Source organism: Pongo abelii, chromosome 14 (genome assembly GCF_028885655.2).
Source record: "Pongo abelii isolate AG06213 chromosome 14, NHGRI_mPonAbe1-v2.0_pri, whole genome shotgun sequence".
NCBI classification, from domain to species: domain Eukaryota; kingdom Metazoa; phylum Chordata; class Mammalia; order Primates; family Hominidae; genus Pongo; species Pongo abelii.
Genome location: NC_071999.2, coordinates 84,755,697 through 84,877,592, shown reverse-complemented (window position 1 = coordinate 84,877,592; position 121,896 = coordinate 84,755,697). Strand labels below are relative to the sequence as shown.

The following is a 121,896-nucleotide window of genomic DNA, read 5'->3' as shown; positions in this document are numbered from 1 at the left end:
AAATTAAAAATAAAGTATCTGGAAAGTAATTCTTTGTCAATTGTATGCGTTATAAACATACAATTTGTTGCTCAGGTTTTGGCTTGTTAATTAAGAACTTTCTTGCTCCAATTTCTTCTCTTCTTTTCCTATGGCTAATTGCCAGAGTTGTCAGAAACCTTAGGTAACAAACTGGAAAAGGGGAAGCAGGAAAAAGCAGAAAAAACTGACCACAGTCCTTCCTTGACTCAGAGCTTTCACCCTGTAGCAGGCTCCAACTGGAGAAGACAGAACTTTAACTAAGAATGAAAGCTTTGGCAATTATACTGATCTTTACATTCAGAGTACAGAGCTGAGAGTCTGCTTGGTGACTTAAAATCAGTGTGGGATTTTGAATCACTGAAGAGTGACCAGCAGTTGTGGGACTGCCCATGTTTTTTTATCCAGATGAGGGTAAAATCTTTCCTGTCGTGTATATCTTCAAGGGATAATAGAAGACAAAAGTAAGTTGCTCTATGATTAAATCCCACAAGTCCTGATTGTTTGATATACACATTCATTCAACACACATTTGCTGATGCTAAGCTGGGCTATAGGGATAGATAGTGAACAAGATAAGCATTGCTTCTGCTCTGTGGAAGCCTGTTGTGTAATGTAGCTCAGAATACCTTTGGGAAGGAGAATGCAATTGCCCAAAATTTTCTTCAAGTCCCTCGCAGAATTTTGGCAATCCTGCATGTAGGGAATATAGCATCAGTGACTAGTCACCTTACTCTAAATTTGTATGAGGGTAAACTTAGGAAGAAAGTTCAGGTAGTCTTCTATGTCACCCACATCTGGAAATTATGCTTCTCTATACCTGAAAGAAATCAGCCAATGGCATGTGAATGTATTCATTATCATACAATGATTCAGTTTTAGCTGTATCATGAATTAATAAGTTGCAAATCTCAGTGGAACTGTGGCAATAGAACATAAATGTAGCTAATCACTTTTCCAGAAGCTAATCATATTTAATATCAAAAGCATGACCCTCTCCACAGATAATCATATTTTAATTTCAAAAGTAAGAATTCCAATAGAATTAAGTGGGAAACCAATAATAATTTACCACTGACAGCTTAATGTAGGATAAAGTGACTTGGTAGTAGCTATAAGTGGAAAAATTTACAAATATCTATCATTTAGGATAATTAAAATGCTGGAAGATAAAATACAATTCTATTAGCATCAATGTCATTGAAACAAATACAGTTAGGTATGTACTATGTGAAACTGCTTTGTTCTTATTTTAAATTAAATTAAATTAAATCTTTTGAGACAGAGTCTTTCTTTGTTCCCCAGGCTGGAGTAGTGATGCAATCATGGCTCACTGCAGCCTTGAACTCCTGGGCTCAGGACATCCTCCCACATTAGCCTCTTGAGTAGCTGGGACTACAGGTATGTGCCACCATGCCCAGCTAATTATTCTGTTTTTTGTAGAGATGGGGAATCACTTTGTAGCTTACCCTTTTGGATCTAAGTTAAATCAGACTATTAAAGTTTTGAGCAAGACACCAAGTCACAATAATTTCTGTGTCCTGTTGGATACGGTGGACAATATACAGAATTTATGAAAGAGGCATCAGAAAACTGGTTAGGAGTCTCTCGAACTACTTTACCCACTGAAGATAACTTAAAGTATGAAGATATGAAAGTACTGAAATACAGTATACGGAGATTTTTCTTTTTCTTTTTCTTTTTTTTTTCTGAGAGAGCTATCCTGTGCGTCGTATTCTCTGCAAGAGGGAGGAATGTAGATAAGTGCTATTTTCTAAGCCCTGGCCTGAGGAGAAGGGCTTCATGAAGTCTACCTATAACACTTACTGCACAGCTCCTGCAGTTAGCTATGCACTCTGACATACTGCCTTGGAAATCTAGATGGCAAGAAAGAAGGACCATTGAACTGTTTTGGCAACAGAGTGGAGAAGAGTGCTGCTGGGGGATTGGCTTGCACCCCAAAGTTGGTCAGCACAGAAAGTTTGTGAGTGTTTCCTTTGGGCCAGATGAGGGCCAATTGGGAGAAAGAGCTAGCCTGGAGCCATTTTAAATTCCACCCAGTGGGCTGGGCATGGTGGCTCATGCATGTAATCACAGCACTTTGGGAGGCTGAGGTGGGTTGATCACCTGGGGTCAGGAGTTTGAGACCAGCCTGGCCAACATGGCAAAACCCCATCTCTACTAAAAATACAAAAATTAGCTGGGTGTGGTGGCATGCACTTGTAATCCCAACTACTTGGGTGACTGAGGCAAGAGAATCACTTGAACCTGGGAGGCGGAGGTTGTAGTGAGCTGAGATCATGCCACTGCACTCCAGCCTGGGTGATAGAGCGAGACTCCGTCTCCAAAAAAAAAAATTATATCCAGTGAAATACAGAAAATCTTATATTTGCTTAAAAATATCCCAGGGACATAACAATAGGTAAAAATGCTGATAATTGTTTCAACTGGATAACAGTGCATGAGAGTTCACTGTCTCATTCTCTCTTTTTCGGGCATGATCACTCATGTTCCTAAAAGAAAGTTTAGAAAATTCTACTCAAGAGGATCTCTGTGGAAAGGCAACGAGATTCCCATGGAGAAAATTTGTTTGGCAGGTACCAGTCAGCAAACTGGGGATTGAGGTAGCACAGCAGCCGAGGAAGTAGAATACATGGTTACTGTCAAAAGAACTCCAGGGGAGGTACTCAGTGCATGGGACTCTCTGTTGAATATGTGAAAGTACTCTGTGTGAGAATAAGTGCTCCTTAAACACTTCCCCAGCCCAGACATTGAGAAGCCTTCGTTGACAGTACCAGTCAAGCAGTAAGTACTCTATCCTAATCCATTTTTTTCTTTTTCTCTTTCAAAAACATGTCTGGCAAGTAAAGGAGAAAATAAGCAAGAGAGAGAGAAGAAATGGGAGAGAGGGTTAGCAACAGAGAAGAAGAAAAGGCAGAAGAGGTGAGTGAGGGAGAGAGAGAAGCTACGTACCCCATTTGAAGATGGAGAGAAGCCGTGTGTGATCAGCTCCAGTGATCCCACCTGCGGGCAACAGGATGCTTCTGGGGACAGGAAAAGTTTTCTTAATTCTAAATAAAGTTTGAAGTGTTGATTAATAAATGAGACTAGAAATTTAATTACTGAATTAATGTTTAGTTTGTGAATTAAAGCACCTGCAAGACTTCACACTATCTAGGAGTGACCTGCAAAATCTTGGGCTTTGCCTGCATTTTTATCCAGTGACAAGTGATGAGCTGCCTGTGTTGAGTTCATTGAGAAGTTCTTTTTTTTTTTTTTTTTTTTTTTTTGAGACAGAGTCTTACTCTGTTGCCCAGGTTGGAGTACAGTGGCGTGATCTCGGCTCACTGCAACCTCCACCTCCCGGGTTCAAGCGATTCTTCTGCCTCAGCCTCCCGAGTAGCTGGGATTACAGATATGCGCCACCACGCCCAGCTAATTGTTGTATTTTTAGTAGAGATGGGGTTTCACCATGTTGGGCAGGCTGGTCTTGAAGTCCTGACCTTGTGGTCCACCCCTTCCCCTCCCAGCCACCCAAAGTGTTGGGATTACAAGCGTGAGCCACCGCACCTGGCCCCATTGAGAAGTTTTAATGAGGCAGATTGAAAACAGAAAAGATGCAGAAGATGCTTTTGGCTTACATTGCAAGCATTCTGCTTGTTCAGTCCGTTTTGTATATGTATTGTCCCATATTAACCTTGTGGCAATCCTATGGAATGTCAAGGGGGGCATTATTCACTGCATTCTATTAATACCAGTAGATAAATTAAAATGTTAAGGAAGTTGAGTGATTTGCTGAGGATCACAATGTTGCTAAAATATTGAAGCAAAGCTGGAACCTAGTCTTTCATTACTTTATTGGTCCAGCATTTTTACACATTATCTCCTAAATCCAGACCAGTCCTAAAGATTTAGAGAAACGGCATGGACTAAAAGTGTTAAAGACTCCTCTTAGATCATGGAGAAGCATCGGGGTTTACCTGGTGGGTTCTACATTCTAATCCTGTAACTTGGTTCCTCCAGATTCCAGGGCCTTATCATTTCTCTGGGGATCTCAGAGACTGAGAGTTGACCCATGTTTAGACAAATTTGTTGGGGCCAAAAAGCCCAGCCCTTATTTTCTGGAATTTAAACAATTGTCACTTTTCTGTCAAACAGTAAAGACACTTGAAGGCTGTGATGTTTTTCCTGATGGCCCAAGGTTGATCAATCAATCAGTCAAAACAGTGACTCTCGTTCAAATGTATCCATTAGGGTCTCGAGGTAGAGACATAAACATAATTAGTTAATTCATATATAGATTGTTGTTGGGTTAATTAATGAGCACCTACAATGTACCACCTCTGTGCTTGGCATTGAAGATGTGATGGTTAGAAAAAAAGAAGAAAAAAAGAAAAGAAAAAGACGAGAGGAAAAAAAGGAGAAAAATGCAGACTCTCTGGTCTCATGAGACTTAGAATCTAGGAGGGGAAATGGACATTAATGAAAGAATCACGCAAATACAAATTAAATATCAGCTATGGTAAGTGGTAAATAGGAGAGGATATGGTGTTATAAGAATCAGGACAGGTGCTTGTGTCCTACCTAGTGAAGTTCGGGTAATCTGGAGGAATTTATCATTTCATCAACAGAGATTAACTCAGTACATTCTGTTGGGGTCGGGGGAGAGAAAGGGAGATAAGTTTTTAGAGATGTTCCTTCTAGAAGTGTTATCTTTCTTCCCTGAGAAAAATAGACTATTAATATAAATAGAATTAAAATTGAATTAATTTCCACAGGGAGAGCCTCTTCCTTTCATTGATCTAGGAAACATGAAAAACCTGAACTTAGTACTTTTGTAACTTCTATGCTTTTAATTTCTGTAGAATAAGCTCTTTGTTATGCTCTAGGCTTTGAGGGAGCAGGAATTAAGTCTTGGACTTAATTTCTTTTTAATGAACATGGTGACAAAAAGAAACTTTAGCAGGACTCAGCAGCAGTCTTGGCTTCTTGAGGCAGAGGAAGACTGACAGGGAGGATGGGGGACTGTGAGTCAGGCAGTAAATGGGCCCCCACAATAGCCTCACTCTGGAGCGGTGTGAGGGGTGGTAAATAAAGGTGAGAGGGAGCAGCAGGCCTTTGGGAAGAGGACACAGCTCTAAAAGACCCAGGGTCTCAACAGGGCTGTTTGTGACCCAGGGGTGAATCTCCTTGAGCACGGGAATCTTCATGTCTCTCTCTGTTATTGATTCCCATGTTTAGTACCAGGCGTTGCACAAACTGCTCTGCAAAAAAACATGTTTACTGAACAAATGATGAAACTTGAACCAAGAACTTCGACAAAGTAAGGTTATCAATAGAAAGTGAAGACCTTGGAAATAATGGAGAAAGAACAAAGTCACCAAAAAGGAGGGTGGGTACAGTAGTTGTAAATTGCTGAACATCCAAATTGGCCTTCAGGTTCCTGCACATGGTCAAACCTTGACTTAATGCTCCAGTGAATTGGGGAGTCTCTACCCTTTTTTCTCAATAGTGTTTATGCATGATAGTTTTTTGCAGACTTTGAAAACCCAGTTCAGTCCTGTGCGTGGGGAGAGGAGATTGATGAGTCAGGATGACTGCTACCAGATTACCGATCTTGGAAAGGGGCACTGTGTGGGGCTGTTGCTCTGGATACACAGCAATACCTCACTTTTCTCCTGCACTCCAGGTAGCAGGAAAGAGGGTAAAAAACTGATGAGGGGAAAGGATTGAGAGCATCCTATTCCTCTCTTGGTTTTGGTAGGAGGGGTGATAACTTAGCTCTATCATTTCCTTTAAGACTTCTGTATATGCTAACTGTATTTTTGATTATTAGTGGCTGTCACACATTGGCAGCATTCAGTGAAGTGTCATATGTGCACCAAGCCATCAGTATTACATCAAATCAGTGATTTTCTATGCTTTTTGAGAATAGTCCTAACTGTACTTCAGCCTCATATAACATACATTAGTCAAATCAGAAAAATACATTGCAATAAATAAAAAGGCAAATTGCAAAAATAGTAGTGTAACAGCATGAAAAAGGAGAGAATAGTTGCTCATTCAGGTGTTGGTGGCAAATTTCAGAGTCTACCAATTTGCTTTTCTATCTTAAAATAATTTTGTTGCCTAGAACATTGCCTGATGTATTTAAGTGCTCAATACATATTTGTTAAATGAATAAATGCATTTTCAGGCACTGCCAGTACTGATTCTACAACCTTGTTGAAATTATAATTAGTTCCTTGGAGTAATAATGGATTTACGGAAATGAATCCCAAACTTCAAACCTGGTTTTAGGGCAATATGAGGCTTACTCTTTAGGGTTGAGTGAGATAAGTGTTATCCTCAGGGTGTTCTTTATTTAATCTTATTTTTGTTTGATGGCTTTGTTTGAAATTAGTCTGGGTATAGGAGTAGTAAGTTTAAATCCATAATGTCAAAAAAGTTACTTGAATGCATATATCTGGGCCATTAAGACAAGTAACTGGAATCAGCTACTTATTTTTTCTTGATTTTTTTTTTTTTTTTGAGACGGAGTCTAGCTCTGTCGCTCAGGCTGGAGTGCAGTGGCGCGATCTCGGCTCACTGCAAGCTCCGCCTCCCGGGTTCACACCGTTCTCCTGCCTCAGCCTCCTGAGTAGCTGGGACTACAGGTGCCCGCCACCACACCTGGCTAATTTTTTGTATTTTTAGTAGAGACGGGGTTCACCGTGTTAGCCAGGATGGTCTCCATTTCCTGACCTCGTGATCTGCCCTCCTCCGCCTCCCAAAGTGCTGGGATTACAGGCGTGAGCCACCACGCCAGGCCGTTTTTTGTTCTTTTTGAGATAGAGTCTCGCTCAGTTGCCTAGGCTGGAGTGCAGTGGTGCAATTGAGAGGTGACAGCCTGCTGGCAGCCCTCACAGCCCTCGCTTGCTCTCAGCGCCTCCTCTGCCTGGGCTCCCACTTTGGCGGCACTTGAGGAGCCCTTCAGCCCGCTGCTGCACTGTGGGAGCCCGTTCCTGGGCTGACCGAGTTTGGAGCCAGCTCCCTCAGCTTGCCGGGAGGTGTGGAGGAGAGGCGCGGGCGGGAACCGGGGCTGCGCATGGTGCTTGCACGAGTTCCGGGTGGGTGTAGGTTCGTCGGGCCCTGCACTCGGAGCGGCCGGCCAGCCGGCCCTGCCGGCCCAGGAATGAGGAGCTTAGCAACTGGGCCAGCGGCTGCAGAGGGTGTGCTGGGTCCCCCAGCAGTGCCAGCCCACCGGCGCTGCGCTGCATTTCTCGCCGGGTCTTAGCTGCCTGCCCGCAGGGCAGGGCTGGGGACCTGCAGCCTGCCATGTCTGAGAGCCTCCCCCACCTCCGTGGGCTCTTGTGCGGCCCAAGCCTCCTCGACGAGCCCTGTTCCACGGCAACCCCCTGTTCCACGGCAACCAATCCCATCAACCACCCAAGGGCTGAGGAGTGCGGGTGCATGGCACGGGACTGGCAGGCAGCTCCACCTGTGGCCCCGGTGCAGGATCCACTGGGTGAAGCCAGCTGGGCTCCTGAGTCTGGTGGGGACTTGGAGAACCTTTATGTCTAGCTCAGAGATTGTAAATACACCAATCGGCACTATGTATCTAGCTCATGGTTTGTAAACACACCAATCAGCACCCTGTGTCTAGCTCAGGGTTTGTGAATGCACCAATCGACACTCTGTATCTAGCTAATCTAGTGGGGACGTGGAGAACCTTTGTGTCTAGCTCAGGGATTGTAAACACACCAGTCAGCACCCTGTCAAAACAGACCACTGGGCTCTCTGTAAAATGGACCAATCAGCAGGATGTGGGTGGGGCCAGATAAGAGAATAAAAGCAGGCTGCCAGAGCCCGCAGCGGCAACCCGCTTGGGTCTCCTTCCACACTGTGGAAGTTTTGTTCTTTTGCTCTTTGCAATAAATCTTGCTGCTGCTCACTCTTTGGGTCCACACTGCGTTTATGAGCTGTAACACTCACTGCGAAGATCTACAGCTTCACTTCTGAAGCCAGCGAGACCACGAACCCACCGGGAGGAACCGACAACTCCAGACGTGCCTCCTTAAGAGCTGTAACACTCACCGCGAAGGTCCGCAGCTTCACTCCTGAGCTAGCGAGACCACGAACACCACCAGAAGGAAGAAACTCCGAACACATCTGAACATCAGAAGGAACAAACTCTGGACACGCCGACTTTAAGAACTGTAACAGTCACCGCGAGGGTCCGCGGCTTCATTCTTGAAGTCAGTGAGACCAAGAACCCACCAGTTCCGGACACACAATCACGGCTCACCGCAGTCTTGAATTCCTGGGCTCAAGCAGTCCTCTCACCTCAGCCTTCCGAGTAGCTGGAATTAAAGGTATGCACCACCACACTTGGTTAATTTTTTCTTTCTTTCTTTCTTTCCTTTCTTCTTTTTCTTTTTTTTTATTTTTTAGAGATGTCACGTTATGTTGGTCTCAAACTCCAGGGCTTTGTTTCAAACTCCTGGGCTCAAGCGATCTTCCCATCTCGACTTCCCAATTAACTGAAATTACAGGCATGAGCCACCACACCTGTCGTTGGAATCAGCTACTTCTGATCCTGATCTAAAAACTGGGTGTATGGGCTTAAACTTGAGGCAAATGTCAGGCTATTGGGCCTCCTTAATACATACCCATGCCTAATTGTAGGTAATTTCTAGGGTTCTTGCATGACTCAGGAGGAGTGAGGGTAGCTAGACAGGAAGATTCCCCACAGTTTGTCTCCCTTGCTGTGTCACAAAGGGAAATTCTAGGTAGTCAGGGAATTTTTGTTTCACTATGTTGATGTAAACCCATACAGCCTATCCCACTCGCTGAGTACAACTAAAAACTCTGGATAAAATACAAAAAGTATCTATCAAAGGCTCAGATATTAAAGTAAACAAAGGTAGGCAGATTGTGAAGAGGCAACTCATATGGGGAAGGGACAGTGATCCCTCATTTTTTCTCTCCTAGCTTTGCCCTGAGGGTGGATCTCAGTGTGTAGTTACTTGGCAGAGAAACTTTGGAAAAATCCTGTTTCTCTGGCTGGGAGAACTAGGGAAAGAAACATCTGTGGGCCAGAGAGTATGAGAAGAATTTTGGAAAGGAGAGCCTAGAGAAAAAGACCCCTATTTCTCTGAGTGAATCCACAAAAGTATCAGACTAACCCCTAACCTATGCATGTATGGCTCAGTTGCAAATGAGGTAGCACAGCTTGGGAGACCTAACCTGAGATTTTAACCGCTGCTCTCAGAAGATGAACCTAAATGGCTTGAATGCATGCTAAAACAAAAACATCAACACTTCTCAGATAATTACATTAGGACCCAGAGTCTACAGAACATCACATTCATCATTCTAAAATTACTCAAATCAAACAAACAAACATAGCAGAAAAATAGAACTAATTTTCAAGGGAAAGAAGAAAGAACAGATGCCATACCCTAGATGACACACATGTTGAATTAATAGAGAAAGACATTAAAGAAGTTATAATGTCTGTGATCTATGAGGTAAAGAAAAACATACAGTTCAGCAGACAAAAATTATAAAGGACAACCAAATGGAAATTTTAGAATTGAAAGTTAAATATCTGAAATAAATATTTCACTGAATGGGTTCATTAGTAGAATGAAGATGACAGAAGAGAGTCAGTGAACTTGAAGACTGATCAACAGAAATTATTCAGTCTGGTACACTGTTGGTGGGAATGTAAATCAGTATAGCTACCATGAAGAACAGCATAAAAGTTCCAAAAAAAAAAAAAAGAAAAAAGAAAAAAAGCTAAAAAAAAGATAGAAAAATAAAAAAACTAAAAATAGACCTACGATATGATCCAGCAACCCCACTACTAGGCATTTACCCAAAGGAAAGGAAATCAGTATACCAAAGAGACATCTGCACTCTCGTGTTTACTGCAGCATCATTCACAATAGCAAAGATATGGAATATGCTTAGGTGTCCAACAACAGATGAGTGGATAAAGAAAATGTGGTATATATACACAATGGAATACTACTATTCAGCCATAAAAAGAATGAAATCATGTCATTCACAGCAACATCGGTGGAACTAGAGGACATTGTTAAGTGAAACAAGCCAGGTGCAGAAAGACAAATATTTCATAATCTTATTTCTATGTAGGAGCGAAAAAAATTTAACTCATTGAGATAGGGAGTAGAATTATGGTTACTAGAGACTAGGAAGGGTAGTGACTAGGAAGGATTAAAATGATTACTAGAAACTAGGAAGGATTAAAGAGGGGCTGATTAATGGGTGCAAAAATAGAAGGAATAAGATCCAGTATCTGATAGCACAACAGAGCACTATAGCCAACAATAATTTATTGTGTATTTATATGTATATGTATGTGTATATATGTATATGCATATATAGTGTGTGTGTGTATATATGCATATGTATATATATACGGATATGTGTATATATATATATAGAGAGAGAGAGGAATTGAGATATTCCTAACACAAAGAAATGATACATACTTGAGGTGATGAGTATCTTAATTACTCTGATTTAATAATGACAAATGTTTATATAAAAATATATTTACCTCAAGTATGTACAACTATTATTTTTTAAAAAAGAAATTATTCAAAATGAAGAGAACAATGAACAAAGCAGATTGAAAGAAACAAACAACAAAAAACACAAAAATTTAGGCACCTGTGGGACAATATAACAAGGTCTAACATGTGAAAATTGAGTTCCAGGGGAGAGGAGAAAGATTGAAACAATAAACATATTTGAAGAAATAATAGCCAAACCCAATTTGGTGAACAGTAAAAATTTACAAAAAACTCAGTGAAGAGAAAATAAGATGTATTTAAAAAATCGGGCTTTGACATATTATAATTGTATCACTGAAAATCAAAAATAAATATGTCCTAAAAGCAGCTAGATAAAATAACAGCTTGCATATAGGTGCACAATGATTTGAATTACTGTGGATTTCTCATCTGAATCTATGGAGGCCAGGAGACAATGAGACATCTTTAAAGTGCTAAAAGAAAAGAGCTGTTAATTTATTAATAAAATTCTAAGTCCTGTGAGATATCTTTCAGAACTTTAAAGATATTTTTGGATGAAGGAGACAAGAAAATTTGTTTCTAGCATAACTTTTTTAATAAGAAATGCTAAAGGATGCTTTTAAGATGAAGGGGAAAATGGTGCTAGGGGGTAAACTTGTCTTTAGGAATGTGAGAAGAACAACATGATGGTATATTGTTGGATAATTATAAAATACTACCATTTTTCTTTTTCAGTTCTTTAAAATACATATGACTGATTGAAGCAAACAGTATAACATTGTTGGGTGAGGTTTTCAATATATGTAGGTGTAATTCATGTAGCAACTATAACATAGACTTCAGCCAGAGGGGGACTATTTGATTTCAAGACTATTCTATTTTACAGGAAGTAGTACAGTATTAACTCTATGAAGACTGTGAAAGATAAGATACGTACATTATAATCCCTAGAGAAACCCCTAAATATAATAAGAGATAGCTAAAAAAGTAACAAATAAATTAAAATCGAATACTAAAAATATTCAAGTAACCAAAGAGAAGGCATGAAAGAAACACAGAAACAACACACAGAGGGAAAAACAGAAAACAAATAAAAAGTGGTAGACCTAAATCCAACCATATCAATAATTATATTAAATGTTAATGGCTGAAACACTAAAATTAAAAGGCGCAGAGATTGATATAGTGGATAAAAAAGCACGAATCTAGGACGTACTCCCTACAAGAAATGCGCACTAAATATAAGGACATAAATAGGTTGAATGTAAATAGATGGAACAACATATGGCATAAAAATTATAAACATATCAAGGTTGGAGTGACTTTTTAAAATTTTAGGTTAAAATGATTTCAAGACTCAAAGTATTCGAGATAAAGAGAGATATTTTATAAGGATTAAAGAGACAATTCCTTAGGAAGACAAAACAATTATAAATGTCTATGCATCCATCTAACCATAGTTTTTAAAATGTAATTTAATTTTTATTTTACTTTAAGTTCTGGGATACATGTGCAGAACGTACAGGTTTGTTACATAGGTATACATGTGCCATGGTGGTTTGCTGCACCTATCAACCCATCATCTATGTTTTAAGCCCTGCATGCATTAAATATTTGTTTTAATGCTCTCCCTCCCCTTGTCCCCCACCTCCCAACAGGCCCCAGTGTGTGATCTTTCCCTTCCTGTGTCTAAGTGTTCTTATTGTTCAACTCCCACTTATGAGTGAGAACATGTGGTGTTTGGTTTTCTGTTCTGTGTTAGTTTGCTGAGAGTGATAGCTTCCACTTCATCCATGTCCCTGCAAAGGACATGAACTCATTCTCTTTTATGGCTGCATAGTATTCCATGGTGTACATGTGCCACATTTTCTTTATCTGTACTATCATTGATGGGCATTTGGGTTGGTTCCAAGTCTTTGCTATTGTAAATAGTGCTGCAATAAACATATGTGTGCATATGTATTTAGAGTAGAATGATTTATAATCCTTTGGGTGTATACCCAGTAATGGGATTGCTGGGTCAAATGGTATTTCTGGTTCTAGATCCTTGAGGAATCACCACACTGTCTTTCACAATGGTTGAACTAATTTATACTCCCACCAACAGTGTAAAAGCATTCCTATTTCTCCACAGCCTCACCAGCATCTGTTGTTTTCTGACTTTTTAGTAATCGCCATTGTAACTGGCGTGAGATGGTATCTCATTGTGGTTTTAATTTGCATTTCTGTAGTGACCAGTGATGATGAGTTTTTTTTCATACGTTTGTTGGCCACATAAATGTCTTCTTTTGAGAAGTGTCTGTTCATATCCTCTGCCAACTTTTTGATGGGATTGTTTGTTTTTTTCTTGTAAATTTGTTTAAGTTCCTTGTGGATTCTGGATATTTGTTAGATGGGTAACTTGCAAACATTTTCTCCCATTCTGTAGGTTGCCTGTTCACTCTGATGATAGTTTCTTTCATTGTGCAGAAGCTCTTTAGTTTGATTAGATCCCATTTGCCAATTTTTAACCATAGAGTTTTAAAGGTACTGTTCAGATCACCTGGTCATCTTGGGAAAGTCAATGCCAAGTCAGCTTCGTCCCTGCAAGGTATCCTCACTAGCATGGGTTCAGGGATACCTGATACATATGGCTCCTGAGTCACAGTTGGGTCTGGCATAGTTACAAGGACTATGTTCTCTCACCTTTAGCTAAATAGTAGTCAACTTTTCATTTTTAATTGTTCAGGTATTTTAAAGTGATGATCACAAATATAATACAATTTTTCAGAGAAATTCAAACTAAAGATAAAATATAAATGAAAATCTTAGCTTTTGAGTTCATTCTACATAGTCTTAAAATTTTAACAGGCTTTTCTTGTTGACAAAATACCACGCCAAGTGATGTAGAGGCAGATAGTATAACTGTATGTAACTGAAAAATAATCTCCAGGTGTTATTGGCTGATTTATGTTCCACCAAAATTCATATGTTGAAGTCCTAACCCCCAGTTCCTCAGAATGTGCCTGTATTTGGAGACAGGGTCTTTCAGTAGATAATTAAGTTAAAACAAGGTGAAACAAGGTCGTTAAGGTAAGGCTTTAATCCGATGTGACTGATATGTTCATAGAAAGAGGAAATTGGGACACAGACATTCAAACACAGAGGGAGACCCATGTGAAGACAAGGGAGAACGTGGCTAACTATAAGTCAAGGGGAGGAGCCTCAGAAAAAAAACAGCCTTGCTGACACCTTGATTTCAGACTTTTAGCCTCCAGAATTGTGAGAAAAGAAAATTGCTGTTGTTGAAGCCATCCAATTTTCAGTACTTTGTTATGGCAACGCTAGCAAACTAATACACTAGGCAAATGCTAGGGAAAGAGCAGGAGTAAAGTGAGATCCTTTAGGGATTAAGCAACACCTAAACTGTCTGCAAGGGAAAGCATTTCCTGCTTTGCAAAGGTGGTCACTCATATCCCAGGATTTTATTATTAATACGTGTGAAGTTTTTCAATATGTATAAGTACATACACAGGATTTTCTTGTTTAATGAGAATAATGGAAGTAAGTTATTACTTCCATAAAATGTTGGAGTGGATGTAATTGTAGCTGAAAGGATGATTTTATTACATAAGAAAGATACTGTTGGCTAAAGCCAATTCATTAGAATGGAACACCAGTCTGTTATTATTTTTATTTCTAGTCCTTATGAGATTCCATTCTTTTAGATAAAAACATGCATATCAGCTTTGGAGTTTGATTGCCTTATGGGCATAAAGCTTTGCATATTTACTGCCCATGAATCATACCAGCATGTGAAATCCAGAGAAGATTCAATTTTTTCCTGCTAGATGCACCTCCAGCCGTTTAATTAAAATATGTATTATTAATAAAACTATATTTAAGTCATATTTTTTACAGATATGACTGAAACATTAAGTGCAAATTGTTTCATACTTTCATAGTAATTTGCTTTTAACGTTTTGTGCCTTAATCAAGGTAGCACACTAGTCAAAGGTTTGTGGTACTGCAGACTTCTTGATGGCGAAATTGAGACAAACAAGTGGAAAGTGGTGATTAATGAAAGGACACATTTACTTTTCAGAAAGACTCTGGTTTTATTGCAAAAGGGTTCTGTACTAAATTGGAAAGTGCAATAAAATAAAGAGCAGAAAAGAATATTTAATCTCTTTCAGTGCATAGCAGTGCCATTTGCCATGTTCATGATAGCTTTGTGCATGTTTCCAACACTGTGTTTCAGCCTGGCTGTCTGCCTTTAGATGTCACAGTTGTTCTTCCACTGAACTGAACTGACTTCATCTCTGTGTTTCACAATTCTTCCACTTTCCAGAAAGCTTGTATAATCAGTAACACTGATAAGAGGCGTTATAGCTCACTTACATAATTCTTAGCAGGGAATTGATTCACAATAGTTTTATTAAATACGTGATGAAGGTGATGGCTGGGTGGCTCTATTAGACACTATGTAGCTTGCTGTAAGAATATAGCCATGGTGAATGGAGTTTGTTATTACAGATGACAAAATTTCCGAACTCTTGAATTTGGTACAAGTAACGATGGTGGTGAGTGGTACAGAGTTAGTAGAAAGGAAGAAAGTATTTAATGACTTCCTACTATGTGCCAGGTACTGTGCTAATCCATTTGCCAGTTGTTATTTCATCCTTATAACAAAGCTTCAAGGAAAAAATGCACATCTCATGGGTTTCACATGAGGAAATGTAGGCCCTGGGAAGTTATGTAACTGCCCCAGCTTTGTAGCTGGTAAATGACTGAGTCTGGGATGAAACTTTTGGCTTTTTAACTCCAGAGCTCCAGTGGGATCACTGTATAGTCTCTTGCATGTTGAGCCTCTACGAACGCGTGCATCTTTTATGTCTGTTTCTAACTAACTGTATGAACGCCACCACCAACCCCTCGCCCCACCATGAGGTCCCCAAACAATCAACACTGCTCCTTACTGTACAGTTTCCTACTCTTGTCCTTTCATAATCCTGCAATCCTTCCCACTCTCTCACTGCTTTTCTCTCTACCCACACAAGGAAGTTCTATGTTACTTCCAGTGGAGCGATGATGACCTTCCTACTTTGTCATATTCTTTACCATAAGAATCATACATCTTCATGTTATTTAGTATTTTTCAATTAAATTCTATTAGAATAGTTTTTTGCTAAGTGGTCTGGCTTCTAAAATTTAATTTTTAGAAGTAATTTGTTTGTGATTCTAGACCTGTAATTACAGAGTTCAAATTAATGAAGCTACCTCCTTTACTTTAAAATGAGCTAGCTGGGAAACCATTAGCTCAGCTAAAAAGAAGACAGTATTTTAGCAAGCTTTCTTTCTTTTCCTTCTTTTCTTTCTTTTCTTTTCTTTTTCTTTCTTTCTTTCTTTCTTTTTCTTTCTCTTTCTTTCTCTTTCTTTCTTTTCCCTTCCTTCCTTCCTTCCTTCCTTCCTTCCTTCCTTCCTTCCTTCCTTCCTTCCTACCTACCTACCTACCTACCTACCTATAGAGATTCTGACTTTATGACAATTACTTAAATGGCATTGGATTGGATAGTTCTCCTTCAGGAAGAAGAAACAGTGTGGAGCTGACATAGGTCATAGAACAAAAATCCTTACTGAAATGTGTTTGCTGTAATATAGACATCTCTTTTAATACTAAATTCCCATTGCAAAGATACTTAAATATGACTTTTTGCCTTTAATTTTCCCATTTCTTTATGCTAACTATAGAAATTGAACCTAGCATCATGTTGCCACCAGAAAAGTGGATGCTTCTGTCTTTTCCTTAACCAGTGGAGAGTTTACCTGTGTTTAAAGTAACGGTGATGATTGTATTAGTCAGAGTTCTCTAGAGGGACAGAACTCTCTCTCTCTTTCTCTCTCTCTCTCTCTCTATATATATATATATGTATATGTATATATAGTTAATAATAACATAATACTTATACTTAATAAACTTATATATATATGAGTTTATTAAGTATTAACTCACACTCACAAGGTCCCACAATAGGCCATCTGCAGGCTGAGGAGCAAAGAGAGCCAGTCCAAGTTCCAAAACTGAAGAACTTGGGGTCTGATGTTCGAGGGCAGGAAGCATCCAGCATGGGAGAAAGATGCAGGCTGGGAGGCTAGGCCAGTCTCTCTTTTCACATTTTTCTGCCTGCTTATATTCTAGCCATGCTGGCAGCTGATTAGATTGTGCCCGCCCAGGTTAAGGGTGGGCCTCCCTTCGCCAGCCCACTGACTCAAATGTTAATCTCCTTTGGCAAAACCCTCACAGACACACTTGGGATCAATACTTTGTATCTTTCAGTCCAATCAAGTTGACACTCAGTATTAACCATCACAATGACCATGCTTGAAAACAAAGGGAAGCTAAGCAAAATTAGGTCTGATTTTCAATAATTGTAAAAGAATGTCTAGGCAAAGAAACAGAAAGCCCTCATAGCCCAGGGCAGCCTAAATTCCAAGAAACAAGTGGCAAATCCCAAGTCTGGTTTTGCAAGTGCTGGTGTTTCTATGTTCTGTACATTTTTAAATTTTGTCTTTCACTGAGCATCCCTGAAGAGAGTTCCATTGGTTTCACAGTGGGGGTGCTGCCTCTTGACTCCACAGAACTCTTGGCATGGAAATTAACCAAACTTCAAAAGTTCTTTATGTTCTAGAAAACAAACAAAACACACTCTGAGGGACTTATTTGCAACACTTAAATTCTAAAACACATGCACATGCACACACACACTTATACATATTTCAAAATGTGATGACCTGTCTTGAAAATTTAGTAACTACCCACCCCCTGCCAAAAGCAGCATGATCACTCTCAAGCCAGTTCAACCCATACAAAGTAGAAAATACCTAAAATAAATACAATTAACTGGGTACCACAGTTGCACAAACACAAATCTTCAAAGAAGAAAAGCCAGAGAGGAAATAAACTAGAGCAAGCCAGCAACTCTTGCAGGAATGGGTAATGGAGAAGCCCTTTATAGAGTGGCAGCTGTTAAAATACTCATCATACCAGATGGTCCAGTTGAGCAAGGCTTGGCCTCTGAAAATACTGCTGGGTTAGGTGATATTTTTTTCTAATGTGCCACATACATTTTTAGAACTGAAAGTGACCCAGGAGGACCTCATGGCAGCAAAGTGACTGAGATCTGTTAAACAAGTTGTTATCTGGTGCTTTCTTTATTTGTAAATTTTCATTCTGGTTTTAGAGTCAGGGGAAGTTTAGTAAGTCTCATGTATGGGCAGATACAGATGAGACAAGACATGGAAATTTTACTTGAGCGAATTTAATCAGTTTTTCTTTTAAACTTACACATGGTTAAGTAAAACATTTCAAAGAAAGTGGCAGTCACTTTCTTTATGCCTTGTAACAGTCAGCCTTGTGAGGTTGGACCATGATCTTCTGATCAATCTGTCTGCCCTGTGTAAGTACCTACTGTTGTGCTTATACACAGAGGGCAAGTAGCAAACAGACATCATAATGCTTACTTGCATCCTTGTCCTCTCTCCAGTCTGGTTTTTGGAATGCTAATTTTAAGAGTGAAACTTAAAGAAATGTAATATTTTGCTGTTATATATTGGTGCTTACCCTAAAGGGCTGTTTCCAAAAACTCTACGAAGTTTTAGCAAGAGTCTTGCAAGAGATGCCCCAGTGAAGTCCTTATTTCTGCTGATGGCTACTAATACAAGTAAGTTTTTTTCTTTTCCCTTTTTTAAATTGTCTTGAGCAATGCACTTGAGAAGTTGATAAATTACTTGTGAACTTGTTCTAGCTACTTCGAAAAAATTCAGAGACATTTAAAAATTTTAGTACATTTTGCTTGAATTGTGAGTGTTAAGTCGTGTATAGGAAAAGTGATTTGATGCTTTAGGAAACCTGCATAGCCTTTTCTTTCAAGAGCCATTCTTGAACCCCAGGCTGAACTAAGTGTCCATCCTCTGTGGTCCCACAACACATAGGGCAAAGCTTTGCACTTCTCACACTTGATTCAATCTATACATTTTTAGGCATATCTCTCTCACTAGTCCACAATCTCCTCAAAGACAGGCACTGTGTCTGATTCATCTGTGTGTTCCAATTACCTATTTTGGTGTTTACACATCTTAGCCCTTATGTATTTGTTTAACAGAACTGAAATGGGGGCAGAGGATACAGGTAACTACATTTCCCTGTAAGAACCTACATTCATTTAGAAGCATTCTTTATTTAAAAGCTGAGATTGCATTTGGCTACAAATACTTGAAAAGTTTTTGCCAGACTTCTCCTATCTCTGGGCATTTGCTGTATCTATTGATTTTTTAAAAATTCTCTGGTTGGACAATTTGTTGTACAATAATGGTCCATCTTGAAAATTAACTTCTGAATCCTGAAACAAACATTTACAAAGGATTCTTCCAGTTAGAGGCACCTCTATCTGGTCTCTATCATCTGTTGAATCCAGGTATACTTACTTGTCATATTCAGTTCTAAGTATTTTCCAATTTCTATTATTTTTGTAACCAGTAAATTATTTAGCATATTTTTCACTCTACAAATGATTGTTTATTTAAACAATATTTTACTATTGATATTGCTATTTATATTGTTGTTAGAAAATATCATCCAAGTGATATGGATTTTTTAATAGACTGTAAAAATTTTTTAAGCTCTGGGATATATGTGCAGAATGTGCAGGTTTGTTGCATAGGTATACATATGCCATGGTGGTTTGCTGCACCCATCAATCCATCATCTAGGTTTTAAGCCCCACATGCATTAGGTATCTGTCTTAATGCTCTCCCTCCCCTTGACCTCCACCCCACCATAGGTCCCTGTGTGTGATGTTCCCCTCCCTGTGTCCATGTGTTCTCATCGTTCAACTCCCACTTATGAGTGAGAACATGTGGTTGGTTTTCTGTTCCTGTGTTAGTTTGCTGAGAATGATGGTTTCTAGCTTCATACATGTCCCTGCAAAGGACATGAACTCATTCTTTTCTATGGCTGCATAGTATCCATGGTGTGTATGTGCCACATTTCCTTATCCAGTCTATCATTGATGGGCATTTGGGTTGGTTCCACATCTTTGCTATTGTAAATAGTGCTGCAATAAACATACATGTGCATATGTCTTTATAATAGAATGATTTATAATCCTTTGGGTATATACCCAGTAATGGGATTGCTGGGTCAAATGGTATTTCTGGTTCTAGATCCTTGAGGAATCGCCACGCTGTCTTCCACAATGGTTGAACTAATTTCCACTCCCACCAACAGTGTCAAAGTGTTCCTATTTCTCCACAGCCTCACCAGCATCTGTTGTTTTCTGATTTTTTTAGTAATTGCCATTCTAACTGGTATGAGATGGTATCTCACTGTGGTTTTGATTTGCATTTCTTTAATGACCAGTGATGATGAGGTTTTTTTTCATGTATATTGGCTGCATATATGTAGTAGACTATTTTTTTAAAGCAGTTTTAGGTTCAGAGCAAAATGTAATGGAAAGTACAGAGATACCCCATGTATCTCTATCCCCCAACATGCATAGCCTCTCCCATTATCAACAACCCTACTGGAGTGGTTCATTTGTTACAATCGATTAACCACACTGACACATCATTATCATCCAAAGACCATAGTTTACGTTAAGGTTCACTCTCAATGTTGTGCATTCTATGCATTTGGATAAATGTATAATAACATGTGTTCACCATTGTAGTGTCATACAGAGTAGTTTCACTGCCCTAAAAATCCTCTGTGCTCTGCCTATTTATTCCCTGTTCCCCTCTGACCTCTGGAAACCACTAATTTTTATACTGACTCCACAGTTTTGGCTTTTCTAGAGTGCCATGGAGTTGGAATCATGTAGTAGATAGCATTTTCAGGCTGGCTTCACTTAGCAATATGCACTTACATTTCCTTCACATATTTTTTGTAGCTTGATAGTTCATTTCTTTTTAGCGTTAAATGAATTCCATTGTCTGGATGTGTCACAGTTTACCTGTTTACCTACTGAAAGATAACTTAGTTGCTTCCAAGTTTTGGCAGTTATGAATAAAGCTGCTATAAACATCTGTGTACAGGTATTTGTATGAATGTAAGTTTCCAACTCCTTTTGGTAACTACCATAGAGTGAGATTGCTGGATTGTATGGCATGAGTACATTTAACTTTGTATGAAACTACTAAACCAATTTACAAAGTAGCTGTATCATTTTGTGTTCTGCTCAGCAGTGAATGAGAGTTCTTGTTGCTGCACATCCTCATCAGCATTTGGTGTTGCCAGTGTTCTGAGTATTGGCCATTTTAATATATGTGTAGTTTTATCTTATTGTTGACTTAATGTGCATTTCCCTGATGACCTATTTCCCTGATTTTAAAGTTTATATGAAGGGGAAAAACACCCAGAATAGCCAACACAATATTGAAAGAGAAGAACAAAGTTGGATGACTGACATTACCTGATTTCAAGACTTAACTATAAAGCAACAGCAATAAAGACAGTGTAGTATTGAAGAAAGAATAGACAAATAGATAAATGGAACAGAATAAAAGCCCAGAAATAGACTTACACAGACATAGTCAATTAATCTTTGACAAAAGACCAAAGGTGATACAGTGAAGAAAAGATACTCTTGACATCTACATGCTAAAATTAAGATGTACCTAGACTCAGACCTCACACTCTTCACAAAAATTAACTCAAAATGGATCACAGACCTAAATGTAAAACACAAAACTATAAAATTCCTAGAAAATAACATAGGAGAAAATCTCGATGACCTTGGGTTTGGCAAGGAGTTTTCAGATGAAACACTAATGGCGTAATCCATGAGAGAAAAAGAATGGATAAGCTGGCCTTCACTAAAATGGAAGTTTCTGTTCTACAAAAGACACTGCAAAGATAAGAAAAAGACAAGCCACAGACTAGAAGAAAGTGTTTTCAAAAGACATATCTGATGAAGGACTGTTACATAAAATATCAAAGTAACTTTTAAAATTCAACATAACAAACAATTGACTGAAAAAATGGGCGCAAGACCTTAACAGACTCCCCATCAAAGAAAAGGTATAGATGGTAAATAAGCATGTGAAAAGATGCTATACATCATGTGTCATCAAGAAAATTGATTCTTTTTTATTTACTGATACTTCCTACATGGTCTAGAACATAGCTGATTTTTAAAAATGTTGCGTGTATGCCTAAAAAAAGTATATGCTCACTGATTGTGAGATATGAGGTTCCATATACGTCTAGTGTTGTTCAAATCTTTTCCATATTTGTTTGTTTCTTAAATGCCTGAATGTACACATTTTTGGAAGAGACGTGTTTTTTAAAAAAGACCCTGTTCTGATGGTGGCTTGGCCCCGCTCTCCTTATAATCAGGGATTTTTGACTTTATATGTTCTGTGGCTCTATTGTTGGAGGCGTAAATATCTGGGATTGTTACATCTGTCGGGTAAATTTTTTTTATGTTTAAGAAATACATATCTTTAGCCATAAAAATTGGTTTTGCCTTAATTTTTACTGTGTTTTATTTTAGTATTGCCTGACTAGTTTTATTATATTTTAGTTTTTACCAAATATATGTGCATATTTCATTACTTTATACTCAATATTTTTGTTTTGTTGCGTTTTGGCACTTCTATTGTAAATAGATCTGGATTGTGATGTTTATTTTTAAAATTGTGTTCTAGTCTGAGTACAGATGCTTCATGAATTATGATGGGGTTACATATGGATAAATCCCATCATAAGTTGAGGAGTATACTGAATGCGTATCACTTCTATACTATTGTCGAATCAAAAACTGGTAAGTCAAACCATTGTAAGTCAGGGAGAAAGTCAACAAGGGAGTTTAATCCATTTACATTTAGTATTATTACTGATTTGGGGAGTACTAATTTATAACATCTTATTTTGTGTTTTGCATTTATTATGCTTTTTAATTTTTTCTATTTTTAATTGTATTGAGGCTTTTATTATTTTTGTTTTTATTTTGCTTTTTATCTCCCTTTTTAACTTTGGAAGTTATACATTCAATGTCTATTCTTGTGGCGATTGCCCTTAATTGTCTTTTACCATGTGTAGTTGATTTAATAATATCTGAAACAGTAAATATTCTAAACCTCTTATTGAACAACAATATTCTTATAATATTTTAATTTGTAATCTACCACTGACATTTTATATTACTGTTGTTCAATATTTTACTTTCATCTTGTTTATAATGCCTTCAACATGCTTGATTATTATTACAAGTAGTATTCCGGGATCTTAAGAGTTATTTTTTCTTTAGATTCACTTATATTTTTACAATTCCTTTACATACCATTTTCTTCACATACTACTCCTTCCTTCTGAATTTAATTTCTTTTTAATAGAAGTGTGCCTTTTGATTTTTTTTGTTTTTATTGAGTATTATCTCTAAATGGTAAAATTTTTAGTGTTTGTCTTAATGTGTTTTCATTTTTGTTCCTTTAAAAATTATAGCTTTGCTGGCTATAGAATTTTAATTTGACAGTTATTTTTACCAACTATTTGAAGTTATTATTTCAATGTCTTTTGGCTTCTATCAGTATAATTTCTTTTTTGGCCTTTTTAATGGGTAATTCCCTCTGCCCTCTTTCCAGCTTGCAAGATTTTCTTCTAGAAATTCTACTTCATTAGTCATATTTTATCATGGTTTCTCTTTGTTACATGCTTATTATATTAAGCACATTTTAAATTTTTTTCTTCAAATTATTTTTTTGTAGTGCTATTTCTCATTTGTTATATCTGCTGACCCTCCCTGTTTGGCAGATATTTTTTTCTCTGTGTTTTCTTGGAAAGTTTCATGTGCCTTGGGTTGAATATATTTTCCTATGTTGCAACTGCACAATTTTTGCCAAGATGTTAGAGGTTTTAATTTCTCAGTTTGGGATTCCAACACCACAGGGATAACATTTAGCCCTCCATAGCCGTGCAAAGTATAAGGTTGGAAGTTTCATTTTTATGCATATTTTTTCTCAATCTGCCATGATGTCAGCACTGAGACTAAACTATTCTTTAAAAGAGAAAAGAAAGTTTATGCATAATATTTTATTCAACTATATTAAGAAAAAGTATCTGATCATTTAATTCTGATTCCTTTTTTTTCTTGTTCTTCTTTACCCTTTTATTAATGTAAGCTATAAAAACAAACTGTAGTAGCATAATGAAACTTATCTATTGGTTTAGGATAATAGCATTGCACAGTCATGCACAACACATTCTCATTCCAGACCTGGTGAAAAATGAATGATAAGTATCAATATAAATTATGTCCTATGGTTAGCAGAAATTAGGTGAGAGGGTTATAAGAAAAACACACACATACACAATTTGTCTTCAAATACAGTTTACTGTTTTTGTTTTTCTTATCATAACTTCATTGGTAATTAAACTAAAGAGCTTCTGCACAGCAAAAGAAACTGTCAACAGAGTACACAGATAACCTAAAGAATGAGAGAAAATTTTTGCAAACTATGCATCCGATAAAGGTCTAATATTCAGCATCTATAAAGAACTTAAACTGACAAGAAAAAAAACAAACAACTGCACAAAAAAAGTGGGCAAAGGACATGAACAGACACTTTTCAAACAAAGACATACATGAAAAAAAAAAACCTCAACATAAATGATCATTAGAGAAATGCAAATCAAAACCACAATGAGATACCATCTAACACCAGTCAGAATGGCTATTATTAGAAAGTCAAAAAATAACAGATGCTGGTGAGTTTGTAGAGAAAAAGATTCCTTTTTTTTTTTTTTTTTTTTTTTTTTAAGACAGAGTCTCGCTCTGTCGCCAGGCTGGAGTGCAGTGGCGCAATCTTGGCTCACTGCAACCTCTGCCTCCCAGGTTCAAGTGATTCTCCTGCCTCAGCCTCCCAAGTAGCTGGATCTGCAGGCGCCTGCCACCACGTCCAGCTAATTTTTTGTATTTTTAGTGGAGACAGGGTTTCACCATGTTGGCCAGGATGGTCTCGATCTCTTGACCTCGTGATCCACCCTCCTTGGCCTCCCAAAGTGCTGGGATTACAGGCATGAGCCACTGTGCCCTGGCTCCTTTAAAAAAAAAAAATCAAGAATTCACCAGAAACAGGGACATACAGCAGTCTTAACTACATCTACAAGCCAATAGGTAGAATTTTAAAAAATTTCTTTTCAGTGACTGGGTGAGCTTTTAAGGATATTAGCTTTACTAAATGATCTTCATCTCAGCTCTTCTCCCATGATAACATTTCTTGTCTTTGTATTGTCATTAAAACTGCAATCCCACAATTCTTATGATCATACCTGGCTTTAAAATGCATCTAGCATTTTGAATGAAACCGCTACCCTGGCTTCAAGTTCCCCCTTCATTCCTGCGTCTAGAGGTCTTACCTTCCTTTTCAGCTTGGCTACATATTTAAACATAATTTTTAATATCATTAATCTAGTGTCTGGAATTTTATCACATCTATAAGTTGTAGCTGGAGGGTGTGCCTACTGACCCAATCTGATGTAAGGTTAGCATTGAGGCTAAACTCTTATTTAAAGGGAAAAAAGTTTATGAAAAACATTAAAATATTGTATTAAATATTTAATAAGCTTATTAAACATATTAAGAATACACAAGAATAAGTTATTAAACATATTCATAAAAAGTCTAGTTCTGATTCCATTAAACAAATCAACAATTCACCTTGCTTTGAATATTTGCTAAAATTGTTTGCTTTTGTTCACTGAGAACAACTATCCTCCTCAAGTTCACTTCAGAGGCAAAAAATATTTACCGTTTTCTGGGGATACAAAGGACCTAATTAAGAGAAATTTGCTGTTATGTTACATTCTGCGCAAGAAGAAGGAAGAAATAAATATAATTTTATATTTGTTTTCTCATTTTACAATTGCTATTTGAAATCTTCAGTAATATTTGCCTACAGGAACCATTTGAAGAATCTGTTTTCCAACTGAAGTCAGCGATCCTAAATACATGCCTAGACTCAGGGTTGTGCCTATATGTTTGCTAGTCTAATTCCATAGATAGTACAGTTCTAGCACATGGTAGCTTTGAGAAATATGTCTTAAATAAATACCACTGCATGAATGGATGAATGTGCCCACAGCAATGCTCCAAGTATGATAGTATAAATGTGGCATATAAGTAAGTTATTGCCAGAGAATTGCTGCTTAAGAAACTGTCCCCACGGCCGGGCGCGGTGGCTCATGCCTGTAATCCCAGCACTTTGGGAGGCCGAGGCGGGCGGATCACGAGGTCAGGAGATTGAGACCATCCTGGCTAACACGGTGAAACCCCATCTCTACTAAAAATACAAAAAATTAGCCGGCCTGGTGGCGCACGCCTGTAGTCCCAGCTACTCGGAAGGCTGAGGCAGGAGAATGACGTGAACCTGGGAGGCGGAGCTTGCAGTGAGCCGAGATAGCGCCACGGCACTCCAGCCTGGGAGACAGAGCGAGACTCCGTTTCAAAAAAAAAAAAAAAAGAAACTGTCCCCACAACTCAGTAGCACAAAGTTAATATTTATTTTTATGTTAGTGTGGTTTTGCTAATCTAGACAATCTAGACTATGTTCAGCTGGGCTCACTTGTGTATCTGTGTGTTGAGGATTAAAAAAAATCTAGGCTGGCTCACTGAAGGCAGCTTGTATGGCATTAAGTGTCTCTCTTGGAGCTTCAGTGACGAATTGGCTAGTCCATGCATTTCTTTTAAGGTCAATGGCAGAGGCTAGGAGAGCAAGCCAATTGCTGGACTGTTAAGAGCCTCTGTTTGCCTCATGTTTGCTGACATCCCATTTGCTGAAACAAGTCACATGGTCAAGACCAATGTCAGTGAAATGGGAAATACAACTCTCCTCTGAAAGTAAGGTGGAGGGAGAGAATATTTCTGAACAATAATCCAAGCTATCTCATGTGGGAAGAGTTGAAAATATACTGAAGCCTGGTTCACCCAAAGTGCATTTTCTGTTTAAGGTGTCCCTACTCTTATAGACATCTGTTTGCAATTGCAGGAAGTTGTGAAACTCTTCTTTTACAAATTTGCACTATCTTCTCTTATTGTTATGAATGGCTACCCTTTTCTGAGTGCCTACCATGTGCCAAGTGATTTATATATACTTTCAAATTAAATTATTTAACATTCCAACAAATTAACTATTTTATTCATTGCCATTTTTCATTTTTTTTAAAAGTGGCTCAGAATACTCAGTAACTGGTATTAGCTAGTAAATGGTAGAACAGACATTCAGATTCAATTATCTTTGAAACCAAAATCCGTATTTTTAATCCATGCCATAGCTTAACTTTTACAATCCTAAAACTGCCTCAAAGGAATGAGTTCTGAGCTCTGAATAATCATAAAAAAACTAACATAAGGACGAGATTTGTTTTTTTAGGGGGCTTTGTTTTCTTAGCTACCAAAGTAAAAATTTTGAAAGTGAAATATCTCTGACTTATTATTGGTTAGAATATAATCAATTACTGGCCTTTTCTGTGGCTTGTTCAAAGTAATATCAATTTGTTGTTTTACTTCCTTTTAGCAATATTGTCATCTTATTGAATATTTCTACTTGATTACATTTTTTTCCTGGAACCTTGACTTTCACTTTTAAATACAAATCTATTTTGGTTCAAGATGTCCTGGAAACTCAGGCCTTCATATCAAATGTCAAAAATATAGCTATAATTTTTAAAAGTAATTTTCTGACCATTAAAACATAGCCTTGTAAGTTTTTAATATTTTCCTTGTTGAAAATGTCTGCAGTAAACAAATGTTGCCTGACAGTTTGCAACTCCAGGAAAAAATGAATGCAGAATTACCAGTGGGGGGATTATCTATCTATCTATCTATCTATCTGTCTATCTGTCCGTCTGTCTATCGATCTACCTACCTACCTATCTGGATTTTTACCAGTTTTTAAATGGGAAAATATTAACATTTAATTGTTAATGTTTGAATTGATGATGGAGTGTGAGTAGAGATGTATGAACTGATGATTGAACAGAGAGGTGAGTACAGAGCAGTAATTCTAGCTATTTTGGTTCTGCTACCAGTTTTGCTTCCAACTAACTCTGCAGTCTTAGAAAAGCAATGTCATTCCTTCAGTGAACTATCAGTTTACAGCCTCCCCTGTGATCAAGCCATCCTGTCATTTATTTTGAGCTTGCTACTGGTTCCTTGCATTACTGTTTTTGATGTGGAAAAACTTTACATGGAAAGTTTATCTTTTCTTTAGGCAGAAGGTGATAGAAAGGTCTAAATCAATAACCTAATCTCACATGTAGACGAACTAGAAAAATAAGAACACGCTAAAGCCAAAGCTAGCATAAGAAAAAGAAATAACTAAAATCAGAGCAGAACTAAATGAAACTGAGACCTCAAAAAAAAACCATACAAAAAAAAAAAATGAAACATTTGTTATTTTAAAGGATAAACAAGATAGACCACTAGCTAGATTAACAAACAAAAAGAGAGAAGATCAAAATAAGCACAATCAGAAATAACAATGGTGACATCACAGTGAATCCCACAGAAATACAAACAATTCTCGGAGACTACTATGAACATCTCTATGCACACAAGCTAGAAAATCTAGAGGAAATGGATAAATTCCTGGAAATACACAGAGGGAACTAGGTTGATGGACGGGAAAATTCTATTGAGGTTTTTCAAAGAGCCACGTGGATTGGGGGGTTGTAGTGTCAGACATGAGTAGTTTATTGATTTCAAATGTAGGTTTGTGAGAACACTTAGAGTGCAGAGTATCCCTAGCCCCTGTGAGTCCTACTTTATAACAGCCATTCCCTCTTCTTTCTTGCTAGCAGAATTCCAGTTTTGTTTGTGTAGCAATATTAATAATTCCAGGCTTTTGTCCCGCTCAGATCACTGCTCTCTGAGTGTGAGATGCTTGGAGGTGAAGCAGCTCTCTTTTTCCTGCAAGTGCAAGGCCCATAGTGGCATGGATGCTGGCCCAGCTTCCTGACTTCATTGAGCTCTTGAACCAGTTCTGGAACCACTCACCTCCAGACTTCTTGTCATGTGAGGTAATCAAATGCTTTCCTTTATTTTAGCTTCTATCAGTTGGGCTTTCTGATATTTGCAGCTAAGTGCATCCTAAAACAAACTGTATGTGGGAAATCTTAATTTCATTGCTGAAGAAGTTTATGTGCACTCTTTCTGGCCTTTTGAAGGCATCGTTATTCTTTTCATTTAAGTTCACCTTCTTACTTGTTTGTGAATTGGTGTAGGCAGTGGAAAACAATTGATGAGCAGTTTTGACTCCCCTATTCACCTGACACTGGGTAGAGTGAAAGGTGCCATCATCGTATCATAGTCTTTTTATCAAATATCATAATCATATCCAGAATTTCCAGAATGCATTGAGGACCTTGAATGAAATAATTTGGATAAGAATAAACTAAATTTTTATTTTTTATTTATTTTTTATCTTTTTTTATTATTTATTTATTGAGATGGAGTTTTGCTTTTGTTTCCCAGGCTGGAGTGCAATGGTGAGTTCTTGGCTCCCTGCAACTTCCGCCTCCTGGTTTCAAACAATTCTCCTGTCTCAGCCTCTGGAGTAGCTGGGATTACAGGCTCCCACCATCACGCCTGGATAATTTTTTGTATTTTTAGGAAAGACGGGGTTTCACCATGTTGGCCAGGCAAGTCTCGAACTCCTGACCTCAGGTGATCCACCCTCCTCGGCTTCCCGAAGTGCTAGGATTACAGATGTGAGCCATCGCGCCTGGCTAAATTTTTATTTTTAAAATCTCAGTTGAAGGTGAATTTATTCCGGATGTCCTCTACTATTTATTTATCTATTTTTACTTTGGAGGATGTGTGATTCTTTTTTTCCCTACAATTTTTAAATATTTTAAGTAAAAATAATTGTTAAAATACACCCACAATACTCCAGAGCCGCAATTTCCAATCAACTGGGAGTGTAGGGAGAATGCAGTCAATACCAGTTTGCCTCTGAGGCAGTAAACCTGCTCATTTAAATCTAAGTGAAAAAATCCCTCTCTTGAAGAAACCTGATTAGATATATGAGCAATTGTGTCTGTCTGACAGCCATCTTTTACAGTTGGCTCAATTTGCCAATCAGCAGGTGAGGTTTGTGGAAGAAGACTGTATCTGAAAACAGTGGGAACTGGAATGATCTTTGTATAACGACACTGTACTTATTGCTAGTGTGTTCTCTGTGCCTATATAAATGTTAATATTTTTTTAAAACCATGGCTTGAATGACACTCAGGGGTATGTCTTGGCTTAGTTGTGTCCACCCCATGCCACAAGTTCGATGAAAATCCCCTGTAGGTCATATATGACAGTGATCAAGTAGTGACTCGGTTTTCCCCTCTCCAGGCAAGTTATCATAATTATACTCACCTTAACAAAAACTGTTTCTCTGTCAGTCCAAAGGTATTCCTTAAGCCACAGGTTACAACATTGTCCTTGAAAAATTTCATCACATTTTCTGCATCTTGCATATTAATAGAAGCCTGAAATTTGAAGGCAGTGTTTACCTCAAAGTTGTTCCACCCTGTACCATTTAACAATCAGGTATGAAAATAGTACAGTTTTGCAAGTATGCTTATATTTGATGGTTCATAAAGTTGATCATTAGATCTTTCTAAGTTGCGATTGGATCACCTACCAATATTAGGCGTGAAATGGCTTCATAAAAAAGCTATCCAGCTGGGCGCGGTGGCTCACGCCTGTGACATCAGCACTTTTGGGAGGCTGAGGTGGGCAGATCACCTGAGGTCAGGAGTTTGAGACCAGCCTGACCAACATGGTGAAACCCCATCTCTACTAAAAATACAAAAATTAGCAGAGCATGGTAGTGGGTGCCTGTAATCCCAACTACCCAGGAGGCTGAGGCAGGAGGCAGGAGAATCGCTTGAACCCAGGAGGTGAGGTTGCAGTGAACTGAGATCTCACCATTGCACTTCAGCCTGGGCGACAGATTGAGAATTTGTCTTAAAAAAAAAAAAAAAAAAATCTACCAGCTACTGCTTTTACCAAGGACCTCTCTTCAGAGGTCCAATGCCAAGGATTTCAGCTCAGATCCTAAGCAGGAAATTATTCTTTCCATCACACAAGGTGTTAAGTTTCTTCCTGTTGTTGTAAGAAAGAATGCTGCTGGCAACTGGGAGGTTGCAGGCTGGGCTGCATGCTCGGCCAATGAACTTGGGTTTAGACAGATGACCAGATAGCTCTGGCACCACAGGGCTGTTCTTTAGACCTAGTGAGGCAGGTCCCAGCATTTCGCAAAGCACATTGGAGAAAATCAAAATTTATTGACGAGAAGAAATCCTCTGTTGGTATCTGATTGATATAGGCTAAATACTTAATGACATTGCTTTGAACAAATGCATTAGCAAAGACTAAGGAATTTCTATAGTTAGAAATAAAGAGGCAAAAAGTAGATATCCCAGTGTGAAGTGCAAGAAGCAGCTTAGTACCCACAGAAGAGCATCTATATAGAACCTAACACTAAGGGTCATCAACTATTCCTTGTGAGAATGAATAGGGAACTGTCATCAGAGCCAACCATATGTGCTTCATGTTCTGTGTATATACATTGTAGGTGAAGTGTAATTATCATTAAAGGATTTGGTTTCACTTTGTAGTAAGATGAATGGAATTGTGACTATGTAGTGTATGTTCCATCATCTTATTTTTACATAGTACTAAGTGAAAAGGCTACGGTTTAGAGAATTATTTGTATTGCAGGTGATTTACTGGGGAATGACAAATTTTAACAGAAGTCTGAAGACTTATTTTAAGTCTTATTGTATTTGCCTAAGCTACATTTCTAGTTGCCTGCTACTATGCAATGGCACATAACAGCTGAGAGAAGTCCATTCAGCTGGCCTTGAGAAATGGGTAAGATTTGGATGGGCAGTGATGGAGAGGGGGCAATTCAGCACTTGTGGGGGTGCACAGTGCAGGAGTCTCCATTATTCAGGGCAAAGCACTGAGCAAGAACATGGTGAGGGAAAAGGTGTATGATGAGGTGTATGTTATATGTTACACATATAATAGTAGCATTCCCTACTACTATGCAATGTCATTTAACAGCACTATTTTATTTATGCAATTAAACTTCTCCCTACTCAGTGTTACTATCCATTGATTAATGTACCATTTATTTTTACTGTTAATTCATTTAACAAACACTTTTTCAGGTCCAATTATGGGTCTGGAATTTGGTTGTATGCTGTACATCCAAAGGATTCTATGGCCCAGTGTGGAGATAAAATTCACAAATAATTATGATTCAGAGTCATATATGCTCATTAACATATGAGCAGGGGCAGAGATGCTTCTCAGAGGAAATGATAGTTAAACTTTACTCTGAGTGATGACCAGTTTTTAAGGAGGACAAGGCAGAGAAGGGGCATAAAGGAAGATGGAACAGTACTGGAGACACAAAAGGGGAGTTAGAAGTTGTTTATTCTGGCTGACATGTTGGCTGCCTGTGGAGGAGGCAACACTGGAAAAAGGTAGCTTACACCAGGCTCCTGAGATGTCAGTCGACTTGTAGATGAGATTGTGAGATTTGGACTTTCTTTTGCAGGTGGAGTCCCTGAAGGCATTTGTACAGGGAAGAGATATATTTTGATTTGTGTTTCAGAAAGCTGTCTCTGAGGGCAGGATGCAGAATCAGATCTTTAGCAAGCAGACAAGTTCGTCCAGATAGGATGAGAACTTATAGTAAGACCATGGAAATAAGGCTTTCCTAGCTGCCATTGTTAGCATATTAGGCTGCAAGTAATAAGTACTAAGCATTGGTCCTCCACTGGACCAAAGACTTTCTTAAATATGAGAACTGTATTTTATTCATCTTTGTGTGATCAATAATGTGTGATCCATAGCATGATGAAAAGAGTAAAGCATTTTTGAATCAGACAGGCTCAGGATCAAATGCCACCTCTATAACTTAGTAGAATGTATGGTCTTAGCTAAGTCATTTTGCCTTCTCATCTATAAAATGGGGCTAATAATACTTTTGCAGAGTAAGGACATTATGTAAAATACAATATGCCCATATGTCATTCTTATTATGGCCATAACTATGGTACACTCCACAAGTAAAGGAGAATATTAGGCTAGTACAAAAGTAATTGCTGTTTTTGCCATTAAAACTAATATTAGAGAATTTATGGGAAGGCCATTGCCCCTTGAATATACTTCGCTATTCACTAGAATGCTCTTGTGTCCAATTTTCTATACAGAAAATGCCTTTTCTTTCCATCTCCACCTGTCCAAAAGCTTCCTATACCTCATGTTCTTTTTTTCCCCACAGATTAATCTTTTAATTACATATTTCTTAAAAGCTGTCAGATTTCCATTTCCTTGGGAGAGATTTTCACCAGTGTGTTGTTTGATTCCACAGGTTAAGCTTCTTTTTTTTATTATTATTATACTTTAAGTTTTAGGGTACATGTGCACAATGTGCAGATTTGTTACATATGTATACATGTGCCATGTTGGTGTGCTGCACCCATTAACTCGTCATTTAGCATTAGGTATATCTCCTAATGCTATCCCTCCCCCCTCCCCCTCCCCCACAACAGGCCCTGGTGTGTGATGTCCCCCTTCCTGTGTCCATGTGTTCTCATTGTTCAATTCCCACCTATGAGTGAGAACATGCCGTGTTTGGTGTTTTGTCCTTGCGATAGTTAGCTGAGAATGATGGTTTCCAGCTTCATCCATGTCCCTACAAAGGACATGAACTCATCATTTTTTATGGCTGCATAGTATTCCGTGGTGTATATGTGCCACATTTTCTTAATCCAGTCTATCATTGTTGGACATTTAGCTTGGTTCCAAGTCTTTGCTATTGTGAATAGTGCCGCAATAAACAACGTGTGCATGTGTCTTTATAGCAGCATGATTTATAATCCTTTGGGTATATACCCAGTAATGGGATGGCTGGATCAAATGGTATTTCTAGTTCTAGATCCCTGAGGAATGGCCACACCAACTTCCACAATGATTGAACTAGTTTACAGTCCCACCAACAGTGTAAAAGTGTTCCTATTTCTCCACATCCTCTCCAGCACCTGTTGTTTCCTGACTTTTTAATGATCACCATTCTAACTGGTGTGAGATGGTATCTCATTGTGGTTTTGATTTGCATTTCTCTGATGGCCAGTGATGATGAGCATTTTTTCATGTGTCTTTTGGCTGCATAAATGTCTTCTTTTGAGAAGTGTCTGTTCATATCCTTTGTCCACTTTTTGATGGGGTTCTTTTTTCTTGTGAATTTGTTTGAGTTCATTGTAGATTCTGGATATTAGCCCTTTGTCAGATGAGTAGGTTGCAAAATTTTTCTCCCATTCTGTAGGTTGCCTGTTTACTCTGATGGTGGTTTCTTTTGCTGTGCAGAAGCTCTTTAGTTTAATTAGATCCCATTTGTCAATTTTGGCTTTTGTTGCCATTGCTTTTGGTGTTTTAGACATGAAGTCCTTGCCCCGCCTATGTCCTGAATGGTATTGCCTAGGTTTTCTTCTAGGGTTTTTATGGTTTTAGGTCTAACATGTAAGTCTTTAATGCATCCTGAATTAATTTTTGTATAAGGTGTAAGGAAGGGGTCCAGTTTCAGCTTTCTACATATGGCTAGCCAGTTTTCCCAGCACCATTTATTAAATAGGGAATCCTTTCCCCATTTCTTGTTTTTGTCAGGTTTGTCAATGATCAGATTGTTGTAGATATGCGGCATTATTTCTGAGGGCTCTGTTCTGTTCCATTGGTCTATATCTCTGTTTTGGTACCAGTACCATGTTGTTTTGGTTACTGTAGGCTTGTAGTATAGTTTGAAGTCAGGTAACGTGATGCCTCCAGGTTTGTTCTTTTGGCTTAGGATTGACTTGGCAATGCGGGCTCTTTTTTGGTTCCATATGAACTTTAAGGTAGTTTTTTCCAATTCTGTGAAGAAAGTCATTGGTAGCTTGTTGGGGATGGCATTGAATCTATAAATTACCTTGGGCAGTATGGCCATTTTCATGATATTGATTCTTCCTACCCATGAGCATGGAATGTTCTTCCATTTGTTTGTATCCTCTTTTATTTCATTGAGCAGTGGTTTGTAGTTCTCCTTGAAGAGGTCCTTCACATCCCTTGTGAGTTGGATACCTAGGTATTCTATTGTCTTTGAAGCAATTGTGAATGGGAGTTCACTCATGATTTGGCTCTCTGTTTGTCTGTTACTGGTGTATAGGAATGCTTGTGATTTTTGCATATTGATTTTGAATCCTGAGACTTTGCTGAAGTTGCTTATCAGCTTAAGGAGATTTTGGGCTGAGATGATGGGGTTTTCTAGATATATAATCATGTCATCTGCAAACAGGGACAATTTGACTTCCTCTTTTCCTAATTGAATGCCCTTTATTTCCTTCTCCTGCCTGATTGCCCTGGCCAGAACTTCCAACACTATGTTGAATAGAAGTGGTGAGAGAGGGCATCCCTGTCTTGTGCCAGTTTTCAAAGGGAAAAAAGAGAAGAATCAAATAGACGCAATAAAAAAATGACAAGGGGGATATCACCACTGATCCCACAGAAATACAAACTACCATCAGAGAATACTATAAACACGTCTACACAAATAAACTAGAAAATCTAGAAGAAATGGATAAATTTCTCGACACATACACTCTCCCAAGACTAAACCAGGAAGAAGTTGAATCTCTGAATAGACCAATAACAGGCTCTGAAATTGAGGCAATAATTAATAGCTTACCAACCAAAAAAAGTCCAGAAACAGATGGATTCACAGCCGAATTCTACCAGAGGTACAAGGAGGAGCTGGTACCATTCCTTCTGAAACTATTCCAATCAATGGAAAAAGAGGGAATCCTCCCTAACTCATTTTTTGAGGCCAGCATCATCCTGATACCAAAGCCAGGCAGAGGACACAACAAAAAAAGAGAATTTTAGACCAATATCCTTGATGAACATTGATGCAAAAATCCTCAGTAAAATACTGGCAAACCGAATCCAGCAACACATCAAAAAGCTTATCCACCATGATCAAGTGGGCTTCATCCCTGGGATGCAAGGCTGGTTCAACATACGAAAATCAATAAACGTAATACAGCATATAAACAGAACCAAAGACAAAAACCACATGATTATCTCAATAGATGCAGAAAAGGCCTTTGACAAAATTCAACAACCCTTCATGCTAAAAACTCTCAATAAATTAGGTATTGATGGGACGTATCTCAAAATAATAAGAGCTATTTATGACAAACCCACAGCCAATATCATACTGAATGGTTAAGCTTCTTAAGAACTTCATGTATATTAGAGTGATTGCCTTCATTGCTTTCTCGTCTTTTCAAAAAGACACAGGCAGACTTGCTAGACTAAAGCCGACATCTTTAAAGGCATGCAACAAGAATATCCCCACAATTATTGTAAAGAAGCCACTCAAAGTACCAATGATGTCATCAACAGGCATAACTTGCCACTTCTTAAAAAGGATAGCTGAACAAGTTAAAACTGATGTTGTAAAGATTGCATAATACATTGGGGTCACGATGAAAGTGTTGAATATATCCAGGGCCCTATTTAGGTAATTAAACTGTGTGCTCACACAGATGATGAGGCTCAGCAGCAGAACCCAGGCCAGGGAATGCTGCAGCACAGGCTTTCCAGCAAAAAGTTCCTTGCCTATCCGTCATTTTCAAATGCAAATGTCACCTCCACTTTAGTGGCTTTAGAGCTTTCTGCCTCCCTTAAGCCTCCATGGCTCTCAGCAGCTTTTTCCTTATGGTGCTTCTTCCTTCCTACCTAATACCAGAAAGATATTTGAGAACCAAACTTGTCTATTTCTGTAATCTTAAGAGGCTTTTCCAACTCTTTCCTTTTCATCTTCACTTGGCACCGAAAGTGGTATCATTCACATGGTAGACATTATGTCAATGTTAAATGAATGCAAAGTTAATTAATCATTTCTGGGCAGAAAGAGCAGGAAAAAGCTGCATGACGGGAGTCCATTCAGCAGGCTTTGATAAATGGGTAAGATTTGGATGGGCAGTGATGGAGAGGGGGCAATTCAGCACTTGTGGGGGTGCACAGTGCAGGAGTCTCCATTATTCAGGGCAAAGCACTGAGCAAGGACGTGGTGAGGGAAAAGGTGTATGATGAGAGAAAAGGGGTCCTGTGGAGAAAACTGGGAGGAAAACTCTTTTGGTCGATTGGGAAAAATGGGAGTCAAATGTGAGGGTCTGGAATAAAGTTTGTAATCTATAGTTAAATTCAAATCTTGCAGGCATGTTCAGGACAGACTGTGTGGAAGGAGAAAAGATTGGAGGCCTACCTTTTGGTATACTATGTTTTTACAGAGTAACGTGGGCTGAGCCACATTAGTGTGATAAAAATAAATATGAAAGGAAATGGGCTAGTGCTTGTGTGGCATTTAATAGGAGCTGGTAGTTGATTGCTTGGGGGAAGGGAAAAGGCTGAAGAAGTTGAAGTGAGGATGTTCGTGCCATTAGAAGAAATAGAAAATTTTCTGGAAGACATTTGTTCTGTGGAAGGTGATGATTTCTGTCTCCAATAGGTTGATTTTGAAGCCATCATGGTAGAAATCAAAAAGGTGATGGGATCTTGGGAGAGAAATCAGTGCTCAGGTGGAAGTTTTGAAAATCTTTTGTATTGACATTATGGTTGAATGGCAGATAGTCTCAATTCATACACTTGACTCTCATGGTGGGTGTGCCTGGGAGTGGATTGCCAGTTGGTGGAATAAAGTGGGAGAAGCTTAAACCATTTGTGATTATTCTTGGATCTTGTTCAAGCCTTTCTATATTTCTTTAGCACCTATATGGTGAGGGTGTTAAACCCAGACTTACGCATCTTTATAAAGTCCACATGAAATAAAAACAGGAAAAAAGTTTCTTTCAACTTGGATGGAACTAACAGGGCTACTGAGAGTCAGAAATTATCCTCAATTCCCTTAAGCCTTAGCTTCCAGAACTTAGGTCTTCCACATTTGAGGAAGATGTATTACTTTTGGGGTATTAAACATTTAAAATGTAACTCTCATTTTAAAAACAAATTCCCTTTCTCACTTTGGTTTTCTCCAGGAAAACACTCCTTAGGCATATTCATGGGTGAAGTTCTCTTAATAAGCAGTAGCTTCACCAGAAATTTGCCTGAGCAGTCCCCAACTCTAATATTGAATAGTTAGTCCCTGCTGACTCTTATAAATCGTGCCTTTAATGCATAAAACTGGTTTTGGTGGTTTTGTTTTAACATTGTACTCATACATGAAATAGTCCTCGAAATAAAGTCTAATAATAAAGAATGTGAACTAGGAACTAATGCTTGACTTTTGAGCAAGTATTCTTTTTTATTAACAATTGAGAGAATGCTTAGTGATTTTAGTTTATCAACATTGAGGACAGTCATTAAAAGAAAAAATATGAAATATTGTTCATATTGTCCCAATTACGTTACTATGTCATTTTTTCTGTTTTTGTTTTTTTGATGAGTTCAAAAATTTTATTTTTTCTCTAAGAAACGCCCTAATCAAATCTTTTTCTAAGACAAAAATAATTTTTAGATATTACCAAACACAAGTAAAATTCACACTTATTTTGTTGTAGAAAGATTTTTATTTGCTTATTTATTTTCTTGAAAGAATTTGAGGCAACTAGGTCAAATTTAAAGACTTGTTTTCTTTTCTCTCTCCCTCCTTCCTTTCTTTTTCTTTATTTTTTTCTGAAGATTTGGGAGTGTCTGGACTATCTATGTGAGAAGTAGGACCAGATGCTTTCGGAGTTGCTCATGTGCTGGGGTGGGGGGGGGGGAGCGGGTAGAGGAAAAGTTCTTCATTTGAATAATTTGGTCCTTGCTCCTTTAATCAATTCAGCATGTAATTGTGGGCTCACTTCAGAACAGTTGATCATTTATTTTGATAAAACAGTGATCTGTAGGAAGCATACAATACTTCCTCTTCCTTTTTAACACTTTAGGTCAAGAAGACCTATGGTTTGGTAAGGTCCTTGCCCTGGGAGTTAGTGACCTAGGTAGGTGTCAGTTCTGACCTAGACACATCTGAGACCCTGAGAAGATTCTCTTTCTCTGCTTCTCTGCTTCTGTAAGTTGAAGCGGTGGGATTCAATGATCTATGATCCTTTTTATTTTTACTTTTAAAGATTCTTTGAAGGTGTAGTTTCCAGGATAGCTGGAACTTTTCAAAACGATTCTCCTTTTCTTTTTCTTTTTTAGATTAAAGCAACAGCTCAGAACTCATTATGAGGAAAGAGGAAAGACCCTGGCTAGATATTCCCAGGGAAAGCAAGTTTCAGAGTGTACTCAGAAATCTGTATAGACAAAGCAGTTTGACCCACGTCATTGTAAACCTTGCTAAAATTTATTAGGAGAGGAAAATGATCAGCCAGGAGGATCCTTCTAGATTTATTTCTTAGTGCTTACATGAAAACATGCATTTTAAACTTAATATTAACATTCACTATCTAGATTTATACCTGGCAAAGAATATTGCCACAATTAGCTAGTTATTTCCATATTAGAGAGATGGAAAACTTTCTTCTCCTAGTGTTTGCTGTTTTTACAGATGCAGCTACTGGAAATTTGAAATGGGTCAAACTGCTTTTAACCTGGCTACCGTTACTCAATTTTATCAATTCTTCATTTTCTATTAGCAGAAAATCTGTTTCATGACTTCAATATATAAAAGAACACAAAGCAGCCTGAAGCAGAATATTGAACTAGTCAAACACACATGCTGCTGAGAATTAGAATAACTTGTATTTTTGCTCTGGGACTAGGCCAGGAGAATGTTGAGGCTGTTCATGCCTAACTTACCTTTCTCAATCTATTTCACCTGCTTCCATTTTTTTTGTTTAGTAAACATCTGCTTTCTATTAGATTGTTTTATCCCCTTAACCTTCATAAATGACAATTAAGTCCATCTAGTCTGTCAATAGCATGTCATTTATTTGTTGCTACAGCTGAGCCTGACCTTCATTGATTTTATTGGAGTAATTTGCTGGAAATGATTTTTTAATGTTAGATTTATTGCCCAGGCACTTCATTGTCAGATAATTGAAGTAAATTGTATTTTTTTTTCAAACCAAATGCAAGAAGTGCAGGAAAGAGATATATATATTATTTTGAATAATTATTTCCTATTGGGAAATATTATTATTGAGGTAGAGAGACATTAAATGTGATGTCATACACTTTTCAAGTTTGCAAACATAGATTGTTCTTGAGTCGTGCGCACTTTTCTCCCTTTTTGGCTTTTCCTTAAGGATAGCTGAGGTAGAAATAGGAGTTGGTAATGAATTACATTCAAAAATGATGTTGGAAATTAGATTAGATATATACCTAAATCTATCAAGTAGCTACACCACCACCTCTTACATAATGGGCCTTGCTATTGTGATTTAACTGCAGGCTAAATTATAAATATGCTGATGTTGCATAGTTAATCTTAGCTTTTACAGGGTATTATCTTATTCCCTCAGTATCGTGTTAACAAGGCTTTTTTATGTTGTGCGTTTGGTTCTCCAAAAATTTTGATTGTCTGCCCAGATGATAATTAGTATCTCAGTCCCTAAATGAGACTGTTTTGGTATTTGTTTATTCCAGTGGTGTTGTACTATATTTATATAGTAGAGGAGATACTGAGTGATGTAGTTTACATTTGGAAAAGTGTTGTGAATATATGACTTTTTCGATGCTGTGCTGTTGTGTCTCGGTGTCAGCAGGGACACATCAGGAAAGGTTTGCCAGCAAAGCTGCTGTTCTTGTTCTTCAGAAAATGGACTTGGTTTGACATAAAGGAGATCAACCTTCGAACTCCACTTGAGATACTAGCAAATGAAACATGCCACTATTCACACTCTAAATGATCATGCATTTTTGAGTAGGAAGTTTTCCAACATATGGAAACTAGTTAAGGAAAAGTAGACAGAACTTGAGTCTTATTGTTTAAATGAACTTGTTGGGTTTTTTTCCCTCCCTTGTGAGCAGAATCAAAGAAAGCCATCGTGTAATCAAAGACAGAAAGAACACTGGATCAAAATTCTCTAGAAATCTGTTCTAATGGCTGCAATTTCTCCATGCATTCATAATTGTTTTGAAGTCAAAAAAAGTGAAAACTATAATTTTTAAGGGTTTAAAAAACATATTTTATATAGTTAAAAGATTTTTGGAAATAATAGCCCTATTGTCAGTTTATAAGCTAAAACTATAACAACATGAATGGATATTGGTGACGCAATGGTTCTCACTCATGTTGCCCATGACTTCCTCTCCTGTCATATTCATTAACGTGAACTTAGTATCAGTTTTAATGAAGAACAGATAGATTATCACATCCCCAGGTTTTTTAAAATTCAAACTTGCTGCATCTGGAAAGGCAGTTATACATAGGCTTAGGAATGATTGTTTCAAATAATATTCCTGGAATAAAGTTCAGTAAAAGTAGAATCTGCTTTCAAATTAGGAGTCTGACGTAATAATTTCAGAGTAAAGACAGTCAGCAGCCAACAATGTCCTTCTCAATAGGTTGGACCCGGAGATTCAATTTTAATTTGAGCAGAAATTGTGGAGAAAAAGGGCTGCAAAGACTTGAGGGAAAAACTTCTTGCTTTTAAATTGTCACGTCTCTTTTCTCTCTCTGTTCCTGTCACTATTATTGATATAAAGAATCTATCAACGTATTTTTATGGGGGATTAAGAAAGGCTGACCTTTCTTTTGCAGGTGCAAATAGGTAGTTCTTCAGAGGCTGTAACTGAATGACAAGATAATTCTATCCATTTAATATTGAAGTGATGTTGATAGTATCATTCTTCTCGAGTTGGAAACAGGACAGTGTAGAGGCCTTTTCTGCCTCAGCCTGTTCTGCCCTGGGTGATGGATTTTTCCTCTGACTAATCGCTGTCACATTAACCCGCACTATTTCATCCTTCAGAGCTGTCAAGATAATGACGATAATCCAAGTGGCTCATTGTAGGTAAAGGAAATTATATGAGCAAAGTAATATCATAAAACAGTGTTTAAATATTTTAATTTCATTTGTCAGGGCTGCCCCAACACTTCATTACACATATAACCATCTCTCATCAGTGGAATTAGTGCATTATTCATTACTGTTAATTATTTTCACATAATGGCTGCCCTGATATATTTAACCTCCACATTATATCTCAGATAATGGGTCTGTAAAATTGAATTGTGTGAACAGTGGAGTTCTGAAGCTCATTTGCAGAACATCAAAGAACAAAGAAGAGGAAAAGAATTCTAAATGGGACATTTTGCCCAGCTGGGGCCAAACATTTGTTTCTGTCTGATTTGCATACAGAAAATAGGTGGTGTGGAAGTGGCTTAACACTATATAGGCTGTCTGCTCCTATTACTCAACCAATTAGGATTTGTTAATATCACACACATCAGAAGCAACTTGAGAATTATAATATGGAAAATGAAAGTTCAGAGAATACATAATATATACAAAATGTAATTTCCTTTTTGAGACAATTGTAATGGGCAAAAAAGAAGAGAGAGGGGGAAAGGATACTATCAAATTTTAGATTAATTATTTATTTTTATGAATACTTTAATAATAGACATTAAGTTTTGAAAAGTCATAAAACCTAAGAATAACCATAGAAGTCCATTTAGCTTTTAGTCACTCATTCTTATCATGGCTAGTACAAAATTTGCCACTTGTATTTATGATGATACTTTCTCAGTAACTTAAAGCCTTTCAACATTCATGCAAACAAAGCATCACTTTGGAATTACCAGCATCCTATGCATACAGGCCAGGTTTTTGCAATTTAATTATTCATGATTTTGAATTGCTATTCTTTTATAGAACATTTGACAAGCTTAATGATCCGATTAGCAATGTCTAAATATACCTGTATCCAGGTGTATTTTCCTTACAGTTTTCAGTGTAATTAAGTGAACCAAAAACCAACTGAAATTGGTAGAATCTGAGTCAGAATCTCCTGAGGGTGAGACTTCGACATGCATATATTTTGAAAGTGCTGCAAGAAATTCTGAGGGATTTCCTATGTGCAGACTCTTGGTTTTAGAGGTTAGGGGAGTGTGAAGCTCAATGCAGGCTCGTAGCCTCCCTTTATTGTTTTTGAATGACTCCTTAATTTTTGTATTTTTAAAAATCTTCTCCTTTAAAAATTTTTTTAAAATTATTTCATGTTTGTGGGTACATAGTAGGTGTATATATTTATGAGGTACATGAGATATTTTAATACAGGCATGCAATGTGTAATAATCACATCACGGAGAATAGGGTATCCATTCCCTCAAGCATGTATCCTCTGGGTTACAAACAACTGTTGTGTTTTTAAAACATGTTTTAAAATAATAAATTTTATTATCCATATTTGAGGTTTATAATACGATATTATTGGATACATATAGGTAGTAAAATGTTCACTATAGTGAAACAAAATAACATACCTCTCATCTCATATAGTTTTTTTTGACAAGAGCAGCTAAAATCTACTTATTTAACAAAAATTATTAATCCAATACAATTTTATTTTATTATTAATATCTATTGTCTTCATGTTGTATGTTAGATGGTTAGACTTGTTCATCTTACATATCTGCTACTTCATATACTTTGACTTACATCACCATCTCTGCTCCCCAACCTCCTAGCCCTGATTACCACTGTTTTATTCTCTATCTTTATACATTTGATCTTTTTGTTTATTTGCTTGTTTCCACTGATAAGTGAGATCATGCAATACTTTTCTTTCTTGCCTGGCTTATTTCATTTAGCATAATGTCTTACAGGTTCATCCGTGTTGTGGCAAATGGCAGGATCTTATTCTTTTAAAAGCTGACAGACTGTTAGTTTGTTTTCACATCTTGGCTATTGTGAATAATGCTGAAGTAAACATGGCAGTGCAGATGTCTTTACGAGGGAGTGATTTCATCTCCTGTGGATGTATACCTAGAAGAGGGATTGCTGGATCATATAATAATTCTATTTACAATTTCTTTAGGAATCTCTATACTGTTTTCTATAATGGCAGCACCAATCTACATTCCCAACAGTGTGCTAGGGTTCCCTTTTCTCCACACCCTTGCAAACATTTATCTCTTGTCTTTTTGATAATAGCTGTCCTAATGGGTGTGAGGTGGTATCTCACTGTGATTTTAACTTTCACTTCTCTTAATGATTAGTGATGTTGAGCACCTTTTCACATCCCTATTGGCTACTTTATGTGTTCTTTATAGAAATGCCTATTCAGGTCCTTTGGCTATTTTTTTTTCTATTTTTCTTCTTTAATTTTTTTAATTTCCATTGGTTATTGGGGAACAGGTGGTGTTTGGTTACATGAGTAAGTTCTTTAGTGGTGATTTGTGAGATTTGGGTGCACCTATCACCTGAGCAGTATACACATCATTCAATTTGTAGTCTTTTATCACTTACCCCCTTCCCACCATTTCCCCCTGAGTCCCCAAAGTCCATTGTATCATTCTTATGCCTTTGCATCCTCATAGCTTAGCTCCCACTTATGAGTGAGAACATATGATGTTTGGTTTTCCATTCATGAGTTACTTCACTTAGAATAATAGTCTCCAATCTCACCCAGGTTGCTGTGAATGCCATTAATACATTCTTTTTTATGGTTGAGTAGTATTGCATTGTGTCTATATACACACACACACACACACACACACACACACACACCACAGTTTTTATCCACTCATTGATTTATGGACATTTGGGTTGGTTCCACATTTTTGCGATTGTGAATTGTGCTGCTATAAACATGCATGTGCAAGTATCTTTTATGCATAATGACTTATTTTCCTCTGAGTAGATACCCAGTAGTGGGATTGCTGGATCAAATGGTAGTTCCACTTTTAGTTCTTTAAGGAATCCCACACTGTTTTCCATAATGGTTGTACTGGTTTACATTCCCACCAGCAGTGTAAAAGTGTTCCCTGCTCACCACATTCATGCCAACATCTACTATTTTTTGATTTTTTTGATTACGGCCAGAGGCCATTCTACTGGGAGTAAGGTGGTATTGCATTGTGGTTGTGATTTGTGCTTTCCTAATCATTAGTGATGTTGAACATTTTTTCATATGTTTGTTAGCCATTTGTACACCTTTTTTTGAGACTTGTCTATTCATGCTCTTTTTGATGGGATTGTTTGTTTTTCTCTTGCTAATTTGTTTGAGTTTGTTATAGATTCTGGATGTTAGTCATTTGTCAGATGTAAAGATTGTGAAGATTTCCTCCCATTCTGTGGGTTGTCTGTCTACTTTGCTGACTGTTCCCTTTGCTGTGCAAAAGCTCTTTAGTTTAATTAAGTCCCAGCTCTTTACCTTTGTTTTTATTTTATTTGCTTTTGGGTTCTTGGTCATGAAATCGTTGCCTAAGCCAATGCCCAGAAAGGTTTTTCCAATGTTATCTTCTAGAAAATTTTTTTTTTTTGAGATGGAGTCTTGCTCTGTTGCCCAGGCTGGAGTGCAGTAGTGTGATCTTGGCTCACTGCAACCTCCACCTCCCAGGCTCAAGTGATTCTCGTGCCTCAGCCTCCCGAGTAGCTGAGATTACAGGCACGAGCCACCATACTAGGCTAATTTTTGTATTTTTAGTATAGATGGGTTTCACCATGTTGGTCAGGCTGATCTGGAACTCCTGACCTCAAGTGATCTGCCTGCCTCGGCCTCCCAAAGTGCTGAGATTACAGGTGTGACCCACTGTGCCCGGCCATCTTCTATAATTTTCATAGTTCTAGGTCTTAGATTTAAGTCCTTGATCAATCTTGAGTTGATTTTTGTATAAGGTGAGAGATGAGGGTCCAATTTCATTCTCCTACATACGGCTTTCCAATTAACCCAGCACCATTTGTTTAATAGGGTGTCCTTTCCCCACTTTATGTTTTTGTTTGCTTTGTCAAAGATCAGTTGGCTGTAAGTATTTGGGTTTATTTCTGCGTTTTCTATTCTGTTCCATTGGCCTATGTGCCTATTTTTATAGCAGTACTATGCTGTTTTGGTGATTATTGCCTTATAGTATAGTTTGAAATCAGGTAATGTGATGCCTCCAGATTTGTTCTTTTTGCTTAGTCTTGCTTTGGCTATGTGGGCTCTTTTTTGGTTCCATATGAATTTCAGGATTTCTTTTTCTAGTTCTGTGACAAATGATGGTATTTTGATGAGAATTATGTTGAATTTGTAGATTGCTTTTGGCAGTTTGGTCATTTTCACAATATTGATTCTACCCATCCATGAGCATGGGATGTGTTTCCATTTGTTTGTGTCATCTATGATTTCTTTCATCAGTGTTTTGAGTTTTCCTTGCAGAGTGTTTCACCTCCTTGGTTAGGTATATTCCTAAGTATTTTATTTCATGATTGTAAAACTATTGAGTTGAGTTCTTGATTTGATTCTCAGCTTGGTTGCTGTTGGTGTATAGCAGAGCTACTGATTTGTATACATATCCGGAAATTTTGCTGAATTATTTTATCAATTCTAGGAGCTTTTTGGAGGAGTCTTTAGGGCTTACTAGGTATACAATTATATCACCAGCAAACAGCAATAGTTTGACTTCCTTTTTACCGATTTGGATGCCCTTTATTTCTTTCTCTTGTCTGATTGCTCTGGCTAGGACTTCCAGTACTATGTTGAAGAGAAGTGGTGAGAGTGGGCATCCTTGTCTTGTTCTAGTTCTGAATGGGAAGGCTTTCAACTTTTCCACATTCTGTATAATGTTGGCTGTGAGTTAGTCATAGATGGCTTTTATTACATTGAGGTATGTCCCTCGTGTGCTGATTTTGCTGAGAGTTTTAATCATAAAGGGATGCTGAATTTTGTTGAATGCTTTTTCTGTGTCTATTGAGATGATCATGTAATTTTTGTTTTTAATTCTGTTTATGTGGTGTATCACGTTTATTGACTTGCATATGTTAAACCATTCCTGCATCCCTGGTTTGAAACCCATTTGATCATGGTGGATTATATTTTGGATATGTTATTGGATTTGGTTGGCTAGTATGTTGTTAAGAATTTTTGCATCTATATTCATTAGGCCTCACCCAGCTTCCACAAAACCCAGAAGGCAGTTATCACTCTCACCATGCCCCCCACAACAGGACTGAGTCTGTTTCCAGGCAGTGGGTGAGCAGGGCTGAGAACTTGCCCCAGGCTACCAGCCTCCCAGCTGCAAAAGCAAGTGGGGCTTTTGTGCTTCCCCACCTGTGGAGTCTGCACACAAGATTTACGCCTTCCCCCAAGTTCTGGCCAGGAGACTTCTCATTCAGTTGGAATTGTTACAAAGTTCAGCGGGAAGTTTTCTTCTCTCTTTGCCCTTTTCCCAGTTCCACTGACAGCCCTCTCCAGGTAGCCCTATGAGACAAGTCAGAAATGGCTTCCCTGGGAACCCAGAGATCCCAAAGGGCTTTTCCCGCCACTTCCTTTACTCCTGTATTTCACTCAGCTCTCTAAATTGACTCAGCTCCAGGTAAGGTCAGAATCTTCTCCCGTGATCTAGACCTTCAGGTTCCCAGGTGAGGGTGTGTGTTTGGGGGCAGACAATCCCCCTTTCCTACTTCCACAGTTTGGGCACTCACAGTATTTGGCATGTCTCCCAGGTCCTGTAGGAGCAATCTCGTCTGTGGGTTCTCTTGGCTTTCCTGAATTTTTCCTGCAGTAGTTCTGGAGCAAAAGTTCATGATGCGAGACTCCACATGCTACTCTGTCCATCTGAGTGGGAGCTGAAATCTAGTCCTGTCTCCCATCCACCATGATCCTCCTTTGTCTATTTTTTAGTTGGGTTATTTGTTTTTCTGCTATTGAGTTATAAGTGTTCTTCATAAATTTTGGATATTAACCCCTCATTAGATATGTGGTTTGCAAATATTTTTTCCAGTTCATAGGTTGCCTTTTCATTTTGCTGTTTGTTTCCTTTGTTATGTAGAAGTGTTTTAGTTTGATGTAGTCCCATTCATTTTTTTCTTTTGTAGCCTAAGCTCATGTTGTGATAGCCAAAGAATTATTAACATATCCATCATTTCACCAACTTATTTTTGTGGTGAGAATATTAAAAATCTAGTCTTTTAATTATTTTGAAATATGTAATACATTATTATTAACTTGTGGTCACCATGCAGTGCAAAGATCCCCAAAATTTATTCCTCTAGTGTAACTGAAGCTTTGTTCCCTTTGATCAAGATCATCCCTTTGCCTCTTTTGCCTCCTTCCACAAACCTCTGGTAACTACCTTCTACTCTCTGTTTCTATGAGGGCAACTGTTATAAATTCCACATATAAGCGGCTAATACAATATTTGTCTTTCCATACCTGGCTTATTTTACTTAGCGTAATGTTTGCTGTATTCATCCATGTTGTGAATGACAGAATTTCCTTTTTTTTAAGGCTGTGTAGTATCCCAAACACTGTATGTACATATATAGTATCCCAAACACCATATACACGTATGTAAAATATTTTTTTGTCCATTCATTTGTTTCTGAACACTTAGATTGCTTCCATTGCTCTGCTGCTGTGAATAATGCTGAAATGAACACAGGAGTGCAGATATCCCTTTTACATACTAATTTTAATTTCTTTGGATATATACCAAGAAGTGGAATTCCTGTATCACCTGGTAGCTCTATTTTTTTTTGAGGTACTTTCATACTGTTTTCCATAATGGTTATACTAATTTACATTTCCACCAACAGTGTACAGGGTTCCCTTTTTTCCACATTCTTGTCAACACTTGTTATTATTCTTTTTTTTAATAACAACCATTCTAACAGGTGTAAGGTGACATCTCATTGTGGTTTTAATTTACATTTCCCTGGTGATTAGAGATGTTGAGCATTTTTTCGTATATCTGTTGTCTATTTGTATTTCTTCTTTTGAGAAACGTCTGTTCAGATTCTTTGCCTATTTTTAAATTAGGTTGTTTTCTTCCTGTTGAGTTGTTTGAGTTCTTTATTTATTTTGGGTATGCCAGATATATGGTTTGCAAATATTTTCTCTCTTTTTGTCAGCTATCTCTTCATTTTATTGTTGTCTTTGTGGTGCAGAAGCTTTTCAGTTTGATATAATTAGATTTGGCTATTTTGCTTTTGTTGCCTGTGCTTTTGCAATCCTATTCAAGAAATCATTGCCAGGACCAATGTTGGGGAGATTTTCCCCTATGTTTTCTTTTATTAGCTGTAGTCTTAAATCTTATATTTAGGTCTTTATCCATTTGGAGTTGAGTTTTGTAGTATTAGGTAAGGGTCTGGTTTTATTCCTTTGCTTGTGGATGTCCAGTTTTCCCAACATTATTTATTTAGGAGACTATCTTTTACCCATTGTGTACTCTTGGCATGGTTTTTCAAAAAATCAATTGACTGTAAATAGTTGTGTTTAGTTTCCTGCTTTCTCTACTGTTTTATTGGTTGATGTGTGTGTTCTTACGCCAGTATCATGCTGTTTTGATTGCAATAGATTTATAATCTATTTTAAATCCAGGTAATATGATGCTTCCAGCTTTGTTCTTTTTGCTCAGGATTACTTTTGGTATTAAAGGTCTCTTGTGGTTCCATATTACTTTTAGGATTTATTTTTCTATTTCTGTGAAAAATGCCATTGGAATTTTGATTGGAATTGTATTGAATTTTTAGATTGCTTTAGGTAATATGAACATTTTAACAATATTAATTCTTTCAGTCCATAAACACAGAATATCTTTTTAGTTTTTGTGTTTTTAAATTTTTTCCATTAATGTTTTATAGCTTTCAGTGTACAGATCTTTCAACTCCTTGGTTAACTTTACTCCCAGTATTTTATTTTATCTTTTTTTTTTATGCTATTGTAAATGAGATTGTTTTCTTAATTTTTTTTGGATTGTTCATTGTTGGTGTATAGAAATGTTACTGATTTTTGTGTGTGGTTTTTATAACCTACAACTTTATTGAATTTATCTATCAATCTTAACTTTTTTGGGGGATGGAGTTTTTAGAATTTTCTGTGTATAAGATGATGTCATCAGCATCAAAGACAATTTTGCTTTTTTCATTTCCTACATGGATGTCTTTTTTTTTTTTCTTGCCTAATTCCTCTGGCTGGTACTTTCAATACTATGTTGAATAAATGTGGCAAGAGTGGGCATCCCTACCTTGTAGTGGGTCTTCGCAGAAAAACTTTCAGTTACTTCCCATTTATTTGGATTTAAGCTGTATTTCAAAAATGAACTTTATTATGTTGAGAAATTTTCCTTCTATACCTAAACTGTTAAAAGTTTTTTTTAATCAAGAAAGTATACTGAACTTTGTCAAATGCTTTTTCTGTCAGTCAAGATGATCCTATGAATTTTATGTTATTCTGTTAATGTGACATATCACATTGATTGATCTGCATATGTTAAACCAGACTTGCACACCTGGGATAAATCCCGGTTGGTCATGATGTGTATTATTTTTGTTGTATTATTAAATTTGGTTTCATAGTATTTTATTGAGGATTTTTGCACCAAGTTTCATCAGACATATTAGCCTGTAGTTTTCTCTTTTTGCAGTATCTTAGTCTGGCTTAGGTGTTATCGAGGTGATCTTGGCCTTGTAAAACATGTTTGTATATGTTTCTTCTAGCTCTATTTTTTAAGTAAAAGTTTATAAAGTATTGGTAATACTTCTTTTTAAATGTTTGGTAGAATTCAGCTATGAAGCCATCAAATATTGGGCTTTTCTTCTTTGGAAGATTTCTAATTACTACTTCAGTGTCTTAATTTTTTTTATTGGCCTGTTCAAGCTTTCTATTTCTTCCTGATTCAATCTTGGTAGGCTATATTTTTCTAGCAATTTATTCATTTCTTTTAGATTATTCATCTTTTTGCCATATGATTTTTATAACAGTCTCTTATGATCTTTTTAATTTCTGAGACATCTCTGTTGTAATATCTTTACTTTTACTTCTGATTTCATTTATTTGAGTCTTCATTACATTGTATTTAGTCTAGCTGGAGGTTTGTCAATTTTGTTTATGTTTTAAAAAATAATCCTGCTTTTATTATGTTTTCTATTTTTTGTTCTTTATTTGATTTATTTCTGTTCTGACTTTTATTATTTCATTCCTTCTGCTACTCTGAGTTTAGTTTGTTCTTTTTTTATTTTAAAATCTCCTTGAGGCATAATTTTAGGATATTTACTTGGAAACATTCTACTTTTTTAATGTAGGCATTTATTGCTGTAAACTTCCTGTTTAGAACTGCTTTTGCTACATCTCAGAGGTTTTGCTAAGTTGTGATTCCATTGTTATATGTCTCAAGGTATTTTTAAATTTCCCTTTTGATTTATTCCTTGACCAATTGATTGTTCAGGAGCATATTTAATTTCCATGTATTTGTAAATTTTCTAAGATTCCTCCTGTGGTTATTGATTTCTAGTTTTATATCATTGTGATCAGAAACAATACCAGATGTTATTTGAATCTTCTTGAATTTTTTAAGACTAGTCTTATGATCTAACATATGGTATATCCTGGGGAATGTTCCATCTGAGCCAGAGAAGAATGTATATCCTATTGCTATCAGATGGCAAGTTCTACATATGTCTGTTAGGTTCATTTGGTGTAAAATGCAGTTGATGTAAGTATTTTGTAAATAACTTTCTGTCTGGTTGATCTATCCATTTTTGGAAGTGGGGAAGTTTCATACTACAATTGTATTTGCTATCTATCTCTCCTCTCATGTTCATTAATGTTTCCTTTTTATATTTAGGTGTTCGGATGTTGGATGCATATATATTTACAATTGTTATGTCCTGTTGATAAGTTGACCCCTTTATCATCAAATAATGACCTTGTCTCTTTTTGCCAATTTTTGACTTAAAGTCTATTTTACCTGATGTAAGTATAACTACTCTTGTTCTTTCGTTACTATTTACATGGAGTATCTTCTTCCATCCCTTCACTTTCAGCCTATGTGTGTCCTTAAAGCTAAGCTAGATCTCTTGTAAGCAGCATATAGTTGGATATTATTATTTTTTCTTTAATTTTTCAACTCTTTTATTTTTCAACTCTTGGCAGAATTGGTTATTAACATTAAAACATAGTTTTTGTTAGTTTAACACTGTCTATAGAAAATGGCATCTCACTGTTTTAACATGTATTCTTTTTTTTTTTTTTTTTTTTTACTATCCTGGTCACTTTATGTGTTTTGGTTGCAGAGTTTAATCCATTTCCATTTAAGGTTATTATTTATAAGTAAGAATTTACTCCCACCATTTTGTTGTTTTCTAGTTGTTTTGTAAATCTTTTTGTTCCTTTCTTTCTTTGTTGTGTACATTTTGTTTTTGGTGTTTTGCTATAGTACTAAGCTTTTATTTCTTTCTCTTTCTTGTTCCTGTATCCATTGTGGCTTTTTTCTTTGTGATTACCAAAAGGCTTACATGATGCTTAGTTTTGAACAAGAATAATAAGTGCTGCCTCATGGCAGCAGCTATGTATTCTTGGCTTCCTTTACTGCTATCATGAAGGGCAATGTAGAAAGTCACTCAATAACTGCTTGTTAAATCTACTTTGCCTTTGTCAGGTATTCACTGCTATAATTATACCAGAATTAATTTCAAATCTATACATTTTCTTTCTTTTGTATTAAAAAACTTTTTTTGAGACAGGGTCTTGCCCTGTCATCCAGGCTGGAGTACAGTGGTGTGATCATAGTTCACTGCAGCCTCAACCTCCCAAGCTCAAGAAAATCTCCCACCTCAGCCTCTCAAGTAGCTGGGACACAGGCACACACTACCATGCCCAACTAATTTTCTATTTTAGTTTTGGTAGAGATGGGGTCTTGTTTTGTTGCCCATGCTGGTCTCAAACTCCTGGGCTTAAGTGATCCTCTTGCCTCGGCCTCCCAAAGTGCTGGGATTACAGTCATGAGCCACTATGCCCAACCTGGATTTTGTTTTGTTTTGTTTTATAGATCAAGTTCCATGAGTGGGATTTACCATTTTTATGGCTCTTGGTACATTTTGTTAAGTAGATTTCTAAGAGTTGCATTAATACTATCATAACAATATATAAATGTAATACTTTTATTGCACTCTTGGCAGAATTGGCTATTAACATTAAAGCATAGTTTTTGTTTAACACTGTCTATAGAAAATGGCATCTCACTGTTTTAACGTGTATTCTTTTTTTCTTACTATCCTGGTTTAACACTTCTCTTTTTTATTTACAATTTGTTTTCTGTGAATCATCTCTTAGTTATCTAAGACTCTTGGCTATTTATCTAATGATTTGTTAGTTTTTTTTGCGTGTGTTTTTGAGATGGAGTCTCGCTCTATCACCCAGACTGGAGTGCAGTGGCACCATCTCGACTCACTGCAAGCTCTGCCTCCCGGGTTCATGCCATTCTGCCTTAGCCTTCCAAGTAGCTGGGACTACAGGCACCCGCCACCATGCCCAGCTATTTTTTTTTTGTATTTTTAGTAGAGATGGGGTTTCACCGTGTTAGACAGGATGGTCTCGATCTCCTGACCTTGTGATCTGCCCACCTCATCCTCCCAAAGTGCTGGGATTACAGGCGTGAGCCACTGCTCCCAGCCTGTTAGTATTTTTCTTAACAAGTTTAATGAATTTTTCTTAACAAGTTTAATGATTTCTTCATATAATAAATGTATTATACTTTGTATTGCTCTTATTTACTGCAAACATCTTTTATTGTATGTTGTTTGCATTCTTATTTAGGCTTTGTTTACTTGCATCAAAGTTTTCTCATTTTGTATGTAACCAAATAAATTGATTTTTTTTCTGGTAAGTTTTGTCCCCCTGTCTTCAAGACTTAAGACATAATCACAATTAGCTATTTTTAAAAATAAATTATATTGAGTCCAGAGATGTTCGAAAAATATAGTGGAGAAAGTCTAACAACATAGTTGAAAATGAAATTATGATAATTTACCGCTTTGTATGTTACACCATTCTTTTATTTTAATGAATTAGGTAAACTCCCTCACTGAATACCCACCGTGAGAATAGACCTAGCTGGTGGGATATAAACGGAGGAGGAGTTCATCTCTGCCACTAACTTCCCTCTTGTTCTCATTCATTTTGTACCATATGGTTAAGTTGTCCTATAGTATCAATCTAGCACATCATCACATAAAATAATATCTCAAATTTTGGCCTGGACATTGAAATATTTCTTTTATTGTTGCCTCTATATAATGTTTAAATTGTATATCCATTGCCTAATGCCAAGCGAACATTGTCTGATAGTCATTTATTAAACATTTATTGAGCTTCTACCACGAACTAGCAATGCTGAAAATAACCAAAAGCAATCCCTGTCTTCAAGGAGCTCATAGTGCAGTCAGCTCATTCCTCCTAGAATATTCTCTGTATTCTGCTTCTGGAAACTTGCTCCATTTTTCTCAGTATACTTAAATATTCCTATATCTTAAATACTCCTTCACAGCAGTACCTATTTTTTTAAGGCTCCCATTCAAATCCTATTTTATCTAGTAAACTTTCTATGTTAACTACACCCATGTTGGCAAGAATGATGTTTTATCTCTATTATAACATTTCATTTTTATAAGCTTCATAATAAAGTTATTGATATATCCCTCTGTCTCCTCCACAAGACTTTGACATTTATGACAATAGCAGTTTGATCTTATTCAACTTTGTATACCCCCTCGTGCGTAGCAAGGTTTGTGCTCATGGTAGGAAATGAGTAAATATTTGTAGTTTTTTCTTTTCTTCTGTTCATTGAAAGGTCAAAATTCAAGATTATAATCAACTCCTCCAATATTGAGTCACAATTACCATGATTTTTGCCATTCTTCAATTTGTGTACTTATTGACACTCTAGAGATGCTGTGCTTTCCACAGGACTCAAATTTAGTATCCAGTAGGTGTTCAGTAAGTTTTCTTGACTGACAGTCTGAAAAGGTGGCAGTAAATCTGTGTACAGAATCTGCAATAACATTTGTTATCCACTTAGTTTTTCCTATATTTCTGTATTCTTGCAATTTAAAAAAAAAGGGCACAAAATTTAGTCAATGGATGCTTGATAAACCAGTTTTTTGGTTGAAAATCTTGCTTTAGTACCATGCCAAGTGTTAATTTATATAACTTCCTGTTTTTGTCATTTGCTAAAAAGGTTTCTTTCACAACTGCCAAGTGGCAAAGGGGTTTCGGCTCTTTCCATTAAGTTTTAATAAAACATCCTGTAGTACAGATATCCTTTACCTGGCTCATCTGGGAGGTTTGGAAGAGATCCATTTATTTTACTTCAAGTTTGTTACATCCTTCCATTTCAGTGGCAAATCCCAGGGCACCGTTACGGCCCAGAAAGGTTGGTGTTCATTTGGTTAGAGACTTAGGAAAGATTACTATTTGCTGTCAGTGTCAGAATGTGTCATAACAGGGGTCCTCCTTTTATCTTTACTTGGTAACCCTATGAATGAAGACAATCTGATGTTTCTAATGAAAGTGACTTTTATAAACAAGTCATCCCCCACTGCTTGCTGGACAAATAGCAAGGCCAGTCCTACGGAAGATTGGGAAGCTGAGAAAGTTTGCTTTTATTCCTTTCCTATCATTTTTTCAGAGCCACTTTGTCATCTTAGAAAGCATCCCTTATTGTGTGACTTGCCTATTCCTTCCTTCGGTGTCCTTTTATCCAGGCTTTATCTCTGACATTTATTCTAGAGACACTTCTCTATCTTCCACTTTCCTCAGCTCCTGCCACCTTAATAGGAAGGTAAATAGGAAGTGTTTCTGATCTCTTACTATGACTCTGGCACTGCACTAAGCACCTGATATGTATTATCTCATCAATCCTTAAAGCTATCCCATGAGTTGGCTATTATCAGCATCATTTTTCAAATGAAATAACCAAGTCTTAGTTTGAAAGATTTGCCCAAGATCACACAGCAAGTGTGGCAGATGGTAATTTTTACAGATGATCACAGCACCATCTCTCATCCTGCATGTTCTTCCATAATGTGACCTTGCCACTGTGCCCATTAAGGGTTTGGGTCTGTGTCCCTTCCTTCTTTTGAATCTGGGTGGGTTTATGATGACTCCTCCTAAAGGAATCTGGCTGCTGTGATGTGGACTTCTGCACCTGGAAGATAAAAGGCACAGTAGCTTCTGCCTTGGTCACTGAAACACTTGTGCTTGAAGCTCTGAGCTGCAAAGTGAGAACTCTAATTACCCTGAGATGGCTACATTCTGTCAAAGTCAAATCACATGGGGAGGTCACATGTAGATGCTCTGGCTGCCAATCCTAGCCTTTGAGTCATTTCATTTCCGGTGCCAAACATGTGACCATGAATGAAGCTGTCTTGGACCTTCCAGATCAGCTCACCCAACAGCTGAGATGACCTTAATCAGTGCTACAAAGGGCAAAAGTATCAATGAGATGAACACTTCCACAAATTCCTAGCTCACAGAATCTGCAAGAAAAAAAATCATTGAGTTTTGGGGTATTCTGTTACATAGCAAAAGTAACTGGAACAGCTAGTAAGTGGTAGAACCTGAATGGGAGCTGGGCATTCTGACTCCAGAGTTCTCACACTTCATCCCTAAAGATGAACAGTCCCACAATAATCTATGACACCGGTGTTTGCATATAACAGGATCTTGCCTTAACTGCAAGGACTCAATTTCTAATGGCAAAATTTCTGGCACCAGTGGAAAGGTTGATGGTATCCTCACATCAAATCAAGGTGCTCATTATCTATTTCACACTAGAAAGACATTAGCCCTGATCATTGAATACTTTGTATAATTTATTTTATTTACTACTTATTAAAAAACGCATTTTCAACTTTTTATTGGAATGTAACACACATATAGAAAAAAGCACAAATTATAGGTGTATCATTTAATAAATCATCATAAAGTTAATTCTCCCATGTAATCACAACCCAAGCAATAAATAGAAGGGAATAAGGAGTTGTCTCTTCATTGCTATAAGAGTTCTTATATATAGCAACTTATTTGTTGCTTTACACTACCATGAATTTAGAAAATGAGTAATAAAATGTGGTAGACTTTTTTATATAAGAAGCAAATTAAATATTATAGAATTAGCTTTGGGTTTGGTGGCATCTATTTGGCTCCACAGGGACTTTTATTCTTATTTCCAAGTTTGCAGACATGGTGGCCCCCACTTAGTCCCCCTACCTACTTGGCTGCTGGCTCTCCACAAAATGGTGTGCTCAGATAGAGCTAAGTTTGCACATATACTTTGCATGTTTATGACCATCTGTGTCAATCATGATTTTCTGTCTTAGAACACCTTACTCCCGCTTCTTGGCCCTTGTAATGCTACTCCTCCATTCCTACCTCTGGAAGATCTTCCCTGACCTCTCACTGCTCCCCTACCCCAACCCTCACTGTTCCCAAGGACTCCAGGGTAATGTAGTATTGCTCTCTTCAGACTTCCTGACCATATGTGATTATCTCAGTTATGATGTTTTTCTCACTGGCTTGCAATTATTTGTACACATTTCTGCCTGCCAAAGAAATTGTGAGCTCCTAAAAGGTAGGACTTACCTAGCATATTTCCTGCCACATTGCAGGAATCAAAACATATTTACCGAGCCACCTGGGTAACTATAGATGATTATATCCTTTAAATAAATAAACCACAGATTAAAGGATAAACATTAGGTAATGAGAACCTCAACTCAAGCAATTTTTTAAAGATATTTTACAACTTTAAAGTCTGCTCAATGTAATCAATTAAAATATCAGACTAAATGTTACTTACAACACATAAATGCAAAACTACTATATCTTCTAACACAGATCAAATATTAATTTGGTAAAAAGCTCTGTAACAATGAGAATATTTTTTCCTTTGATATGTAACAGTGTATGTCTCAGTTTCATCAACTCTTCAGAATAAAAAGTATAAGTGTATTTAAATAAGGTTATGTTTCCTTTGGTATTGAAATTATAATGATTTTGAGCCTCCATTTCCCAGTATAGATAGCCAAGATATTTCTCATGTCTTGCAGTCTCCTCTGAAAACAATTATTCCTTCAGCCTTGGGCCCACAGATACAGATTTCCTGTCAGCTACTGATTCCCTCTTATTCTCCCTCTACCTCTATCTCTGTCTGACTCTCTCTGTAACTCTCTGTCTCCCTCTGTCTCTGTTTACCTCTGTCTCTCTGTTTTCTTCTGTCTCTTTCTGTCTGTCCCTGTATGTCTGTCTCTCTGTCTCTCTTCCTTGCTCCCTTTCTTTCCCTATTTCTCCTTCCTTCCATTGCTACCTCCATCCCTCCCAGACTCCCAGAACAGGCACAGGGAAGACTCAAACCATAATGAGAAAAATAACATTTATCTGAAGAAAGCATAACTTGCAGAGATCCAACACTGTCTACACCAGAGGCAATTTTATATATTACACCCAGAGCAGTTTAGCTCTTTGTAGCTGCTAGCCTCAAATAGTTCTACTTCAGAAGAGGGTTTTTATATTTAAAAACTGAAAAGGCTATTAAGTTGATTTTTCCCAGAACACAAGCAAAACTCTGCTCTCAAAACAGCATTCAAAGTGTATTAAATGTTGCTTTTAAAAGCAAAAATTTTCCAGATACTTTATTTAATATTTAAATGTCTTTTAGGGCTTAGTTTTAACAATAGCCCCCCAATTCCATGTGGGAGAAGAGTGAAATAGTGTATAACATGTCCATTCCTAGGATACTGTTTTCTCTTGTATGAAATTCTCTTTAGACTATCACCAGGATATATTAAAGGAAGAATATAAACAAATCCCTTGGCGATTTTGTCAGAAACTTGCATTGAATTAAAATTTTAGTACATCAATTTTTTTCTTGGCATGGAGAAGAAATTTCATCTACATGAAAAATGAAACATCAATCTACTGGGGAAATGTACATTACAAAAACAAATTAAAATCAAGAAGTTGTAAGACAGGTTCAGTGTCAACGCCCAGATCCCTGAGTGCATTTTGCCTGGACAGAAAACTTCTCAGAGTGGATCTTAGGATTCTTTCCAAATAAGCAGCATTCTCCTCCCTAAATCTCTACATATGGTTGAGGATCAAAGTCAATGCTCAGCAGAGACTTGTGATCTGAATACCACCATTTTCTGGTAATAAATAATTCCTTATTTAGATCAGAAATATAATAGAACAAAAAGGTTAGAACTGCTGAGCTCTATAATCTGACACAAAGGAAAACCTCATTCTTCAAATTGTTGCTCACCCGTCTTTTAGATGAAGCTTGAAAGATTTTGTTTGCAAAAAGCTGTTGAGAGGTTAGAAGGGCATCCTTAGCTACAAAGCTCCTTAGGGTTTTCAAAGTACTTAACCATTCCCTGAAGGTGCCCTTTCCCTGGGCAGTGTTCAAAGCCTCCCTAGAAGATTCTTCAATATTTCTCTTTCCAAAGTCAAACTAGGCTCATTGTTTAGAAGAAATGGATTCAGGTGAGTGTCTTTGAACTGCATTTTGAATGGACTATGAAGTCAAGTGGCCTTAAACAAACACATATGAGCAATTTGCGGCTAAAAAAAGGATTTTAAAATGTTACCTATCTTGACGAGGGAAAGGTGGTTGAGGGGAGGTGTTTTATGTCAGTTAAAAAGCAAACATGCCTTCCTGGTAGATCTGAATTTCAAGGTTCTAGCTTGTATTTTTCATGTATAGTTTGATTTTGAGATATAGGCCAACACTGCCTTTTTGAAGTATTGCTATTTAATTTGTGGGAGATCTTACATTCTAATAGCTACATGGACAGAGTAGAGGTTTAAAGCAATATCAGGATTAATCAGGCTAAAATATCCACTGCTATCAAATAACTAATTAGTAAATAATTATTGAGCACAAACTATGTGTAAGGCAATAGTGTATTTTGTGACCTTGTTTCTCTAGATCAAAGTTTAATTCTATACTTTCCAAGGCTCGTTCTAAGAAAGATATGCCTCATTTCTATAATTAGAGGCAAACTGGTCCGATTTATTCATGAGTCAGTTTTCACAGGGTTGATGCAGAGTCTTGATTAGTGTTTATCCTGCAGCTCTTGTAGGCCACAAGGAATGCCTCTTCTGTGAAATGATATAATTCAGAAAAGCTTTGTCCCTCCCTCTGTTGCTCTAATTAGAGTTGTCACATATACTTTAGAGTCCTAGGTGTTAGAAGTTAAAGGGATATATGTAATTGACAAAAGTGAATTTTAAGTGAATTCCTATTTGTACTTTTAGCAATTGCAGAAAATGAAGGAAATTCTTTTACCATCCCAAGAGGCCCAGATATCATCTAAAAGTGCTTATTTAACTATTTTCAACTTTTCCCGTATTTCCAAGGAGATTTTACTTCACATGTATAAAGTATGGGCAATGTGTGCACACTCACATGTTTGCACACACAAACACACATACACACTTATTCTCAATGCTTGCCTTGGAGGCAGGAGATGGCAGGAAACATCAGGGACTGGTTGTAGACTTATCAAGCCAGAGATCATTTGTTCCAACTGTCATTTTGTTTCGGAAGCTCAAGACTGATTTGTGCAAAAGCAGTTAGTTACCTCAGGGGTAGAACTAAAACCAGAACCCAGATACCCTGACTCCTTATTAAATTTTATTTTTCTCTACTTCTTCTCATTAAAATCCAATTCACACAAAAGGTAAAGATCAAAGGCAAAGAAAAACAAGAGTCTATTGATAGTTTCCTCCAACTTGAGATTTCAGCAGTACAATTTTGGATAAATTTACAAAAAATGTTGATTCCACCTACGCTTCTCACCTGCTGGAAGCCAAAAGAATGATAAGCAACGTATTAACAGGTTGCACAGCTCAGCACTAACCAATCAGAATGAATGCTCACAGATCTGGGAGGGAAGTCTTGGCAACCATTTAATCTGCAGATCCCATTATTCTTTACCTCCTACCATGTTGCTTTATATTCCTTGCTTAGCGTTCTAGATGACCTCTGTAGAGTTGCACTGAACCTGTAGCCTCTAGGACAAGGGCCATGAAACCCTTTTTCACTTTCCCTAGATCACGTTCCCCATGGTATTGGAGTTGGCAGTCATTGCCCTACACCTGAAGTTTCTGGTATGGGTCTTATACTAAACTGCTCATCACCCAGAACCATGGCACTGCCTTATCATAATACTATCATGAGGACTTTGCTGTCTTATCACAATATTATCTATCATGAGTACTTCGCTGAAGACTTTTTCCCATCTGTTTCATTGAACTTCATTTTCTCCACCTTCACCATGGCTGCAAGTCTACCCATGACTGCAGTTCTTGAACTACCCTGGTACCCTCATGGGGGCTTGCCGCTATCCCTCTCACTCTCAGTCCTTCACCTGACAACCCCCATATTCCCGTCATGCCAAATCTTAGCCTCCCTCAGTTAGAATCTGCCTAAGTTCTAACTCAGTGTTTAAGGACTTCATGTGCCTTTATTCTCATTTGCCTGTGAGAGATAAATGTGTGGAGATCATATTTCATTTGGTGGTTATTCCTCACGTGTTATGTCCAATCTGTATTTGTATCTTGACCAGAAATAACTTTAAAAAACAATGTTGATATCTAACTCAAATATCTGTTATTTGCAGACGGGGTAAATAAAGAGTTAATTGTTACATATTTCTTCATGGAATACTATTAACATATACCTAAGAATAAATGAGTTACAGCTGCCTCTAACAACAGGGATGAATTTCACAAACATAATAATGCTGGGTAGAGGAAGCCAGACTCTAGATAATACCCATTGTACGTTTTCACTTAAATAAAGTTAAAAAGCAGACAAAACTGATCTATGGTGTTAGAAGTAAAGATAGTGGTTACCTTTCAGGAGAAGAAGAGAGAAGGGATTAGGTGGTTGCTTGAGGGGGGAATCTGGGGGCTGGCAATGTTCTTTCTTGCCCTGGATAGTGATCACATGGGGTAGTTCACTTTATGATACTTTATCAAGTCAAACACTTATGATCTATGTATTTTAGAATGTGATTTACACTTCCACAAAAAGTTGAGAAATGTGTATTTTCTAGTCAATGGGAAATAAAAATAAAATATATTCATTATTCAGTGACCAGGGCTAATGTTTCTCATTGTGAGACAAATAATGAGTACTTTGATTTAATTTGAGGAACCTATCAGCACTTTCACTGGTGTTAGAAATTTCACTATTAGAAAGTTGCCCTCATGGTTAAAGCAAAATCCTGGTATATGCAAATAGTGGTAGAAAGTGTGTCGCAGGTTATTTATTGTGTGTTTGTTCATCCTGAAAGTGTAGGGATGAAGTGTGAGAGCTCTGGAGTCAGAATGCCCAGTTCACATTTAGGTTCTACCACTTACTAGCTGTTCCAGTAGTTCCTGCACACACTCTCTCATGGTCCTTTGAGGAAGAGCCAATAAGATCGGATTTGTTCTTTGTCTGAAAATTCCCCAATGTAAGCAAAATATCTGGCAGTAAGACCCATATTTTTGTTGTAGATGAGAAAAGAACCATGATTTTATTTCATCTCCTTTTCCCGGTGGTTTGGGAAACCCTATCAGTGAATTTTATTCATAACAATATGTACAAAAGTTCAATATTTGTGTGGGTGAAGTTATAGTCAATAATCTGTCCATTTCTCCTGTGTCAAGTTGCAAGTGTGACAAAAGGCAGAAACACCATTAAGTGCACCTCAGTTTTATAAAGAGACAAATTTCACCATGTCATTCATAATTTAAATAATAATAGTAGCTAATCAAGGGACACAAAATTACGCAGAAACTGGGCCACAAAATTACGCAGAAACTATCAACCCAGCATGAATTTTCCATGTGATTAAATCCCTTCACATATTTCTATTTAAAACCTTTGATCACTTTTTAAACTTAATACTATGTTAAAACATGCTTGGCCAAGGGTGGTGGCTCACGCCTGTAATCCCAGCACTTGGGGAGGCCGAGGTGGGCGGATCATGAGGTCAGGAGATCGAGATCATCCCGGCCAACATGGTGAAATCCTGTCTCTACTAAAACACAAAAAAATTAGCCAGGCATGATGGTGTGCGCCTGTAGTTCCAGCTACTCAGGAGGCCGAGGCAGGAGAATCGCCTGAACCTGGGAGGCGGAGGTTGCAGTGAGCCAAGATTGTGTCACTGCATTCCAGCCTGGTGACAGAGTGAGACTCCGTTAAAAAAAGAAAGAAAGAAAGAAATATTCTTGTTTGTAGCCTGCTTTCTCTCAAAACAAAAACAAGCAAATCAAGTTTGTTAAAGTTATTGCTTAGAAATTTTCTTCTAAAACTTCCTCATGGGTAAAAACGAATATAGGGTAGTAAAATTTGTATCTGAAAGCAGTTTTTATAGTTTTTTCTTTCTATTTCATTTGTTTTTGCTATAGGTTAGATAGTACAGAAATGTTGGGAGCAAAGAACGATAGAAACGCCATTTTTCCACTCCCCTCCAGAGGCAGTCAAGATCATGTAGGAATGAGAGCTACGGGAATGAGAAGGACTTCAGATTAATGAGCTGAGAGAAGATAAGGAGAAAACATGACTGAGAATCATACTAGTCAAAAAAAGTTAAAATATATCATAAAAAGATATTTCTTTAAAATAGTTTTGCTAATTTAAAAAATAACACATGTTCATCTTAAACTTATTTATAAAATGCAGGGAACTATAAAAAAGAAAATAAAAGTCACTGACAGTCCTATTGAGTTAACCACTGGTGGCATTTGATGGTATTTTCATTTTTTTCTTCACTTCTGTATACAAAATATATGTGTCCTTTACTGAAATAAAGTCAGTCTATATACAGTTTTTTTAATTCTGCTATTTTCACTACACATATCATGAGCATTTTCTCCCTTTGTTTAAACATCTTTTTAAATATGATTTTTTTTGCTGTATTTTATTCAGTTCTATGGCATTTTAGAATTTGATCTTTTCCTATATATATATAACTTATCAACTAAAGGGAGTCTTGCATTTGGAATACATTACTTAGTCAGTGGCATCTAATTAATAAACGTACTTCACTGAAGTAATGTTTTTCTATGGCAGAACTCACGGGGTTTCTATAGACCCGTTCTGAGGGGGAATTGCTGGCAGGGATGCAAGTGACTCCATAGGCTGCGGATGAAACTAACTGAGCCTGCATGGTGGTGACCCAGATCTTAATTCCCTCTGATGGGATGCATAAGTCTTACCTGCTCTATTTCAAACCTCAAAATCTTTCTTCAGAGCACCCTGGTTTATCTATATTCCAGTTGTTTCTTTTCAAACTCCCATGATGAAATAAACCCTACACCTGCATTGTAAGTTTTTTAGCTTACTTTCTTCCCTCATTCAGACAAACTCTCCAAATCCTACCTCAATCGAAACAGTTTCTCAAATCCCAGAAATCACTGTGAATTTTGCTAGAATGAAGATCTTAAACCTTTCTTTCCCATCACACAAACTCAGTTTCCTCTTGATGTTTACAGTGCAAATGTTTGCTAGCTTTATATATTTCTCTAGGCTTTTCCTTTGTGTGCTTTTGAATCTTCTGCCTTTGCTGAATCAACAAAGTCAGGGTCTACATAACATATAGTGGGCAGATCTGTGCTAGAATTAAAACACTGCTCCGCATTGGTGTGTATGTGTGTGTGTGTGTGTGTGTGTGCGTGTTCACACGTGCACATGCCAAAAGCTTCTCTTTAGTTTCTTTCCTCCATATTTTTTCTCAAATATTCTTTACAGCTATAGTTTCACACATTATCTTTGGGCTCAAATGCATTCTGGGAAGTCCTCTCTTTGTTGAAACTAAGCAGGGGTGAAGCTGGAGGTAAGAGTGGGCATTGACCCAGGAGCTAAGTTTGTTTGTGTGCTATTTTTATCTATTTATTTTTTATTTCAGCGGTACAAGTGATTTTTGTTTACATAGATGAATTGTATAGTGGTTAAGTCTGGACATTTAGTGTACCAGTCACCCAAATAGTGTACATTGTATCCAACAGGTAAGTTTTCAGTCCTGGCTCCTATTCCATTCTCCCTGCTTCTCAGTCTCCAATGTCCGTTATACCGCTCTTTATGCCATTGCATACCCATAGCTTAGCTCCCACTTATAAGAGAGAACATATGGTTTTTGGTTTTCCATTCCTGAGTTGCTTCACTTAAGGTAATGTCCTCCAGTTCCATGCAAGTTGCTGCAAAAGACATTATTTCATTCCTTTTTGTGGCTGAGTTAAGTAGTCCATGGTGTGTGTGTGTGTATATATATATGTATATATATATGTGTATATATGTATATATGTGTGTATATATGTATATATGTGTATATATGTACATATGTGTATATATGTATATATGTGTATATATGTGTATATATGTATATATGTGTATATATGTGTATATATGTATATATATGTGTATATATGTATATATATGTGTATCTATACACACACACACACACACACACATATATATATATATATCACATTTTCTTTATCCACTCATCAATTGATGGGCACCTAGGCCTTTGCAATTGCAAATTGTGCTGTGATAAACATGAGCATGCAGGTATCTATTTGACATAATGACTTCTTTTCCTTTGGGTAGAATCCCAAAGTAGTGGGATCGCTGGATCAAATGGTAGATCTATTTTTAGTTCTTTGAGAAACCTCCATAGTGTTTTCCACAGTGGTTGTAATAATTTACATTCCCACCAGTAGGGTGTAAGTATTTAACCTGAGAGCTAAGTTTGGCCTAAAAAAAAATTGCCTCACTTAGTCTAGCCGTCCTTTTAGGATATCGAATGTTCTACTCTACAATAATTAGTTGCATGGTTAGTCTAGCCATATGTCCAAATATCATTGATTGATGTTGGTTGAAGTTGTTAATGTATCCATTGAGATTTAATAAGTTTATTTATTATATGCTATGCCTGGGTTGCTAGCGAAAAGGGATTGGGAGGCAGGTTCTAAGAGGCAGTAATTGGCCAAAAGGAATTTAGAAAATATGAAATATAAGATATATCTGGGAGAACAATATATGCATCATTTATGAATGAAAAATATTCCCAATATACAAAGAACTCCTAAAGATTAAATACAAAAAATGGCAAAATGAAAGGCAATTCTTAAAGAAGATATGCAAATATACAATGGATTGACTTAATTTCACTAGCAGGCAGAGAAATGCAAAACAAAACAACTGTTAGATACAATTTTTTGCTTGAATCCTAATTCTAATTCTAAACCTTTTGTGTTGGTAAATATTAAAAGGATTGGTGATGTCCATTATTGTCAAGAGTGTGGAGCAACAGAAATTCAAATATATTAATGGTAGGAGGATGACCTACTAAACATTTTGGGAAAATAAACTAGAGATATCTTTAATAATTAAATTTTGCAAAATTACCTTTATGGAGTCCTACTGTGGGAATCTACAAATAAACTATGAGTCTGAAAGGACATAGATAAATGTATCGTTGTAATATTGGTTACCACATTGTAGTAAATGGTATCAACAAAAATACCTATCAATAGAGAAATGACAACAGGCATACCTCAGAGATATTGCAGCTTCATTTCCAGACCAACACAAAAAAGTGAATATCACAATAAAGCAAGTCACACAAGGTTGTTTGTTTTGTTTGTTTCCCAGAGTTTATAAAAGTTATGTTTATACTCTACTGTAGTCTATCAAGTGTGCAATAGCATTATGTCTAAAAAAATAATTTACATATTCTAATTTTAAAATACTTTATTGGCCAGGCATGCTGGCTTATGCCTCTAATCCCAGCACTTTGGGAGGGCAAGATGGGTGGATTGCCTGAGGTCAGGAATTCAAGACCAGCCTGGCCAACATGGCGAAACCCTGTCTCTACTAAAAATACAAAAAATTAGCCTGGTGTGGTGGTGCATGCCTGTAATTCCAGTTACCTAGGAGGCTGAGGCAGAATCACTTGAACCCGGGAGGTGGAGGCTGCAGTGAGCCGAGATCACACCACTATACTCCACCCTGGGCAACAGAGCAATATTCAAAAAATAAAAAATAATAAAATAAAATAAAGTAAAATGCTTTATTGCTAAAAAAAAAATCCTAAAAATCATCTGAGTCCTTAGTGAGTCATACATAATCTGATTGCTACTGGAGGATCTTGCCTCAATGTTGATAATGGCTGACTGATCAGGGTGGTGGTTGCTGAAGGTTGGGGTGGCTGTGGTAATCACTTAAAATAAGACAACAATGAAGTTTGTAACATAGATGGACTCTTCCTTTCACAAAAGATTTCTCTGTAGTGTATGATGTTTGATAGCATTTTACTTACTGTAGACCTTTTTTGAAAATTGGAGTCTATTTTCTCAAACGCTGCTGCTGCTTTAGCAACTAAGTTTATGTAATACTATCCATCCTGTTGTTGTTGTTCCAACACTTCACAGCATCTTCACCAGAAGTAGATTATATCTCAAGAAATCACTTTCTTTGATCCTTCATAAGAACCAACTCTCATGCATTTAAATTTTATCAGGAAATCACAGCAACTCAGTCACAACTTCAGGCTCTACTTCTAATTCTAGCTATCTTGTTATTTCCACTACATCTGCAGTTACTTCCACCACTGAAGTGTTGAACTCCTCAAACTCACCCAAGAGGGTTGGAATCAAGTACTAACTCTTGCTAATGTTGATATTTTGACCTCCTCTTATGAATCTGAATGTTCTTATTGGCATCTGGTAGGCTGAATTTTTTCCAGAAGGTTTTCAATTTACTTTGCCCAGATCCATTAGCAAAATCACTATCTATGGCAGCTACAGTCTTATGAAATATAGTTCTTAAATAATAAGACTTGAAAGTAAAAATGACCCCTTGAGCTATGGGAATAGATGTTCTATTAGCAGGAATGAAACAATGTTTATCTAATTTACATCTCCATCAGAGCTCTTGGGTGACCAGGTGCCTTGTCAGTGAGCAGTAATATTTAGAAAAGAGTATTATTTTTTTCCTGATCAGTAAGTGTCAACAGTGGGCTTAGGTGCTTCAGTCATCTCTGCTGTAAACTAAGACACTGTCATCCAGGTTTGTGTTGTTCCATTTGTATAGCATAGGCAGAATAGATTTAGCATAATTCTTAAGGGCCCTTGGATTCCTGGAATGGCAAATAAGCATTGGCTTCAACTTAAAGCCATCAGCTGCATTAGCCCCTAACAAGAGTCAGCTTGCCCTTTGAAGCTTTGAAGCGAGTGTTGACTTCTCCTCTCTAGCTATGAAAAGTCCTAGATGGCATCTCCTTCCAATAGAAGGCTGTTTTTTCTGCATTAATAGCTGTTATTTAGTGTAGCTACCTTCATCAATGATCTTAGCCAGATTTTCTGGATAACTTACTGCAGCATTTACATCAGCACGTGCTGCTTCATTTTGCAATTTTTTGTTAGGGAGATGGTTTCTTTACTTAAACCTCATGAACCAACCTCTCCTAGCCTCCAACTTGTCTTCTACAACTTCCTCATCTCTCTCAGTCTTCAGAGAATTGAAAAGAGTTAGGGCCTTGCTCTGGATTAACCTTTGGTTTAAGGGAAGGTTGTAGCTGGTTTGATCTGTCCAGACCACTGTAACTTTCTCTACATAAGCAATAAGGTTGTTTTGCTTTTTTTTTGAGACAGAGTCTTGCTCTGTCACCCAGGCTGGAGTGCAGTGGCTTGATCTCAGCTCACTGCAACCTCCACCTCTCAGGTTCAAGCGATTCCCCTGCCTCAGCCTCCTGAGTAGCTGGAACTACAGGCGCGTGCCACCATGCCCGGCTAATTTTTGTATATTTAGTAGAGTCAGGGCTTCACCATGTTGCCCAGGCTGCTCTCAATCTCCTGACCTCAGGTGATCTGCCTGCCTCGGCCTCCCAAAGTGCTGGGATTACAGGTGTGAGCCACCGCTCCTGGCCCACTTTCTTATCATTTGTGTATTCACTGGAGTAGCACTTTTAATCTTTTTCTTTGCATTCACAACTTGGCTGTTTGACATGAGGCCTAGCTTTCAGTCTGTCTTGCCCAAACACACCTCCCTTGCTAAGCAGAATCAGTTCTAGCTTTGACTTCAAGTGAGACATGTGCAACTTTTTCTTTCGCTTGAACAAACACATAGAGACCATTGAAGGGTTATTAATTGTCCTAATTTAATATTGTTGTGTCTCAGGGAATAGGAAAGCCTGAAGAGAGGGAGAGAGATGGGGGGATGGCCGGTAGGTGGAGCAGTCAGATCACACACAACGTTTATCAATTAGGTTTGCTGTCTTGTATGGGCACAATTCATGGCACCTCAAAGTAAGTACAATAATAACATCAAGGATCACCAGTCACAAATCACTATAACAAATAAGATCATAATGAAAAAGTTTGATAGTGTGAGGATTACCAAAATGTAACACAGAGACACAACGTGAGCATATGCTGTTGGAAAAATGATACCGATAAACTTGCTTGACACATTGTTGCAACAAACTTTCAATTTATTTTAAAAAATGCGTTATCTATACAATACAGCACAATAAAGCAAAACACAACCAAATGAGGTACGCCTACGATTAAATTGTGACGGAGCCACACCATAGAATTTTATGTAGTTATCAGAAAAATTAATTGGTTCTGCATGTATGGTTGTATTTAAAAGTTACAGAAAAAAGTGTAGAATAAACAGAAACGTACCCTCATATATTTTAGAGTATATGTTTATATGCTTTGTAGGAACATTGGAACAGATATGTAGACTCGACATGATGGAGGAAAAATGGATGGAGCTTGTTATCAATCCTTGCTTGAGGCCAAAAATCACTTTGAGCTCAACCAATGAGCAATTACTGAAAATTTAATGTACATAAAGCTGTGCTAGACCCTGGAGAAAACACAGATATGTGAGATATAGTTACTAATCTCTAAACAAATTGAGTTAGGATGAAAACAAACACATACATGTACATGATTACATGCTAGATGATATGATATGAACTCCAGGTGCTGTGGAATTTCGAAGGAGAGGTTGATCCGGGTGGACGGGGAGCAGCTTTTGGAGAAAAAGAACTCAAGTTGTGTTCAGAGAGCCCACTGCTTGCATTCTTTTTGCTTCTTTTTGTTCCACCTTCCTTTATGTAGACTTTCATTGCTGTGTACCTGACCTTGTCATTTGCCCTTGGTTGTCCACCTTTGTTAATACTTGCCTAGTATTTTGGACTGTTGAGTAACTTGGGCCCCAGTTTGTTCTCAAGGGTACCTTTGAGCCTATTTCCCTGTCTTAGTCCCTTGGAATAAGAATTAGATGACTTCAGCCAACCTACCCAAGCTCAATCGGTCTCCACCCTTGTTGACATGGGTCAACATGACAAGCACCATAACAGTTGGTTGTCGTGATTCATCTCCGTGTTGGAAAGCCAGGTCAGGACACAAAAGAGCTTGCTCAATTCTTTCCTATTAGGCTGTTAAAATAAATGAGGGTGAACCATGCTGGTTGAGTTTTGCCGTTCTACATCTAGTTCATTATGATTACACAGACCTAGCCTCAATTAAGTAATATTCTCTGCAGTGGGAGTGGGCCATTTTGTGAGTGAATTTGAATGTCTGCATAGATCAGCGTTATTGTTCATCACATCTGCACTTACGTATATTTATATGCACACTCACATGTGCAAAAATGCAGTTTCAAACTTAATTAAAAATAGGAAGCAACCTAAAGTGTGCTAGTATTTCCCCTGACTTCAGCATGATCTACCACTTTGACAAAATTTCATAAATCTCCCGCAATAGAAAATTCTACTGCACAGAACCATTTTATGCAGCAATATAGGTATTTAAAATATTCAACAACTTTCATCATGTTTTGCCTCATGGTACATAGGATTTTTATGTATTTAATAGTTACATATGTTATATATTTTAAACAGTATTTTTTACTAATGGTCCCCAACAGTACATTTTTCTGAAACTCTAACATCTGTGTTTTGTTCTTGTAGCTTATGATAATAATCTTAAATTGAGCACGTCCAACCACAGAGGATGAATTAGTAGCTAGCTTTCAAAGGTGGCTGGATCCAGAAACGAAAGCGTCAAAACTTATCAAGTCCTGGTGACAGAAAGGCCTCCTTCTTCACTTTTTGAAGGGCAATTCTGGATCTGGCATCTGAGTGGCTCCTGCTGTTGCCAGGCCTGCAGCAGGTACACAGAAACTCAGCGGAGAGGAACCGTGGGGAATGTTCATTTGTTATTTATTTATAAACTTGCCGTGCTACATCATGTAAAATTAACACCTTTAATGGGCTCCTGCCTCAGTTGCTTGAAGGACGGGCTTTCACCAGCCAAGGCCACCCACTGGCTTCCAGGCAGTGTTGCTGTGTGTTTGCTTTGGGCTTCGAGCTCCATGGAGTTTACCTGCTGAAGTCATGCCTGTGCCCAGCCGGTCAGCAAAGGTCTGTCCCATTAGACAGAATGTTCAGGAAGTGGAATCTTTGGGGTTTTTGTGCTGAAGAGATGAGTGATTACTTTGGAGCATAAATTCCTTTCTCCATTTAGTTAATGAAGAGATTTACTCCAACATTCATTTATTATAAATTGGAGGGGGGGATGGCTTCTCCCATGTTCCAGCATCCAGAGGGTCCCTTTCCTGTAAGAGTTCATAAACAATGAAAATGTTTTGTAAGCATTATCTTTTCCTGTCACAAAAATTCCCTCATGTTTCTAAGGGAAGACCAATATAATTTGCAGACAGTGATTCTGGAACAAAAATGGCTTTATACATAGGGAATGGATGTAAGTGTTTGGGGATTTCGAAGGAAGAGCTCACCTTCTACACACACCCCATTGCTCCAGCTTCAGTGCCTAAAGTTCCAGTCTAATTCTGTAACATTACTGAAATGCAAATAACGTCTGGGAGAGTGGAGGAACAGGTTAGGTTATTCAACAAACATTTGTCAGCTTGCCATATGCTGAGTATTGCACTTGATAGATATAAAGGCTCTTGAAGAGATCATGGTCTAATGGTAGAAAGAAGAAAAGTGACAGATAATTAAAATCCAACTTTAAGTATTGTAGTTGAAGCCAGTGCTGAGTGGTAGGGAAATAGAGAGGAAGGAGGATTAATATTGCCCAAAGAGATTGGAGAAGGCTTCAGAAAGAAGATACTTTTTGCGCTTGAAGAATGGATAAACATTTATCCAGATGGGAAGAAAAAAACAATTCCAGTTAATTTTTGAGGGAGCAATCACAATATGTATTTGAATCCTTGCTAGATGCCAATTGTTGTGCGAAGGGCCAGGCCATGTATGAAGTGCTTTAGACCCATCATCCAGTCCAATTCTTACATGGGAGGAGCATTGTCAGTGCCTTAAGTGTCAGAACACAGAGAAGGCCCCCAGAGGTTAACTAACCTGCCCAGTGTTGGAATTCAAACATAGGGCTATATACTCCCCAGCCGGTGCTCTTATTTTGACCCTGCAGCATTCGTGGCTGCCTTTTTCCAGAGTCATGGGGAAGTATGACCTTTTGGGAGATGGGTGAGATCTAGCATGGCTGTGAGTTGAGAGCGAAAGGGTGCAGGGAAGTCAGGTTGGGACCAGATTGTGAAGAGCTTGAAGGCTGTAAGACGTTTGAACTTTGTCCTGTATCCTGTAGGCAATGGGAAGCCAGCCATTGGAAGTCTTTGAGTGTGTGTGCTTATATGAAGGAATGAGAAAGAGAGATAAAGACAAAGATGGGTTGAGATTAAGAGAGAGAGAAGGAGGGAAGGGGTAATGTTTGTGGTTTAGAAGGACAACTATGGCAATGTTTGACAGATGAACTTCAGAGAAGGGCAGTAGTTGTGGGTGGGGGAGTGAGATGAGGAGTGAGCTATGTTGTATCTTCTGCGAGATATATAACAGGTCTGAATATAGGCCTTCCATTCATTGTGGTACATAAAAGTTGACCAATTTTCGGTTTAAGAGCATGTAGACTAGAAAGGTGGACAGGTCTGTAAATTACTGGCTGTGGCATCCTAAGCAAATTGGGTAAACTCCTTTTACATAGTCACAATGCCAGCCTCAGTCTCTTCACCTGTAAAAAGGGGATAATAATGGTATCTTCCTTACTGGACTGTTGTGAAGATTAAATAAGATAGTGATCTATGGTCCAATACCTGGCTCGTTGCACATTTCCTATTATTGATAGCTATTACTCTATGAGCACTCTCCAAGGAGAGTTATTTTATCAGACTACTCAGTGAGCCACCCATGAAGGCCATGAGGAAATGGAATTTGAACACTCATTGATGTGTACAATGGGTGGCAGGTAGAGTAGAAATGAAGGAGAGTAACAAAGGCCTAGAGCATTCTCCCAGAGTGAGAGCTGGGCTTGGAAGCTGTGGAATGATGCCTACAGTTAGATGCGAAAGAGGAAACCAAGAGAAAATTGAAGGCAAGCATTCCTTCCCAAACTGGCACTTGAGATGAACTTAGCTAGTGCACAGATGAAATATAACATTGTGATGATGTTATATTTATTCTAGTTATTGCCAATAATTACGTCTGTGTCTTTTCCTCCATTCACTGTGATGCTACGAAGTGGGTCTATCTGAAGATAAATGTTAAACAAATAATAGTGCATGCGATAAGTGGGTGTAGCAAAAATTGTGAATATGGTCTGAGGTTGAGAACATGTGCCAAAGAGTGTGGCCTTCTCCAGGACAGAGAACTTATCTGACTCACGACTCTCTCTCACCTTGGTATGCAGCACCACAAGCCTGGCAGAGTGGATGCTTGGTAAATGTTTGTTTCACCAAATCATGTTCCCTGCTTGTACTCCGGGAGCACTGTGAGTTTTTAGTACCAGCTTCATGTGCTACTGTCATCCTTTCTTAGAGGTCATCTCTCGCGTTCTCTGTCTCTCAACAAGGGGATTTCCACTAACAATACAGATTCTCAATTCTATGGTGTATAATACATACACGCTGAATTTACACCAAATAAATGAAGGAGGTGTGCAATGCTCTCTGTAGCATTCAGCAGGGAACATAATAAAATTATTAGGAGCAAGGGCTTAAGGTCACACAAACCTGGTTTCAAGTTCCTGTTCTACTGTTCATAGCCACTTAACCTCGGGTAATTCATTTAATGACTCTGAGACTCGGATTTCTCATCTATAAAGCAGCGATCTGATAATAAAAGTACTGAACTCATCAGGCAATTATGAACAGTAGATTATATAAATGATGGAAAGTACTTGGCACAGGGCTTGTTAGAAATACTTCGTAAATATTTATTATTATCATAGTAATATCATGCTAGCTATGGTGACTGGAAGTTTCTGGTTTCTACAAGTAGAGTGTCCAGTTTATGTCTGTTTTAGAAAACAGTACATGCTTCATCTATTGCCTACCACAAGACCTGGCACATAAATGTTTACTAAATAAAGGGAGTAATGAATAAACATTAAAAGAGGAAGTGGAATGAGCTGATTTTAGGTGATTTGAAGACATTTTGCATACAGGGTTTAATAAGCGTTGTAGGCAAGATGGCTTGTGTTTGCTGACACAAAAGTAAATGGCCACTCTCCTTTTAAAGAGTGATAATCTGTCAATATGCACATCAGCCAATATCACCTTTGCTTCTCTGCTTTTTGTACTCCCAGAGATATCATAGGTGAAACTAGCATAGGAGTTAGATACCTTTTAAGCAAAAAGCACTTGGGGCAATACAGGACTTGGCAAGTATAACATAGCTCACACAGTGTTATAACTCTGGAGTGCGAGAGGCTGAATTTTTTTACTCACCTAAGAAATGCAGTAATCCCTTCTGAATATACTGCCTCAAGCATAACACTGCTCATAAGATATGAAGTGCATTTTGACCAAGATGGCCAAAAGGTCCCCCACAGCTTGACTCAACTTTAGCCAGGCGACTCTAGGGCCCTGACCTCCCTTTTCTTAAGAGTATTTTACTTTAGAAAATTTGCAATTGTAAATTCTTTCTCTGCCTTTATGAGATGTAAATCTTCTACAACCTAGAAATGTATTTATCCTTGAGCTGGGATCTATCTCTCTGAAATGTAACCATTGAAGGTGATAGCACCCCTCTCCTAGTCTCTGTGGGAGGATAGGAGCCTAACTTCTATAAAGAACAATTAGCAAACACAGATGGCCTAATCACATTGACTACCCTCCCCCTAATGTCTTCTGGTACTTTTCCATCAGCTTATCTCAGGGTTAAAGTACTCCTGCCTTTTGTTTCAGTGAAGTTGAGTTCAACTTCTCTCTCCATTGCAGTAGTCTTGAATAAAGTCTCCCTTGCTATTTTTAGCAAGTATACAGTGCAATTTTTATTTTATAGTCCCTTGAATTAAAAAGGGTGGAGTGAAGGCTCACCCTGTGAATTTACTGACTGTCATTAAAATCAACATGATGCCCATCACCATCAATCAGACAAGTCCCACAATATCCAAAGCCTTCTGATAGTGAGTTTCACAATTAATTAATGAGACAGAATAGGGTGTGGATTGCATGATTTTAATCTGCACAGAAGAGGGTAAAAAGCCTCAGGTTGAAGACCCAGCACTCTGAGGTCAGCCAATACAGAATGAATGCTGCTCAACTTCCCAAGCCAGGGCTTGACTAATATGCTAATGTCTTTAAAAAGCACACTGCTTTAAAAAAGTAAAGAATGAGGTTCAGAGGATCTGAGATGGGATGAAAGACAAAGAATTTGGAATATCTTTGCCAAAGTGGGCTCAGTGAATTCCGAAAATTAGTCAGAAAATTGATTTTATCAGTTTGTTTTTATCAAAATGTTCAGATACAACTTCTTGTTGAAATAACAAGTTTTGAGGGTCACATCACTCCTTTCCCTAAAACTGTTTCTTGGTTTATGTTGGACTTAAGGATATCATTCAGCCTTCTTGAAGTGGCTCATGGTCTTGTCTTTATCACTCTGTCCTCTTTTCTTACTGACCCCCTCTCATGCCTTGCAGTCTAACCATTCTGACCTGCCTAAAGTCCTCTGGATGGGCCATGTACTCTGCTCCCGTGACTGCTATTAGGTCTGTCTTAAAGGCTTTTCTACCATTTTTCACCTGTCAAACCTAGCCAATCCTCTTGGAAGCCTCCAGCAGTCTCAGAGAGTTAGGGTCTCCTTCTTGATGCCCTTAACCATCCAGTTCATAGCCCTATGGCATGAGAGTCATAAGATGTATCAATGTTGCTTTTTTATTTGTCTAAATTCTCCACTAGGGTGAGACTCTTCTTTGTCCATTCTGTGTATCCCCAGCAGAGTTGCTGGACCCAAGAGAAGTACTAGATAATACTTTCTGAAATAGCTTACAGGTGCATACTATCAAGAGTTCAGGCTGGGTCTACAAAGTGAAGGGAAAGATGGGTCTGCTTCTAGTGCTAGCAATGACTATCAAATGCTACCAGCAGCTGTAACAAGAGCAATAATTTCCCAGGTCTTCTTGACTTTAACCAAGTTTTAGTAAATCTGTTTTTACTCCAAATATCAAAAAGTACTAGCTTTAAAGGAGACAGACTCTTTATTGACCTTAGGGACACTGAATGTTCCTCAAAAACATACTTAGAGGGCATGATTTGGGAGTACAGGTTAATCAGTGTGACGCTTGCCTGATAAAGAGACCCCTTTCACTGGAATAGGAAGATCTACTTTTGGGTCTTGATGTTTTATTTGGCTGGTCTCTGAGCCAGTCCTGACCATTATACCCCATGTGGGCCATGCCTGTTGGCCTTAAGTCTCATGGGGGATTGAAGTTCAGCTACCTGCAGCATTCTTTCCTCTGCTCTTTTGGTTCCTTTCCTGTCATCATTGGCACCCTTCATTCTATAACACTTACCCTTCGCCCATTCTTTTCTTCCTGTAAACTCTGGTGATCTTATGTCATTACACTGAAAAAGAACTACTCTGCTCACCATAAGTTGGCCATTCCTGCTGAGAAAGAACACAGACATTTCAGATGCCATGAATATCTTTTTCTTGCAATGTACAGGTCAGCTTTGCTGCAGTTATGAGTATCTGGTTGAAATGCTTCATGCCTGGGCAAAAGGAGAAAGGGAATTTTTTGAGTGCCAGCCCAAAAGTGATCCTTGAAGTGCTTTCAGTATTCCAACATCTTATGGCACTTTCTCAGTTCAGTTTGCTTGGTAGTCATTAAATGTCTTCAACCTGATGACTGGGTGGTAAAAAGAAATCTTAACAAGTCAGCATTTTTATTTTATAAAATAAGATGTTACCAGTAAATATTAAATTTTTAAAATAAACAATATGATTGATGCCCTAAGTTCTAAGTATGATTTTGGATCAAACTCTACCTGTACTGATGAAAATGCGCTTGAGGAATGACAACCTGTGCACTTCTCTATTAGAGGTAGGCAGTGATTCCAGGCACAGAGCTATTAAGGATTAGGGAGTCTGATGGGTTGGCAGCCTCCTCAGTCAATACCTGATGCCTAAGTGCAGAGAGGATTCAGTCCTTGGCATGATGTGAAAGGCCTTTTATGACGTGGTGCTCGCCTGCTTCTCCAGACTCATTGGCAAATGTTCCCCTCCTTTATCTCTCCGTCTTCTAAGTCTTAGCTGTATGTCCTCTCCCTAAAGATTTGTTGTATATGCACCCACAGAACCCTGTGAGTATCGCCATCCTAGCACTAAGAAGAGCGTATTATAATTATATATTTACTTTCCTATTTTCACAAGATTGTGAGCTTTCTTGAGACCAGAGGCTGTATCTTATTTATCTTCGGATCTTCAGAAACTAGCACAGTCCCTCTTTCAAGGTTAGCACTGACAGAATCTAATTTTTCACAATTCATCAATAGAAATATTATTTTTAGTTCAAGATTTGTATGTATTAAGACTTTGGTACTATTTTGGATATTTACTTATCAAATATTCACAAATTAAAATTTTTACTGTAAATTTCTTTTAAAAAACACAGAAACGTTTGTAAAATAGAGAATAGAAAAAAGTCACCCATATTCACATTTTTTCTGCTTCTTTTAGCAATATTTTAAAAATACTTTCTCAAATGAATTTCAGAATAATTTCATCAAATTTGCATTCTAGAAATTCTTACTGGGACTAGAAATGCATTAGATCTATAATAGATTTGGAAAGAACTGTTTATAGTTTTTAGTCTTCCCATTAGACACATCATTGCTCCTGCCAGTTTTGCAAACCTTATTCTTTTAGAATGTTTGGAAGTTTTCTTCACTAAGATTATTTTAAGGTATATTGCTTTTCATAGCTTTAGATTCTGATTAAAAGTAAACTGGCCTCAGGCGGGTACGGTAGCTCACGCCTGTAATCCCAGCACTTTGAGAGGCTGAGGTGGGCGGATCACCTGAGGTCAGGAGTTTGAGACCAGCCTGGCCAACATGGCGAAACCCTGTCTCTACTAAAAAAAAATACAAAAATTAGCTGGGCATAGTGGTAGGCGCCTGTAATCCCAGTTAGGAGGCTGAGGCAGGGAGAATCGCTTGAATCCGGGAGGCGGAGTTTGCAGTGAGCGGAGATCGCGCCATTGCACTCCAGCCTGGGTGACAGAGTGAGACCGTCTCAAAAAAATTAAAATAAATAAATAAATACACTGGTGTCAAATGTTCAGCGCGCTGTTTTCACCAATCCACCTACTGAAGTGCAAAGTCCTGAGCCTCCCCTCCTCCAAATCTCCAGTCTACTTGTGGAAGTACCAGGACTCCAGAGGAGAGTGGGGAAACCGTAGGAATTCATACCTTGTGGGGCTCCTGTTCCTGCATCAGCGCTCTCTGTAATATATGTTGGAGATTAATATCAGTTCATGAGATTTCTTTACCCTGCTTCTGGATTGTTGTCCTGGTGAGTGAGGAAGGGGTCTCTAGTGGGAGACTCTTATGGTATGATGAATAGCTCATCCCTTCTCTATTTACAGTTAGGAAATATCAATGGATAGAATGAGCAGAAAATTGGTATCCCAACTCTGATAGTCTGTTCTAGTGCCTTCTCCACTAAAGATTTCTACAATGTATAGATCTGCCTTTTTTCTCCTTTTCTTTCTTTCTTCTTTTCTTTTTTTTTAAAATAAACAGTTCACGGTTCACTCTACTAAACAGATTCAATTTTGCAGGCAAGTGCAGTGGCATCATTATCAAATCTCACTTTCTTTAAATATCTTAACAGGTTATTCTGTGACTCAAACCTGCTTTTCTCATGACACTTCTAAACCCAGCCTAAATTGCCAATCTGTGGAACCCATGAGCAAATAAATAGTCATAGTTTTAAGTCACTTGAATTGGTAGTTTTTTATACAGCAATAACTAACTGATACACTCTTCTTATTTCCAATCACCTTTCATAGTTTATGAGAAGGAAAATAAGGTAATACTTGGAAAATAGTAGTCGCTGAATAGTTGTTGAATGAATAATTAAATGAGTGTACAAATGAATGAATGAAACAGTATAATTTTTTCTGAAATTCCATGTTTAAAACAATTCATCTTGACACCTTGAATGTTGGTTTTCCCCTCCACTGCTATATCACCTGGTGCACACACTTCTAATAGCAGCAATTACACTGAATTGCAGTTATTTATGCATGTGTTTCTTTACATCATGAGGAATTCGAGGACCAGGACTATTTTCTAGCTATTTTTGTATTTTTAGTGCTCATATACTCAGTGCTCCCAAAAGGTTGATTCTCTGGGGATTTTAGAAATTGGAAGTTCTGACCTTCGGAAGCTGAATGGCAGCTCTATAGGCTGCAGTGATTCTAAACTGTGGCTGAAAATTAAAATATATCAATGCCCAGCCTTATTTCAGCAGTCAATTCAGAATCTCTGGGGGTAGGACTAGGCAATGCCAGTTTGCAACCTGGGCTGAGAACCTCCAGGTTTAAGTGTCCTTAAGGTTTATTAGTATTAGCACCAAACAAATGATTCTCTTCAGCAACAAGGAAGACATATTAGGAAATAATTTGGGATCACTAAATATTCTTACTTTCCAAGTTGAAAGATTAGTGATAATTGAAGTGCTAAATATTATGCTATACATATGAATGTATGAGTCTGTATGAATTACATATGAAAATTCACTTAAAAATTATGTTTAATATTTGACATAAAATTGTCTTTTATTTTTCCTTTAATATTTTTATCAAAGTTATAAAAGCTTTTACAGTTTTAAATATTTTTTTGAAAAATGTCAACTTTATTTTTCCATTTTCTTTTCAATCAAGAATTTTATGATATCTTAGTGTTTATTCCTTGGTGTTGATTTTGAATATTTAAAAATGGGTCATTAAAAATGTTTTTTTGGTTCAATAATAGCTTATTCAGAACAAATCACTCAAGATTTTCTCTCACATGAATAGTTATGCTCCAAGGTTTCAATTTGACATCATTAAGTTCTGTGTTCTTATTTATTAAACAACCAAAACCTATCTATAGATTGATTTTAGTGCCCCTTTTTTCCCCACTTGAATTCACTATGATTAAAAGTTCACAGCCTTGGTTACAATATATAATTTGAGAAATAATCAACAATGTCTCTAGTGATTAAATATTCAAGTTTGCAATTATTTTGTAACTTTTGTTCTGCTCTTTGCTCACTCTAAAAATTATCATAAAATTTTGAAAGATGTCCTCAGTGTAGAATATGTCCATAAAATATTAAATATTCAATTTTCCTCTATCATGGCTTGAAAAATTCATAATTACATGATGATCCACATAATAACTCATTCTGAAAAGTCATATATGGCACTCCCTCTGTGACTGAGTTAATAATTTACTGCTGTGTGGGATTTTCACTCTGCACTGTTAGTCTTGGGAACATTTATTAAGCAAATGTTCATTTTCAAAGATCAGGATGTGAATGAAGAGGGTAAGAATTTAATGAGGAGTGACAGACAGGTGAACTGATTCCATATAGAACTTTAGTACAAGGGAAAGCAGAGAGCTTTATCTTTTGTTGCCTCGATAGACACCTGAAATGAAATATAGAAGACAGAGGGCAGGAGAAAAAAAATGATGCTCTTCTGCAGGGGCCAACTGAGGGATAAATCAAGGGAAGTGAGGAATACAATTCAGATCATTTGAAAAGATGCCACTGAATGTGGAGCTTTAAGCTATAGAGTAGAGGGGATGCTGACTTTTTATTTTAAAGTCACCAAATCCTGCCAAAAGACAATATTTCATGTCTTATTTTTTTCCCTTTCGTATCCCAAATTTTCACTGCCAAAAGCTTGAATGACCAAAGCATGTAATCGAATAAGCAAAGAAGTTTCCACAGAACTGGTTATTTTAAGGGCTTGCAATTGCTTAGAGAGTCTTTTAGGAAACCCGTGTTATTTAAATGAAGACCTAAAATACAGCATCTAGAAATAAACCTTACAATGAATAATCTTTATTCTCTTATTTGCGTCAGTTCTGTGAAAATACAAGCAGCGTGAATGAAGCAAGAAGTTTGTGTTTGATTTATTGGAGAATTACATTATGTGGGTAACTGTGACCTTACTTTTCCATGTTGCCTTGGGCAGATCTTGGGTATTCAGAGAAGTGATGGGTCACCAGAAGTCATCAGATGGAACCAAGAAGGAAAACAGTTCAGTTACCTTATTATCGTATTAATTTTTGATTGACAAATGTTGAGACTCAATAAAATCGTGCCATGATAGGTTACTTCTATGCCCTTTTAAGTGATTTTTGGAATATGGTGCAGGTTAAACAAATACGTAAATGAATAAAACTAAAAGAAATTACATAAAAGATAAGAGGCCACACTACACACATATGATTTGAAATTTATTGACGATTTATCTATAGTCACCAGTTTTAATATCTCCACACTTCAGGTTTTTTACTGGTGAGGATAAGTTACGAAAACCAGAGTGGGGCACCAAGAAGGATGTAAAGGAAGAATAAAATTTTGATTGAAAATAACTTTGCTTTGTTTTGTTTACCTTAAAAGCAAAGTTTATATTTGAGGTCTTGGATCATCATTGTTGAACTTTGCCTGAGCCCTGTGCTCCTGAAGAACAGAGAAGTTGAAAATATATGTAGATATAAGTAGACCCGATTCAAGTCCCAGTTTTGCCGTAAGTTGGCTGTGTGACCTTAAACATGTCACAACTCTGAGTTTGTAACCTCAATTTTGAAAATGTGCATTGTAAACAGGGATATCTTTTCAGAATTCACACAGCTCTGAAAGCCCATGGTTAGAGAGTGATGCTGGTGTTTCCATACAATTTGATAGAAATAATCCTAAAATCTTTTTTTCTTTCTTCACTGTCCCAATTATTATTTTAGGGACATATAAAATAGGTCCCTATAGGTCTTCAGGTTTACTTATTCTATTTTAAAAATCAGCCTTGTTGAAGTATGCATAATACAGAAAACTGTATATATTTAATGTATACAACTTGATAAGTTTGTAGATAAGTATATGCCTGTGAAACCATCACCACAATCTATGCCATAAACATATACATTATCTCTAAAAGTTTCCTTCTACCCTCTTTATTATTAATATTTGTGTGTGTGGTAAGAACACTTAACATACAGCATAGTGCCTAGAGTCAACAATATTGTATTGCAGGGGTCCCCAACCCCCAGGCCATGGACTGGTACCAGTCCATGGCCTGTTAGGAACTGGGCTGCACAGCAGGAGGTGAGCGGTGGGTGAACGAGCATTACCACCTGAGCTCTGCCTCCTGTCAGATCAGCAGCGGCATTAGATTCTCGTAGGAGTGCGACCCCATTGTGAATTGTGCATGCGAGGGATCTAGCTTGCGTGCTCCTTATGAGAATCTAATGCTTGATGATCTGTCACTGTCTCCCATTGCCCCAAGATGGGACTGGCTAGTTGCAGGAAAACAAGCTCAGGGCTCCACTGATTCTACATTATAATTAATTATAAAATTGTTTCATTATATATTACAATGTAATAATAACAGAAATAAAGTGCACATAAATGTAATGCACTTGAATCACCCCGAAACCATACCCCGCACCACCCCGTCTGTGGAAAAATTGTCTTCCATGAAAGCAGTCCCTGGTACCAAACAGGTTGGGGACCACTGCTGTATTGTATACTTGAACATTTGCTAATAGGGCAGATCTTGTGTTAAGTGATGTTAGCACATCTAATGTTTTGTTTAAATATTTTTTAATCCATATTAAGAGGTTGTGGATTCTTGGATTTGAACATGTATTCTTAGGGTTGGCCAGAAATATTTGTGCTAAAAATGTATCTTTGGACTTCTATTTTATTGGCTGGAGATGTTTGCCATTTGGACCAATAATAAATGCCTGAGATTTCCCTCCTATGCATGTGTGTAAATCTGGGACTTCAAATTTATCTAAAGACTTGGGTAAATGCCAAGGCTATGTTTTCAAATAGCCAGGTACTTTGAAGAGCTCTGTCTTCATTGTTCTCCTCTTGACGGAGATGTTAATGGAAGCTGACCTTGATTGGCACTCAGTGAGAAATCAATGAGATATTTTTTTCAAGGTGTTTGAAAAGGTGTAAGAAAGGTTTGGCAAATGTTTTTAACTCAGGCCCAGATTTTAAAAACCAGGTTGTTACTGTTTTATTACTAGAGAATAATCATTTTTCTAGTAGTATATTTTACAGATATTTTGAATGAAACCAGAAGCATGTGTTCCATTTTGAATGTCCTAGATGGGTGAAATATGTCAATTATTCTATTCTATATGTGTTTATTAAAGAGAGCATTTAACATTAATGTTTATTTAAAAGTCCAAATGGGCCTAGTCTTTCCTCTTTAGTCTCCTGGTTTTGTCCTCATTCTTTCTTAGTTTTCACTTTCAAATAATACAGAATATAAATTGTAGCTTATTCTTGCTGAAACCTATACTGCACCAGTGGTCAGTTTGCTTATATTCATTACAACAAGTCACCATCCTAATAAAGCCTCAATTTTCAGGACTGATAATGACTGGGAGAGGATTTATAACCAATTTCTTTGTATCAGAATAAGTCAATTTCCTCATCAAAATTATTAGTCACCAAGGTCTAAATGAGGTCACTTTTAAATGCCAAGCAGAAATAGAATACTCAATAGTTTACCCTAAGTAATTTCTCTGACTATAAATTTCAAGATGAATGAAGGCAGAATTTTAATCATTGCACTGAAAAAACTCAAACTGATTGTGTCTCTACTATAAGAATTTGTCAAAAGAATAATAACGGTAACAGTGAATGTTGGAAACACATTTTTCTCAGATATCAAATACAAGTTCATCATTAATATGTGTTCTTGTATGGTAATACCAAAAAGCACGAATACATACGTAAAATACACACTACTCACATACAGATCATTAAAAGTGGTGAACAATACAAAATACAAATTTTCTAACTGCCATAACAATATTTTGTGGGATATGTAAACTAGAGGCTCCACCGAGTTGCTCAAAAATTATTTGGTTAAAGGGTAAATACACCTTGTACATCATAATGAAAGTCTTATAGGTAGGGGTAGAGATTAACACTTCAGGCTGTCCACAGAATATTAATAAAATTCAATATATTTTCTAAAAGGTATAATTTATATTTTGTGGAAATGAGACCCTTTTCTAATAAAATTCTTCTGTCCTTCATTCTGTTCATATAATTTTGCTATAAATCATCCTGTAGGATTTTTTTCCCCTAAATATTCATCTCGGGGAGAACCTATTTAAATAAGCCCTCTTAGCAAGATCTTTCAGAATTAAAATTACACCACAAGCAATATTTCATCTAATATGTTTCCTTCCATAGAATTTTCTTATGCCTAAAATAATGTTTTTGCTGAATTCCATTATGATAAAATTGTTGATTTGAGGTGACTTTGATAGTAAAGAAATTGTGTGTTAAAAGATCATCAAATTATCCTTAGTCTTTTTAATTGTAGTGTCTCTGAATTTGTACCATTGCAGCTCTTTCCTGCTTCCCATATACATACATAGTGAGAAAAACCTAAGGGCATTATTCTCAGCTTCATTGCAAAGAAAGAATAAGAAAGAAGAAAAATTGCTGCTGGATATACTAGGTTTCCTAGGCTTCTAGTAAACTAGAACATTATGCTTTCTTAGTCATTTAAAGCATATTTTACTCTACTATCTGGTAGCCATTAGAAAAAAGTCTTTTATTTCTGATATAAATATAATAAGTAATTTGATTTTTTAAGATGTGAGATACAATATGGCGAATAGACATATCAGGCATTCACAGGTACACACACACACACACACACACACACACACACACATACTACATTAATGTCAGGTCTTTGGAAGGTCTCAAATACTGGGAGTGTCTCTTGAGGGTATTACAGGAGGGTTCCTTAGGAAACTCATGCTGCAGAGCTCAGAGAAGATTTTGGATAATGTAATTAGCAAAACTCTTGCTTGGCAAATTATCAGGTGCTTGACAAGTGAATATTCAGGTGCTTTAATTCACCTATTTCTTATATCTGCCCATTGAGGTAGGTGAAATGGGCTTTATACCTTCTTTTTCCATATGGAAACTGAGGTTCAGTCAGGTTACCTGACCTCAGCACAGCTCACAGCATTGTTTTCTGATGCAGAGGCCAGGACTCTTTTACATGATATAACGGAAAGCTGACTTTCAGTCAACTAATACTTTTGGCTCTTGGGCTCTCAGGAGGCCTTCACATCGTTTCAGTCCCAAGCATCAAGCAGGAGATGAGCTTGGGGTTCAGATTAAATGTATACATTTATTGTTTGCTGTGGGATGTATGTGGGAAGCGGTAATGTGCATAGGCTCCACAGTTGTTGCAAACATTAGGCACCTGATAAACCCTCTGTATGGGCCATTGGGCATCACAGACTGTGGCATCAATGTGTTGGGGGAATATCTATCTGCTCCACCATCCTCAGTGTCATCTGTTTCCCATACGTGTAGATCCCTTCATGGTCTCAAGTTGGCTGCCACATCCCAGGAGTCATTAGCAGACGGACAATATCAGCCAACTTATTAGAGAGGAGTTGAGCCTCTTCTGATGCACATGGCTGCATGATACAAAATCAGGGTTCTTGTGGCAAGATATAAGACAGGAAGCATTTGAAGAGGCAATAGCCAGTGCCTGCCCAGAATGCATAGAGAAATAAGGTAATATTTAGCTTCTTGCATTAAAAAATAGGATTTTTACAGCAAGAACGGAGGCTTATCTAAATTCCTTCATCTGCTCTTCTGGCATGCCATTAAGCAGGTTTAGCAGGTATGAGTTTGATGTAGAAGAGGTCTTCAGGCTGGAGAAAGAAGTGGGGAAGAGTTAGTCTTCTTTGGCCCCAAAAGATTATGGAGAGAAAGAGAGAGAGAGGAGAGCGAGCTGTTGTCCTGTTTTCCCTTCTTGGGGTTGGTCTGGGGATGCGGCTGTGGGGGAGGGGCACTGACATTAAGTAGGTGTCAGGGAGCAGTGAAAGCAGAATGCTCATGTCCCACTCTCACATTTGGAATTCTGGAAAAATGCTAATTTGCCAAGAATCTTATTAGGAGGGAATAGCATTGCAGTCAGCATAAATAACTTGCTGGTACTCTTGAGGCCTTCTCAGGTTCTATGCACAGTAGAATCTAAGTTGACACATAGCTGACCTGTCTTCAGGACAGCAAGGCAGAGGACTGAGTTCCATGAGCAAAGGGACTGGCTAGTGGACATGGTGGACATGCAGTATTTTCCCAGGAGCTAAAAGAAAAGAATAACCCCAAGTTCATCACCTACAGGACTCCCAGCCGACAGGTGAACTCAGGACTTCTCATCAGAGGTGTGCAGTTGCTAGCCATGGCATACCAAGAAATAGCACATCAGCTAGTGCCAGTCTCCATTATCCACCAGAATCGTGAAGCCACTTACTCCTTCCTCTTTATATGTGGACGCTCTATTTGGGATAGAAGCAAGGAAAATGTTGGGCTATCTGAGAGCCTGCACCAACCAAGATGAGGTGACTCAATATTTCGACCTGTTATGGTCTGAATGTTTATGTTCCTCAAAAATTCATATGTTGAAATCCTAACCTGGAAAGTGATGGTATTAGGAGGTAGGGCCTTGGGATGTGATTAGTTCATGGGGCAGAGCTCTCTCGAATAGGATTAGTGTCCTTATAAAAAAGGCACTGGGGAGACCCCTCACTCCTTCTATTATGTGAAGTTACAGTGAAAACATGGCCGTCTGTAAACCAGGATGCTGGCCTTCGCCATGTTCCAAATCTGCTGGCACCTTGATGTTGGACTGTTCAGCCTCCAAAACTGTGAAAAATAAATTTGCATTATTTATAAGCTATACCTGGTTTGTGGTATTTTGTTGTAGCAGCCTGGGCAGACTAAGACACACTCCCTCCGTGTTGTCTATGGGCACGGGGTGGAGTTTGGAGACAGTTCAGGATTTCATAACATGGTTCCTTTTTCACTGAAGTATTGGTTCCTCTAGTGTAGTATGACATGAAAAATATCAACATACTTATAACATACCTGTTTAGGAAAAGGAGGAAAATGTTTAACATGCCTGTGTGATTCCTCCTCCATACCACAGGAATATTTTGTTTGTTCTTATGTGTAAGAAGAAAGTAATTATTAACATAGCATATTAACGTAATGAAAAAAAGTGAATTTATGCTAAGGAAATCTTTACTAGGAGGTATCTTTGAGATAAGGCCTAATTCTTTAATGGCCATTAATTTGCACCCAATTAAAGAGTAGGCACTAAAAACTGTAGTGAGTATAAATGAGGGAAGTCAAGGGGATGAGAAATCTGAAAACGCTGGGGGAGTTTCACTTGCGGAAGATAAGACAAAGTTAAGTCTTCGTGTGAGTGGGGATAAACTGCCGGCTATGAATATATAAAAGGTTCTGTTGATAAAATCACATAATCAACATAAAATTGCTTCATAAGTTCTAAAGCATTATGGAGATATTATCTCTTTATGTTTTATTTTATTCTCTAGTTCCAGACAGCATGAGTAGACCCAATGGGTAAAACGTAAAAGGAAGTGGCTTTTTAGCAGTTCACCAGGTGAATGTACTACCTTAACCATGGGAGCCCAAATGATTCAAGGGCAGGATGGATCTCTCTCTTTCAGGGTGAAGGTGGATGTGCTTGAAGACCTCTGTAAGGCTCTGGGTCTCCACTGTTCCAAGAAACGATTTCTTTTATTCATTTATTCTTATTTATTTTTATTATACTTTAAGTTCTAGGGTACATGTGCACAACGCGCAGGTTTGATACATAGGTATACATGTGCCATATTGGTGTGCTGCACTCATCAACTTGTCATTTATATTAGGTATTTCCCCTAATGCTATCCCTCCCCCAGCCCCCCACCTCTGACAGGCCCCAGTGTGTGATGTTCCCCGCCCTGTGTCCAGGTGATCTCATTGTTCAATTCCCACCTATGAGTGAGAACATGCAGTGTTTGGTTTTCTGTCCTTGTGATAGTTTGCTGAGAATGATGGTTTCCAGCTTCATCCATGTCCCTGCAACTTTCTAGTAGAACATTTGTCCATGTATGGGGTTTCTTCCCCTGAAATTGAAGAGGCTAAGTGATGTATTTAAGGTGCAGATCAGGTAAATGGAGGGTTTTTAACCTGTGAGGATACCTGAGCCAGATGCTTGCTACTGAGTGTGGGGCTGGAGCCAGGATTAGCAGCATCACCTGGGAGCAGGTTAGAAAGGCAGACTCCTAGCCCCACCCCCTGGGATTCTCAGGCCAGCATGCCAACAGGATCCCCAAGTGTTCCTGCACACAAGGAGCTGGACACTTAAAGAACTCCTATAAATGCTAGACTCCCCAGTGGACCCAGAGAGCTCCTACCTGGGAGGCTGTTGCGTTCTCTGATTCAAAGCACCTGCAGTTGAGACTCCTGCTCGCCCTCACCCTCCTATCAAGACAAGTAGCTAAAACCACAGTGAACCCAACGTGCTATTTTGGGTTAAAATCAGTGGTGCCCATTGTAAGAACAAATGCAAATTAAAAATAAAAAGCTTAATTTCCCCTGTTGAAATGAGGAAAGAGATTCCCCTAGTTGCCTGTACTTTCTTATCTCTTTGAAATGTATACAAATCATTTTGAAAACTAAATAGTCCTTTTGTCAGCTTTATGACCTAGGAATGCTTTCTCTAGAACCTGGGAGACATCTCTTTGAAATGTAATTGTAAAGGGAGACAGTGTTTCTATCTCCCAGTTTCTGTGAGAAGGAAGAACCGTAACTTAGGTGTGCACCTTGTTCCAAGTTGCAAACCTTCTGTTTTTAAGATATTAGAAGTTTGCTTTGCTCTGGATAAAGCCACTTAGCCAACACAGGTGGTAACCCTAATTACCAGATAAAGTTAGAATGAACAGTGTGACAAAATATGGCCCTTTTACTTCAGAACTAGTTATTGCTTATCTTCAGAACATGTATGTAATGCATTGTATCTGCTTAGCTTTATAAAAGGGTGTAATTCCTTACTATTGTTGCAATATCTTAGTGGATTGCCTATAATGTGCTGATGCACATTCTGGTTTAATACTTAGTCAACAATGAAACTGTTTTCTCTACTACCTTTGTGGAGAGGTTTTCTGGGTGGAGGAAGATTTTCATTTTTAAATTATATTTCCTCAACGACATACTATTATACTAATAAATTATTAAAGTATCCTATTTATTATTCTTATATTCCTGCACTGCCATAGTCCCTGCCTCCCTGCCTCCCTCCCTTTTTTCTTCCTTCCTTCTTTCTTTTTCTTTCTTTCTTTTTTTTTTTTTTTGACAGAGTCTTGCTCTGTCACCCAGGCTGGAGTGCAGTGGCGCAATCTCGGCCCACTGCAACCTTTGCCTCCTGGGTTCAAGTGATTCTCATGCCTCAGCCTCCTGAGTAGCTAAGATTATAGGCATGCACCATCATGCCCCTCTCATTTTTGTATTTTTAGTAGGCGGGGGGGTTTCACCATGTTGGCCAAGCTGGTCTCGAACTCCTGACCTCAAGTGACCCACCCACCTCGGCCTCCCAATGTGCTGGGATTACAGGCATGAGCCACTGTGCCCAGCTTTTCTTTCTATCTTTCCTTTCTTCCTGCTATTTCCCTTCCCTCCTTCCTCCATCCCTCACCAGCTGTCTTTCCTCTTTTCTTTTCTTTTTGCTTTTTCTTTTTTTTAAATTGGCCTTAAACCAGTTCCTCTCCAGCCAAATTATTCAGTAGAGGTGAGATTGTAGATTTGATGAGTGAATATCTGTCCCAAATGTTCTGAAAAAAAGGTAATAGCATGGACCCTTACAATTAAAACACTGGTTTAATCCAAAGTTTATTTTTTCTTTGCAGTGAGGAAGTTTTAGGACTGAGCTCTTTGGTGTTTAACCTTGAGAAGTCAGAACAAAGGAAATTCCTTATATCATGAAGGATGGTAACTCACAGACATTAAAAAAATATGGACTTCTAATTTTGAGAGGTATTAGGTTGGCAATTGTAAGATGTCATTATTATATTATAACTGGTCAACTGTGTGTGTGTGTGCATGTGTATATGTATGTATGTGTATATAGCTATATCCAACTATCATCTACCTATGTGTCAGGAGCCATTTTACTTGTACTTTTTGAGATTAAAGAAACATTCATTTGAAATATATGAGAAATTCCATGTGCTAGCCAACAAGGGAAATGCAAATTATTACCATTGTTCATTTCTAGGGCACCATTCTTTGGTTATAAAACCTATCCAAAGAGCATATTAGCAAAATAGTGTATTCAAATTACTATTTATACAAAAACACAGAAGCTCTATAATAATTTAAGCAAGTGATATTATAATTTTATTTCTATTGATAACATATAGGAATTGATGAGCTAATGTTGTCCCCTAAATCTGTGGTGGTGAGGAAGTTCCTAGGGGGAATACAAGAACTACCTAGCTTAACCTAAAATCTACACAGCATTTGTGCCCCTGAGCTTTTTAATAGGCAATAGCAGTGGGGTTTCTGATTGAATACTCTCCTTGGTCAGTATCAATAAATACTTAACCTTTTGGAGCCAAAACCTGCATGTGAAATAAACAATGAAATATCTCCTGATTCTCTAAGAAGGCTTGGATTCTGAAATTGTTTTACATACTATGACTTAATTTCTGACCGTTACCTTTTTCACCCCTGATATTTTGCTCCTGTCCTTGCCAGAGAGCCACAAAGCACTTTCTGACTAAAAAGCAATACAAATAAAAGCCTCACATTCTGCATAACCACAGATATAATTCCACATTGGACAGCACTATTTTAGTAACATCCTAGGTTTACTGAAGCATTCTATTTTTTTTTTACCACAAATTAAAAGCTATCCAGTGTTACTTTTCTTAATTAAGCTAGGCTGCTCTCACAATTCAAACAGCTTCATTTTTTTTCTGCTTAAATTAAACTCCCTGTGCAATGCAGTGACCAAAACAAATAATCTATGACCTACAAACAAGACACTTGCATTCCCTGAAGAATTACGTTCTTGTTTCCTCTAGGTTATACATCTTTGAACCTCTCTTTGCTGTAACGACCTTCTGGTGCTCATTAGCATGCTGATTACCATTAACACAGCTATAATGCAGCAATTTTCTTGGTGTATGTCGAGAAGAAATGCTCATCTGAATGCAGTCAGGGGACAAAATTAACTGCATAAATCTACAGCGCAAACTGGATCTCGTCCAACTTTACACAAGTCGTCTTTCCTCTCCTGGTTGTGACATCATCATCTAGATTCCCACTGACGGCTTAATAAGTATCTCAGGGTTTCATATTTAATTTCCTTTCATCTCCGTATATTACATTTCAACTTAATTTCAGGAATGCTTGACCACCTTATTACTATGTCTCATAATATATATTTACCTTTAATCTTTTAGCTATATCCCTTAATGGCTCTGTTATGAGATTCCTATCAACTCTACTTTTTACATCTTTTTTTCGACATTTATATCTTTAAAAAATATTGACTGATAGAGTAGAATTTAAGCACATGAACACACACACACATTAATACATTTATGGAACTGAGAACGAGATTGAGATCTATAATTCGTCTGTATGTTTGGAAGCAGGCATACATATTACTCTTTTGTAAGAGAGAACTGGATGAATAGTCAGGAAAGGAAGAAATTTTAATGGAGAGAACCATGGATGTATGAGATTGGATTTTCTTCTTGCTGCTGTCATGGGCATTCGATGGTTTTTTGATGATATGGGTCTCCAAATGTAAAATGAGGGCTGCTGACTCTCAGCTTGCAGGTTCTAAAGCTGACAGGAAAGCTCCTGTACCCCTCTAAAATTCCTCTCCTGGGTTGTTCTTCAAGGGTGGCATTGCAAATATTATAGCTAATTAAATGAACAAATGGCACCAGGAATATTTTGAAATCTGGTTCTCTTAATGCTTATATAACTGGAATTATAGAAAATGTGGCAGAATGAGAATCACTTTTTTAAAAAAAAAAAGAACATGTGATGTGATTACAAACTACATCACAGTATAAATAATCACCTCAAATAAGAAAGGTTATGCATTTTCTAATCAAGAGTGGGCTGACATTTGCATTTATAATCTTTAAAAGTGCTAAGCTCTGGCCACTTTAATTTTTAAAGACATAAAATAACTTCTGCCCCATGCTTTAAGAAAAGCACAGATTAAGAACACAGACTGTGAACCACTCAATTGCTACCTCAGGATGATTAAACCTGATGGAGAGTGGTCTCCTGGTAACTTCCTAGCACTTCCCGGCACGGAGGGAGACTGGGAAAGGGTGGAGCAAGGAGAAATAAATGTCACTAGAATGCCACTTGTCTTAACACACTGTGATTCACTCCATGTTAGCAATGTGAACAAAGTGCTTGCAGATGCTCACGGAAAAGGAAAGTTAATTCTGATTCTCCTCTGTGGGCAGAGAGCTGAGGGACGTAACGGAGAAGTTGTGGGGGAACATCAAGAAAAAAGGAACTATTTGGATTGAGTTTTGAAGATGGGGTAGAATTTCACGACCCTGGGAAGGGTGACAGAGAGAGAGAGAGCCTTCTTTTCTTACTTTGATTATTGCAACTATAGAAACAGAATCATTGGATGGGAAAGCTGGGAGGAGTTTCAATGATCTCTTCTGTCCTACTCACCAACTTACCGATGATAGGAAGCACTACTTTCCCATATCCCTGACCTGTTGATGCGAGAAATGATAGGTCATTAGATTTGCAACTATATCACTAATACAAAGAATGATAGGATACTTTTAATATTTCCATTTTCCTTTTATATGCAAATTAAACATTGTAAAAATGATGAAAAAAAGAAACTCATAATTGTCATTACTCTCACACAAAATGCTTGCATTTAGTATATATCCACCTTATACTTTCTGAAAGTCACCTCAGTAAGGCTCAAGCTCTAGTTTGAATAAAATTCTTTAAGTAAATATTATAATAGTCATTGCTATAAAAATGACTGCTTAATTCAAGCCTAAATCTCTTTGTATGATCCATCTCTACTATGTCTACATTCTGAAAGCATGATTTCTTTTATAAAAGCAGTGGGCCGGGTGCAGTGGCTCACGCCTGTAATCCCAGCACTTTGGGAGGCCGAGGCGGGCGGATCACGAGGTCAGGAGATTGAGACCATCCTGGCTAACACGGTGAAACCGCGTCTCTACAAAAAAATGCAAAAAAAATTAGCCAGGCGTGGTGGCAGGTGCCTGTAGTCCCAGCTACTCGGGAGGCTGAGACAGGAGAATGGCGTGAACCCGGGAGGCCGAGCTTGCAGTGAGCTGAGATTACGCCGTTGCACTCTAGCCTGGGTGACTGAGCAAGACTTTGTCTCAGGAAAAAAAAAAAAAAAAAAAAAAAAGCAGTGACCTCTAAAGGTTAATGTGTCTTTCCAATGTTTCCAACTGATTGATTCTCAAGGAAAAACTCATCTTTTTTAGCAAAATCACTTCACAAATGCTCGTGATATTCTATACACCATCCAGATCACACAGGTAAGTTCTCTGCAACTTGGAAAGTTGCACAGATTTGATATATGGATGTAGATATAGATGGATATCAGAAATCGTTTGCCCCAAATTAAAAATCTATAAACTTGTGTATGTCTGAATTGTAAAAATTCAGTTTTAAATGTTTATTTTTCTATCTTTCTTCAATCATTTAATTATTCAGTCATCCAACACTCAATGCCAATCTGTTAGATTTCTACTATATTCCAGTTACTCTGCTAGAAACTGGAGTTATAAAGACAACTGATGAACAGTTCACATTGTGAGGCATCACAGTATTACAGGGGAGAAATAAGTCAGGCTGTAAGTGCTTGGTCAACAGGCTGCATTAGTCTGTTTGGGCTGCCATAAAAAGAAATTGCCACAGACTGGGTGGCTTATCAACAAGGGAAATTTATTTTCTCACACTTCCAGTGGCTGGCAGTCTGAGATCAGGGTGCTGGTGCAATTGGGTTCTGGTGAGGACTGTTTCTGGCTGCCTTCTCCATGTGTCCTCACACAGTGGGGAGAGAAAGAGAAAGAGCCAGAATGCTGGTGTTTTCTCTTATAGGAGCATTGATCCCATCACAAAGTACCACCCTTATGACCTTAACTAAACCTAAATTCCTCCTAAAAGTTCCATCTCTAAATACCATTACACTGGGGGTATAGGGCTTCAACACATGCACTTTTGGGAAGATAAAATTCAGTTCATTGCAACAGCTGTGCTACTTTGAGAAAATTGTGTAACCTCTCTGGGAGTCCAATACCTCCACTATAAAGTGAAAATAATACTGCACACATTTGAGATTATTGGGATAGTATAAGGTAGTATAAGTAAAAGCATTTATTAAAGATGGTGCCTGATAAATAGTAGGGACTAAATAATTAGTGTCACGGCCCTCTTCTACCTGCCCTTTCTCTGCTTAAAGCTCCCAATGGTAGGAAGAGATTGGAGAGTGGGACAAGGAAAAATAAACTGTAAAGGCACCTCTCATAAGGCATTATGATACATACTGTGTTAGCAATACTTTGTCATGGAAGGGAGAAATTAATTCTGATTCTGACTTCTTGGAGTAGTGAGGGGCATGGCAGAGGGCTGCAGGGGAGTGGCTAGGAAGGAGGAGATATTTGAATTGGGTTTTGAAAACGAGGTGGAATTGCCCTAGGCCGAGACCGTCTGTGCTGATGGGCACAATGCACCTGGGAAATCTGGTTGGCATGACTGTGGTGAGCACCTGTCTAAGGAATTTCAGCACACTCTAAGGTGATTTGCTTTTTTTCCTTTGAAAGCTCCTTTACCACCTCATCTTCTCATCTTCTCATCTTAATAGTCTATCATTTCCAGGTAAGAAAAACATATGCCATATATTACTGGGTGCAAATTGGAAAGATTACAGCACTCTGGGTTTTGGAGTTGCAGATAAAAATCTCTTCACGGGGACTCCCAGACACAAGGAGGCACGTGTGGCAAGTCTCAGCCTTCCACGGGGCCTGACTGAGCCTCTGAGCAGCTGCTATTTTATGTCCTTGAAAGCATGTCTGTTAGAGAAAATCCTTTTGCACACAGTCTCTAATGCTAACAGTTTCTTTCCTAGGTGAAAAAATATATATTTTATTTCACATACAGAAACCAAAGTAATAGAACCATTGAAATGCACAACTTAGGGTATCTGATTTTTCTTCTTAAAATATTAATGCCCTTTTTTTCTTATTACAGTGGTAGTCCATGTTCAGTTTAAAAACCACAAAATACAGATTAACAGGAAAAAAACAAAAATAAGTCACCCATATTCCTACTACTTAAAGATAATGTTTAAATTCTAGGGGAACTTAAACTGTTTAATTTGTATTTTATGCATATAATATTTTACTTTTCTATATAGTTTTTAATGTTTTATCAAGTATTTTTGGAAATAAGGTATTTTTCTAATATAATTATAGTAGCTATTTAATATTTTAGTATAAGGTTGTGCCATAATTTGTTTTCACCAACTTTATATTCTTATTTAGCTTGTTTTTTTGTGTGTGTGTGAAATTCTGTGATATCATATTTATAGCTTGTAAATTTTGCATAAGTTAATACTTCTTAGGATAAAGTTCTAGAAGTGGAATATTTTAACTTACAGGTATATACATTTTATGTGCAGTTGATAAAGTGTTACGAGTTGCTGATCACAAAGAATGTGCTAACATAAAAATTTACCAAAACTTTATGAGAAAATATATGTCTTTCTGCTTTTTCCAACACTGGACATTAGTACTTTTAAAAAATCTTGCCCATTAGATATCTTTTTCTTTTTAAGAATAAGCTTCAATAGGGAGGTACCACTTGAGCTTTAAAAGGGAGAAACCTGGGGAGAATAAAACCAGAAATAGAACAAAGGACTTGAGAGGCCAAGGATAGAGCTTCCCTAGCTTATGTTTTTGCCTAGGGTTAGCCCTGAGTTGCAAGACATATTATTGCATTTGTCTGAGAGGCCATGACATACTTATTTGGAATTCTAAAAAGAAGACAAAACCACCTTTCTGTTTTTTCCATTTCTCTTTTTTTTTTTCCTCCAAATCTACCCTTTCTTTCTCCTTGGAGTTGCCTCCACTATTGCAGGAATGAAGAGTAAGTAGCAGAGATTAGATTTTGACTTCTCTATGAGGGGTGTCCATACTCTCTTTAAAGGCTACTGTGGAAGGGAGCCACAAAGATGCCTACTCTGCAGGCAGGATTACCTGGCGGAATTTTGAGATGTTCATTGTTTATTTATTCGATGACACACAGAAATGGAAATTTCTACTTGATAAACTGTTGAAGTGATCGTGGAAATAAAACCAACAAAAGAGAACTTTTAAAAATAATGTTTTTAGGGAATGTCATTTTACTCACTCAGAATTTACTAAATCACAAACCTGGACCTGACTGTGAAGTGCATATTCCAGCCTTGGGGTTGACTTAAATTGTAAATAGGTAGTTGCAGTGTGGCCAAGAGGACTGTGTCTGGCCCAGTGCCATGTGGAAAGAGGACTGATTGAGGGTAGAATGAAGTAGTTAGAGGGCTGGCTGTGAGACTGAGACCTGAGTTAGAATTCACTAACCGTGTAACTCTGGTAAGTGGCTTAAATTTCTAATACCTCAGTATCTTATCTGCAAAATAGAGATTATAAAACCCCCCTCATAGGATGTGAGGATTAAATGACATACTTGTAAAGTGCTTAGCAAAATGTCTGGCTCATTGTAAGTGGTCAACGAGTAGTAGATATGTAGATACAGTTGTATCTACTACCAAGAGCCCAAAAGTCTCATTACTTCACACTGTAGCCTGTTGTGTTAACATTGTGTGAAATGAAGAGGCCACATTCTATTAAGTGTTAGTTTTACAATGTTCACAAAGGATGAAAGCAAGAGGAGGAGTAGACCCATACAAAACTGTTAAATTCTCACATAAAGGGAAAGATACAATGTAGATGATAATCCTGCTACTTTACTGAGATTGTTCAAGCTCATTTCAACTGGAAAATTGATCTTGGCTGGGGCATAATTTAAAGATAGTATTTTTATTTTTTAGGATAGGCCTAAGTTCCTATAGTCTTCTTGGACTGAGATGAAAGATAGCTGATTTTTCCCCCCAGGAAACAGGTAAGGCAGTAATAGTTAAACAATAAATTTATAAACAGGCTTTATCTATTGGTTTCAAGAAAGTGAGAATTCTGGCCAAGTGACAAATCAGATTCTTGAAAATGAATTTGGATGGGAAGACCATTTAACAAGAGGCTGGAAACAACTGATGAATGATTCAATCATATCTATCTCTAGATTGATAAATCAAGGATACTGAAGCTGGTGTAATGAATGGCTAAATACCAAAGTGCTTGTCTATCCTTTTTATCCTCCCCAAGTGTTTAACAGTGCTCATACACATAGGTGCTCAAGAGCTACTCATTTTTAATTAACTCAAATGAATTATATTTCATTACCATGTTTTTAATATTATATAATACTTCAGTGTAGAAAAAGTCGAGTATTAGTATTCTGTATGTGCCAACTGGTTTAATGTTTAGTTCCAGAAACAATCAGTTGTGTTTATAAAGAATCCATTCTCCAAAGATGGTGGGCTAACATTTTATCAGACGGGCCACGCTCCAGAGATGGCTACCCCAAGATGTATAGCAAACTATCCATATGTCAACTAACATGTTAGGTGATGTTAGTTAACACAGTGAATGTCGAAAATGGGTTATTATTGGTGAAATTGGTGGCTTGTTATTTAGTATGTTTAGTATCAGAGATGGGTTCTTACTGTGATGTTAAAGTATACAAAACATGTGAATTGGCCAAAATATTTTTTAAAATCCTATTCCCTTTTCCTTCTCCTTGCATGAATGAGGATTAGGAATCCAGTATTGTTGGTAGCCAGTACCCTTAGGCACAGGATATGAAGCCCCAAATGGCCCCTGAGCTCAGCTATTGGTTTAAGAAGCTTAGTGGCCTGGTACCAACTGTAAGGGTAATAAAAATCTGCTTCCAAAATATGGTCACATCTCAGAATTGCCTAAAGGGACCCTGAGTTCACTGAACAGATTGTATGAAGTGTGTTGAGGGTTACTTGCTAATGAATGCTGAATGTGTGAAAGAATTGGGCTTGAAGTAGTTTTCATTGGCAAAGCTGTATTGTGCAGAGGTAGGAATGGAATCCTCTCACCCATCTCAAATTTCTTCAGGAACTACCATAAAGAACCTAAGAAATGTGCTTGTCCAAAATGGCTTACATATAATTTGCAACATGCTTACTTGCTCTATATAGAGTTCATTTTTTAAGATCCTCTGATTTTTCGGAGGAGCTCCTATTTGTTCAGAAATGTTCAGAGCAGATTATGTAGACTATTCTACCATCCCTAATTAACATCATTATTATATTTAACTTTTAAAAAAGTCTGATATTGTGTTCTCTTTCTTTCCTCTGAGTGCACTAGACTCAATGACATTTGGTCAAATGGATAATATATTGCCTTTGATTTTTCCCAAAGGAAATGTTGGTAAAAGGGGAGAAAGGGCTTCCTCTCTATGCACAAATACAATGGTGCAGGGATAGAACTTGTCATATGGCCCCAAATGGGAAGAGGGCCAAAGGAAAGAGCAGAGGAACAGGCACATTGTTGGCCATGACAGGAGTCTGGAGGGGACAGCAGCAAAGCTCTTCTCTAAGAATAGCAATTATTTTTATGGTGACTATTTACTGAGGATTTAATATGTGTACGGCAATGTGATAAACTCCTTTAGTACAGAGTCTGCTTTTACTTAAAGTCTCTATGAGGTAGTTACTATTATCCTCATTTTACAGAAGAGAAAATTGGGACTCAGAGATGTTAAGCAACTTGCTCATAAGTGGTAGGGACAGAAATCAAACCAGCTGACCAGCAACACTCTTTCAAGCTCGCCTTTCTTCTTCTTTTTAAAGGAAACATTTTTAAGAATAGAAGTTTTTTATACTTTTGAGACAATTCTACACAATTTCACACACCCTTTTTACATTTCATATTCTTTTAGAAATTTGGTTACTGAATCCTATACTTGCTTCTACTAGCACTTGTGAAGATTCTATAACCTGGGAAAGAAAGGGAAGCAAGTCTCCATTTTTTCTGTGACCTCCATTATAGCAGGGGTCCCCAAACCCTGGATCATAGACCAGTAGTGGTCTGTGGCCTGTTAGGAACCAGGCTGAACAGGGGGAGCTGAGTGGTCAGGCAGTGAGCATTACCGCCTGAGCTCCTCCTCCTGTCAGATCAGCAGCAGCCTTAGAGTCTCACGAGAGCCCAAACCCTATTGCGAACTGCGCATGTGAGGGATCTAGGTCTCGTGCTCCTTATGAGAATCTAATGCCTGATGATCTGTTGCTGTCTCCCATCACCCCCAGATGGGACCATGTAGTTGCAGGAAAACAAGCTCAGGACTCTCATTGATTCTATAATGCATTATAGTGAGTTGTATAATTATTAATATTTCATTATATATTACAGTGCAATAATAATAGAAATAAAGTGCACAATAAATGCAATGCACTTGAATTATCCTGAAACCATCCACCGATCCCAGTCTGTGGAAGAATTGTCTTCCACAAAACCAGTCCCTGGTGCCAAAAAGGTTGGGGATCACTGCATTATACCATTCTAGCACAATTCTAAGTATTTTAGAGGAGCTCTAACTGAATAATACTATCACTAAGAGGACACTGCCATTAAATTTTTGAATATATATCTTTTAGGTATTTTCCCCCAATGTACATGTAGCAAAATGGAATCACATTATAGATATTATATTATAACTTGTCTCTTACTAACAACATATTATAAACACCTTTTGGTGTCACTAAATATAAACATGGAATATATAGTCTTAAGAATTATAATTGGTTTCAACATCACATCCCCCCATCCAGGAACTCTTAAAATCTCCTTAATGTAACTCTGTTGAGGGGATGTATATGACATTATTACCCAAGAGGAAATCAAAGTTATCAAATGCATCTGTACTATTCTCCCACAGCATTGTTTTGACAGGAATTGCATTATTTTCAACCAATGTATTGGCACAATCTGAAAATCAAATTCTCTTTGATATTCAGATGGCATAACTGAAGTGACTTGATGCTGCTGTTGTATAAATTTTCTTACCTTTTATTCTGGGAATGGGGTCAATATGGTCATAGATCGAAGCTGGGCACTTTGGCAGCAGTGAAATCAATGCTGTTTTGCATTTCCTTTATTGATAGGCTCTAGAGGACCACACTTAGACAAATTCTGAATTCACATTTTGGTAAACACTTGTCCAAAAAGTAGATGTTAATGATTTGACATCTGATAGGGTAGACAGCAAAGTATCCCTCCTTCAAAGTGAAAGAAGTACAAACTATCAACAAAAATTTTCCTTATTTTATTTCTTAGATTGCTATGTTATTCTACCCACTGCCCTCTCTTTGCATATCTGATGGTTATGATTGTTAATCTTAATTGGTATGCATATATATGTATATCTCCACATTACAGTTTTTTAAAATCACAGTTCTTTACTGACAATACCCAAATACAGCAGATAATCTTACAAAGAAAAAAAAAATCAGAAACAAACCTCAGATGAAACAAGAATACCAAAAAGAATTCAAGGTTTTTATCTACCAACTTAAGAGGAAGGCAAGGCACTTAGTCGATCTTGCCTTTTGCTGGTGTTTAGTCTCTCAGGCCCTCCTCAGTTTTATGAACCAAGAGCCACCAGAGGGAAATAGAAAGTTGAAACATATTAATATGTCAAAGTGTGGAAAGGTGAGTCTCAGCATTTCCCATGTGGGTGTGTTTTGATTTCATGTCGATTTGCTTATTTCAACTCTCTTACCTGGAGCTTCAGAGGCTAAAATTGAAAGTGCAGGAGATCCTGACTGAAATGCTAAATTACTCTTCCAGAGGCTATGATTCCACATAGCCTAGTACCCCACCATTCAAAGAATCCATGGAGGAAGGCAATTTCTTTATTAATCTGTTTGTTTTTAAACCTTAATCTATTATAGACTAATATTTTGGTAAAATACAAAATCATACTCTTGGCTGTCATGGCAATATGCCAAATTGTTATAAAAGGTTTTAATCACTTGTTCTCAATATCTCTACCAGTAACAAACAATTTGAGTAGTACTGGTCTATTGAACTAAACATTAGTTTGACAGTTTAGAGATTGGGACTAATTTCAATTTGAATGCTAAAAGTCCAAATGACTCACATCATTTAGCTTTTCTAGGACTCTGGCCTTTTTAGGCTTTAAGTTTCTGTATCGTAGGAGATGTCAGATGCTAAACAGCTTTGATTAAAAATGTTTAGGCATGACACACAAGCTGGTGGGAGAATTTGATACAAGCTCATTTGGTAACTGAGAACAACTTTGGTGCATCTGATTTCAACATTTTCTGTGGAAATTTGTTTCTTAACTGAGCTGCTGGAAAGAATCATTAATAATAGATGACATAAAACTAAACACTCACATACACACACACACACAGACATACATGTAACACAGCCATCATAGATAGGTGTGACTCTTGGCAAGAGTTGGTGCAAGAAGCCCAAATGGATCTAAAGGACATGAGATTAAATGTGTCTTCTTTTAAATTATTTTAGGCTTTTTTAAAGAAATGTAAATTTTCTTACACAGAAAGTGGGTTGCATAATGCTGATTATGCTTACCTTAGACAGGTACATTTTTTTTCCTCCTTATTTTGAGGCAGCAGCTATTGGAGGAAAACGGAATGACTTGGATGAAATTAGTTTATTATAATTTGCAATGGGAAACATGGTGTTTTTGAGAAAACATTATATTTTTAATTATAGTTAACACACATAGAAAAGTGCATAAACTATAAGAGAACAGCTCAATGAATTTTTACAAAATGCATAAACCCACCAAACCAGCGCTCAGTGACTGAAGAATATGAACAACCTGGAACCTCTCCCTCCCTTAATCTCCCTTTCAATCACCAATTCCCCAAGGGTAACTTATATCCTGGCTTCTTATGCAATAGATGAATTGTGCTTGTACTTGAACTTTATATAAATGGACTCATACACTAAGTTCTCATTTTTGACTGGCCTCTTTTGCTCAACATTGTTTGTGAGATTCATTTCTGTTGTTGCCTGTAGTTGTGGTTTGCCTATACTCATTGCTCTACAATGTTCCATTATATGAACATACTCATTTTTTTTCAATTGGGGAAAACTTGAATGTATTTGAAAACTTTTTGAACCCATCTCTAAGACAGAATTATAAATCCATGAAATGTTTACAAATATGTTGCTCCTGGGGTGTTAGACTTCTGTGTGCCATCCCATTTTCTCTTCCCAATTTTCATTCTACAAATAGGCCGGAAGTTTGCCTAAGCTGAGTCAGAAGAAAAAAGGTGAGCAGATCCCATCCAAAAGCATCAGCAGCCAAACAGATGTGGTAAGAGTGATGGTTCTGATGTTATAAGGCACCTGGCTACTGCCTCCCTGATTCGGGAAAATTGTATCCGGAGAGTTGCTTTGGAAATGAGTCAACTGATCCATGGTGGGAGAAGCTGATTTGTTTGTCTAAATTTAGGCAGGAGGTATTGAAACTAGCCCTACTCATCAAGGTTTATGCAAGGCCATTATAATATTTCCACATTATCTCTGCCTTTATTAATTCATCCAAGCAGCCTATTCACTTTTTGGCCCAATGTCGCCCATTGAGCAGACATCTTAATTGAGTTGTTCGTAATGACGCCTAGATCTTTTTCGGGAGAGGTGCCAGCTAATTCAGAGCCCATCAGACCCATTAGTGTGTGGGAACTTTAAACGATCTTTTTCAATATGCATTACTCTGCAGTGAACTACTTGGGAGTGTGTTTTCATGCATAACGTAATCAATTTCTCTTTTAGTTTTTTGAGAATATCATAGAATCTCTCAATGTTTCCATGAGGCTTAAAAGTGATGTTGAGATCTCATGGTTAAACTGGTCAAGTTTCATTCTTTTTTCTTTCAGGATTTACATTTTCAGAATTTATTTGCCTACCAAAACCCTAAGGTTTTTATTTCGAGCTGAAGTTATAGTTGAAATGATTTTTGTTTGTTTCAGAAAATATCTACTTGAAAAAAGCCTTGGGCATTACAAAGCTCCAAAGAATGAAAGAAATCAGAATATGTACCTCATAATGAAATCCTACACAGAGAAAATGAATTTAAAATTCAACTATAATAATGGATCCTATAAAGGAGACTACATCTAATAATTCTGCATATATTTGAATCAAGCAAATCACTATTTTGTTTATATTCTATGATTTGAAATTAATTGAAATGAGCTGGAGGTTTTTTTATTTTGAAAAATACTCTCAATAATCTTAATAATTTAAGACTGGAAGCAATCTATAGGATACATCCTTTTTTTTTTGAAGAGATTGACTTAATTTAACTTTCTCTGAGGAGTTGGGCATCTAATATATTATAAAAGAGGCAGAATTATGCTCTATGATATGATGACTCTTTATTTCATCTGTAGTTTTACAAATATAAAGGGAAAATCAATCATAATATTTTATCTCTATAATGTAGAATATTTAGACTGGTTATAAGGCTAACCTACAAATTAAGCCTATTAGTCTTTCAACTTTGACTTGAGACCATTTCAAAGCTACATAAGAAATAATTTGGGAATTTTCTTAAAATAGAGATAAATTCTTACTCTGTGTGGGAAAATAGATTTTGGCTGCAGCTCTGCTGACCACCACCCTCACCACCCATAGGTCACAACACCAGTTGGGTTCTTGTTCTTTACCACATTTTTATAAAACAATATATAATGATGAAGGTACATACTGATCATATGATGTCTTTGATTTACTTAATTCTAATTGACTTAATATTAAAGCAGTAGTAGCAATAACATGCATTATAATCCATAATGTTATAAAGCAACAAATATATTTGTATTTTGACAGCAATTTTTTTTCCAAGTGGTAGGTGAAGTTCAAGAGTAATCAGTTGATTTTTCAGCTCCAGACTCTCAAGTATAATTTCATCTTGAAAATGGCAAAACAAAATATTTAGTATTGCACGAGTCAATGACAAATAATGCCAGGAGCCCAAACATACTTAATCAAATTCAGATATCCCTCTGTAACCACTGGGGGATTTTGATCACCAAGGATGATCATGTGAGAAGTTATTTACTAACAAGGTTTTTCCTGGTTGATAGAAGCCAAACATCATGCTCAATTGGCTGTTTAGTTAATGATTTTGGTGATAATGATATCCATTTTACATGTTGTGTGTGTTACCCTTTATTTACTTTTTATTTTTAAAAAATTATTATTTTCATTTTGTAGAGGTGGGGGGTCTCACTATGTTGTCTAAACTGGTTTTGAACTCCTGACCTCAAGTGATCCTCCCACCCCTGTCTCCAGAAATGCTGGTGTGAGCCACCACTCCTGGCCAATGTCAATGTCACCACTTTTTAAACTTTTATTTTAAATTCAGGGTTACATGTACAGGTTTGTTATATAGGTAAACTTGTGTCATGAAGATTTGTTGTACAGATTATTTCATCACCCAGGTATTAATCCTAGTCCTATTAGTTATTTTTTCCTCATCTTCTCTCTCCTCCCACCCTCCACTCTCAGGTAGGCCTCAGTGTCTGTTGTTTCTCTCTCTGTCCATGTGTTCTCATCATTTAGCACCCACTTATACATGAGAACTTGTGGTATTTAGTTTTCTGTTCTTGCATTAGTTTGCTAAGAATAATGGCCTCTAGCTCCATCCATGTTCCTGCAAAGGACATGATCTTGTTCTTTATTTATGGCTGCATAGTATTCCATTGTGTATATGTACCACATTTCTTTATCCAGTCAACTGCTGATGGACATTTAGGTTGATTCCTTGTCTTTGCTGTTGTGAATTGTGCTGCAATTAACACATGCATGCATGTGTCTTGATAATATTTACAGAATATTTCTATTCACTTTATATTAAATGATTTCTATTCATTTGGATATATATCCAGTAATGGGATTGCTGGATCAAATGGTAGTTCCGTTTTTAGCTATTTGAGGAATTGCCACACTGCTTTCCACAATGGTTGAACTAATTTACTCTCTCACCAACAGTGAATTGTCATTATTTTAAAAGTCAGCTTTGGCAATTTGCCTTCTCACATCTTTCTGGTGTTATCAATTACTTCCAGATCCCTGGATCCACTCAAATGTTCTGGAGAGTGATTGCCACTTACTGGCAACCAGTGTCATTGCAAAGGACCTAGCAACAGAGAAGTTACATTAATTATATGACTTTTTAATGATTTGAATCTGAAGAAACAGCTATGCCTTTGTAGATATAATATTGATGTATTGAGAACTCACAAAATTTTGTAATATTGATGTATTGAGAACTCATAAAATTTTATGTGAGAAGGAAATACAGTACTTTTCTGTGATGACACTTTGGTCCACTTTTTCTCAACTCAAAACTGTGGAATTAAAAATACAGCAGGACCTAAAAATTCATCATTTCAATAGTGAGCACAAATAGATACTCAATACTTCATCTTTGACAAACCAGAAATATAGAACTCAATTTATATTTCATGTTCTTAGCAGTTAAGTTATTTGAGGACAAAAATTATTTTTTAATGTGTTTTGTGAACAACTCTTGCAGGAATATGGGTTATTAATAAATTTCAATTGGGGAAGATGATGATGGATCACACATGAGATTGGATGGACCCTTAATGGTGGATTAGATGCTTTTAGCATGCCTCAGCCACTTGGAAATAGCAACATAATACATAAAGATCAACTTTGTGAGTTCTAATTCAAGAAGAAAAATGGCAATACAGTGCAACCATGAAGGACACCCCAAATCCTAGCAGGAGGATGCCAGCAAACAGCCTCTGTGACAGTATCTGGCCGAAAAAGTGAGTGAAGCCCCAGTACCTGAGAGAGGCAGAGCGCCTCCCCCTGTGACTCACCTTTCCACCTGGGATTCAAGCAACTCAAGCCAAAAAAGAGCACTTTTGTTTCTTCCAAGCTCTGGAGTTAACTTGGGGAGAGGCTTGGAGGCTCTGAGAGGGAAAGACACTGGAAAAAGCTGCAGGCATTTTCACAGACCCAGGACCTGGAAGAGGATGCCATTTTTAATCCAGGTGCATACAAAGTCAGCCATTCTTTGGGGACCCAATAATGTGGCTGCACAGACACATTAGTCTCGGGCCAGAGATTGGAGCATCTCTCAGGCCAGAGATTGCAGTGGGGTAAAGGCCTCCACAGCCAGAACTATGGGAAGTGCCTCAGCAGTAAGCACTGGAATTGTGCTGTCCCCTGTTGTAAGCCTGAGGCAGGAGGAGAGCTGCTACAGCTGCAGTTTTTCCTGGATGGCAAGACTTGTAGCCAGAACCAACTTCATCCTAGGAAACGGTCTGCATGTGCCATGGCTGGGTGTACCAGCACGCTGCCCTGAGTTCATGGTGCAGAAAGGCCATCTGTGCTCCATCCCCAGGCAGATATATGGGCATTTGGTACACTTGCTTGCCTGAACCAGCAGCCTTGAGCTTCCCATCCTTCCTGAACATAGATCATGGAGCAGCAGGGCTCTCTCCACTCCACACCCAGGCAGATCTCCAGGCATTCAGAGCACCCATTCATCTGGTTCAGCAGCCTGAGCCACTCTAACCCTTTCTGACATAGATTGTGGTGCAGTGAGAACCTCCTCATACCATGCCCAGGCAGATTTTCAGGTATTTAGAGCACCTGTTTGCCCAGGTCAGCAGCCTGACTCACCCCACCCTGCCTGTACAGAGATCTTAGTGCAAGGGGGCCCTCTCTGCTCCATATCTAGGGAGATCTCCAGACATCAGGAGTACCCAATCTCCTGGTTTAGGAGTTTAGTCCACCCTCATCCCCATATATAGAACTTAGGGCAGAGTACAAGAGTGGCCACCAAGTGCCCAGAGGTATGCCTAGGCATGGAGCTAGGAAACCATGGAGATGCTCTCCCAGTTCCATGCCAAGGCACACCTCTGGGCACTTGGTGGCCACCCATTATATTCCCCCTCAGTACTGGAGCATGTGCTTGTCATTTGGTGACCTGTAGGTGGACCTGCCTGGTCTGGTCCTGCTCATTGTGGCCCACTCACCCTGACCTGAACAGGAAGCTCAGATCACTGTGCATGCCACAATCAGCCCACTTCCTGAAGCAACAGAGAGCTTCTCCCACTAAACAGGGATCAAGTATATACCCAGCCACATTGTCCACAGCTGGTTCTTACCTGTAAGTGCCGTCTACTGGCTTGCAAAACAAACTGCACAGCCTAATATGAAACCTGCAGACAAAGGTACATAGGGCTATAGGAAGCAAAACCAAAAGATCCTACCTAGCATTCTCTATAGTCTCACCCCTAAGGAGCAAGGGGGAGGAAAAGAGAAAGAAAAAACCCAATATTATGGGGGGAAAAAAGGGAAAAACCCTACATACACACAAATTACAAACATTGGAAGTGCTAGTGTCTCAGAGGAGAAGGAACCAACACAAGAATTTGGGCACCCTAAAAAATCTGAATGTAGTGACACCACAAGAGGATCATACTCGCTTTCCAGCAATGGTCATGGTATAGATTCAATGCCATCCCCATCAAGCTACCAATGACTTTCTTCACAGAATTGGAAAAAACTACTTTTAAGTTCATATGGAACCAAAAAAGAGCCTGCATTGCCAAGTCAATCCTAAGCCAAAAGAACAAAGCTGGTGGCATCATGCTACCTGACTTCAAACTATACTACAAGGCTACAGTAACCAAAACAGCATGGTACTGCTACCAAAACAGAGATATAGACCAGTGGAACAGAACAGAGCCCTCAGAAATAATGCTGCATATCTACAACCATCTGATCTTTGACAAACCTGACAAAAACAAGAAATGGGGAAAGGATTCCCTATTTAATAAATGATGCTGGGAAAACTGGCTAGCCATATGTAGAAAGCTGACACTGGATCCCTTCCTTACACCTTATACAAAAATTAATTCAAGATGGATTAAAGACTTAAATGTTAGACCTAAAACCATAAAAACCCTAGAAGAAAACCTAGGCAATACCATTCAGGACATAGGCATGGGAAAGGACTTCATGTCTAAAACACCAAAAGCAATGGCAACAAAAGCCAAAACTGACAAATGGGATCTAATTAATCTAAAGAGCTTCTGCACAGCAAAAGAAACTACCATCAGAGTGAACAGGCAACCTACAGAATGGGAGAAAATTTTTGCAATCTACTCATTTGACAAAGGGCTAATATCCAGAATCTACAATGAACTCAAACAAATCTACAAGAAAAAAACAAACAGCCCCATCAACAAGTGGGCGAAGGATATGAACAGACACTTCTCAAAAGAAGACATTTATGCAGCCAAAAGGCACATGAAAAAATGCTCATCATCACTGGCCGTCAGAGAAATGCAAATCAAAGCCACAATGAGATACCATCTCACACCAGTTAGAATGGCAATCATTAAAAAGTCAGGAAACAACAGGTGCTGGAGAGGATGTGGAGAAATAGGAACACCTTTACACTGTTGGTGGGACTGTAAACTAGTTCAACCATTGTGGAAGTCAGTGTGGCGATTACTCAGGGATCTTGAACTAGAAATACCATTTGACCCAGCCATCCCATTACTGGGTATATACCCAAAGGATTATAAATCATGCTGCTATGAAGACACATGCACACGTACGTTTATTGCGGCACTACTCACAATAGCAAAGACTTGGAACCAACCCAAATGTCGAACAATGATAGACTGGATTAAGAAAATGTGGCACATATACACCATGGAATACTATGCAGCCATAAAAAATGATGAGTTCATGTCCTTTGTAGGGACATGGATGAAGCTGGAAACCATCATTCTCAGCAAACTATCGCAAGGACAAAAAAACCAAACACGGCATGTTCTCACTTATAGGTGGGAATTGAGCAATGAGAACACATGGACACAGGAAGGGGAACATCACACACCGGGGCCTGCTGTGGGGTGGTGGGAGGGGGGAGGTATAGCATTAGGAGATATACCTAATGTTAAATGACAAGTTGATGGGTGCAGCACACCAACATGGCACATGTATACATATGTAACTAACCTGCACGTTGTGCACATGTACCCTAAAACTTAAAGTATAAAAAAAAAAATTCAAAGCATGGATTGCAAGAAAGCTCCATAAGATCCAAAACAAGGTTGACAATCAACACAAAGAAACTTCTAAAGCAATCCAGAAAATAAAGGAAGAGATAAACATCTTAAAAGGAAATCAGTCAGAGATTCTGGAATTGAAAAACTCACATAAAAAGTTTTAAAGTACAGTTGAAAGGTCTATAAATAGATTGGACCAAGCAGAATAAAGAGTTTCAGAGCTTGAAACTGATCTTTCACACTAACATAGACAGAAATTTTTAAAGATTATAAAAAAATGAAAAAGTCTTTGAGAAATATGGCATTGTGAAGAGTGACCAAGCCTATAACTTATTGACATTACTGAGGGAGAAAGAAAAAAAGTAAACAACATGGAAAACATATTTGAGGGAATAATTCAAGAAAATTGTCCTAATCTTGCTATAGACCTAAACAACCAGATATAAGAAATCTGGAGAACTCCTGTGAGATACTATAAAAAAGTCAACAATGCTAAGGCATATAGTCAACAGACTGTCAAAGGTCAATGCTAAATAAAATATTTTAAATGCAACTGGAGAAAATTATTACATCACATGTAAAGGGAAGCCCAGATTGCCAAAAGTGGACTTCTCATCAGAAACCTTATAAGCCAAGAGAAACTGGGATCCTATTTTCAGCATTCTTAAATAAAATAAATTCTAACCAAGAATTTCACATCCCACCAAACTAAGCTTCATTAGTGAAAGAGAAATAAAATCTTTTCCAGACAAGCAAGTGCTAGGGAAATTTGTTACCACTAGACTAGGTTTACAAGAGAGCCTAATGAATGTTCTAAACATGAAATGAAATAATAATACCGCTACTACAAAAACATACGTAAGTACATAGCCCACAGACCCTATAAAACAACCACACAATAAAAACTACAAAGCAACCAGCTAACAACTTCATGATAGGATCAAAACCTCACATATCAATATTAATCTTGAATATAAATGGTCTAAATGTCCCGCTTAAAAGACACAGAGTGCAAGTTGGATAAAAAGGCAAGACCCATCTGTCTGCTGTTATCAAGAGACTCATCTCACATGCAATGACACTCATAGGCTCAAAGTAAGAGGTGAAGAAATATCTACCATGCAAACAGAAGAAAAAAAAAAAGGCAGAGGTCACTATTCTTATATAGGATAAAACAGACTTTAAACCAATAAGTGTAAAAAAGGACAAAGAAGAACATTACATAATAATAAAGGGTTTAATTCAACAAGAAGACTTAAATATTCAAAATATATACCCCCCCAACATTGGAACACCCAGATTCATAAAACAAATATGTCTAAACATATAAAAAGACTTAAACAGCCACATAATAGTTCTGGGGGGCTTCAATACCCCATTGTCAGCATTAATATATTATTAAGGCAGAAAACTAACAAAAAAATTCTGGACTTAAGCTCAACACTTAACCAACTGGACCTAGTAGACAAGTATAGAACACTCCACCCATCAACCAGGGAATATACATCCTTCTCATTTGCATACTGTATAAGTCAGGGTTCTCTAGAGGGACTACAAAGGGGAGTTTATTAAGTATTCACTTACATGATCACAAGGTGCCATAATAGGCTGTCTGCAAACTGAGGAGCAAGGAGAGCCAGTCTGTGTCCCCAAACTGAAGAACTTGGAGTCTGATGTTCAAGGGCAGGAAGCATCCAGCCCAGGTGAAAGATGTAGGCTGGGAGGCTAGGCCCATCTCTCCTTTTCACTTTTTTCTGCCTGCTTTATATTCACTGGCAGCTGATTAGATTGTGCCCACAAGATTAAGGGTGGATCTGCCTTCCCTGGCCCACTGACTCAAATGTTAATCTCTTTTGGGAACACCCTCACAGACACACCCAACATCAATACTTTGTATCATTCAATCCAATCAAGTTGACACTCAGTATTAACCATCACACAAATGGAACATATTCCAGGATCAACCACATGCTCAGCCATAAAGCAAGTCTAAATAAATTCAAAAGAGTTAAAATCATACCAACCGTATTCTTGGACCATAGTGAAATAAAAACAGAAACCAATACCAGGATCTTTCAAAATCACACAATTACATGGAAATTAAACAACTTGTCCCTGAATGACTTTGGTGTGAACAACAAAATTAAGGTAGAAATTAAAAAAAATCTTTGAAATAAATGAAAACAGAGATACAACATACTAAAATCTCTGGGATGCAGCAAAAGCAGTGTTAAGATAAGTTTGTAGTGCTAAACACCTACCTCCAAGTTAGATCTAAAATTAATGATCCAACATCATACCTAGAGGAACTAGAAAAATAAAAACTAACCTCAAAGCTAGCATATGAAAGGAAATAATTAAAATCAGAGTAGAAATGAACAAAATTGATACCCTCAAACTCCATACAAAGAATGAATGAAACCAAAAGTTGCTTTTTTAAAAGGATAACGAGTGATAGACCACTAGCTAGATTTGCAAAGGAAAAAGAGGAGACACAAATAAGCATAATTAGAAACAACGAAGCTGACGTTACAATCAATCTCACAAAAGATCCTCAGACTATTAGGAACATCTCTATGCACACAAACCAGAAAATCTAGGGGAAATGGATAAATTACTGGAAACACACAACTTCCAAAGATTAAGTCAGGAAGAAATAGAAACCCTGAACAGACCAATATTGAGTTCCAAAAATGAAAGAGTAATTGAAAACTAATCAACCAAAATAAAGCCCCAGACCAGATGGATTCACAGATGATTCTACCAGATGTACAAAGAAGAGCTGGTATTAATTCTACATTCCAAAAAATTGAGGATGAGGGGCTCCTCCCTATCTCATTTTGTGAAGCCAGCATCACCCTGCCAAAGACACAACAAAAAAGAAAACTACAGGTCAATACCTGTGATGAACATAGATACAGAGATCCTCAAAGAAATGCTAGTTAACTGAATCCAGCAGTGCATCAAAAAGTTAACTCACCACAATCAAGTAGGCTTCATTCCTGGGATTCAAGGTTGCTTCAGCATAAACAAATTAATAAATGTGATTCACCCCATAAACAGAATTACAAACAAAAACCATATGATCATCTTAACAAATGTGCAAAAACTTTTGATAAAATCCAACAATCCTTCATGATAAAAACCCTGAATAAACTAGGAACTGAAGAAACATACCTCAAAATAATAAGAGCCATCTATGACAAACCCGCAGCCAACATCCTACCGAATGGGCAAAAACTGGAAGCATTCCCACTGAAAATTAGAACAAGACAAGAATGCCTATTCTCACCACTCCTATGCAACACAGTACTGGAGGTGCTAGCAAGTCTAATCAGGCAGGAGAAAGAGATCAAAGGCATCCAAATAGGAAAAAGTCAAACTATTTCTCATATCATGGATGATATGATTCTATACCCAGAAAACCTTAAAGACTGCCAAAAGACACCATGGAATACTATGCAGCCATAAAAAATGATGAGTTCATGTCCTTTGTGGGGACATGGATGAAGCTGGAAGCCATCATTCTCAGCAAACTATCACAAGGACAAAAAAGCAAACACCGCATGTTCTCACTCATAGGTGGGAATTGAACAATGAGAACACATGGACACAGGAAGGGGAACATCACACACCAAGGCCTGTTGTGGGGTGGGGGGAGGGGGGAGGGATAGCATTAGGAGATATACCTAATGTTAAATGAGGAGTTACTGGGTGCAGCACACCAACATGGCACATGTATACATATGTAACTAACCTGCACGTTGTGCACATGTACCCTAAAACTTAAAGTATAATAATAAAAAAAAGACTGCCAAAAGGCTCCTGGAAATGATAAACGACTTCAGTAAAGTTTCAGGATCCAAAATCAATGTACAAAAAATCAGTAGCATTTCTATACACCTATAACATTCAATCTGAGAGCCAAATCAAGAAAGCAATCCCACTTACAATAGCCACAAAAAGTACCTAGGAATACATCTAACCAAGAAGATGAAAGATCACTACAAGGAAAACTATAAAACACTTCTGAAAGAAATCAGAAATGACACAAATGGAAAAACATTTTATGCTCATGGATTGGAAGAATCAATAGCATTAAAATGGCCGTACTGCCCAAAGCAATCTGCAGCTTTAACACTATTCCTATCAAAGTACGAACATCATTTTTCACAGAACTAGAAAAAGCTGTTTTAAATTTCATATGGAACCAGAAAAGAGCCTAAATAGTCAAAGTAATTCTAAACAAAAGAACAAAGCTGAAGGTGTTACATTACCTGATTTTAAACCATACTATAAGGATCTGGTAGCCAAAACAGCATGATACTGGTACAAAAACAGACCAATGGAACAGAATAGAGAACCCAGAAATAAAGCTGCACACCTACAGCCATGTGATCTTTGACAAAGTTGACAAAAACGAGCAATGGGGAAGGGGCTCCCTATTCAAGAAATGGTGCTGGCATAGCTGGGTAGCTATATGCAGAAGAATAAAACTGGACACCCTAGCTTTCACTATATGCAAAGATTAACTCAAGATGGATTAAAGATTTAAATGTAAGACCTCAAACTATAAGAATCCTGGAAGTAAACCTAGGAAACATCATTCTGGATGTCAGCCCTGGGAAAAAAGTTTATGACTAAGTTCTCAAAAGCAATTGCAACAAAAACAAAAACTGACAAGTGGGACCTAACTAAACTAAAGAGCTTCTGTAAAGCAACAGAAACTATCAACCGAGTAAACTGACAACCTACAGAATGAGAGAAAATATTAGGACATTATGCATCTTACAAAGGTTTAGTATCCAGAATCTGTAAGGAACTTAAACAACTGAACAAGCAAATAAATAAATAAATTTATTTTCTTAATAAATAATTAAGAAATGGGCAAAAGGCTGAACAAGAACATAAACTTCTTTTTCAAAAGAAGACATACAAGTGGCCAGCAAACATATGAAAAAATGCTCCACATCACTAATCATCAGAGAAATGCAAATCAAAACCACAGTTAGATACCGTCTCAAATCAGTCAAAATGGTGATTATTAGAAAGTGAAAAAACAACAGATGCTGGAGAGGCTGTGGAGAAAAGGAAATGCTTATACATCGTTGGGTGGAATGCAAATTGATTCAGCCGCTGTGGAAAGCTCTGTGGTGATTCCTTAAAGAGCTAAAAAGAGAGTTACCATTTGACTCAGAAATCCCATTCCTGGGTATATATCCAAAAGAAATGGATATTCATTGCAGCACTATTCACAATAGCAAAGACAGGGAATCAATCCAGGTGCCCATCAACAGTGGACTGGACAAATAAAATGTGGTACATATACACCATGGAATATCACTTGGCCGTGAAAGAGAATGATATCATGTCCTTTGTGGCAACTTGGATGCAACTAAAGGACAATATCCTAAGTGAATTAACGTAGGAATAGAAAAAACAAATACTGCATATTCTCCCTTATAAGTGGAAGCTAAACATTGGGTACTCATGGACATAAAGATAGTAACAATAGAAACTGGAGACCACTAGATAGGGAAGGAGGAAGTGGGCAAGGGTTGAAAAACTATTGGGTACTATGCTCAGTACCTGGGTGAAAGGATCAAATATACCTAGGTAACAAACCTGCATGTCCATCTCCAAATCTAAAATAAAAGTTAAAAATAACACAAACCAAACAAAAATAAAATAAATTTTGATTGGGAAAAAGAGGCACCAACATGGAAAGACAGCCACTGCTATAGAAAATTTAACATCTGATGCCTACATGGGGGTTAGAGAGACGTAGCTGTCTAATCGCATTTTTCTTTGGTCCAAGGATCTTAATTATTACATTTGGAATATTTCATTAGTTTCCAGAGTACACTAGCATTTACCTAGCTCAACACAAATGTCTATGGAATAAACTATAACAACATATATTTTATACCCAGAACAGAAAGAAAGTAACTAATATAAACTAATAGAACCAAAATTATGGAAAGAAGAAAACTGCAGAGTGAGGAGTATATTTGATGTGGTTCTAAAGTGAAAAAGCAAATCAAGATTAAAGGAATGCCATAAGAAAAAAAAAATGTTCAAGTTGTAAAAGGCCTATTCCAATGACATGCAGTAGCTAGGATTTGTTGATTAGGAAAGAAGGAAAAGTTGATCAGATAAGTGTAATGGGAATAATATTTCAATGGCATCTTATGTGTGAGTGTGTATGTGTGTGCATCCATGCATGAATTTGGCTGAATATTTTAAATCAACTTGAGTGACATGTAACTTACATATAAGAAAGTGTACATATGTTAAGTATGGAGTTCAATGAGATTTGAGGATACGTGTACCTATGTAACCCTCACAATCTAGATGTAGACAATTTCTTTTTAACTAAGAACCTTTTTCTCTCATTGAAGGCAGCATCTGAAGCAGACATAGAAACTGCACTGAGAAAAGGAGGAACAAAATATAAACTCTAAATAGAGTTTTATCAATCTTAAAAGAGGATATTGGTTTTGGAAGAGAGTTTAAGTTCAGAAGTTTGGGCATTGGAGTATGAGAACCAAAGCTCCAATTAGCCATCCAAAAGGCTTGTGAAAAATGCTGAATGAGCTTTCTATAGAAATCTTTTTGTCTCTTAGTCTTGCTTAAAGAATTTCTTGGGCTGTAGACAAGAAGCTGAATCAGAAATACCAAGATTTAGCCAGTTTGCACCAGTATTATGGAGTAGGAGGATGGTATTATGGAGTGATATGGTGTTTTTCAGTACAGATGATCAGTTTCTCAAATCTCTGGTAGTCTTAGGAGTAGTATGTAAGGGCATCCCAAAATATCTCATCACTCCAAAAGAGGAAAGGGTGCCAGAGAGACAGCCTGTGGGCCTAGGGTGAGGAAAGCAGGGTGCACTAGCAGCTGGAGGCTGATGAAAACTCAGACATCAGCAGTGAGTGGCTAAACCAAAGAGCAATGTGAGCCAAAAACCAGAAGTCTCTCTCCTGCCCTCACTCCCAGTAGCCTAGCTGTGATACAAGTTTCCCAGAACTTGAATTAGCTCTGGGGAGAATGGTGAAGGGGAAATCCTGGAATGTCAGAAAGCGCCAGTTTGACAAAAATTAAATTCTCTGCTACTAGGTAAAATGGGGCTTAAAGTAGAGTTTAGGTTGAATAGTAGAAAAGTAAAATGACATTTTCCTTTTTTGCATATCTAAATTCTGAGAAATGTGTACCCACTGCATAAGCAGAATAAATAAATCCAATGTCATATTAGATACTAAAATTAGTAATGAATGAACATTATTCAACCGTATTGAGTAACTTTGTTTGTATGGCACTTGAGAGTTGACAAGTGGTTTTATGTACTTAATCTTATTTGGTTCACTCAATAGCCTCCAAGGTAAGCAAGTCAAAGACCTTTCCTTTACATGAAAATATAGACAGCTATGAAATACCATCCCTGAATATTCATTGATTCAATTCATCCAAGAAATCAGTGAAATGCCATATACTTACCACCTACTTGACATTTCATTTTCCCTGGAGTGCATTTCCAAGAGGCTGTGAGGGATGTAGAGCAGGGTCACAAAAGCATCATGAGAGGTAGGAATGTAGTAAGACCAAGGGGTGGCAATGCCCATAAACAGAAATGGCCATAGAGGTAATAAGGATAAAACAATGAGTTCCCCCATGCTGTTCTCATGATTCTCAAGATAGTGAGTTTTCACAAGATTTGGTGGTTTTATAAGAGGTTTTTCCCTGCTTCGCTCTGTACTTCTCCTCCCTGCCATTGTATGAAGAAGGACATATTTACTTCCCTGTCTGCCATGGTTGTAAGTTTCCTGAGGCGTCCCCAGCCATGCAGAACTGTGAGTCAATTAAACCTCTTTCCTTTATAAATTACCCAGTGTTGGGCAGTTCTTTACAACAGCATGGGAACGGACTAATACAGAAGGGGAACTCTAGTGAGATCCTAATATCTGCTGGTGGTGATTTAGATGGTGTGGAGAAGAAGCAAAAGGTTCACAGGGGAATAGTCTTAGTTATCTGACTGATGAGCCAGTGGAGGCATCAGTAACCCTTCCAGGTGGTGAGGAAGACGCTGGACAAGGTAAGAAAAGGGCTTGGAGAAATAAAACTGGTTTCAGAGACTGGTCCTTGCATACAAGATGCAAAGAGGTGTGGTGTTCTTGAGCTTGTCGTGTATCTGAATAAGTCTAGACATGCAGATCTGCAGTTATTATCCAGGGAGCAGGTGATATCAAAGCATGGCAGGTGGCTGGTCAGTTCCTTCACAGCCAAGACCCAGCCGCTGGCCAGGATATGGAGATTCATTCAAGCAGCTCAGAGATTAGAACAGAGTTTCAATTCCAGCTGCAACTGGAGTCCTGGAGGGAAATCAAGGTTGTAATCCTGACTGCGGTCTAGGGCAAAAGAGAGGAGAGCAGAGAAAGAAATAGTGGAGATGAAATCAATGGCAGCAGGGCCCCTCTCCTGCCACTGTGGGCTGAACTGCTGCTGACCTTCCGACAGGGTCAGGATGAATGTGAACTCAAGGGACCTACACTACAGATGGTCATCCATGGTGCCAGTGGTGTATAGAGAAGACAGAGATTGAACATCACAGCACCCATACAGGGTAGGTTTTGAGCCAGACTGGAAATCCCAGTCTGACAAAGTACACTAGTCATCGATTTGGCACACTGCTGAGATGTGAAACAGGTAGCTGGAAAACAATACCTTGACTGGTAGGCCATTTATTTAAAGAAAATCAAAAATAATTTTAACCAGATGGCTAAATAATTTTGATAGTAATTTGTAATTTTAACAGGGTTTAGGACATAGGAAAATTTTCCTAGATAAATAGTAAGAAATGTTCCAAGCTGGACTCAAGAATTAAATGAACAGCAAAATAATTCCTGATTACCTCTGTCATATATAGAAGCCCATTCGACTTAACTGTTCATCTGACCAGCCTAGTCTTGTAGAAAACTGGCCAGGCCAGTCCCGTGATTTCTATTTCTCTCTGAAGTCCTTATGTCCTGTCAGTCAATTTTGACAGGATCCTGAGAGAGGCATTTAAGAATACCCAGATTTTTTTTTTGTTTTGCTTATTTTTTGTTGTGGTTCTATATTTCTGTTTACTTGAAGAGCTTCCATTCTCCATGCACACAGACAAAAAAAAGTATAAATTCTGGAATAATAGGAGCAAGCTCTTATACACCTATAACACCTACACTATCTAGTAGAGTTACTACATGGCATTAGAAGCACCCAATGCACCACGTAATTGATCTTTAATTTTATTTATTCTATTTTGTTAGAGAATTTTGATCTAGGTTTTCTTTATAAGTGCCTAGTTTTTCCTATGTAGCAGAAATAATAATGATGATAAGAGAAGAATGAACACCTATAGAATGTGTACTGTGTCCTAGGTATCCTTTGAGTTGCTTTGCAAGGATTATCTTATCTGTCTTCACAAGCTTATGAGGTAGGTACTGTTATTATCTCCACCTTCCTGGAATCCACAGGATTTTAGATCTGAAAGACAAACATGTTAGCAAACATGTTAGCAAACATGTTGCCGTGTTTTCCAATTAGCTCTTATGCCGTACCAGTGTCTCACACAAATAAGAATGAATTAGACACCAGTGTCTTGCACAAATAAGACGCTGAGGTCCAGACCACTTAAGTCAGTTGCCTAAGGGCTTGCTTTTGTTATATGACAGGCCTGGAATAAATGCAGATCATTTCATGTTCATTTATCTTTCAACTATACCATGCCTTCTCTTAATTATAATTTTAAGAAGTATCTTCTCTTAGAAATACAAATGTATGAAACAGATGAGGTCTGGTACAATCACCAGAAGTAAGTAAATGAAATTCTGTGTGAGCTTATTATATATATTTATATATAATGCTGCCTTTAACAAAATATCAGCAAAGGAAATAAAAGAATACATACAGATTTCAAATCTTTGAAAGCTCACCAGACTTCCTGATAACCAAGTTTCTGTCAATGGTCTGGAGCCACTTTCATCTGAGCTTCTACAAAAGATCCAAAGAAGGTACCTATTAAAATTTCATAGGTCATAATTAATTATCCTGCTCATAAAATTGCTGCTATTATCTCTGACTCTAGATAGATGGTTTACCTGCAGGGAGAATTTTCTTTGCAGCAACACATGGAAGACCATAAATTGGCCTGGTTCATTAGTTCAGTGGGTCTTGGAAAGCTAAAACCTCTTTCTTTCTAAATTAATGATTTCAAAATAAGTATACTGCAACAAGACATGGAGAGCTTGCTATCTATACCCACTTTCTAAATCTACCACCATGGCCTGAGGTTGTGAAAATTTGAGGAAACTTTTGATTTTCAACTCTTACTGCGGTTTCCCCATGTTCATGTCCTTGTGTCTGCAGGGCATGCATCCACAGCTCTGTGGTACACATTGCGAGCACAAGAAAAATCTGCTTCTTTTGTGACCTGTGCTGTATGCAATACAGTGTGAGGAACAAGGTGTAATTCTGCATTTGTTGAGCCATTGAGACTTTTGTTTTCACCTACTTTGTCCTCTTCCTCTCTTTCTTTTCTCCCATCTCATCCATTACACCTCTGAAAGATTCTCCCTAAAACAATTTCTTAATTATCAGTGTACAGTTGAGCCAAGAAAGCATTGTTACCACACTGGCTTCCTCCAACCTCCCCGCCAGAGTGTTTGGTTTTTCCTCCACTGTTAGAGGAAATGAGCTATAGGGATAATACCTTGACTTGAGTGTGCTTCACAAATGCTTACCAAATTTAATACTTGTTCTTTTGTTGAATTAAAAAAAAATGTAGAGATGGGGTTTTGCCATGTTGGCTGGTCTCAAATTCTTGAGTCCAAGTGATCCACCCACCTTGGCCTCCCAAAGTGCTGGGATTACAGGTGTGAGCCACTGCACCCTAATACTTGTTCTTGAAACATATAATTATAAAGATAAATCTACCAGGGGTAAAAAAAATATTACACTTTAATTTAAACAGTATGACCAATTGTTCCATTTGGCATTTTGGATTATCTGCACCTTCAGGGATTACTGTCTGAACCTAGCATTTTATCTGCAACAGTTTTACATCCTTCACAGACTTGAAATGCAATAAAAGTCATTAGTTGGCAGGAAAGAGCGCTATTAAATTTGCTTTAAATAATAGACCCAAGTGACATATCAAAAATGTTGACTTGGTTTTCTAGACCTCATGGAAACAGACTAAACGGGGAGGGAGGAGGGTTGTTAAGTACAAGGGTGAAGATATATTTTACACTTGGTTATTAACTTACCCAATGTTGTCAATAGTGTATTTCCTTTTGCCTTGGGGCTAGCTGGAAATGGTAAAATTATCTCCATTCCAATCAACTGGCATCTGCCATTCACGGTGTGAATAATACCACACTTAGAGCTTGATAGAACAACCCATCTCATGTAGACTTTGAAACGTCACCACTTGGAAATTGCATCTCAAGAAACCAGAATCAAATATGACACATCGACCTAAAGTGAGGAGGGTCAATAGCCCATTAGCAGTTCCCCAGAGAGTTTGTGTTATAAGTGACCTTCCCTTTCTGCTGCCACTCTCATCCAACTGCATCAAAGCTGCTTGGGGAAGAGACAAACTAATCACTTGCATATACTAAATTTGCTGCAGGCCATTGTATGATAAATTGTCCAATTTCACTAAGCAAGGTAGCTTTGAAAAAGAAAGAATATTCAGTCTCACAGAATATAACATCATTGTGCGGTCAGGTCTTCAGCTGTAATACAGGACTAAAAATATCTACATTTTCTATAAACTTCTCCCATTGTGCTGGGTGGGTGTGTGTGGTGCATAGAGGGTGTGACTGTTATAAAACAGTCACCAGATGAGTCTCCTTGGCTAGAAGAACTTGATTTTTTAAAAAATATGTCACCTCATTGATTTGAAGATTGCATTTTTATAATTTTGTTCTTGTAAGAAACTAAAGCATGAAGTATGAAACCTAAGAGTCAGGTCAATTTGGAGTACACTTACATGACAAATCAACTTGACAGCCTCTGAAACAACTTTCAATGGCTTTAAAAATATGAATAATAATTTGAGTTTAGCAATTTGGGTATTGAGAATGATGATATCATAAATTCTACCACTTGATTTAAGGATTAGGTAGCTTGGGGGAATTTTGTTTTGCTGCAAAACACACTTATGTTTAACTGTTGTTGCTAATCTTGTCCCAACGTTTCTAGGCAGTAATGTCAGGAATACCAATTTTTCTGTTGGCCAATTCTGGGCAGGTGGTAGGTGGGACGTTAAGTGGGGCTAAAAAAAATGGGGTGGCCATATCTCTTGTCTCCACAAATTGTTCTTGGTCCTTGTTACTACACTGTTCTATCTCAAATGTTAGTTTCTTTCATTTATGGAGTACCTCAGACGGGATTAGCTAAAGGATATGCCTCACAAAACTGGTTATACAGCAAGAAAATAGATGCTACTCCAAAAATGATAGTAAGTTATCATTTAAACTTACTAATAAGTTTAATAAATTGTTTAAATTTATTTAAACAATAAAATAGGTGCTTTTCTCAGAGCTTTAACTTACTAATGTGCATTGTGGCTAACCAAAAGGGATAGATAATAGGTGGCGTTTACCAAA

The 121,896-nt window shown here is 37.7% G+C and overlaps 1 protein-coding gene and 1 long non-coding RNA gene across 2 annotated transcripts; one reads left to right on the top strand and one right to left on the bottom strand.

Annotated features, from left to right (window-relative positions):
* Positions 1-7,873: 7,873 nt before the first annotated feature.
* Positions 7,874-93,228, top strand: LOC134759900 (uncharacterized). Its single transcript, XR_010136804.1, has 3 exons — positions 7,874-8,372; positions 89,856-89,982; positions 91,035-93,228. It is a non-coding gene; the product is annotated as an uncharacterized LOC134759900 (long non-coding RNA).
* Positions 32,029-37,453, bottom strand: LOC100458225 (magnesium transporter NIPA2-like). The gene is given in 5 exon segments (XM_063715072.1): positions 32,029-32,232; positions 32,927-33,014; positions 35,876-35,912; positions 35,915-36,265; positions 37,450-37,453. Coding segments are annotated over 5 exon segments (684 nt in total).
* Positions 93,229-121,896: the final 28,668 nt, after the last annotated feature.